Below are 144,179 nucleotides of genomic sequence, written 5' to 3'. Positions count from 1 at the left end.
ACAAAGTAAGAGTTTTCTTCATGGTTGGGTTGTTGAGTACAAGGCACTCTTGCTGAGTGAAGAGGAAACCACCTAGTGTACTTGAACATGGCATATGGAATTGTAAAAACTTACAGTTTAAATATTATTAAATTATCTTTAAAAATTTTTTTTATTCATTTGAGAGAGAGGAAGAGCACAAGCGGGTGAAGGAGAGGGACAAGCAGACACTGTGCTGAGCACGGAACCTGACTTGGGGCTCAATCTCACCCTCCTAAGATCACGACCTGAGCAAAAATGAAATCCAAAGCCTGTCGCTTAACAACTAAGCCACCCAGATGCCCATTTTTAAAAAATTTTTATTTTAAAATCAAATATATATATGTATGTACATACATACACATATATATACATACATATATATACATATACATATATATACACATGCATATATATAAAATATATACATTTCAAAGTAAAATTTTAAAATGTATATATTTAAATATTTAATTATTTAAATTATTTAAGTTATTTAAATTATCATTAAATTGTTAAATTATTATTTAAATTAATTTTAATTAATTTTAGAATGTCTACATATATATGTATCTATATATTTGAAGAAAATAAAGCTGTTCTTAAAAATAAAGCAGTTGCCACAAAAATATGAGACACACATTCATTTGTCTTAAGTCCTTATTTCTCTCTGTTGAGGCAATTACTTTCAACTCTTAATTTTTTCTTGTAGTATTTACCTCCTAAAGTCTTAAAGTGAAAGTATACTTTATAACTATTTCTTAACTTAAATGATTTAGATATTATTTATTTTATTTTTTTATAAATTGAGAATTGATAGTTCATGGTGAAGATTTAATGCCTTTTTTCTCTCTGTGTTCTACATCCACTTCCTCCATCCTCTCAATTGAGATTTTATCTTGACATTTAGTTAAATCAGTAGTTAGATTTTATATTATTATGATTAGGTAAACATGACTGGCCTTTGAACCAAAAGATAAAGATATTTTTTTTTCACTTACTTGATTTTTTATCAATCTATGGCTTTTCCCAAGTACCCAAATGCTGTCAAATGCTCAATTACAAGACTCTGTCAGCTTCATTTTTTCTATAAGATTTCCTTCCTATAGGTCTCATTCTTCACATACATCTTGTCTATTTCTAGGTTTGCAACTAACCTAAAGATTAGTATTTAAAGAGTTAAGAAAAGAGATTGTACCCATGAAATAGGATTTGGATGCTATGGAAAGAAACAATCAGAGAACTAGAAAGAGTTCTATGAAATTAAACATATGATAGCCAAAATGGAATTCTGAATAGAAAGACTTAAAGGTAGGGGCACCTGGGTGGCTCAGTTGGTTAAGCTAAACTGCCTTCATCTCAGGTCATGATCCTGGAGTCCCTGGATTGAGTCCCACATCAGGTTCCCTCCTTGGCAAGGAGTCTGCTTTTCCCTCTGATCTCTCCCCTCATTCTCTCTTTCTCTCTGATAAATAAATAAAAACCTTAAAAAATATATTTAAAAAAAAAAAAGAAGGACTGAAAGATAAAGTCCTCTAGGTTTGGTGCATAGCTATAATCCTGGTTTACCTCTCTCCTGGTTTGGATCCTGTTACCTAGGACTTGATTTGGTTGACATAATTGTTCTGCTCAAGCACTTAGTCCAGTTACTTTTTTTAAAATAAGATATTTATTTATTTATTTGACAGAGATCACAAGTAGGCAGAGAGGCAGGTGGAGAGAGAGGAAGGGAAGCAGGCTCCCCACTGAGCGGAGAGTCTGACGTGGGGCTCGATCCCAGGACCCTGAGATCATGACCTGAGCCGAAGGCAGTGGGTTAACCCATGGAGCCACCCAGGCGCCCCACTTTTTTTTTTTTTTAAAGATTTTATTTATTTATTTGTCAGACAGAGATCACAAGTAGGCAGAGAGGCAGGCAGAGAGGGGGGGGGGGGGGGAAGCAGGCTTCCTGCTCAGCAGAGAGCCCGAGGTGGGGCTTGATCCCAGGGATCATGACCTGAGCAGCCACTTAACTGACTGAGCCACCCAGGCATCCGAGTCCAGTTACTTTTTAAGGAAAGAAATCTTTGGGGCACTTGGGTAGCTCAGTCGATTGGGCCTTCTGCCTCTCTGCTCAGCAGGGAGCCTGTTTCCACCCCCTCTCTCTGCCTGCTTCTCTGCCTACTTGTGATCTCTCTCTGTTGAATAAATAAATAAAATCTTTTAAAAAAGAAAAGAAAAGAAATCTTCAAAGTCCTTGTATGTCTTAAAATGTTCTTTTTCATGGCTGGGGTGTTGAATTATAGTTTGGCTGAGTATGAAATTCTAGGTTTTTCCTCAGAATCATTAATATTTAACTTTAGAATGTCTGTTGTCAGTATTAACTGTGAAGAAATCTGGTATCATTAAGCCTCATATCCCTTTATGGGTTGCTTTTCCTTTCTGAAAGCTTTTTATAATCTTCTCTTTGGTATCCTGAAATTTAATGATTTGGTGACCTTGATGTGATTCTTTTTTCCATTCATTGTGCTCTGTACTTGGTAGGATCCTTTTGTTTTTTGTAGTGTGGTAAAATTTACTTTAATAATTTCTTCCTTTGCATTTATTCTGTTCTCTTTTTTTCTTAGCTGGAATTTTGGACCTCCTGGATTGATCCTTCAATTAACCCATCTTTTTGTTTTGTTTTGTTTTTCATCTCTTTCTCTCTCTCTCTCTCTCTCTCTCTCTCTCTCTTTTTTTTTTACCCCCCAACTTCTCTGGGCAAGTTTTCAACCCTATCTCCTAGCCATTTTACTCAGAATTTCATTTTATTATATTTTCAATTTTATACTGCTCTTTCTTGTTCTTATTGCTTCTTCTTATAGCATTCTACTTTTTATAAACAGTATATTTTCTTATTTTTTAAAAAAGATTTTATTTACTTATTTGACAGAGAGAGAGAGAGCGCACGAGAGAGGGAACACAAGCAGGGGGAGTGGGAGACACAGAGGGAGAAGCAGACTCTCCACTGAGCAGGGAGCCCAATGCAGGGCTTGATCCCAGGACCCTGGGATCATGACCCGAGCTGAAGACAGCCGCTCAATGACTGAGACACCCAGGCACCCTATTTTCTTATTTTTTAAAAAAGATATTCATTGTAGCTTTATTTTGGGACCTCCCTTTGGTTTTTGCATTGTTTCTACCCTTTGCAGTCCTTTTTTTTCTCTCTCTTCATCTTTCAGTTTCTTCAGAAAAAAGCCTCCAGTCCTCTGTGGTGTGGGATATAATCCTGCATGTTGACATTCTGGGAGCAGGGCCAATGAAAGGGACTGTGTCAAGAGTCCCCAGGATCACCTCCAGGTTCAGTGATTCACTAGGAAGATTCACAGGACTCAGCATATGGTCATACTCACAGTTATGATTTATTTTCATGAAAACCTTCAAAGCAAAATCAGCAAAAAAGGAAAGGAACGTGGAGTGAAGTCCAGAGGAAACAAGACAGAAACTTCCCATAATCTTTTTCCAGTGGAGTCACACAGGATGTGCTTAATCCCTTCATTACTGAATTGTGATTACATGTGTGAAGTGTTTTCCAACAGGGGAGCTCATTAGAGACTCCGTACCCAAGATTTTTACCGGGGACTGTTCACATAGCCACTCTCTGCCTACGATGCACCAAAATTCTAGACTCCCAGGGAAAGCAGGTGTTCAGCATGAACTACATTTTTGTGCAAACTATGATTAGGTATATTAAACAGCTCTTATCAGGGAATGGTGGGATCCTTTCTGAAATCAAAGTTCCCACATTCCAGCCAAGAGTAAACTTTGCAGGCAGACCTTTCAAAGGATAGAAATCTCAGGCCTGCTATGAGAATTCTTTACTGCATTAGGGACTAAGTGTCCCAGTTTACTCCAAAGAGTTTCACTTAATCTCCTTATCTTCTGCTTCCTGGCCTGTCCTATCCTTGCCCTTGAAAAATAACCTGGAGGGCAAAACCTCTCACCTTCTTTGCATCCGCCTGTTACAACAGGGTTGAAGAGTGGCCCTAGGGAAGGGGAGTATCTAGACATTTTGTATCAGTAAAGCATTGTTGTTACTTATCCTGTAGCTAGAGGAATGGTTCTCAAAGTGCCTCAGGAAAAGTTCCTGAGACCCTTTCCATAATAATATTGATGTGATATTTGCCTTTTTCTTTTGAGCATACAATGGGGTTTTCCAGAGGCTATATATTATAATAGCCTAAAGGCAGAAATATAAAATGGTGCCACTCTTGTCACCAATTTTTGTTTTGGAAAAGATATTTTCCCATAAAATAATGGGTTTATTATTATTTCTAAATGGACTAATAAATATTTTAAATTTCTGTTTTTCTTAAGATAATGATACTAGTAGATAGAACCCACATAAATAAAAGTTCTTTGGAATCCCAGTGGTTTTTATTTATTTTTTATTAGTTTGTATGTGTTGCAATTTTTTTATTATTGAATTACAATTGACACAATATTATATTAGTTGCAGATGTACAATATATAGATTTGACAATTCTATACTTTACTCCTCACTTACCATGATACGTGCTGTCACCATCTATCATCATATAATGTCATTATGATATTATTGACTATATTCCCTATGATGTATTTTTCATCTCTGTGACTCATTTATGCTATAACTGGAACTTTGTATGTCTTAATCCCCTTTATTTATTTCACCCATCCCTCCTATTGCAGCATTATTTATAATAGCCAAGATATGGAAGCAACCCAAGTGTCCATTGACATATATATACATATATACATGTATATACATAATAATTTTATTATATTGTATTATAATATTTTATTAGATTATAGTATAACATTATTTATTAGGTAATATAATATATATTTATATGTATGAATATATATAAAATATATAATGGAATATTACTCAGTCATAAAAAAGAATAAGATCTTGTCAGTGCTTTTTAAATATGTTGTGCCAAAAAGCTGGAGAAAACTACATCTCCCATTTTTCTGAGTCTAGAAATGTGTCTTTCTACGAGTATCAATACTTGGGTTGTCCAATATGGTAGCCACTAGCCACATGTCTTTAAATATAAGTTAATAAAAATGAGATTAAATTAAAAATTCAGTTCCTCAGTCACACTAATGATGTTTCAAGTGCTCAACAACCACCCATGGGGAGTAGTGACTACGGCATTGTACAGCAAGGATCTAGAAAATTTCCATCATTATAAAACATTCTGTTGGACAGTGCCATTAGGGGGCTTAAAGGCCATTCTTATCTTTTTCCTTTATTCATTTCCACTCCTGTGCTGTTTGCTCAACTTTGACAGTGAAACACATATAGATGTTTTATTGGTTCGTAAAACATCTTATCCATCACCAGGCAAAGGCAAGAGACAAGCTCTCCGCTAGGACACATGTCATGCACACAGATTGCTCTTGCAGAGGAAGAGGCAATGCCACGTGGGCAGTGCAGACCTGTGCAGAGTGCTATGCAGGGAAGCCTTGTTCATAGAAACTGCAGTGTGAGTGGTGTGTTTCTGCAGGTATGAAGTGCAATGTTGCCAAGTGCATCAGAAAGCCAGGATCTGAATCCTGGTTTGTGTAATTCTGGTCTGTGCTTTTTCATTTTGGATAAGATCACCCGACCAATACCTCTTGTCCTATATATATGGGCTGTTGAAGGACAATTTTAAAGACTAGGTAAAAATCATGATTCTCAGACAAATATGAAATTTACATATGTTAAAGATTTTATGTAACCCATTGATTAAATGAGATCATGACCCAAGCCAAAAGCAGATGCTTAACTGACTAAGCCACCCAGGTGCCCCAGTACTTGCCTTTAACACAGTTTCTCAACTTTTTTTTTTTTTAAATCACTGCCATGGGGAGCCTTTCTAGGCTCTACCCCTCCAATTTCCTCCATTAAATTTTAATACCACAGATACATTGTATATCTGTTTATAAATTTTATACAAATATATGGGCTTTACCTACAAAAACACTAACTTTTTTTGCCCATCTACTCCTCAAGAACCAGCTTTTGCCCCCTTGAAGTTAATATTCTTGTTGAGAAAGCATGGTTTGGAAAGATTGGGTTTGCTCTCCCCTCCTTCTCTTTCTTTCTGCATGTGGGCTGGAAGGCAGACTGCTAACTTCAACCAAGCAGGCGAGAATTCGAGCAACAAGATAGAAGGAACCTGGGGGCTTAGGATCACAGAACAAAGCAAAGTCTATGTCTAGACAATTAATTGAGAAAAAAAAATACTCTGATCTTCTTTGAGCCATCTTATTTTGGGGCCATTGTTATACCAACTTAGCCTGTATTCTAACAAATATGCATCTCATTTTTTTCAAAACTGCTTAGACATTTAAAAAATTTCTCTTATTTCCATGTCACTCAGGTGTATTCAGCCATGACTATATGAATGTCATTTACCCTTTGCCATCCGCAAACATCTTATGATTGCCAGTACTACAAATTGTGTAAATATTGAAATTATTTGATCCAAAATTTGGGCACCTCTAGGTGATATCACATTGTCATTGAATGAAAGTGTTACCGTGCTTTATTTCATTGCATATATTGCCAGTTTGTTGTAGTTTGTTTTGTTGGGGTTTTCAACCATTAGTTTTATAGCAATAGAGTGTACTAAGAGAACACACTCCTCTAAATTCAGTTCCCTCATCTGTAAAATTGGTCTAATTGGTACCTACCTCACAGGGTTTGAGAATTAAATGAGATAATGGTGGTAAATTATTGAACATACTGCCTGCTTCGTGCTAAGTGTCGGATGGTAATTACTCTTATTACTATGAACACTAAGGTAGCTTTCAGAAACTTGAAAAGACAGTATTTAAGAGTTCTCAACACTTCAATAAAATGGTAATATGAAAATTATAAAGGCAGAAGAGAATGGAGTAGGAGTCCAAGCAATTTTTTTTAAAGGAGAGAGAGATAGAAAAGAGAGGCAGAGAGAGAATCTTAAGCAGGCTCCACACCCAGCACAGACCCTGACATGAGGCTTGATCTCACAACCCTGAGATCATGAACTGAGCTGAAATCAAGAGTCAGGTGCTTAACCGACTGAGCCACCCAGGTGCCCCAGATACTGATACTTTTTAATAGTCATGTTTTGATTGATCTTTCTCTTTTTATTTTCCACATCTTGGCAATATAATTTTATATTAGCAATGTAATGTATACAATCTTAGCAGTCTGTATATATAGCAAGATATATTACTATTCTTTTCTTCATGCTCACATTGTATCATATTTAGATACACACATGAATTTTTCTCTGATAGTGATTCATCTATTCAAATTTTCTATTACTTCTAATTCTGGAGTCAATTTTTATAATTTGTAATTTATACCTTGCTAAGAAGTCATTCATTTTCTTTGGGTTTTTAAATTTCTTGCCATGGAGTTGCATGTGATATTCTTTTGCAGTTTACTAAAGCTCTTTTATATTTCTTTGCTTATCTGTGATCCTACACATTTAATTCAACCCTCTTCATGCTTCTCCATTCTGCCAAAATTAGTTTTATTTTCTTGTTCTTTCAGAGAACAAGCTTTTGTATTTATATATCCTTGCTATTATTTTTTAAAGTAACTCTTAAGTTTATCTGTATTAATTCCTGCTTCCTACTATTTTTTCATTTTTATTCTTTTCCCTTATTTTGAGTAAATAATTCCTCTACATTAAAAAAAAACCCTATTTAATGAGGAAGTCATTTATAGCTTTAAAATTTCCCCAGAAGACTATTTTAGCTCCTAGAATGGTAGTTCATTGATCTAAGATTTTCTCCTTTTCGTCATCTTTTAAATGGTTTGTAATTTCAGTTCTGATTTCTTTGATACAAAGACTATTTAATATATGTTACTTTCCAAGTATTTATGTTTTTTTAATCTTTTTATTATTTGGAATTTTATTGAATGATTAAAGAATATGACATGTAAAATCTCTACTTCTTTAAAAGTGTTTTTATCCATTCATTTTTTTAAAAGATTTTATTTATTTATTTGACAGAGAGAAAGATTACAAGTAGGCAGAGAGAGGGAAGCAGGCTCCCTGCAGAGCAGAGAGCCCGACAAGGGGCTTGATCCCAGGACCCTGAGGTCATGACCTGAGCTGAAGGCAGAGGCTTTAACCCACTGAGCCACCCAGGTACCCCTACCCATTCACTCTTTATTTTAAGTGACAAAGTTGTAGGATGCCTGGTGGTTAGTTGGTTAAATGTCCAACTCTTGATTCAGTTCAGGTTAGGATCTCACAGTTGTAGGATCGAGCCCCACATGGGGCTCCACACTCAGTGGGGAGTCTGCTTCTCCCTTTCCATCTGCTTGCCATCCCATCTACTTGTGCTCTCTCTTTCTCTGTCAAATAAATAAATCAAATTTTAAAAATGTTTTTAAATAAGAAAATAAAATAATAAATGACATAGTTCCTTCAGCATTTTTGTTCTATAGATTTTTTTCAGTTTTCATGGAGACAGATGGAATGGCTAATTGCTTCTCAGGTAAAGCGATAGAATATGCACCACGTATTTAAGATTGTTGACATGAACAGGCTATGGAAACAACAGAAATTTCTCATCCCAGGAGTTTTCTTGTTTGTTTGCTTGTTTATCTCCATAGGCATAGTTTAGAAGAGCTAAACAGCTGCATTTTGAGCTCAGTTTTCTTAGAACAAGAGCAATTTGGATGACAAAAAGGAGGTAAGGACATTTTAAAAACCAAAAAGAAAAAACTTGGGCTTTTTAGATGCAACTGGGAGTTCTGGGCAGTTAACCAAGGTTTGGTAGAACACTGTGAAGCTCCAGCCAAAGAGGGGAGGCCTTTTTGTGTGAAAAGTTGATTGCTTGCTTTACTAGTTTTACTAAGAATGTAGATTGATGTTGGTAGGACTTAAATCTCATGATGGGTTAGGGGAGGATGGATGGAAGGGAATGTCCCAAATTAATGGGCTGTGGACATTTGTCGGACCCTTACAGTGTTTTATATATTTTTTAAGTAGTTGCCAACACTTTGAAAAAAAGCAGCTTCATGTAAACACACAAATGTGCACAAATCTGCATTTCCAGTGTTGAAAGACTTGGAAGTTCTGAGAACACTGAGATTACTTTAGCACGTGGGTGCGAGAAGCTGGAGTTGGGGAGCACCTGTTCCTTTTAGAGAGACATGTGCTCTCCACTTAGACCATCCCCACCATTCCCTCTTACTCCCAATATCTAGGAGAAGTATCCATAGTCATTTTTTGTTTTTACTTGTGCTGCCGTTTGTCCCCTGTAGCTTTAAGAAGGAAGGACTGTATATTTTAGATCCACTTGTTTTTCAAAAGTGGGGAAAGAAAAAGGCCTTTTTTCTTTGTTTTTGAAGACCTTTTTAAAAATTTATTTGTAAGAGAGACAGAGAGAGAGAGAGAAAGAAAGAGAACACAAGCAGGGGGAGTGGCAGGCGGAAGGAGAAGCAGACTCCCCACTGAGCAGGGATCCCGATGCAGGACTCCATCCCAGAACCCTGGGATCATGACTTGAGCTGAAAGAAGATGCTTAATTGGCTGAGTCAGCCAGGTGTCCCCAAAGGGCCTTTTTATTATTAGAAAAAAAGAAAGAGATTTGTGTGTGTGTGTGTAAGTAAAGAATTTTTCTGTGTTTTAATATATAAACAAAGCGTGTCTGTGTCAAAAGAATGCAAATTAAGATGCCATTTAAAAATTTTTATTTTATTTTATTTTATTTTATTTTATTTTACTTGTGAGAGAGAGCACACATGAGCAGGGAGGAGGAGTAGAAGGAGAAGCAGACTCCCTGCTGAGCAGGCAGCCCAACATGGTGCTCCATCCCATGACCCCAGAATCATGACCTGAGCTGAAGGGAGGCGCTTAACTGACTAAGCCACACAGGTGCCCCTAAGATGTCATTTTAAAACCAACCCATGAGAGAATGTGGACTCTGAGGAGGGTTTTGCAGGGGAGGGGGTTGGGGTGTTTGGTGAGCCTGGTGGTCGGTATTGTGGAGGGCACGTATTGCATGGAGCACTGGGTGTGGTGCATAAACAATGAATTTTGGAACACTGAATAAAAAAATCAAATTAAAAAAAGAACCCAACCCCATACAGTGAGCAACATTACTTGTACTTAGAAAAGATATAACAGGGTTTGTTTTTATGGGAATTAAATTAACATGTTACTATGATATGTATTTATTAATTTTTTTGGTAAAAAAAATTTTAAAATTCCTGGGTATCGATACCTTATATAGATGGTAAGTTTCTAAAGCAATGCCTTTTGAGTAGAGCAGAAATTATGTACCTCCAACAGAAAGAAATGTAAAAAAAAGTCAATATTATTGGAACTCCTATCTCATAGCATCTTGAATACCTGACTGAGAACTTAATGGCAGATTACATTTCAAATTTAAATTATTTATGGCATTTTCAATTTAAGCTCGTGAAAACACATATGTAGATAATATCACTCAGCAGCATTTGTGGTGTCTGAAAATTTTAATGGGTGGAAGAACTTTTGAATTTGTCACCCATGAGAAGGCCAGTATCAATGATTCATTTATGCATGTTAGAAAAGTCTGTCAAAATTTAATGAAAATAGGTTGAAAAGATATTAACTTGATGATAGTGCTCCTGGAATAATAAATAGTTTAGGTTAACGTTGGACGTTTTGGTGATATGGTGAGAGACAAGACATAAATTTAATAATATGTTTATTGCAGGGCACCTGGGGAGATAGATGGTTAAGCGTCTGCCTTCAGCTCAGGTCATGATCTCAGGGTCCTGGGATCCAGTACCGCATCAGGCTCCCTGCTCAGTGGGGGGTCTGCTTCTCTCTCTACCCTTCCCCCTGCTCATGATCTCTGTTTCTCTCTCTCTCTTTCAAATAAATAAATAAATAAAATCTTTAAAAAATTTGTTTATTGCAGATTTCAGTAGGAGTAATTTTAGTCCAAAAGCTTAAAAATGCAATGACTGTAGTAACTGTCACCACAAACTGGCTACTGATTCTCGAACTTTAGGTGTTTCAAGGCTTTGCAGGACTCTGTACAACTCTCATCTCCTAAATGCAGTTTAGGACTGAAAGTGTTTTTTCAGTTGTTAAGAGAAATCAATTTGTACTTGTTGTCCAAGAGAAAATCTTTGCCTCAGTTTACCAGTGAAGAGTGGCTCAAGGATTTGGCTTTTTTGGTTAAATTACAGTTCAAGTAGATACTGCAAATATTTATTTACAGTGGTATTCACAGGGTGTACCACGTTTATATGATTCAGTTCTCCCATTTTAGTAAATGTATGTTTTTTGGCAAACATTTGGTAAGGAATAATCTGGATCATTTTTATATGCTGAAGTTTCCAGCAATGAAAATTATAGTCTTAACTTAATTCCCCAAATTATGGAATTTAAGACCAAATTCTAAGGCAGGCTCTTTGATTTTATACTTTATGAAAATGAGCTAAGATTTCTCAATTAATAGCAATAATGTGAAAGGATAGCTACAAATGAAAGTATAAAAATTAAATATTATAACATTGGAGCAACAGAATTCCATAACTGCCTTTGAATTACCCTAAATTCAAAACTCAATATGCAGGGGGGCCTGGGTGGCTCAGTGGGTTAAAGCCTTTGCCTTCGGCTCAGGTCGTGATCTCAGGGTCCTGGGATCGAGCCCCTCATTGAGTTCCGCATCGGACTCTGCTTGGCGGGGAGCCTGCTTCCTCCTCTCTCTGCCTGCCTTTCTGCCTACTTGTGATCTCCGTCAAATAAATAAATAAAATCTTTAAAAAAAAAAGTTAAAAAAAAACTCACTGTGCAGAGATTTCATTTTTGTTTGAGAGTGCCTGCATTTAAAAGGTGTTGCTTTCTTTTTTTTTTTTTTTTTTTAAGATTTTATTTATTTATTTGACAGACAGAGATCACAAGCAGGCAGAGAGAGAGGAGGAAGCAGGCTTCCTGCTGAGCAGAGAGCCCATTGCGGGGCTCAACCAGGACTCTGGGATCATGACCTGAGCCGAAGACAGAGGCTTTAACCCACTGAGCCACCCAGGTGCCCCTAAAAGGAGTTGTTTTCTCTTATGAAACTCAATTAAAAAAAATACTGCTCTTAGGGTACCTGGGTGGCTCAGTCAGTTAAGCCTCTGCCTTCGGCTCAGGTTGTGATCCAGGGATCCTGAGATTTGCAGGGAGGCTCCTTCTCCCTTTGCCTCTGCCCCCACCCCTGCTTGTGCTCTGTCTCTCAAGTAAATAAATAAAATCTTTAAAAAAATACTGCTCTTACTTCGAGGATTCAGGGATGAATACCATATTACACATTGCATGCAATTCTAACTACATTGACGTCTTGGTACAAGGGAAAGGGTGTCAGATTCGTGGTTCTAGGTCTGAGGTGCTATGAGCTACAAGAAAATCTTAATAAAGTGTTCCTATTTTTTAATTTGTATTTTGTCAGTTTGAAATTGATGATCTCTCCTGTCATAAATGCTTATATTATATTATAGTATAGCCTAAATCATAGTTTGTAAGAAATGTTTGATTCTATAGCTGGTATTTAAATTTTCTTTGATTTTAAGCATTTCAGTTATTTATTATTACTCAATTCAGTTATTTTCAATTCAGTATATTCAATTATCAATACATATTGTCCAATTATTATAAGTTATGGGCTGGTTCCTATAGGTATATGAGTTTGTGACCCTTGCCATCGGTGGAAGGTAAAATCTTAGCTATATTCTTGGGGAAGATGCCTATGAAAATATGGCGATCGCATCATTCTAATTAATTTTACACTGTTACCACTTTTCCTTACCTTAGCCACTAAACATATTTTCATGGTGGTTTGTTTCATGGTGGTAGTTTTAGGGAGTGAACATGAAAAACTCCTGCCTATTTCTTTCAGCATCATAAGTACATACTAGTCAGCCCAGCATCATGGAACAAGACTTTTCCCTTCACCCTACTCTCACCCTTGCAGAATATTCCATGAGAATTCCTTATGAAATCTTCAAGGGAAACCATTAAAAAAATAACACCCATGAAGTTTGATGAGATCAGAAGCTCCAGCCAGACTCAGTTTAGATAAGTAATTGCGTTCAGGTGAGGAATCAGAGGCTGTGCTGTGTTTTGTAGTAACTCCTGAGTTTCTTTGCTGCCTCATTGAAATTCTTTAGTTGGGGATCAGATGACTGCTGCTGCCTGTGAGAAGCTGCCTGGTACTCTCCTCTCCCTGGCAGTGCTACCCTCTCCCTGGCTCGGATGCAGCTATGGCTCTGCCCTCTCAATTGCTTGCTGTTTGTTGCCTTTTCATAGAATTATAGACCTTAAAGACTCTCTAGTAAAGCTTTTGACCACACACACAAATTTTTTTTTTTTTTTTTTGGCTAAAGTTCTCAAACCAGCTCAAGGAAAGCAGAGAAAAAGAGAACAATGGAAATTTTTTAAAAAAAGATTTTATTTATTTATTTGACAGAGGTCACAAGTAGGCAGAGAGGCAGGCAGAGAGAAAGGGGAGGAAGCAGGCTCCCTGCTGAGCAGAAAACCCTATGCGGGGCTAGATTCCAGGACTCTGGGATCAGGACCTGAGCTGAAGGCAGAGGCTTTAACCCACTGAGCCACCCAGGCGTCCCTGGAAAATGTTTTTCTAAATCCTAAATAATTGCTGATACTGAACTGTCACTATGAATATATAATTTTTCATCCAGAAAGTTCAATGTCTAGTTGGGTTGTTCAAATTTTAATTTTGCTGAATGTTTAGGAAAAAACATGTATTTAAGAAATGACAGTATGTTTGGGGAGTGGAGAATGACAACTTACCACCCTTCCCATTTTTCCTCGCTCCCTTTGATCCTTCTTTGGGGTCAGATAAAATTACACTTCAGAATACACTCTTCAGGGTGCCTGAGTGGCTCAGTGGGTTAAGCCTCTGCCTTCAACTCAGGTCATGATCTCAGGATTCTGGGATCGAGTCCCACATCAGGCTCTCTGCTCTCTGCTCGGCAGGGAGCCTGCTTCCTCCTCTCTCTCTCTCTCTGCCTGCTTCTCTGCCTACTTGTGATCTCTCTCTGTCAAATAAATAAATAAATAAATAATCTTTAAAAAAAAAAGAAAAAAGAATACACTCTTCAGTGGTTCTCAAGTGTGGTCCCTGTGCCAGCAGTTCCCAGCATTGCTTGGGAATTTGTTGGAAATGCAAATTTTGGGGCCCCATCCTAGACTTATAGGATGAGAAACTCTTGGGGAGTAGGATGGGCAGCAACCTGTATTTTAAGAGACTTGTCAGATGATTCAGGTATACACTGGCATTTGAGAGCCCCTCTTCATATAACTTGAATTATTCCTGTGTTAGAATTGGATGTGGAAACCGATAAAAGTTTTCAAACTCCTGTAGTGTCTTCCTGCTTTCTTTTCATTGCATTGGGGTGGGAATCTGGATAAAGTATATATTGTGGGGAGCTGCAGACCTTATTCCCAGCTTTGTGGCCTTTTTGGTGCCTACCATCAAGGTAATTGCCTTGAATGACAGCTACTAATTGTAGAGGTCACGAGTGAGATGGATCCTTGTACACTTCCAGAAGAAGTCAGAGTGGGCATCCCAAGAACTGTTGATCAGAGGGAAAGCTAGTTTTGAGACATGGTTACTTAATTATTCTCATCTGGTTACTTAATATAAGTAAACTATTGGAGGGAAAAAAAAAACCATTGAGTATATGACTTTGTATGTAAAACTGTGGTTCGATTTTTTTATTATAGTAGAATGTACGTAACATGAAACTTACCAATTTAACCTTTTTTTTTTTTTAGTATTTTTTATTTATTTGACAGAGAGAAATCACAACTAGGCAGAGAGAGAGGAGGAAGCAGGTTCCCCGCGGAGCAGAGAGCCCGATGCGGGACTTGATCCCAGGACCCTGAGATCATGACCTGAGCCGAAGGCAGAGGCTTTAACCCACTGAGCCACCCAGGCGCCCCCATTTTAGACATTATTAAATGTACATTTCAGTGGCATTAAGCACATTCACCTTATTGAGCAACCATCACCACCATCCATCCCCAGAACTTTTCCATCATCCCAAACCACATTCAGTACCCATTAAGCAATAACTACCCACTCCTCACTCTCCATAGCCCCAGATAACCACTCTTCTGGCTTTCTCTATGAATTGACTATTTTAGGTTCCTCATCATACAATTTCTGTCCTTTTGTGGCTGGCTTATTTCACGCATAATGTCTTAAGATTCATCTATGTTGTAACATGTGTCAGAATGTCATGCTTTTTGAAGGCTGAATGAAGTTCTATTGTATGTATATACCACATGTTGTTTATCCATTTCCCTGACAGTTAATGCTTGGGTTTTTACCTTTTGGCTATTGTGAACAGTGCTGCTGTGAATAGTGATGTACTTTGATGAAGGTCAAGTCTTTTGGGTATGTACCTAGAAGTGGGATTGCTAGATCCTATGGTAATTCTGTTTACTTTCTTGAGAGATTGCCATATTATTTTCCACAGTGACAGCACCATTCCCACCCGCAATGTACAAATGTTCCAATTTTTCCACATCCTCACCAACACTTTTTTATTTTCAAGGTTTTTTTCTTATAATGGCTATCTTAATGCATAAAAATCACATCTTAATTGACTTGTGTTTCCCTAATTTCCTGTGCTTATTGGTTATCTGTATTCTTCTTTGAAGAAATATCTATTTAAATCTTTAGCCCATTGCTTTAATTGGGTGTTTCGTTTTTGAATTGTAGGAACTCTATATGTTCTGGATATTAATACCTTATCAGATACACAATTTGCAAATATTTTCTCCCCTTCTGTGGGTTACCTTTTTATTTTTTTAATACTGTCTTTTGATGCACAAAAGTTTTTCATTTTGATAAAATCCTATCTATATGTTTCTTCTTTTGTTATCTGTGCACTGAATGTGTAGAACACTTGGGGAATTATTGTCATTTTATTTATTTTTGAGAGAGAGAATGGGAAGGGGAGAATTATTGGCATTTTAACAATTTTAACTCTTTCAATCTATTTATTTGTTGAAGTGTTTGTTTGTTTGTTTTTTTTAATCAGGAGAGGATGTTGAATTTTGTCAAGTATTTTTTCTACATCAATTGAGACTACCATGCTTTATTTCCCTTCTAATTCATTTTATGAAGCTAATATTACTCTGATACTGAAACAGGACAAATATAAAAAAAAGTACAGACTGATACCTCTCATAAATATAGATACAAAATCCTTAACAAAATATTAGAAAATAGAATTAAGCAAGATATAAAAAGAATTATATACCATAACCAAGTGGGGTGTTTTCTAGGGATGTAAGGCTGGTTTAGCATCTGAAAATTAGTCATAATAATTCATCATAGTAATAAGGTAGATGAGAAAAACCACATGGTCATATTATTCAATGTAGAAAAAGCATTTGACAAAATTTAACATCCATTCATAATGAAAAACTCTCAAAAAATAAGAAGAGAGGAGAACTTTCTCAGCTTGGTAAAGAGCATCTACAAAACCCTACAGATAAAATCATACTTAATGGCGAAAGACTAAATGCTTTTTCTTTGAAACTGGGAACCGGAACAGTGCTGGAAATTATTGCAGAAAATAAAAGGTATACAGATCAGCAAAGAAGAAATAAAACTGTCCCTGTTTGCATATGACATAATTGTCTTCATAGAAAATCTCAAGGAATCACCAGAAAAACTAGAACTAATACACAAGTTCAGCAAGTTTGCAGTATAAAAGAAAAACATACAAAAATCAGTTGTATTTCTAAATGCTATCAGTGAACACATGGATACTAAAATTTAAAATGCAATACCATTTTTTAAAAAATTTTTTACTTTTTTTTTTTTAATTTGACACGGAGATAATACTGTACAAGTAGGCAGAGCAGCAGGCAGAGGGAGAGGGAGAAGCAGGCTCCCTGCTGAGCGGAGAGCCCGATGCAGGGCTTGATCCCAGGACCCCGAGATCATGACCTGAGCCGAAGGCAGCCGCTTAACCGACTGAGCCACCCAGGCACCGCTAAAAAGCAATACCATTTAAAGTCATTCGAAAAATATGAAATACTTATGTGTACTTCTACCAAAAAAAAGGTACAGGACTTGTATGATGAAAACTATACAACACTGATGAAAGAAGTTAAGATGATCTAAATACTTGTTTGCAGAGAAATACTGTGGATTGGAAGATTCTACATAGGGAACATATTGATTCTCCCCAAATTGAAATATAGGTTTAATGCAATTGCTATAAAAATCTCAGTAATACTTTTTGTAGATATAAACAGCATTATTCTAAAGTTTATATGGAAAAACAAAGTAACTAAAACTAAAAGTAACTAAAAAAAGTAACTACAACAACAAGTACAATTGGGGAAGTCAGGCTATCTAATTTTAGGAGTTACTATATGTAGCCATAGTAATTAAGACTATGGTGTTGGTAGATTGATGGCACAGAATAGAGACCCCACACCCCAAAAAAGAATAGAGAACCCAGATGGATACCTACACAAATATGCCCAACTGATTTCTTACAAAGACGTAAAAGCAATTCAATGGAGGAGAGATAGCTGTTTCAACAAATGGTGCTACAGAAATTGCATACCCACTGGGGAAAATATGAGTTAGACAATAGTTAACAAATGGTTAATAAAGAAAAACCAATTAAATTAGAAAATGGGCAAAAGAGGGATGCAAGGATGACTCAGTTGGTTAAGCGTCTGACTCTTGATTTAGGCTTGGATCATGATCACAGGGTTGTGAAATTGAGTCCCACATCATGGTCCACACTGAGCAGGAAGCCTTCTTAATATTCTCCCTCTCCTTCTACTACTCTCCCCACCCACCAACTTGATCTCTCTCTCAAAAGAAAGAAAGAAGGAAAGAAAGAAGGAAAAAAAGAAAGAAAATGGGCAAAGACACACTGAGTCATTTCAACAAAGAGGATAGTAAAGATAATAAGTAAGCACATGAAATAAATGTTCAGCATCATTGCCACTAAAGAAGTGCAAATTAAAACCACAGTGGGTTGTCACTATACAATCATCAGAATGGTTAAAATTTTTAAAATAGTGAAAACCCCAGATACTAACAAGGATGCTGAGAAGCTGGACCACTCATACTTCGCTGGTAGGAATGTAAAATGGCATAATCCCTATGGAAAACAATTTGGCAGTTTCTTATAAAATTAACCATGCAATAACCATACAACCCCAACAGCACTTGGGCATTTATTCGTCTTAGAGAAATGAAAGCTTTTGTTCACACAAAAACCTATATGCCAATGTTCCAAGGAGGTGTATTTGTAATAACCAAAGACTGGAATCAGCCTACATGTTCTTCAGAGGGTGAATATTTAAACTAAAGTATGTCCAGGGGCACCTAGCTGGCTTAGTTGGTAAAAGATATGACTCTTAATCTCAGGGTTGTGAGTTCAAGTCCCACGATGGATATATAGATTACTTTTTTATTGTGTGTGTGTGTGTGTGTGTGTGTGTGTGTTTTATTTTATGAACATAAAATGAATTATTTGTTTCAGGAGTACAGGTCTGCAATTCATCAGTCTTACACAATTCACAGCACGCACCATAACATATACCCTCGCCAGTGTCCATCACCCACCCACTCCATCCCTCCCACCTCCCTCCACTCCAGAAATCCTTAGTTTGTTTCCTGAGGTTAAGAGTCTCTTATGGTCTCTCTCCCTCTCTGGTTTCATCCGGTTTAATTTTTCCCTCTCTTCCCCCATGATCCTGTGTCTTATTTCTCAAATTCCACATATCAGCGAGATCATATGATAATTGTCTTTCTCTGATTGACTTATTTTGCTTATCATAATACCCTCTAGTTCCTTTCACTTTGTTGCAAATGGCAAGATTTCATTTTTCAATGGCTGCATAGTATTTCGTTGTATATATATGCCACATCTTCTTTTCCATTCATCTGTTGATGGACAGCTAGGCCCTTTCCACAGTTTGGCTATTGTAGGTATTGTTGTTATAAACATTGGGGTGCATGTGCCCCTTCAGATCACTACATTTGTATCTTTGGGGTAAATATCCAGTAGTGCAATTGCTGGGTCATAGGGTAGCCCCATTTTCAACTTTTTGAGGAACCTCCATACTGTTTTCTGGAGTGGCTGCACCAACTTGCATTCCTACCAACTGTGTAAGAGGGTTTTCCTTTTTCCACATCCTCACCAACATCTGTCATTTCCTGATTTGTTAATTTTAGCCATTCTGACTGGTGTGAGGTGGTATCTCATTGTGGTTTTGATTTTTAATTCCCTGATGTCCAGTGATGTTGAGTACTTTTTCATGTATCTGTTGGCCATTTGCATGTCTTCTTTGCAGAAATGTCGAGATTACTTTTTTAAAAATGTTAAATGGTGGTACATCCATACTATGGAATACCACTCAGCAATAAAAAGGACTGAATTATTGGTACATATAACAATCTAGGTGGATCTCCAGATACTTATACTAAATGAAAAAAGCCAATTCCAAAAGAAAACATGCCATCTGATTCCATTTATATAACATTCTTGAACTGACAAAATATAGAAGTGTTGAGCAAATTAGGGTTGCCCCAGGTTATAGAAGGAGATGAGTACAAGACAGAAATGGATGTGGGTATAAAAGTGTAATAGGAGGGATCCTTGTAATGATGGAAATACTCTATGTCTAGATCGTATCAATGTTAATATCCTGGTTGTGAAATTGTACTATAGTTCTACAAGATGTTGCCATTCGGATAAACTGGGTAAGGAACACAGGGGTTCTCTCAGTATTATTTCTTATGACTACCTATGGATCTACAATTATGAAAAGTCTAAGATTTTTTTAGGGGTGCCTAGGTGGTGCAGTTGGTTGGTTGAGTGTCTGACTCTTCATTTCAGTTCAGGTCATGGTCCTGTGGGCCATGCAATCAGGCCCACATGGGGTTTCTGGCTCAATGGAGAGTCTGCTTGAAAGATTCTATCCCTCCACCCCTCCCCTGAGTCATATGTGCACTCTTGCTCTCTCTAAAATAAATAAATAAATCTTTAAAAAAATTTTTCTATAAATGAATTAGCAAAATAGCAGGATACAAAGTCAACACAAAACAACTGCATTTCTATATATAAACAATAAACAATTTGTAAAAGAAATTATAAAAACAGTTCCATTTACAATAGCATCAAAAACAATAAAATACTTAGGAATTCACTTAACCAAGGAGGTGAAAGACTTGTATAATGAAAACTACAAAACATTACTGAAAGAAATTAAAGAAGATTCAAACAAATAAGTATATTTTTCATGTTTATGGATTGGAAGACTTCAAATTGTTAAATGTCATGCTGCCCAAAATGATCCACACATCAATGTAGTCCCTATCAAAATGCCAATGATGTTTTTTGTACAAATAGAAAAACCCATCCTAAAATTCATATGAAATCTCAAGGGATCCCAAGGAGCCAAAATAATCTTAAAAAAGAATAAAAATCTGGAGGATTCACACTTACAGATTTCAAAATTTACTGAAAAGCTACAGGAATCAAAATAGTGTGCATTTGGGGCACCTGGGTGGCTCAGTCAGTTAAGCAACTGTCTTAGGCTCAGGTTGTGATCTCAGGGTCCTGGGATCGAGCCCTGCATCGGCTCCCTGCTCAGTGGAGAGCCTGCTTCTCCCTCTATCTCTGCCTGCTGCTCTGCCTACTTGTGCTCTCTCTCTCTCTATCCCTCTGTCAAATAAATAATAAAAATCTTTAAAAAAAATAATGTGGAGGGGTGCCTGGGTGACTCAGTGCGTTAAGCCGCTGCCTTCAGCTCAGGTCATGATCTCGGGGTCCTGGGATCGAGTCCCGCATCCGACTCTCTGCTCAGCAGGGAGCCTGCTTCCCTCCCTCTCTCTCTCTGCCTGCCTCTCTATCTACTTGTGATCTCTCTCTGTCAAATAAATAAATGAAATCTTTAAAAAAAATAATGTGGATTTGGCATAAACACAAACATATAGACCAATGGAATATAATAGAGAGCCTAGAAATAAACCTTCACATATGTGGTCAAATGATCTTTGACAAGGGTGCCAAGATCATTTAATGGACAGTAAGGACAATATCTTCAACAAACGGTTTTGTGAAAACTGGATATCCACAATGCAAAAGGATGAAGTTGTGCCCTTATGTAATACCATATACAAAAATTAAATCGAAATGGATCAAGGACCTAAATGTAAGACCTAAAGCAAAAAAAACTTAGATGAAAACTTATGACAAAGCTTTAAGACATTGTATTTGGCAAGGATTTCTTGGATATGATGCCAAAAGCACAGGTAACAAGAGAAAAATAGACAAATTGGATTTCATAAAGGTAAAACATTTTGTGCATCCAAAGACACTATCAACACAGTAAAAAGGCAATGTACAGAATGGGAAAAATATATACAAATCAAATGTCTGATAAAGGACTAATACTTAAAATACATGTAAAACTAAAACTCAACAACAAGAAACAAACAATCTGATTCAAAAATGGGCAAAGAACTTAGACATTTTTTTCAAAGAAGTTATGTGAATGACTAATAAGTACATGAAAAGGTATTCGATATCACTAATCATTAGGAAAATATAAGTCAAAATGCATTGAGATTCTACTTCACACCCATTAGGATGATTACAGTAAAAAGAAAAACCAAGAGAAAACAACAAATAGTGACAAGAATGTGGAGAAATTGGAACCCTTGTGCACAGTTGGCGGGAACGTGAACAGGTATGGCTGTTGTGGAAAACAATATTGTCATTTAAAAAAATTTTTAATTATCATACAACTGAGCAATTCTGCTTCTGAGTACATACCCAATTGAATTGAAAGCGAGGTCTAGAAGCGATATTTGTAAACCCACATTCACAGTAGCTAAAACACTTGGGAAGCAACCCAAGCGTCCATCAGCAGATGAAGGGATAAGCAAAATGAGATAGTTCTCAGCCTTAAAAAGGAAAGATTCTGCATATGCCACCACCTGGACAAACCTTAAGGATATTTTGCTAAGTGAAGTAAGCCAATCACAAAATGACAAATACTGTGTGATTCCACTTACACGAGGTACCTAGAGTAGTCAAAATCACAAAGACAGAAAGTATAATGGTGATTGCCAAGGGCTAGGAGGAGAGGAGAAAGGGAATTATTGTTTAATAGGTATAGAGTTTCCATTGTACAGGGTGAAAGAGTTACGGAGATGAATGGTGGCGATGATTGCACACAATGTGAATGCATTTGTACCACTGAACTGTAACCTTAAAAATGGTTAAGACGGGGGACACGTGGGTGGCTCAGTCGCTTAGCTCAACCTAAGCGGCTGCCTTCAGCTCAGGTCATGATCCCAGGATCCTGGATCCAGTCCCACATCCGGCTCGTTGCTCAATGGAGAGCTTGCGTCTCCCTCTACCTGCTGTTCCCCCTGCTTGTGCTCACTCTCTCTCTCTCTCTTTCTGACAAATAAATAAATAAATAAAATCTTTTTTTTAAAAAAATGGTTAAGACGGGAGGCACTGGGGTGGCTCAGTCAGTTAAGCATCTAATTCTTGATCTCAGCTCAGGTGTTGATCTTAGGATTCTGAGTTCAGGCCCTGTGCGGGTCACCATGCTGGGTGTGGAGCCTACTTAAAAAGAAAATGGTTAAGATGGTAAAGTTTATGTTATGTGTATTTTACCACAATAAAAGAAAGAAAAATCCCCTAAAGAAAAAGATGGCTTCACTAAGGAATTCTTCCAAGCATGTAAGGAAAGAATAATACCAATATTTCACAAACCTTCCCCCAAAATAGAAAACAAAACCAGGAATACATCCCAACTAATAGGCCGGCATGAACTTGATACCAAAGCCTATCAATAATATTTTGAGAAGGTTAATTATGTACATGCAAAACAAAGGAACAAGATGGGAACATTGGAACATAGCAGTATAATCTCAAATAAAACATTAGCAAACCAGATCTGGGGATATATAAAATAAATCACAAATCATTATTCCAGTTAACACCAAGGAATGTTAAGTTGATTTAACATTAGTTAGTTACTTAATTATTATTTAACATAAGTTGATTTAACATTAATTAGTGTTACACATGAACAGAGTACAAGAGAAAAATCATATGACCATCTCGATAATCAGAAAATGTATTTTATAACATTGAATATCTGTTGATGAAAAAGTTCTTGATAAATAAGAAATAGAACTTTGCTGATCCAATAAAAGTGATACACAAAACAAACCCATGCAGCAAAACATCATACTTAACAGTGAAAGGTGAAAGATTTCCTTCTGAGATTGGGATTAAAACAATAATGTCCACTACCACCCCTATGTTCAGCATTGTCCTGGTGATCCTAGCTTGCACAGTAAACAAGAAAAAAACAACAACCCTGCTAAACTATTCTTTCTTTTTTTTTTTTTTAAAGATTTTATTTATTTATTTGACAGGCAGAGATCACAGCCAGGCAGAGAGGCAGGCAGAGAGGGAGAGAGGAGGAAGCAGGCCCGCTGCCTAGCAGAGAGCAGAGAGCCGATGAGGGGCTTGATCCCAGGACCCTGAGATCATGACCCAAGCCAAGACAGAGGCTTTAACCCACTGAGCCACCCAGGCGCCCCCTGCTAAACTATTCTAAGGATTGTGAAGGAAGAAATAAACTGCAATTGCCATCTATCAAATGATTGTGTAAATGCGTATATGTGTCAATGTGTAAATGATTGTGTATAGAAAATACTAAAGCAGCTAGGGAGTTACTTAGTAAGTTCAGCAAGATTGCTGGATTAAAAGCCAGTACACAAAAATCAATTGCTTTTATATATTGCAACAACAAACAAATTTTTTTAAAAATACAGTATTTTCTAAAGCATCAGGAATAGCAGACAGCTTCTCCTCTACTGTCCTGCCAGCATCTTCCTTGCGGTCTATTCAATAAACTTCTGTTGCCTTAAAAAAAAAAAGAACCAGAAATATTAAATACATCTAACAAAATGTATATATATTATATGAATGCAAAAAGCCACAAAATATTATTGTGAGAAATTAAAGAACTTCTGGTTAAATGGAAGGCTATACGGTGTTTAAGGATTGGAAGTCTCAGTATTGTAAAGATTTCATTTCTTACCAAACTGATCTATTGAGTCAATGTAATCCCAACCCAAAGTGCAGTAAGTCTTTTTGAGAACTTGACAAGCTGATTCTAAAACGTACATGGAGGAGTGCCTGGATGGCTCAGTACGTTAAGTGGCCAGCTCTTGATTTCTGCTCAGGTCATGATCTTGGGGTCCAGGATTGGGCTCTACAATCAGCAGGGAGTGTGCTTGAGGATTCCCTCTCTCTATATCCCTCTGCACCTCTCCCTGCTCTCTCTCATGTGTGCATGTTCTCTCTCTCTTTCTCTAAAATAAATGAATCAATCTTAAAAAAAACAAACCCAAAAGCAAAACAAAAAATGTACATGGAAATGCAAACGGCCAAAAAGTAGGTCAAACAATCTTCAATAGAGGAAGGACTAGCTCTGTTGGCTGTAAGGACTGATAAAAAGCTGCAGTTATGGGGCACCTGGGTGGCTCAGTCATTAGGCATCTGCCTTGGGTTCAGGTCATGATCCCAGACTCCTGGGAATGAGTCCCACGTTGGGCTCCCTGCTTGGGGTGAGCCTGCTTCTCCCTCTCCCTCTGCCTGCTACTTGCCCTGCTGTGCTCTCTCTCTCTCTCTCTGTCAAGTAAATAAATAAAATCTTAAAATAAATAAATAAAGCTGAAGTTATTATGAAAGTGAAATATTAATGGAAAGAGAAAAATTAATCAATAGAATTGAATAGAGAGCCCAGAAACAGACTCCCATATATCTAGACACTTGATACATGACAAAGTTGATGCTGAAGAGAAGAAAAAGGACTTTTTTAGTAAATAGTGCTGAGACAATCAGATATTATTATTTTTTTAAAAGATTTTTTATTTATATGACAGACAGAGATCACAAGTTGGCAGAGAGGCAGGCAGAGAGAGAGAGAGGAGGAAGCAGGCTCCCCTCTGAGCACAGAGCCCAAAGAGGGACTCGATTCCAGGACCCTGAGATCATGACCTGAGCCAAAGGCAGCAGCTTGACCCACTGAGCCACCCAGGCGCCCCCAGATATTATTTTTTAAAGGAAGAAATAAAGAGGGGCACTAGGTGACTCAGTTGGTTAAGCATCTGCCTTTGGCTCGGGTCATTATCTGTGGTTCATGGATTGAGCCCACATGGGGCTCCCTGCTCAGTGGGGAGCCTGCTTCTTCCTTTGCCTCTGCCTGCCACTACCCCTGCTTGTGCTCCCTCTCACTTTTTCTCTGTCAAATGAATAAATTAAAAAAAAAAAACTTAAAGATACAAAATTAAAAACCAAACCAAAATTTGACCCAAGTTCACACTATTTAAAAAAAAGTCCCATGGGGCGCCTAGGTGGCTCAGTGGGTTAAAGCCTCTGCCTTTGGCTCAGGTCATGATCCCAGGGTGCTGGGATCTGAGCCCCGCATCGGGCTCTCTGCTCGGCGGGAAGCCTGCTTCCTCCTCTCTCTCTGCCTACCTCTCTGCCTACTTGTGATCTCTCTCTGTCAAATTAAAAAAAAAAAAAAGTCCCAGGTGGATGGTAGTTTTTTTTAATTTAATTTTTTAATTTTTAAATAAACATATAATGTATTATTAGCCCCCGGGGTACAGGTCTGTGAATCGCCAGGTTTACACACTTCACAGCACTCACCGTAGCACATACCCTCCCCAATGTCCATAACCCCACCACCCTCTCCCTACCCCCCTCCCTCAGGTCTCCCTCAGTTTGTTTTGTGACATTAAGAGTCTCTTATGGTTTGTCCCCTCCCGAGCCTATCTTGTTTCATTTATTCTTTTCCTACCCCCACACCCCCTCACATTGCATCTCCACTTCCTCATGTCAGGGAGATCATATGATAGTTGTCTTTCTCTGATTGATTTATTTCGCTAAGCATAATACCCACTAGTTCCATCCACATCAACGCATATGGCAAGATTTCATTTCTTTTGATGGCTGCATAGTATTCCATTGTATATATACCACCTCTTCTTTATCCATTCATCTGTTGATGGACATCTAGGTTCTTTCCATAGTTTGGCTATTGTGGAGATTGCTGCTATAAACATTTGGGTGCACGTGCCCCTTCGGATCACTACATTTGTATCTTTAGGGTAAATACCCAGTAGTGCAATTGCTGGGTCATAAGGTAGCTCTATTTTCAACTTTTTTAGGAACCTCCATGCTGTCTTCCAGAGCGGTTGCACGAGCTTGCATTCCCACCAACAGTGTAGGAGGGTTCCCCTTTCTCCACTGGATGGTAGTTTTTAATGTCAACAGCAAAACAATAAAGTTCCTGGATGACAGTACAGGGAAAATCTTCATAACCATTGTACAGTAAAAGACTTTTCCCCCCCAAATATAATGTAAATAACACTAATTGTAAAGAGAAAGATAAATTGGACTACATTAAAATCAAAGTATTCTATTCATCAAAAGGCACCATTAAAGACAGTGTAAAAAGAAAAGTCACAGTGAGAGAGATGTTAGTATTTGGACAACTCTAATGGAGAATACTGAACAATTAATATACAGAAAGAAGGCTTGCAAGTCAGTAAGAAAATGGTAAACAACCCAAAAGAAAAACAGGTAAGAGATTTAAGTAGGACTTCAGAAAAGCAGCTACCCAAATGGCCAGTACATGTATTAAAAAGGTGCTTAGTGTCTTTAGTGAGAAGAGAAATGCAAAATAAACCTACCTTTCCCTCCTTCCTTCCTTCCCCTTTTTTCCCTCCTTCTCCTTCCTTCCTTCCTTCCTTCCTTCCTTCCTTCCTTCCTTCCTTCCTTCCTTCTTCCCTCCTTCCCTCCCTCCCTCCCTTCCTCCCTCCCTTCCCAGATTCAGAGCAACAATAAAAAGACATTACTCCTTACCAGGAGTACTGTGGTAGTGTCCTCTCGCTGGTATCCTCACATCAACTCTTGCAAATCTTCAAGCCCTTCTGCAGAGTGAATGATAGCTGGCAATTCTCAGCCAGAATGACCTTTTCAAAATATACATTTCATTATGGTACTCTTTGGCTTAAATCTTCCCACAAAGACTGGTTAATTAAATTCTAGGTATCTCCAGAAAATGAAGTATTCTGCCATCATTAAAACGAATGAAGTAGAACTCTTTGTACTAATATAAAATAATCTCAAAGAATTATTGTTAAGTCAAAAACAAGGTGCAGAACAGCGTGTTTAAAAATGTTTAATAATGGGTAGAGGAGGGCCCTGGGTAGCTCAGTCAGTTAGTTAAAGTCTAACTCTTGTTGATTTCCACTCAGGTCATGATCTCTTAAGATTAACATTAAGGACGCCTGGGTGGCTCAGTGGGTTAAGCCTCTGCCTTCGGCTCAGGTCATGATCTCAGGGTCCTGGGATCGATCCCTGCATCGGACCCTCTGCTCAGACTGCTTCCCTCTCTCTCTCTCTTCCTGCCTCTCTGCCTACTTGTGATCTCTGTCTGTCAAATAAATAACTAAAATCTTAAAAAAAAAAAGATTAACATTAATTTTCTCTCCCTCTCCCTCTGCCATTCCCCACCCACCTCCCCAGTCGTTTCTAAAAATAAAATAAAATAAAAATGGCAGAGGAATAGATACAGTGGCATGTCATCACATACTCACTTAAGTTATTCAAAATCAACTAAAGCGTATCAGTGAAAAGCAGAGAAATAATATTACTAAATAAGGGCAGGGACTGACCTGACCATTTTCCCCTCATTGTGAGTATATGCTCCATCTTGTACCAGTCTATGGAAATAGCGTCCAAATAATTTCAAGGGTTTTATTGACTATTTATAGAAAAGAATTACACATAATACAGGCCAGCCAAGTGAACAGTAGTGGTTTTCTCAATAATCGCATAGGACTGTTTGTTTTAAGAAGGTGTCACCCACATTGCAGGATTTTTAATGTATTTGGCCCTCAAGCATGAAATGCCAGGAGTTTCTGAGTTATTGGGTCAAACAAAGAACTACCCCTACACATCTTCAAACAGACGTGGTTGGGCAGGGGTTGGCATCATGCTGTCTCAAGTTGGGAAGAGAAGAGAAAAAGAAGAAATATAAGGTCATAAGAAAGCTGAGTGAAGACGTAGAAGTCTTTAGGATTGGTTATACAGAAGTGTGTATGCTGTATTTGATTAAAGAATTTCAGGACTTTTCCAAGATTAGTTTGACGATGAGCAAGGCAGAAAAGCAGGTAGGGTGGGGACCCTCGAGTTTTATCTGCCGTTTAAGTTAGGCTCTCAATTGCCAACACCAAGGAGCTGTCAGGAAATGGCCATGTGCCCAAGGGACTCATCAATCAGTCCCTGGGAGCTTCACTGTGAAGTGTTCCCCTGGCACTTGCCTTATTTCCCCAGTGCCAGCCTGTCCCTCCTCCCTTCCAGCAAAGGGAAAGGGAAATACCCTTGAGGGGGCAGATCAGCCCTGAGGAAGAAAGGGGGTACTGACTAATTAAAGAATTTTGATTTGATGCAGTGTGTTACTGGATTAGACCAAGGAGACCCAGAATGAATTCAGCATAAAGAACTGTCTTGAGGGGCGCCTGGGTGGCTGAGTGGGTTAAGCCTCTGCCTTTGGCTCAGGTCATGATCTCAGGGTCCTGGGATCGAGTCCCACGTCCGGCTCTCTGCTCAGCAGGGAGCCTGCTTCCCCCTCTCTCTGCCTGCCTTTCTGCCTACTTGTGATCTCTCTCTGTCAAATAAATAAATAAAATCCTTAAAAAAAAAAACTGTCTTGCAACTGTTACAACTGTGAAAAGTCACAAAGACACCCCCCCACCACCACCATTCCCCAGCACGGGCTTGCTGGGGCAGCTTTCCTCAAAATGATCAAAAGCAGGCAAACCATCAGCCCTAAGATTGGCGTTGACCTTTTTTTCAGGAGCCGAGCCCAGCCCAGGGACGTTTGAAATTTTCGGTAGCAATATTGCAAAAGACCACAAGATGGCAGAAAAGCTCTAAAATGGCTTTTTTTTTTTTTTTCTTTAAAGGTAGATTTGGGAGAGGCAGTATCAGATCAGATGTTCCCTGATGAAAACAAGGACAAGAAAATTAAACAATGTCTGTATTTCAAAGCTTATATGATCAAAATACTCGCTTTGGCAAGTTTTTGCAACATTTGCTTATAAGATGAATAAGGTCTGAGGATCTAATGTAAAATATGGTGACTATAATTAATAACACCGTATTGTATAATCGAAATTCGCCAGGAGTATAACTTAAATGTTCTCATCAGAAAATAAACATATGTAGGGCACCTCGGTGGCTCAGTCGGGTTAAGCGGCTGCCTTCGGCTCAGGTCATGATCCCAGGGTTCTGGGATTGAGTCCCATGTTGGGCTTCTTGCTCAGCAGGGAATCTGCTTCTCTCTCTCTCTCTCTCTGCCTCTGCCTGCTGCTCTGCCTACTTGTGCTCCCTCTCTCTCTCAAATAAATGAAATCTTTAAAAATATACATATATATGTCAAAAAGTATATATAGGTGTGTATGTATCCTGTGTGTGTATAGTTAATTAACACATCCATCACACTCACACACACATCAACACACACACAAAGCTACTGTCAGTATCACAAGAATATGGACTCAGCCAGGGACACTGTGTAACTACTTGGGACAGAACCCATTTACCAAGCCGCACTGGGTATGCTGCACAGCAAAAAATAAAACTGTTGTGTTAATCTTAAAAAAAAAAAAAATATATATATATATATATAGTGACAGATAACCAGATGGAAGAAATCCTTCCACAATTTATATGTAGATCAAATCATCATGATGTAGAAATATCTTACAATTTTATTTGTAATAAAAATAAAGTTCTGGGGTGCCTGGGTGGCTCAGTGGGTTAAAGCCTCTGCCTTGGGCTCGGGTCATGATCTCAGGGTCCTGGGATCGAGTCCCGCATCGGGCTCTCTGCTTGGCAGGGAGTCTGCTTCCCCCTCTCTCTCTGCCTGCCTCTCTGCCTACTTGTGACTTCTGTCCGTCAAAGAAATAAAAATCTTTAAAAATGATAAATAAAGTTCTAACTAGAATTCAAATAAAAATTTGAAAAGAAAAAAGCAAAAAAATAATAAAGCTGAAAAAAGAGCAATATTGGTAGATGCGTTAAGGATTTCTCAGTCAGATGTATCAGGTACTTAACAGGCAACCAATATTTCCTCCTTAGTTTTCTGTCGTCTTCTTTTTTTCCTTTTTTCTGACCTCTGTCTTCTGTCTCCTTCTGCCAAGACATCTTAAAATGAGGAAAGCAATATAATGTAATTAAGGGTGTGGGTTATCGAGCCCTACTGTCTGAGAACACATAGAGGCCACCAGTTATTAACTATGTGACATTCAGCAAATGATTTAACGCTGGGCCTTGGTTCCTTTTTCCATGGGATGGGGAACGTCATACTGTCCACGTCATCAAATTATTCTCAGGATTAAATAAATTGATGTGTGTAAAAGCTCTCAGAACAATGCCTGGCAGATAAAAAATGTTAAATTTTTATGGAATTAAAGTTTCATTTTTTTTCTATTTACAGAATTACCTTGTTTTCATTTGTTAAGCAGATGAGTGAACTGTTTGAGGATTTTCTCTTGTTAAAAAACAAAAACAAAAACAACAAAACAAAACCCAAAAACATCCAAATCAAATTTAGGTGTTTTTGGTAGAGATGGTATTTCATAAACTTTTTTTCTGTCAGGCATGTTTTCCTATTTCCCACCCTTAGATTAGTCACTGAAAAGAAGATGACAGGGACTGTATTTATTTATACAGTGGATTTTTATTAAAGGATGTAGGGTTGTTATATTCCCAGAAAGTGAAATAAGAAAAACAAAACAAAACAAACAAAAAGCCAGAAATAAGATAAAAAAAAATCAGGACAGATTTTTTTATTTTTTAGATATCTTCTGTCCTAATAGAAAAAAGACCTTTTCAATAATCCAGAAGCTTTTATTTTTTTATTTTTTAAAAAACATTTTATTTATTTGACAGAGAAAGAGTGCGAGAGAGGGAACACAAGCAGGCGGAGTGGGAGAGGGAGAAGCAGGCTTCCTGCTGAGCAGGGAGCCGGATGTGGGACTCAATCCCAAGCCCCTGGGATCATGACCTGAGCGATGGCAGACGCTTAATGACTGAGCCACCCGGGCTCAGGATATTGTGCTTTACTTATTTAACCATTTGAGGATCATATTAAAATTATCTACTGAGGAAATTTGACACTTGTACATTCACTCTTCAGAAAAGAAAACTTCTGGGGCTCCTGGGTGGCTCAGTCAGTTAAGGATCTGCCTTTGGCTCAGGTCATGGGATCAAGCTCGAGGTTGGGCTTTCTGCTGGGTGGGGAGCCTGCTTCTCCCTCTCCCTCTGCTTACTCGTGCAAGTTCTCTCTCTCTGCCTAACAAATAAATAAAATCTTTGGAAAAAAAAACTTTTTAGGTAAAAATACTTAATTAAAGTATCCAAAAGATATTGTATAATTCATATTTTTTAAATATAAAACTTATTTTACTCTACCGTGGGACTTCAACTCACAACCCTGAGATCATGACCTGAGCTGAGATCAAGAGTTGAACACTTAACCGACTAAGTCACCTAGGTGCCCCCCGCCAGTTAATTTCTAGAGTTCAGATCCTCTAGAAAAGTTGAGGAGGAAGATGTCTTTTTCTTAGGCTTCTGCAATGTTACTGTTCCTTGTCCTTTTTTCTTTCCGTGAGTACTACTTAATCGCTTTTATTAGTTTGTCTTTGTCTGCTTTACTCTACAGTGTTGGTGTACATAAAATCCTGTCCTTGGCCCCCTGAGAGCTGCATGGTTGACTCCTTCACCTCCTTCTGAACTCTATTGAATTGTGAGGCCTTCTTAGTCCATTACTTTTGTTGTTTGTTGATTAATTTTTTAAAATATTAAGTAATTTCTACATTCAACGTGGGGTACCAGTTTACAATCCCAAGATCAAAAGTTGCTCTACTGACTAAGCTAGCCAGGAGTCCCCAAGTCCATCCCCTTTAAAATCTGATGGTCCTCTTTCCTACTCCCTATCCCCCCTCACTGCTTCATTTTTCTCCAGAGCCCTTATCAACACTGTCTTTCTCCACCGAAGCTAACTCCACAAGGACAGAGACTTTGTATGTCTTGTTCACTGTTGTATTCCTAGAGCTTAGAGGGTAACTAGTGTGCACTAGACTTTAATAAATATTCATTGACTGGGGCACCTGGGTGGCTCAGTGTGTTAAACCTCTGTCTTCGGCTCAGGTCATGATCTCAGGGTCCTGGGATCGAGCCCCTCATCGGGCTCTCTGCTTAGCGGGGAGTCTGCTTCCCTCTCTCTCTGCCTGCCTCTCTGCCTACTTGTGCTCTCTCTCTGTCAAATAAGTAAAAAATCTTTAAGAAAAAGAAAAAAAATAAATATTCATTGACTGAACAGAATGAATCTCATTGAGGTTTCATTTTCATTATTGTTAGTGAGATTGAACAGGTTTCTGTTGGCTATTTATACTAACCCCATCGGTGAAATGCCTCACCATAACTTTTGCTTATTTTTCTGTTGGGTCATTTAACATTTCTTTGATTTTCATGAGTTCTTTATAAATCCAGATTGTAAGCTTTGTTAATTACTTTGTAAAAGAAATATGCTTACACGTTGTGACTTAATTTCTAACTTTTTAAAAACTATTGATATCTTTTAATAAACAGTTTTCAATCTTAGTGAAGTTCATTAATATTTCCTTTTATGGTTTGTGTTGTTTGACTGTTGTGTAAGGAATTCTTTCCTATCCTGAAGGCAAAGAATCCTTTACCTATGTTTTTCCGTAAAAGTTTTAAGGCTTTGCTTTTTACTTTCAAGTATTTAATGTATCTGAATGGATTTTGGAGCATGTTGGGAGGTGCGAGTCCATTTGTTTTTTCCATTTGGAAAGCCATCCTTTCCCCTGCTGATCTGCATGCCACATCTGTTTTGTATAAATATAAGTATAAATTGATATATAAATCTATATATACTGGGGCGCCTGGGTGGCTCAGTGGTTAAGCCGCTGCCTTCGGCTCGGGTCATGGTCTCAGGGTCCTGGGATCGAGTCCCGCATCGGGCTCTCTGCTCAGCAGGGAGCCTGCTTCCTTCCCCTCTCTCTGCCTGCCTCTGCCTACTTGTGATCTCTCTCTGTCAAATAAATTAAAAAAAAAAAAAATCTTTAAAAAAAAAAATCTATATATACTTTCTGTCTATATTTCTATAGTTTCTATAAATGCTTAGTTCTTTTTCTGAGCTCTCTCTTTTTGTTGTTTATTCCTGGATCATGCTATATATTTTTTTCATATTATTATTTCTTTTAGAATTAAAATTCGTTTTTATTGTTCTGATTCTAAAAATATGTGTTTTTTTTTCTTTCCAAAAATTTATTCTGAAAATGGATCTTTATTTTTTTATATTCCCTTTTTTCCCCATTTTTTTTATTAAAATTTTAATAAACATATAATGTATTTTTATCCCCAGGGGTACAGGTCTATGAATCGCCAGGTTTACACACTTCACGGCACTCACCATAGCACATACCCTCCCCAATGTCCATAACCCCACTCATATTATTAATTTTTAATACCTCTTAATATCTGGTGGGGCAATTCTCCCCTTATTCTTCTTCCTTAGGAGAGTCCTGAGCATGCTTGGCTCCTCATTCTTCCATATAGATTTTAGAATTAGCATATCAGATTGTAAAAAATGTGCAGTTGAGATTTTGGTCGAAATTCAGGTGAATTTATACATGTCTTTAGGGCAAAATTTCTATATATACAGTATTGAATGTTACTATCTATGAACCTAATATATAGCTTACATTTCTTTAATGTTATTTATATCTTTCTTTAGATGTTCTTTAATATCTTTTAGTAAAGTTTTATTATTTTGTCTATCAACTGAGCCAACCAGGCACCCCTGTTAAACTATCTTATTAGTTCTAGTGATTTATCTGCAGATTCCTTGGAGTTCTCTATGTACATAGTCATATCATCTTCAAAGAGTTATAATTCTATTTCTTTTTAATCTTTATACCATTTTTGTTGGTCTTAACTCATTAGCTAGGACTTCCAGTGTAATGCCAAGAAAAAGCAGGAGTAATGGGTATAGTGGGTTGAATAGTGTCCCTCAAAATTCACGACCACTGGTAACTTTAGAATGTGACCTTTTTTGGAAATCGGGTCTTTGCAGCCATAACTAAGGAATGAGATGAGATTGGACTGAATTAGGGTGGATCCTAAATCTAATGATGAAGGCCTTCTGAGAAGAGGCAGAAAAGGACACAGACAGACACCAAGAAAAGGTGATGTGAAGGTAGAGACAAAGATTGTAGTAAAGCATCTACAAACCAAGGAATGCCAAGGATTGCCAGCAACCACCTGGGGGTTGGGAGGACAGACATGTCACTTTCTTCCTCCAAGTTTTCAGAAGGAATCAACCCTGCTAACACCTTGCTTTTGGACCTCTAGCCTCCAGAAATACAAGAATAAATTTCTGTCACTTTAAAGCCACCCAATTTGTGGTTTTTATCCCAGCCTTAGGGAACTAATGCCATGGGCACTTTTCTCTTTTTCCAGACATTACCACCTTATTTACTTATTCGTTTCTCTCTTCCTGTTAGCTTTAGATTTGAGAGAACTTCTTTTTTTGTTACAGTCTTTAAAAAATTCTTTTGAATAGGCAGTGTATTCACATGGTTCAAATTTAAAAGGTAATAAAGGATATGCTCTAGCTACCCACTCTACACAGTGTTTTGCCTCTTACTTTTCAGTAAGTATAGCTCAGTGATCATTCCTGATCATTATACAGATTCCTTGCTCAGTTTTATAACCTGGTAGTATTCTTTTTAAAGATTTTATTTATATATTTGAGAGAGAGAGTACAAACGGGGAGGAGCAGAGGCAGGGGGAGAATCAGACTCCCTGCTGAGCAGGGAATCCAATGTGGGGCTCCATCCCAGGACCCTCGGATCATGACCTGAGCTGAAGGTAGATATTTAATTGACTGAGCCACCAAGGCACCTTTTTTTTTTTTTAAATTTTATTCACTTGATGTTATTTTTAGTGGTTGGATGTACCATTGTTTAACTATTCCTTACTGATGGATATTTAAGATGTTCCAATGTTTTGTAATTACAAATAGTATTCAGTGAATCATCTGGTATGTTTGTATAATTATGAGTACATTTGTAGGATAAAAACTTAGTAGTGGAAAAAAAAAACTTAGTAGTGGTATTGCTGTTTCAAAGAGCATGTGCTTTAAATTTGACTGGATATTTGCCAAATTGCCTTCCATAGAGATCACAACAATTTACATTCTACATAGGAATATGCTGATCACCCACACGCTAACCAACATAGCAATACTTTTTGATCTATGCTAATCTGATGGGAGGAATGTAGTATCCCTATGTAGTTTCAATTTACATTTTTTTTAGTTAAGTTGAATATCATTGCATGTTTAATAGCCCTTTGTACTTCTTCGTTGTCATATCTTTTGTCCATTTTACTACTGAGTTCTTTTTCCTTTTTGATATATAGGTCCTAGATCGGGGAACTAGTCCTTTGTAATGTGAGTTATAAAAATTTTCCTAGCTACATTTACTTTAATAATAAAATATTTTAGAAGTATTTTAAAATTTCTTTAATTATGTTTTTGACACTTACTGATTTTGTGATTGATTAATTTTGTAAATCGTTTCTTTTCTTGGTGCTAGTGTGTATTTGTGATAGGTGCCAAGGGTGCCAGGCCAGAAAAAATACTAATTCGGTACATCCAAGGATTGTATTTTCAAAGAATCCTTAAGTGACTTTGGCAATCTTTAGTCAAAACTTGAGGGCTTGCAATATAATCTTTGTGTAACCCTGAGTTAATAAGAAATACTTTCAACTTTTTTTCTCTAAGAGTTGTCAACATCTTTTTTTTTAAGATTTTATTTATTTATTTGACATATAGAGATCACAAGTAGACAGAGAGGAGGAAGCAGGCTCCCTGCTGAGCAGAGAGCCCGATGCGGGGCTCGATCCCAGGACCCTGGGATCATAACCTGAGCCGAAGGCAAAAGCTTTAATCCACTGAGCCACCCAGGCACCCCAACATCTTTTTTTTAATAATTGTGGAGGGGAGAAAACTACTTCACAGAATGATCTTTTTAAAATGAAGATATGTATAAGCAAAAGAAAAAACATCAATATACATCCTAAGCTTCAGGTAAAGTTTTAAATCTGAGAGCTGTATCTTCATGTGCACATAAATTTTATAAAGTTTGCTTTGGCATAAGGAAAAAACTGTGGTCATTGTAAAAAAAATAAAAGTAGAAATAAAAATGAGCAGGGAAAAAACTCTCCTAGTATTTCCCACTGTTAACATCAGGCTTTTGATGGTATCTACTTTTGGCTATATGACTGCATATATGTATAATTTTCTATTTCAAAGTGGGAACGTATGACAAATATTTTAAACTTTTTCAGTTAATATTACAATCTAAAAAACTAAATTGCTGAGTGGTATTCTATTATGTCAACATAAAGCAATTGTGTAGTTTGCCCGCAGTTATTTCTGCAAGCTCATCCTTTTCTTCATAGTCCTTAAGTATTGCCTATTCTCAACACTTGGCCTTAACCCTCTTCTCATTCAGTATTATCTCCCCAGGTAATCTCATCAATGGCTCACAGCTTCAGTTATTAGATACCTGCTAGGGACTTCTAAATTTACATCTCATAAGCCTCTTTGTCTCATCGTCTATTTAGCATTTCTACTTGGGTCAAAGACACGCCAAAATCTACATATCCAAGCTAGATAGAACTCAGGAGTCCACCTTGTCCCCCTAACCTGGCAGTCTTCCAGTGTCGCCCAGCCAAGTGAATGGCAGGATCATCTGTCCCACCCAATGAGCGATCAACTTAGGAATCACCATTGACACATCTCTCACCTCTCCCACTCATTTACTGTATTACCAAATTATACCAATTTTTCCTCCTAAGTATGTTGTCTTCCCATTTCCTACTATCTCCACTGCCAACATTTTAGTCTATACTATAATTCTTGGCCAAAATAACTGGTTTCCTACACCCAGTCAGACTCCATCTTATAAATTCTCCACACCAGTGCTTCTCAAAGTATCTGTGGTGAAGGACCAATTTTTTTTTTTTTTTAAAGATTTTATTTTATTTATTTGACAGAGAGAGATCACAAGTAGATAGAGAGGCAGGCAGAGAGAGAGAGAGAGAGAGGGAAGCAGGCTCTCTGCTGAGCAGAGAGCCCGATGCGGGACTCGATCCCAGGACCCAGAGATCATGACCTGAGCCGAAGGCAGCAGCTTAACCCACTGAGCCACCCAGGCGCCCCAGGACCAATTTTTTAAAACTTTCAATATCACAGACCAATATTTTTGTGAAATGTAATAAAAATAAGTTATTGGAAAAAAATGAAATTAAGAACCTGATTATATACAAAATATAGCCATGCATTGTTATTAAATTTATGATATAAAACTGCTGCATTAAATTGGTATAAAATTCCTGTGGTGCCTAAATGAGGTATCTTTTGATACAATGGAGGCCCCCAAATGTGGGACAGCAATTGGGTAGAAGCAGTGAAAGAATTTACCTGAGGCAGAACAAAGGAGATAGAAGTTTATTGACTACACCACAAGAGAGCGACAGATGGGACAGGAGAGGAGATGCTGTCTGCCAGGAGGCTATGGGTGGGGCTTGTTTTTAAAGTGGGAAGATGAAGAAGTATGGTGACACACGGAATCTTCTTGGGAGCTGTGCCTGGTTGTAAGGAGCCCATCGGTCAGTCAGGGCCTCGGGATAGTTTGAGGTGGGCACCGGATGGGTCCATCTATACCCAGCCAGTGGGTGGCTGTAGCCCTTTCTGCATTCCATCCCTCTAGCCTGTTTGCCTAAAAGCAGCCTCTGCAGCTTCTGAACACTCTCCATTTTTGCCCTTAATGTGATGTATCCTGTTGTATCTTTAGTGCTTAACAGAATGGCTGGCATACAGACACTTAATAAATATTTGTAAAATGAAAAATATAACTTTGGCAATTTGAGGACATTTAAGTTGCTTTCAGTGGTGGCCATTTTAAGGATTTTTATTATTTATTTATTTATGAGAGAGAAGAGAGAGAGAGCATAGAGGGAGAGAGAGAAGCGGACTCCCCACTGAGCAGAGAGCCTGATGTTGGAGCACAATCCTGAGGCTTAATCCCAGGATCCTGAGATCATGACCTGAGCCACTCAGGGACCCCCAGTGGTGGCCATTTTAATACCACATGACTGTATCTGTAGTTAAGACTTTATTTCTTTAGGGTCTCCTGGGTGGCTCAGTTGGTTAAGCATCTGCCTTTGGCTTGGGTCATGATCTGGGAGTCCTGGGATCAAGCCCCGCATTGGGCTCCCCCGACTCAGCAGGGGTTCTGCTTCTCCCTCTCCCTCTCCATCTGCCTCTTCCCGTGCTCATGTGCTCGCTCTCTCTCTCAAATAAATAAATAAAAATCTTAGAAATAAAAGATTTTATTTCTCTAGGATTGATTCCTAGATATAGAATTGCCATATTCAGAGTAGAGACATTTTTTAAAAATATTTCTGTTAAGCCAGATCAACTTCCAGAAAGACTGTTCCCATCAACATTGAATGTGAATACTCATTTCTGTTCTTTCAGAATAGGCCTCTTTGTTAAGCTCCTTCACTCAATTTAACTGTTTTAGTCTTCGCCTCTGTCTTGGGGCATTTCTGAGGTGGGGAGGCACTGCTTATCTTCCCCTTGTCCCCAGTGTGCATTTCGGCCTGCTCATTTATGATGTGATATTCACCTCTGTCTAACCTAGAATTGGTTTGGGTGAGGCAGGAGGAGGTAAGAGGGACTTGGCCCTTCAGGCTTTCCCAGTTCTTTGGGTCTTCCTGGACCCTGATCAGATCTCCCATTGTGTCTCCTTTGCATTAGCTTGAAGCAGATTATTGGCTTTTATAACCTACTAAGATTAATAATTATATGACCCATACCCATTTTGAGATCACTGTCTCTGGGCAATAACGAGATTTCTTTGCAAGGCTCTAGGGTTGTTTTTTTTTTTTTTTTAATTTGTTTTCAGATGGACCATTTTGACTGAAACTTATTCTTTCTTTCTTTCTTTCTTTTGCTGTATGGTTCTTTGTATTTTTTTTTTTTTTTAGATTTTTAAAAATTTTATTTGATAGAGAGCAAGAATGAGAGAGTGAGCACAAGTAAATAGAGTGGCGGGCAAAGGGAAAGGAGAAGCAGGCTCCCTGATGAGCAGAGAGCCCAATGCAGGTCTTGATCTCAGGATCCTGGGATCAGGACCCAAGCCAAAAGCAGGCACCTAACCAACTGAGCCACCCTGGTGCCCTGGTTCTTTGTATTTTAACTCAAGTATAGATTTGTATAACCATTGCCATAATCAGAACAAAGAATAGTTTTATCATTCCAAAACACCCTTTTTAGTCACACTGTCCCTTCAACTATAACTCCTGACAACTACTAATCTATTCTCCATTGCTACAGTTTTGTGGTTCTGATAATGTTATATAAATGGAATCACATAGCATGTAACCTTTGAGACCAGATTCTTTCACCCAGCATGTTTTGAGATTTATCCAATCAGTAGCATGTATTGCTAATGTGTTCCTTTTTCAAAAATGTGTTTCTTTTTACTACTGACTAAGGTTCATTGTATGGATATATCCAAATTTGTTTATTCGTTTACCCTTCAAGGATGTTTAGTTGTGTCCAGTTTGGGGCTATTACAAATAAACCCACTATTAACATCTGTGTATAGGTTTTTTGTGTCAGTGTAAGTTTTTATTACTCTAGGTTAGATTCTCAGAAGTGGGATTGTAGGGCTATATAGAAAATGCTCGTTTAACTTTAAAAGAAAGTGCCAAACCATTTTCTAGAATGGCTGTACCATTCATTTTAGATTTGTACTATGATACATAGCACTGTATCATATTACCTTACTGCCTTTGCCACAGCTAATTAAATTAGGGATAAGTGCCTTAGCTAAAAGAGACATTATATTAGCCAGACCAGTGATTTATGAATGAACTAGTATGAAAGCTCTGCCAAAAAGGGGACTAGGGGACTCAAACAAATCTGAATTGAAAACTCTCAGGAAAAAAAGAGAAGCAGAGGCCAAGATTAGAGGAGAAGCAGAAACCTAGAAATACACAGTCATCTGCATGGTCGAACTTATTTAAGTAGGGTACAACACTTGCCTATTTCAGAGGGAATGAGAGATGACAAAGTCTGCAGTGCTGCTGTTGGGTCACGAGTGATGAAAAGTTCATATTCTTTTTTTTTTAAATTTTTTTAAAAATTTATTTGACAGAGAGAGAGATCACAAGTAGGCAGAGAAACAGGCAGAGATAGAGGGGGAAGCAGGCTCCCTGCCAAGCAGAGAGCCCAATGCGGGGCTTGATCCCAGGACCTTGGGACCATTGACCTGAGCCGAAGGCAGAGGCTCAACCCACTGAGCCACCCAGGCGCCCCGAAAAGTTATGTATTGCTCTTTGAGACCTGGCTTTTGAGAGGCTGAACTGGAGACTACTTTTTTTTTTTTTCCTGTGGAGCTTTAAAATAAAGTCTCATCAATTATAGACAGAACCTTTAATATAAAAGCTTTATTGGGATATAATTCACGTACCATACAGCTCACCCATTGAAAGCATACCATTCGGTGGTTTATAGCATATTCACAGAGTTCTACACTGCCCTCACTGGAATAAATATTAGAAACATTTTCATCACTTTAAGAAGAAAATCCATACCCCTAGCCAAACAAATTTTCTTATCATGGGGACCAGCTGCAGTTTCTGACTATTCCTGAGTAACAGGTTTCCAGTCCCTGCAAGTCCAGGAAAGTGTTCAAACAAAATCACAGCTTACTGCAGGAGCCAGGTATCAAACCCACCGTACTGAAAGTAGGGTGAAAGTACTGAAAGCCTATTTCCCATATGTGGTTGTGCACTTTGTTTCTGAGTATGACTCTCACAGGGCCCTATGTGATGTCCTTCTCCCCCAGGTTGTAAGTGTATGTGACAATAAACTGCTAACAATCTCATATTTTCAGCATTGGGTGTTGTGTGTTCACCCATGCCAGTAATCCTAGAGTGGGACTCGTGCTCTCACTAATGGGGTGATTGGTAAGAAACTAAAACAAGGTGTTTAATAGCAGATTTGAGCAGGCAGAAGAAAGAAACCAACACACTTGAAAATAGTTAATTGAGGGGCACCTGGGTGGCTCAGTGCATTAAGTGTCTACCTTTGGCTCAGGTCATGATCCTGGGGTCCTGGGATTGAACCCCATATTGGGCTCCCAGCTCAGCAGGGAGTCTGCGTCTCCCTCTCCCTCTGCCTCTCCCTCTCCTTGTGTTCTCTCCCTCTCTCTCAAATGAATAAATAAAATCTTGGGGGAAAAAAGCCCAAAGAGATCCACATGAGACATAATATAGTCAAATTGTTAGAAGACCAAGAATCTTGACGGTAGCAAAAGAGAAGGGACTTATCTTGCACAAGAGAGCCCCAGTAACAGTGACAACTGATTTCTCTCCAGAAGTCATGTTGGCCAGAAGATAATGGAATGACATATTTAAAATGGTAAAAGAAAAAAAAAAGTGTCAACCAAAAATTTTATATCTGATCTAACTGTCCTTCAAAAATGAAAAAGAACCCTACTCCATTGACTTCTGTTGCAGCCATGCCACCACCTTCCTGGAAGAGAGGAAGTGGGAGAGGAACTTACATTGCCTGCCACCCACATCATCTCTCTCTGCTGCCCCAAAAGAGTATAAGATGTTTATCTGTGCCAAGCTTGCCTGCACCCCTGCTCTGATCCAAGCTGGATCCAGAATTGCATCCAGACCTGTTGCCGCATCAGTGCTCTCTTAATAGAAGAGGGCTCTACGGTATTCGATGGGGCCTAGCATGGTGTGATTTAGCTAATGTCCATGTGGTTCTTTAAAAAATTATTCCTCTATCTTTATTGACATTCTCTATTTGTTGCAACATGTCATACATTTACTTACTTCTTTGGGCATGGTTCCTTTTATTTAGTTCTTCCAACATATTTCTAATAATTATTATGAAATCTTTTTATGTTAAATCCAATATCTGGGCCTTCTTACAGGCTGTTGTTGTTGTCTTTTTCTCTTGTGTATGAGTCACACCTTCTTGTTTCTATGTGTGTCTTGCAATTTTTTTGTTGCTGAAAACTAGACATTTTAGGTACCACATGGTAGCAAATCTAGAACCCGATCATCCTTTTCCCCTGGGACTTGTTTTTGTTGTTGTTTGTTTATTTGTTTAATAACTTAAAAAATATTTATTTATTTGACAGAGAGAGACACAGCAAGAGAGGGAACACAGCAGATGGAGTGGGAGAGGGAAAAGTGCAAAGAGCCTGATGCAGGGCTCGATCCTAGGATCCTGGGATCATGACCCGAGCTGAAGATGCTTAACGACTGAGCCACCCAGGTTCCCCTATTTGTTTAGTAACTTAACTGAACTGTTTTAGTGAAGTCTATTGACCCTTCAATGTGTAGGGTTCTTGCTCCTTAGAGAGTGAGCCTTGGATGCACACAGGTAACTTTTGGATGACAATGTTTTAGCAGGACTCTCTTTGACAGTCTCTTTTCCTGATCCATCTGTTCTGCTGTCTGCTTCTGTTAGTATTTCTAATTCCTTCCCTTTTGGGCTTCTCAATAGGCTGTTTGAATGTTCTCATGAACCTGACTTTACCTACTATAAGCAATACAAAAAAAAGAAGGGAAAGTCAGGTGGAAGCTATCTTTGTTATGACTTAGCCTGAGAGGTCACATAGCATCCTTTCCACCATGTTCTGTTCATTAGAAACAATAGGCTAAGTCCCATCTGCATTCAGTGAGTGTGGAATTAGGCTTTACCTTGTGACGTGAATCCTATCAAAGACTCTGTGGTCGTATTTAGAAACCACCTTAACAAGAAGAGACAATCTGATTTCTAGTTACCATTGCATGAGCTTTGATAAAAACTCAGAAAAATAATTGCTTGCTCTTCTGAGTTTGTTTCTGAACTCCTCTCGAAATGCTACATGGGTACACCTTGTAGTCTGTCACCAATGAGGCAAAATTCAAGGATTGGTAAGAGCGAAGTTTTGTTGATGAAATTAGCAGGCATGGTATGGTTTTCATCAGGTCAGGGCATGATATGGTTTTCATCATGGCCCTGTGTCTATTCCAATCATTAGATTTGGATTCTAAAGACGTACGGAGGGCAATTACTGCCCCCAAATCCTATTTTTTACTAACCTTGTACTTGAGATGAAATGATGATGAGATCCTTTGTGTCATTGAGACAAAGCCCCGTGTATGTTAACAAATCCCAGGGAAAGGTTTGTGATGACTCTTTTTTTCTCTAAGCCTTTCAAGCACTGAGCAGGCAGGAGCTGAGCAGTGGACAGAGCTGTTCAGTACTTGTCTGACCAATCAGAAAACAGAGTGGATTAAAAAAGGGGGAGGAGGATTGTGGACAAAAGTCATGGTCAGAAGAGTGGGTGGAGTAAGATGACTTTTTTTGTGTGTTAATAATTTTGACATTTTTAGGTGGGAATGAGAATTTCTGCAAGTGGTCCAAGGTGGCGAGAAGATATAAAAATGTGGAGAGGTGTGGATATGGTAGATTCTAAAATTAAAAAAAAAAAATTCTTAGGCATACCGTAAATATTCATGAGCATCTTTCAGTTTATAGATAGACTCACATCTGATCGGCTGGATAATCTAGTCTCTTCCCTTCCCCCTTTTCCCCATATGAAAACTGAAATCCAGTGAGGTTAGTATCAGAGCAGGAGCTAGAAGGGAAACTCTTGTGATTCCTGTTCCACTATGTATTCAATGTTCTGTACAGCCATAAGAAGCTTATAAAGACTTGCATGATCTGATTCCTTGTACTTCTCCATCCTTATCTTGTCCTTCCTCTACGTTATCCCACCTCAACTGTGCTGGCCTTCTAGTTATTCCTTAAACAAACCCAAAGTGCTCCGAGCCCAGGGCCTTTGTACTTACTATGTCCTCTGTTGGAAATCTCTTTTTCCAGATATCTGCAAGACTCCCCTCTCTCTTCCTTTATATTACTGTTTCACTGTCACCTTACCACGGAGGACTTCCCTGATTATCCTATCTAAGGCATTACCTAGCCCCTGCTTCATCATTTTTTCCCCTTACTTGCTTTATTTCTCTTATTTTACTTTACCACATTATATATTCCTTTGTTTATGATTTCTTTCCACAAAAATGGAAATTCCGCGAAAGGAGATTCTCAGTTTTTGTTGACTACTGTGTCCTCTAGTATTTAGAATAGTGACACAGAGTAGGTAATCAATTTAAGTCGATTTATGTTGCTCCTTTGTTCAACACCTTCCCATCTCATTCACAGGGAAAATCAAAGGCCTCAACATGGCCTTTGTTATGAACCGAATCGCTCCTCCCAAGTTCATATGTTTAAGTCTTCACAGCCAGGATTCCTCAGAATAGGACTGTATTTGGAGGTAGGGCCTTCAAGGGTGATTACAGTTAGGTGGAGTCAGGTGAGTGGGCCTAATCCAGTATGACTGGTGTCCTTTTAAGAAGGGGTTAGAGACAACAGGGATGTGTGTGCATAGAGAAAATCCTGTGTGAGGACACAGAAGGAAGGTGGTCAACTGCTAAACCAAGGAGAGAAGCCTGAGGAGAAACCAACTGTGACTATACCCTGATCTAGACTTCTAGACTTCAAAACTGTGAGAAAAATAAATCCCTGTGGTTAAGCCACCACCCAGCCAGTGATATTTTGCTAATGGCAACCACAGCGGACTAATATAGCCTCTGCTTCTCCTCCACCTCATCTGCTGTGTCCCCTCTTACTCACGCTGTTGCAGCTTCTTTGGCCTTCTTGCTGTTTCTCTAGAATGACAAGCCGGCTTTTGCCTCAGAGTTTTTGTGTTTTATGTTCACTCCTCCTGGAATACTCTTCCTTCCAGATTTCTCTACTGCTTATTCATACACTTCAGTCAGCTTTCTGCTCACATGCTGCTTTCTTAGTCATCTCTCTCTCTCTCTCTTTTTTTTTTTAAAGAAGTTTATCTATTTATTTTTAAAGTAATCTCTGCACCCAACATGGGGCTAGGACTCATGACCCTAAGATCAAGAGTTGGATCATCTATTGACTGAGCCAGAGATCTCTAAGTTATGCCTTTCTTGACCACCATCCTGTTTAAATTGCAACCTCTGTCACTTCCTTATTCCCTATGTCCTGATCTTGGTTGGTTGTTTTCCATAACACTTACCATCTGACACACTCTATATTGCCTTGTTTATTGTCTGTCTCCCCCATCAAGGCTGTATGTGCCATGAGGGCACGAGTCAGTGTTCCTTCTAGTTTTCCACTGACTCTGGAGTTCCTGGAGTTCCTGGAACAAAGTAGGCCCTCAGATAATATTTAGTGGGTCAGTTAATGAGTGAACAAATGGTACCGGCTCATAGATAGACAAATAGATAAGGAGGACAGGCTAGAAGTTCCATAAATCCATTTTATGTATGGGAACTTATTTCTTCGTTGTTTGTTTTTTAAAGAGAAGGGCCACTTCAATGAAGGGGGAGAAAGCATGGTTTTTTAGTACATGGAAACTTCATGATTGATTTAATATATTTGAAAGAAAACAAAGTTAGATCTTTACCTCATATCACAAAGAGAATAAATTTTATTTTATTTAAATTTATTTACTTCTTTATTCATGTAAGTAATCTCTATATCCAGTGCAGGTCTTGGACTCATGACCTCGAGATCAAGAGTCCCACACTCTTCCAACTGAGCCAGCCAGGCCCCCAAGAATAAATTTTAGATTTAGTATGTCTAACTGTAAAAAATAAAATTATGAAATTGTAGACAAATTTTAGCAAGTTTAGGAGATTTTTATATAATTCCCAGGGGTGTACGCTTCTTGGGGGGTGGTGTGAGACTTCTTAGACAAAAAGAACACTCAGAAATCATAAAGGGAAAGACTGACAAATTTGATTACATTTAAAGTTTATAATGGCAAAAGACACCCAGAAAATATGAGTGGGGAGAAACCAATGGTGACATATTTGACAAGGATTAATATTCCTTATGTACTAAGAATTATCTTCTAATAAGAAAAAGACAATCTGCTTATAAGAAATATAAGCAAAAAATATTAAAAAGATTTTTTCACAGAGGAAATGTACATAGCCAGTAGATATGAAAGGAAACTCAACAATTTCATACACACATGCACACACACACATTTTTTTACCCATCAGGGTCGTTCATTTTTTTTTTAAATAAAATATACACTGATTTTCCTACTGTGTACCAAGTATTATTCTAGGTATTGGAGATAAAGCAGTGAAGAGAAGAGGCAAAATCCCTAACATCATGGAGCTTATGTTCTAGTGGAGAGAGACAGATAACAAACAATAAGAAATAAATTATATGGTATGTTAGAAGGTGATAAGTGCTGTAGAAATAAATAAAACTATTTGAGGGGACAACATTTTAAAAAAAAAGGAATTTATGAAGTTAGTTTGCCCAACTCTAGAAAAATGAATTTGAAAACCCAGATGAGTGATGTCTGGGTGCCACGGTCAGTTGAGCATCCAACTCTTGGTTTCAACTCTTGTGATTGTGATCTTGGGGTCATGATCTCAGGGTCATGGACTGGGCTCCGTGCTCTGTGTGGAGTCTATTTGGGACTCTCTCTCTCTCTCTCTCCCTCTCCTGCTGCTCCTTCTCCCCATGTGTGTGCTCTCTCTCTCTCTCTCTCTCTCAAATAAATAAAACCAGATGAAATAGATGTTTTTTGAGGAGAATTAAATTACAAAAGTGATTGCAGGGAAGAGAGAGAAATTCTAATAAAATTATATATATCATAAAACCATCTGGAGAAAGTTGTTCAAGAGCCACCCCATGAAAAAGCACCAGGTGAGATATTTCAAAGGTTAATTATACCAAACTAAATTTTAATTTTTTATTTTATTTTTTTAAATTTTAAAAAAGATTTTATGTATTTTTTTTTCAGAGAAAGAGAGATACTGAGAGAAAGAGAGAGAACACAAGGAGGGGGGTAGGGGTAGAGGGAGAAGCAGACTCCCAAAGAGCAGGGAGCCCAATGTGGGACTCAATCCAGGACCCTGGGATCATGATCTGAGCTAAAAGTAGACATTTAACTGACTGAGCCTCCCAGGCACGCAGTCTTTCTTTTCTTTTCTTTCTTTCATTCATTAAGTAAACTCTGCCTCTAATGTGGGGCTCAAACTCAAGACCTTGATCAAGAGTCACATGCTCTACTGACCGAGCCAGCCAGGTGTCCCTAATTATACCAAATTTTATTTTTTTAATTTTTTAAAAGATTTTATTTATTTATTTGATGGAGAGAGATCACAAGTAGGCAGAGAGGCAAGCAGAGAGAGAGAGAGAGAGGAGGAAGCAGGCTTCCTGCCGAGCAGAGAGCCTGATGTGGTACTCGACCCCAGGACCCTGAGATCATGACCTGAGCTGAAGACAGAGGCTTAACCCACTGAACCACCCAGGCGCCCCTATACCAAATTTTAAAGAACAGACATGTCCCATGATACTTAAGTCATTTCAGAGTTTAGAGAAAGAAGTGAGGTTGTGGAGAAATGATCATTTTCCTAAGCATCTGGTGGAAGTGGGACTTTGGATAAACTTTTCGAAAAGGATTCTGACAATATCTAGTAGAATTAAATCTAACTATACATATATACTACATATATATATCTTTAATGTAGAAGTCTAACTCTTGGGATTCTAGCCTTTAGAAATAAAAATATCAATTGGTAAGACTGTTTCTGTATCACCAATGTTTAGAGTGTCAGAAAGACTGAAAACAACTTCAGTGTCAACAAGTTGAATAATTGATGATGGAGCCATGCTATGAATATTGCACAACTATTTAAGAAAGGGGATCTACTTGGAGAAGTGTTAGTAATCAGAAAAGGAACTAGCAGGCTACTGTCAAGTTTTTGGCAAAAAAGAAAAAGCACATTTCCCATTGTATGCAAATAACACATTTGTGTATATTAGTATGAATATATAGAAATGTATGGAAGAAAACACTTAAAGCTTTAACATTGGTTATGTGGAGTTGGCTTGTTGGCTTTCTCTTTGTTGTTTTTGGTTTGTTGCCTCTGCAGTATTTTTAGTTTGAAATGAAAATCTGGTAAGATATATTTTATATATTTTCTTTTATATATATACTATTCTATATGTTCTACCTATATATTCTATCTATATTCTATATTATTCTGTATATATTCTATATTATATTCTACATAGATATCTGTATCTATACATTAGACATATATTCTATGTATTTTCTTTTTCTATGTATTTTAACGTGAATAAAAGAAATACATCTCCGTGAAAAAGAAAGAAAAGAAGAAAGAATAGAGAGAAAGAAAAGAGAAGAAAGGAGAAAAGAAAAGAAAGTGGGGGTGCCTGGGTGGCTCAGAGGGTTAAGCCTCTGCTGTCAGTTCAGGTCATGGTCTCAGGGTCCTGGGATCCAGCCCCGCTGGATCTGCTGAGCAGAGAGCCGACTCCCCCCCCAACCCTTCTCTCTCTGTCTACCTCTCTGCCTACTTGTGATCTCTCTCTCTCTCTGTCAAATAAATAAAATAGTTGAAGGAAAGAAAGAATAATATACATCTGCTTGGTAACTGATGCATGAGACTTAGGTGGTGTGATTTGTGTGGTATCCATAGGCGAGACTTGTGAATTTTACCAGATTTTGCCCAATGATTGAGTCTTTATGTTGGTGTAGTAGAGTAACCTTAAGTTATTCAAGTTCTCTCAATCCAAATTTTTTCATCAGTAAAATGAAGGTTATGAATATCTACCACAAAGGGAGGTATTTTGATTGTGAAATGACACATGGAAAGATTTTTAGAGTGTTAAGCTTTTAGGTTAATAAGCTTCAACAGCCTTCTAATTTTATGACATTTTCAGTGGCCGTGATATACATCACATCACCGCTATAGGGATGCAAAAATAGATATAAGGCGAGAGCTTAAAGGCAGGCAAACTCCTAACCACAGTATTATGACATCAAGTGCAACATATTACTGAAGGCAAAAATGGTCAGGGAAGACTTCGCGGAGGCGAGAAAACACGGGTCTTAAAGTTTGCGCATGATGTGGATAGGACAGGTAGAGAGCAAGCAGAGGCATTGACACGGGTGCCTAAGGACACCCTGGGCTCCGGGAACGCTACGCCCAAGAGCGCCCCCTTTCGGAAACAAGCTCCTCTGCTCCGTTCTCGTGCCTCCTGGCGAGCGCCGTGCCAGCGGTACGCAGGCGCCAGGAGCAGATGAGGGCTCGCAAAGGCTCGATAGGCGCGCATGCGTGCAGTTCTCTGGAGGCGGTAGCTTCTTCGGCGTCGAGACTGGAGGCAGAGTGCTAAACTGTGTGGGGCGCAAATGGGATCCGGCTGTTAGTCGGGTAGGCATAGGTAGGACCGCTGCCTTGTGGGGAGAAGGGGGCTGAAAGGCGGGATCCCATAGCATGGGGTCCTGAGCCTTTCCTGTGCGGTCCGGGCCGACTATTGTATCTGTGTCGCAGCGGCTGCGCACAAAATGGCGGCGGGCAGGCGGCGGGGGCGGGAGGAGGTTGGGGGACCCCCGGGATGGGAAGGGAAGGGAAGCGTGGCTGCTCCGCTACCGCGTCGGTTCACTTCACTGCCCTGGAGGACCGGGTCGGGTAACCGCGCTGGGACCTTGCTTCAGGAAGAGCTACCCGACGCCGTTGCATTGGGCGGAGGAATGAGGACAGCCCTTTGGCAACGCCGTGGCGGCCCCTTCCCCATCGGCGCAGGGCCTGCCGAGGCCGCGCCAGGCCTGACAGCCAGAGGAAGCGGTGGTGCGGGAGCACGGAGGAGGGAGTAACCATTCCCATCGGGCCTTGAAGCGAGGCGGCGGAGCTTGAGCTAAGCCCTCTGGCGAGCGGCGTTGTGCAAGAAGCGTGCAGAGAAGAGCATGTTTGTGTTTGGGGCTGGGGAAGAAGGAGTTGGGGTGAAGGGGAGAATATTAGATCCAGCGGCTTTTGCTGTCGCTATCTCCTGTGCCTGCCTTTTGCAGCCTTGAAAGCAAAGAAAATGTCACCTCTGTGCAGGATACGGAGGGCTTACAAACGGTTCTGATACTTACTTACAAATTTCTCCCAGGAATCGCGAATACCGATCGTTAGTGGTTTGTGTGTGATTCCTAGGCTGAGCCCCGTTCTGTTAAAGCTGGGGGGGGGGGGGGGAGAATGTATACCGCACAGTTCAGTCCTTGAGGACGTTTGAAACAGATATTTTGTTGTTTGAGATAATTGCGAATGAGGGAGACTTAACGTTAGTACAAAATCTTTAATTGAACTAGACAATGACGGCTGCCTCTAGCTTATTTTTCTTAAGATTTACTCTAAGGAGAAATTTTGGGGGGGTGGAACCCTATTTTAATCTGATGGCTTTTTGAAGAAAAACTTGTTAGCAGGATCCGGCAACTGAAGTTGATTCAAATTCTTTTTCTAACCGGCTTTGGAATTGTGCACAAAAAAATTTCTTCGTCTTTTCCCGCCCCCCCCCCCCCCCATTTGTTGTAAAGGGTTGACTTATTTATTGGGGATATTTGCTGATTCAGATTTGCAAATAGTATTGCTAAATCAGAAAGATTAATGAGTTTCTATGGAAAAATAAGTGCATAATTTACATTATTTCAACGTAGGTTTAATTTTATTAGGTATTCTAGACTTAGCTTATGTTGCATTCTTTTTTTTTTTTTAATTTGACAATGTTTCATATACGGCTTTTCTGCATACTCTTGTAATACGCACTTTTAAGAAAAAATTGTGTGGAATTCATCCTCTTAATACAGTAAAATATGCTGGGCCATTCCCTGCTTCATTGTTGCTATCTGCTAAGTGGAAAGATAAAACAGTTGAAAGAAGTCACGAAATCTCATTAGTTTCTATTAAATAGTTTTCAGAATGTATTTATTCATGTCACATATTTTTTACCCTGAGTATTGGTTATATTTTAGTACTATAATTTTTTTTTTTTTTTTTTGTCTTGGAGAGTGTATATAGCAGATACTCTTGTTTAAAAAAATGCTTATTAAAAATCTGAGATCACTTTGTACTTCATGGTTGTCATAAAGATTTTCTCTTGGGTGCTCTTAAGGTGATCTCTGGAAATTTTTATGTAGTGAAAGAAAATGCGAGACAAATAGTTTAGTGAAACGAGAATAGGCTTCAGAATCAGGAGATCTGGATTCAAATGTCTGTTGTTTTCCCTTACTGAATGTCTAAGGTTTTGGGTTAGTTACTTTAGTCCTTCTGAACTTTTGTTTCCTTACCTGTAAATTGGTGATAATACTACTTCCTGCTTGGGATTGTTGTGAGAATTGAAAGAGACAATGAATAGAAAGCCCCTATACTTTGGCATATACTAGGTGCTTAATAAATATTTGCTGATACTTTTATTACAAATGTTTAAGCTTCAGGCAGCATCTTTTGATAAAAGATTGTTTCTTGTGGATATTTCCTTTTAGTTAAAAAGAGGCTTAAAGGAATTCAGATGAAATTGATAGAATTTTGGGGTTGAAAAATCATCTAATACTTCATTAAAATTTTGGCCTATCTGTACATTTTGTATGTACCTCTCCTGTAGCACTTACCAAAATATATTGTAACCATTTATTTCTATGATACGTTCATCTTTGTATCTGTCCCATGCTCCATGCTCCTGTGTTGAGTGGATGAACTCAGCTAGTAGTTACCAGAGCCTGGGTAAGAACCTAGCTAGCCCTTGAGTCCAAATTGTGCTCTTTCTAGCATGATTTAATGTGTACTGGTCATAAAGTTTGAATAAACCTGTCCAGATTCCTCATAAAATGCTTTGTATACTAAGAATCAGTGCTTCCAGTATGGGTACCCAGTAACATTGGGCTGTTCTGCAAGGAAAGAGGAGCTACTGAATGTTGGTATGTGGTGGTTTAGATCTAGAGATTTTGAAAGTAATTTTATTTGTGGCTAAAGCCAATAAGCCCCTGTTTGTTTTCAACATCACTTGCTCTTTAATTACTTCAACTTTATGTAGTTATAATAGTCTGAAATTTGTGGCTGAGAATGAAAATGAAAACAGCTATTTGGAAGATAAAAGAACAATGGAAAGGAAGAAGATGAGGTGTAGAAATAAAACATAGCTATAATAATGGTCAGTGAGGGTCAAAAGCAAGGGTTTGTTTGTTTTTTTTTTAAAGATTTTATTTATTTATTTGACAGATCACAAGTAGGCAGAGAGGCAGGCAGAGAGAGAGAGAGAGAGAAGCAGGGTCCCCGCTGAGCAGAGGGCCTGATGCGGGGCTTGATCCCAAGACCCTGAGATCATTACCCAGGGGGAAGGCAGAAGCTTAACCCACTGAGCCACCCAGGGGCCCCAAGAGCAAGGGTTTTGTCCTGAGAAGAGTTCAGGGAGGACAGGAAGGTTTTAAGGTACAGATATTTTGGTATTTTCTTTGTGGTTACCTTGGGCATTTATATATTTTGGGTTTATTTTCAACTCTTGAATCCCTTGAATACCAAAATAATTCTTGTTCCAGTCTTACTTTCTTTTGAATGTCTTCATTTCTTTAGAAAACTTTTTATTACGGAAAATTGTAAACATATGTAAAAGCAGAGAGTATTTGTAATTATTCACCCATGTACCTATCGCCCAGCTTCAGTAATTGCAAGCTAATGGTCATGTCTACCTTCCACCCTATTATTTTTAATCAAATCCTATATCATTCAATTTATAGTTCAGAATTTTTCTCTACAATATTTAGAGAAAAACATGCCTATCACTGCTAAAATGATAATTCCATAATGCCGGTATTCAAATTTCACCAGTTACATCTCATACACCACACTCACAGTGTGTATATACATGTGTTAATTTAATTTCTATCTCAGCTATATTGAAATTTTCAGAAATAACCCAAGTCTTTTTTTTTTTTTTAAGATTTTATTTCTTTATTTGTCAGAGAGAGAGGGAGAGAAAGCGGGTGAGCACAGGCAGACAGAGTGGCAGGCAGAGGCAGAGGGAGAAGCAGGCTCCCTGCCAAGCAAGGAGCCCAATGTGGGACTCGATCCCAGGACACTGGGATCATGACCTGAGCCGAGGGCAGCTGCTTAACCAACTGAGCCACCCAGGCATCCCTAACCCAAGTCTTACTACCTACTTCTTAAGTAAAGCATTTTGTTTACTATCTTAACAGTTTCTGAGCAGCACCTGCTGTGAGTCAGGAAGTATAATTTTTAAAAAAAATTTATTAATTTATTTGGGGGGCAGACTCTGCTGAGTGCAGAGCCTGAGGCAGGGCTCTAACTCAGGACACTAAGATTATGACCTGAGGCGAAATCAAGAGGCAGCCTAGAACTGAGCCACCCAGGCCCCCAAAGGTATAATCACCATTCTGAAGTGGGTGTTGTTTTTATTCCCATTTTTCACATGATGAAACTGAGGCTTGGGTTAACCAGCTTGCCGAAGGTCACTTTTTTAGCACTCAGCAGGACCAGAATTAATACGATGAATCTAAGGTCTAAGTTGTTAAAAAACACTATGCTACATTAGTGTTAAATTTTACTTACGGGAGTTAACCAATTTTGCATGAAGTAATTCACTGGCACCCCTCCTAGCAGGGTGGGTATCATCAGATTAGTTGAAATATCCCCAAAATGAGATTATTTTGAATTGCATAATGGGCTGACTAATAGTCAATAGGGAGTGAGCAGGATGTAGAAAAAGAAAAACAAAGATGTGTTTAGGGCTGATGGTCTTTTATTGTGTTGCATGTTTTCTGCCTGTTGCCATACTTGGAGTCTTTTTTTTTTTTTTTTTTTTTTTTTGATTTAGTATATAAATAAGGGGTTAGTCTGGTGTTGGACTGAAGAGGTTGGGTCATGAACTTTTGAATTAATTCAGTCTCTGGTAGGAATACCCTGTCTCTCCCTGAGTCCCCTCTTCCATTCTTACATGCATAGACCCATGTGATTTTTTTTCTTCTGAACTGATTGAGAGTAATTGCATATTATTGTACTCCTTAACTTTAGTTTATTTCCTAAGGACAGAGTATTTTCCTTTGTTGTCATAGTATAGTTAGCAACCTCAATAAATTTAACATTGATAAAATTCTTTACCATTTTCTGATTTTGTCAGTTGACTCGGTAGTGTTCTTTATAGCACTTTATGGTTTTTTTGTTTTGTTTTGTTTTTCCAGTACAGGATCAGTCTAGGGTCAGATAATTGTATTTTTAATTGTTACATCCATTAGTCTTTTTTACTTTGGAAAATTTCCTATAGCCTTTCTTTGTCTTTCATGAAGTTGACATTTTTGAAAAGTACAGCCTGCTTTCTTTTTACTTTCTTTCCTTTTTTTTTTTTTTTTTTGTAATAGAACATTTCTCATTTTGGATTTATCTAATGTTTCCTCTTGATTGGATTCAGATTATGTGTCCCTGGCCAGAAAAATCACGTAAGTGGTGCTGGGTCCCCATGGTATCAAATCTGGAGGTGCATGATGTCCATCTGTCTGCTATGAATGATAATATGTTTGATAACATATTTGGTCAAAATATTTTATTTCTTCCCTATCCCCCCAGAACTTATTGATTGGTGGAGAGACTTTTTTTTTTTTTTTTTAAGATTTTTATTTATTTGACAGACAGAGATCACAAGTAGGCAGAGAGGCCGGCAGAGAGAGAGAGGAAGGGAAGCAGGCTCTCCGCTGAGCAGAGAGGCCGATGTGGGGCTCGATCCCAGGACCCTGAGATCATGACCCGAGCCGAAGGCAGAGGCCTAAGCCACTGAGCCACCCAGGCACCCCAGTGGAGAGACATTTTAAGACTATGCAGATGTCCTACTTATTAAAATTTCCCTCTAGATTTAACATGCACAGATATTTTTTTTAACATGCACAGATGTTAACATGATATATAACATGCACAGATATAAACCAATCTTTACTATTATGGTTACAAAATGATGATTTTTCAAGTCAGTACTCCACATTTGCAGTGGTTGATTGCTATGGAGTTACAGACTCTTGTTTTTTTCAGTGGTTTGTAATTTATTGTCCAGTTTTTCTTTTTCTCATTTCATATTTATATATCTTGTCTTGCACAGTGAAAGCCCTGGCTCCCAAGACTATCAAATATTTACTTATTTGCTTAATCCTATAACATATCTAAAGTAATTTAAGAATTGCTTCAGCTGTATCATTACCAAAAAATCTCCCCAAAACAAACTACTAAAAAGAGTAAGAATTTATTGTAGTTCTCCCCTTTTTCCTAACTCCTCTAAAAGAGAGGATATGTAAAGCAAATAGGGGGTTCATAAGTTATTTGCATCAGTTTTTTAAGTGGATTATAGTATGCATTTGAAAAATGATTGAATTAGTTTGCTTTCAGTTTTAGATTTTTTACCTTCTTCCATCCTTGTTTTAATTTAAATGAGTGTTGGTTGTTAACATGCTTCTAAAAGCCAAAGCTGTATAATAAGGTTTATTCCATGAAATATTCCCATTTTCTTTAAGTCCTTTCTGTCCAGTATCCCATATAGGTAATCATCTTGTTTCTGTTATCCTACCTGTGTTTCTTTTTGTGACTGCAAGCAAATATATGTGTTTACTTATTTTCATTTTTTTATACAAAATGTAACATGTTAGGGGTGCCTGGGTGGCTCAGTCCATTAAGTGTCTGTCTTCAGCTCAGGTCATAATCCCTGGCTCAGTGGAGAGCCTGCTTTTCCCTCTGCCTCTTCTGTTCCCCCTGCTTGTGCATGCGAGCTCTCTCTCTCTGTGTCAAATAAATAAAAGCTTCAAAAAAAAAAAAAAAGGGTAACATGCTATATATGTTTTTTTACGCCTTGTGAATACTTCAAGGAATTTAGCATTTTAAGGCATTTGACCAGATAGTTTAGGTATGCTTAATCAAAGATTTTAGAAACTCATTTTAGCAGAGACAGACATATTTTGGCCTGTACGCTTTGTGAAAGTGAACAGCCTAATTGCAGGGAAGGCAGGAATACAGTTATGCCTCAGAACAGTTGCATCTGGGTAGTGAATGTCTTCCATACTGTATTTACTTCTTGGGCCTGCTGACCTCTGTTATGTTGGCTTTATTTTGTTTCCATGGTTGTGTTTTCTCACTGAGGCAGTAAAAATGCTATCGGTAGCATACCAGTTTTATCAGCATCCACCACTTTTCTCATTTCTAGTTTTAAAGACAGTCCCAGGAAAGATTTCTTTATTCCATCTTGGATTAGGCAGTTTCTCTTTGATTAACGCGTTACATTTCTTGAGGGTAGCAAGGTAACCAGGCCCACCAAAGCACTTCTCAGCGAGGCATCATTTACTATGAATACAGTGTGGTCTCTCAAGATCCATTTATGTATGCACTGCTTTTTTAAAAAGTACATATAATTATATTCATCCCGTTTATCAAAAAGTTGTTTTCCTGGGGCACCTGGGTGGCTCAGTCGTTAAGCATCTGCCTTCCGCTCAGGTCATGATCCCAGGGTCCTGGGATGGAGCCCCGCCATCTTCCTCCTTGCCCAGCAGGAAGCCTACTTTTCCCTCTCCCACTCTGCCTGCTTGTGTTCCCTCTCTTGCTGTGTCTCTCTCTGTCAAATAAATAAAATCTAAAAAAAAAAAAAAAATTGTTTTCCTGGAAATAGTAACTATTAAATCATTGCTGTATGGGATGGTTAATGCATGGTTCTCTTGGTGATCTGTTCTTGGCATTGTGAGTAAGCAAATTGAACTTCCTTTTTTTAAAAATATATGGAATCATGATGTTTATCAGTCTGCTCACGTGACAGTGAAGTTTGTGGTGCCCTCCATGATACCAAATGATGTTTCTAATCGTCTGCTTAATTTTTCTTTCTGTTTCTTTTTTGACAGTTTCTTTGAGGTGTACCACATTTTGGCATTTTAAGTTCTAGTGATACTGTCCAGCCAAACTTGTGGTACCTTCAGAGTTATGACTTACCTTCTGTGAGACATGAAGGGACACAACTTATGGAAGAAAACAGTTGGCTAATGGATCCATCTGTATACTAGAAGAGATTAGCAGATCGAATGACATTTAAACTGAGGAAAGCATAGAAAGATATGTACTCTCTTTTATATTAACTGGCCAGTGTAATACCTGTATTCTTAGGTACGAAAGTGGATTTATATGTTGTCAGTCACTCCAACAAGATGTATATATCTAGAAAAGTCAGTGGTTGTTTTCCTTTATGTTAAGATTATAGAAAAAACGCTTCTGCGTGTCATGAGGGTAATTTTTCTTTATTTGGGGGGGTGATATGAACATTTATTACTTTTTTTTACAATGAGAAAAAGCAAAGCTATAAAATTTACATTTTATGTTTCTAGAATATTGCATGGAAAAATACAGAGAGGAAGTATAGATTCTAGTTAATGATCTTGCAACTTAGTCCTGAGGCTTCAGTTAATCTGTAAAAACTGGGATTCCCTTGCTCACTGCGTGGTTGTGAGGTTCCAGGTAGATAATGAATATTAAAGTGCTTTGTAAAGTTCACCTTTGGGGTTTGATATAAATTTTTCATTATGGCTAATGGAGCCATTATGATCAGGCTGACTAATTTTTTATGATACTCATAGATTTTTAGATTTCCGATTTCTTTAACAGTATCTATAAAAGAAAATAAAGGACTATCTTTCTTCCAAAGGATTGTTAGAATAACGGGCAGTTTTTGATATTCCATGGTAGTGAACATCTCAGAAAGACTTTATGGGATCTAGTGTCAATATCTTTTAATCCATCAAGCCATTTCTGCATGCCTGCCTCAGAGGTCAGTTTCTATTAAGTGTTTCTAAAAGAATTTTTATGTTTGACATTTTATTGAATATTTGTTGTTTCAGAGTGGCATGTTTCGGTTCTTAAAGGGGCATAGAAAAGATTTAACTGCTACTTGTCACAATAATAGAATTTTTTCAGGAGTTCATAATGTTTCATGAATAGTAAATATCCTGGTTTTTAAAAAATATTTAATATAGGAAAATAAAATGTTAACTGAAAACAGTGTATTTCTAATTTCATACAGTAAAGTTTGGTGTATTTTCCTGCCCTTCTCATCCATGTGTGTATTCACATAAACAAACCTGATAGAAATTAAATCAAAATACTAGTTCATTCTAGGATAATAGTTTTAATGGTAAGGATTTAATTTACTACTTTTTATTTTCTATGAAAAGTATATGTTACTTATATGATAGGAATAAAATTTTTTTTTGTTTGTTTTGGCTATTATAAAAGTTCATTTAACAAAAAAGCTCAATATGAAAATGCACACAATCTGATTTTTATATTGTAGTAAAACAGGTACTATGGAGAGGGGACATGTGGAAGCAGTTGATTCTTCTGATGAACACATCCATTGTTTATACTTTTTCTAAGGCTTCTAACATGATGATGCTATTTCCTCGTATTACCACCATTCCAATATTGTTCTGTTGCCCACTAGTTGCCATCTCCACACATTCATCTATCACAAGATTCATAAATGGATCGAAACCCCACAATATTCCTTGAACATGTCTGCCACCATTTAATTTCAATGATAATTTCTTGTCCATAAATTTTTTCAACTCGGGAGGGTGAGCTTTGCTCATGGTGTCTACTCCGCGAGCTCAAAGATGCCTCCGAACAGAATTCGTGGCGTTCCTCGCGCTCCCGCGGTCATAAAATTTGTTTTGAAGAATTAATATTTAGTCATAGTTGTTTTCAAAGCAGTGTTAATAATGAAAAACTCAGATTTTAACTCCGGTTTTTCAGAGTTAGTTTAGTGATTTCATAAATTACTGTAGGTGAACCATCCTCTTTATGGCTAAAGCTCAGTTATCCAGAAAATGGCATATTCCCTAATAGTTATGGTTAATAAAGATTTTATTTACTGTGTCAGGCATTTGTTCAGAGTTTTGGCTGTCACTTGTTACTTTGTAAAAATTCTGTGATATTACCAGAATTTACAAATAACTAACTGAATGCCACTGTTGGTGAAACCCTTTGGGTTTCTTGTAGTAGCAGATTTGGAGAACAAGGATTCTCTTATATTTGCTATTTTTGGTTTAGAAACCAGCTTGACTTTAGACATATGTGATGGTAGTACTATGTGTCTATATAAGTAATACTATTATGTGGATATTTTATCTTTAATCAGCATTTTATGTTTTGTCCATATGTCAGTTAAAAAAGAGGAAAACAATTTGGAGGGTTTTATGTACTAGTTATTATCCTTAGGGTATATCCCACCAAGGTTATTTAATACTCCTTTTTACAGGTGCAAAATATGGTGTAACATAGTTTATTTGACCAGTCTCCAGTCTTCGCAAACCCTCTTAATTGGAGAGATGTGAAAAGGGAAATATCCAAATTTTTAACTGTATTTTATCATTTTGGTTTCTCTGGTTCTTAGGAGGCACTAACTCCATCTTAAAAACTGGAGCGTTAGCTTTATAAAGGAAGGGTTCTGTTCTGGCTTAATAGCCTTGCTACTTCCCCATGTAGATCAGCACTGTTAAAGTATTTGTTTAGTGGGTGAATAGGGGTTGGGTTTGAAGTTACTGTGACATATTTATGTTAAGAAGACAGTTTCTCGGGGCGCCTGGGTGGCTCAGTGGGTTAAGCCTCTGCCTTCGGCTCAGGTCATGATCTCAGGGTCCTGGGATCCAGCCCGGCATTGGGCTTTCTGCTCAGCAGATCCTGCTTCCTCCTGTCTCTCTGCCTGCCTCTCTGCCTACTTGTGACCTCTGTCTGTCAAATAAATAAATAAAATCCTTAAAAAAAAAAAGAAGACAGTTTCTCTAAGTTTTTAGGAGTACCTAGAATTTTTTTTAGGTATCTTGAAAGATCCGATAGTTGATTTTGAATTTTATTCTTCTGAATCTGTTGAGAAGGTGATAAATTCCTGTGCCTCATTTAGTGACTAGCATTTGCGTTGAGTAGTTGTACCCAGAGGCATTATTGGTAGGGCTGAAGTTTAAACAAAGGGGAGACAAGTTAAGCAACAAAGAAAAGGATGCTGATCCGATGGGGCTTGCCTGTCTTTACATTAGAGTTGAAGAAATGAAGCTTGAAAATTATATAACTGCAAAAGGAAAGTTTGTAATACTTTATAAATAGAACGCTTGAACTACAGATACCAGTTTCTTTTTAGTCAAAACGTTTTGTTTGCAGTTAATGTGAATGATAGTTTTAAGAGAGATTAAACCATAACTTTCCTAAATGATTTTTTAATCATTTAGGAAATATGCTTACACTTACAAAATAAAAAGACAATTATGCAAATGAATATGGGTGTACTCCTTAAATTTCATTTACAGAAAACTCACAAAGTTACTTAACGTTTTTTTAGCCATGGAAGATCTGTTACTTGGCATATGCATTGTAGGCATACTTTTTCGTATATTTTAAAAATAGTCTCTCTCAGTTCTTACCAGTGTTGAGCATTGTGATTCATCCTTCACACTTAATATTCATGTCATTGTAGTGGGAATAGAACTAGAGACAGCTGAGCATATGTATAGTAAAGTAATTTATCATAATTCCTCTTTAGTGATGTTTGATGAACTACTCTGTCAGAAACTTTTCTACCAGGATTAAAAGTGATAGTGGTAGCATAAGAATGTGTTTGATGATTTTACATTAGTTGATCAATGTCTGAAAATATTAACTAAATGCAATCTAAAATGAAAATAAACTATACTTAGAATAGGTCTTAAATCCAGAAGGAGTCTTGGGATAAAAGTTAGAAGTGTTGGCTTAAAGTTCAGAGGGATTAAACTTGTTTTTAGAAGGGAGGTTAGTTAAAGAGAGGAGAGGAACTTTCTTACCTCTAGCCAGCAACAGGTCCTGGAATCAGAATGCTTCATATATAACTATGACTAAATAAGCCCCTACCTTGTCTTACCAAGAGAGAAGGGAAGACAGCCTCTTAGGGAGAGACAGGACTGCTCTTAACTTACTACTGTGTCCTCATTAGATTTCACATTGGGACTCACCACATAAGTCACTCACTACATGTCAAACAAGGTAGGACATCTAGTGTATGTGCGCACGTATGTGTTTTAAGGCTAAAAATGGAAACAAGCCAAGTCTCTGCTTACTGAGAGTTGAAATTTAAATTAGGGAAAGGCCTTTTAATTCTCTTCATTTATATTCCAAACTGTTCTATGAATCTTGAATCTTTCAGAACTGGTATTCATGACTACCAACACTGATACAGATAATGGCAGTTGTTGAAACATGGAAATAATTCTGCCCTTATTAGTAGCTTTCTCCCCAAGGACCGACCTCCACTTCCCCCACTCTTTTAGTCTCTTCCCGAGGACTGTCCCCCTCTCCCCAACCCCCCACCTCATGCTATAGCAACTAAAAGCTTAAGGGGGGTAGAGAAAGGAGGGGCTCAGGACCCTGGTTGCACACTGTGTCACAAGTTACTGTTATAATTCTTCCTTGCTGTGCTTTACCAGTTACTAAATAATTTGAAATATCACCTCTGAGTATAAGCATGAAGAAGACTCAAGTTTAGGAAGCACAAAATAAGTTTTTAAATAAACAACGGCATCATACAACCTTTAATGTACAATAAGCATCATGTCTCTCTAGGAAGGGTAGCTAGTGCATGCATTTCAGACTTTCTTGACCAGGGGATTTGTTTGTGGAAGACCTACAGTCTTAGAGGATATTTCTGCAGAATACAGTTTGTGAAGGGCCGCTCTTTTACAGTCTATAAACATATATCATAGACCCATTAGGAAATATGTAGGTAAGTTTTTTCCTTTAAAGAACTTAGGACTTACATACTTCTAAATGATAACTTGTTCACAATTCTATGTGGTAGTTAGATGACTGATTGAAATCTGTTCTTTTTGATTTCCTTATGGGGGAGAAACAGTATTTGGGAGAGTTTGTGTTCCTGATGTGGGAAGAGTCCTCACCAGTTAAGGAAAAACGGTGCTGAAACAGTTTGAGTAACTAGATGACAAACTGCTTATGTAAGACAAAGTTTTCTTGGAAATAATTCTATTTTATGGAAAACAGGCACAGTTTCATATGGCTGTTGTCTAAAAAGACCTGGAGTTTGTTATAAATGAACATTATTGACAGAGAATTCGGATATCATCTCATTGTTTACTAAACTTGTGTCTGCTGCTTGTATCTGTTGAATTAGAAACTTGTGTAATTTTTGTTGTTGTGTTTCATTCCGATTTGAAAATTAATTATGCATGTTAATGACTGGATGTGATCAAATAGGTTAACAAATATTTGAGGGTATTTTAAGTAGGAGTAGAGTTTATGCTTGGAAGATAAGACAGCAGTAAACACATGCTTTTAATTGACAGTGGATAGTTTAAAAAGACCACACATATGAACACAAAATGTATGAATCCCAAATAGTACAAGCAGCAAATAAGAAAGTTTGGGCCTTCGTGGTCAGAAAGGTTTAATGGGGACTGACCATTGAGTAAAATCAAGTAAGTCATGACAGTCCAGGGCAAAGTTATTTTGTTTGTTTTGATTGGAACAGATGGTTAGAAGGGAGTGTGTTAACCAGATAAAGCCCATTTCTCAGCCAAATTAACATTTCACTACCATTATAAATTGAAAAAGGATGTAGTGGAGTTACAGGTGAAGTTGTAGCTTGAACCAGAAAGTGATGATCATCAAATATGATCTGTAGTGCAGATTTTCATAGTAAGTGTAGATGTCTCAAGACCTTGTGTTTCCCACCTTGCATTTCTATCAGGTATAAAAGTAGGTAAACAGGCATAGTCTGGTTTTCTTTTCTTCTCTTCCTTTTTTTTTTTCCCCCCTTAAACTGGGCCAGGAAGTCAAGTTCGGTGGTCGCTGACCTTGGTCCTGAATGATAGCTAAACTACTATTTTTCTGAGACTCAACTTAGAATGAGTTGTGTTGTGCTCTCATGGCTGGACAGCAGCCAATTTAATACAGTGTCTGGAACTGCAAAATATTCTTGCTCACATCTATTAGTGGTTAAGAGCATGCATTATGGGATTTAATTACCTTGAGTGCAAATCTTGGCCCAGTCATTTATTATCTGTGCAAGTTACTTAATTTCTGTGCCTTAGTGTCCCTGTCTGTACAACTTAATATTTGAAGGGGTTGTTGTGAGAATTAAATTAATCAGTCCATGTAAAGTGCTTAGAACAGTCACTGGCACATGAATAGTATAAACTCAGTCTTTGTTATTATCGATACATATTTGCCTATACACGGGAGGGAATCCAAAAGAAAGGTAACTGGTGGTTGTGCTGCATATTATGTTGTCTGTTACAATCAATCCATGCTTCTGCGCACTCTTTTGTCAGACTCTAGTCAAGTTATTGATGATAAGTTTTCTTCTTAAAAGAAACATTTGTTTAACAACGGAAACTTAAGCATAGTCTAATTACTATATGGAATTTGTGAGATGTGATTTCAAGGAAGACTGTCTTGGAGAAATGGGTCTTGTAAAATTTTGGGCTTACAGTTTCTGTTTTAATGGTTCGTACCTAACGTACATATTAAGTATATGTGTATTTCTAAGTATTTTAATGACATCCTCTTTTTTTCCAGTAACAAAGCGTGAAATAAATCCCCAGTGTTTTTCAAGATTATGTAAAAGGATTTGTAATTACCGCTCAGCACCTAGGACAGCACCCAGTGCAACACTTTGTACATGAACTCTGGCTTGAGGTTTGGGGTGTGTGTTCTGGATTCGGGAAAGAAAAGAAGAGAACACTTTGGGAAAGTTAACAGTTCTCGTAAACACCCTTAAAGTATATGAAATGGAGGATGGTTTCATGGCTTTATTTCAAAATGTTTTACACTGGCTGTAGAACCCACTTCATGACGTAGTTTGAGTTAAAATGATCTAATATTTGTGTTTTAACTTTCAGCTTTGTGTTATTCTTGGAAAATTTCGCACCACTTGTGAATTCCTTGAACCTGGGCATTGCAAACCCACTTCTGTTGGGCCCATCTCCTTTGCACTTTGCTCAGATTAAGACTCAGTTGGCGCTTCAGCAGCTGAATGCCGTTGCCTCACATAGTTCAACACCACCTTATACTTTATTAAATCAGGCTTTCTTGAAAATAGCCATGTCGAGACCCAGGTTTAATCCTCGAGGAAACTTTCCACTTCAGAGGCCACGAGCACCTAACCCTTCTGGGATGAGGCCTCCAGGACCATTTATGAGGCCTGGATCCATGGGTCTTCCAAGATTTTACCCAGCAGGGAGAGCCCGTGGAATTCCACACAGATTTGCTGGCCATGAATCTTATCAGACCATGGGACCACAGAGAATGAATGTTCAGGTAACTCAACACCGAACTGATCCAAGATTGACCAAAGAAAAATTGGATTTTCATGAAGTACAACAAAAGAAGGGGAAGCCTCATGGTAGCCGGTGGGATGATGAGCCTCATATATCTGCACCAGTGGGAGTGAAACAGAGTCTAACACAGGTTACAGAGCAGAGTCCTCAAGTGCAGAGCCGCTATACAAAAGAGAGTGCCTCAAGTATCTTAGCAAGTTTTGGATTATCTAATGAAGATTTAGAAGAGCTCAGTCGCTATCCTGATGAACAGCTAACCCCTGAAAATATGCCATTAATTTTGAGGGATATAAGAATGCGAAAGATGGGGCGTCGATTACCCAATTTGCCTTCTCAGAGCAGAAATAAAGAAACGCTTGGTAATGAGGCAGTTTCAAGTAATGTGATTGATTATGGGCATGCAAGCAAATATGGCTACACAGAAGATCCACTTGAAGTACGTATTTATGATCCTGAAATTCCAACAGATGAGGTCAAGAATGAATTTCGGTCACAGCAGAGCATTTCTGCATCTGTTCCCACTCCAAATGTGATATGTAATTCTATGTTTCCTGTTGAAGATGTGTTTCGACAGATGGACTTCCCCGGTGAGTCCTCTAATAATCAGTCCTTTTTCCCAGTTGAGAGTGGAACTAAGATGTCAGGCTTACACATTTCAGGAGGACAGTCAGTCCTTGAACCAGTAAAATCCGTCAGTCAATCCATTAGCCAAACAGTTAACCAGACAATGAATCAGTCTCTTATTCCTCCACCTATGAACCAGCAACATTTTTCATCAGAATTAATTTCAGCTGTAAGCCAGCAAGAGCGGATCCCACATGAACCTGTGATTAATTCATCTAGTGTACATGGATCAGGAGGAAGTAAAAAGAATTACCAGTCAGAGGCTGACATTCCCATTCAGTCGCCCTTTGGGATTGTGAAAGCATCATGGTTACCAAAGTTTTCACATGCTGATGCCCAGAAGATGAAGAGACTTCCAACTCCCTCTATGATGAATGATTATTATGCAGCGTCTCCAAGAATATTTCCACATTTGTGTTCTCTGTGTAACGTAGAATGTAGTCATTTGAAGGTGAGTGTTTTTAAAGATCACTGTATAATGATACTCAGCGCCCAAATTTCCTCTAAATTTTTATATTGTGCTGGTATTAACGAGGCGTTGAGGAAATGGCAGAAATTATTTGTGATTGCAACTTCCCTGCTTAGTTGTAATCTAAGTAGTCCTGGCCTAAATACTGAATTGAGTGTTAGGCTTTCTGTATTCCTGTGACTGGGCACATGACATAGTTTGTCCATGTACTTTGAACTTTTGGATTAGTTCTCAGAAAATTAATGCAACATAAAATTTATATAACATAAACCATGGACTTATAAAAAACATCACATGAGTCAACTTTAAATAGAATCTGCTACTATAAAAATATAAAAAGTTGGAATAAATATTTGTACTGCACACTTTTAAGAGACAGTATATTGCAGCCTTGCATGTATCTACCTGTCTTGGACTAAAAGACAGTTAATGTTGATTTTAATATTTTCTGACCCTAGCTAGACTAGGATTTTTAGTGTTTCATGAGAAGGAGCTTCCTAAACTTAATCCATAGCAAAATTGAGTAAAGAATAATTATTTTGGGGTTAGCTGTCAACTCAGAATAGTGTAAAATGATAAACTTTATAGAGAAAAATCTTAAAAAAATACAAAAGGCCGTAGGTACCTCTGTGGTCAGTATAATTAGAAGAAAATATTTTATAGAAGTGCTGAAGAGTAATGTAGAATATACTTTTTTGATAGTACAGTTGATTCTTGAACAGCTTGGGGCTTGGGGGTGCCAACTCCTGCTGAAAGTCCAAGTTGACTCCTTAAAAACTACAAATAGCCTGTTTACTGGAAGCCTTACTGACAGCATAGACAGTTGGTTAATAGTTTTGTATGTTAATAGTATTGTATACTGTATTCTTGTGATAAAAGTAAGCTAGAGAAAAGAAAATAGTAAGAAGATCATGAGAAAATACATTTATGTATACTGTAAAAATCTGTGTGTAAGTGGACCCGTGCACTTCAAACCGGTGTTCAAGGGTCAGCTGTAATCGTTGGCAGATTTGTGGAGGAATTCTCCAGTATGATTTACTTACTTGCATGTATTTGGAAACCACTGTTTCTTCTGTTCATTAATGGGATTTGCAGATTTATATTTTAAATGGTCAGGAAGGAATGTACTTCCCATGGAATAAGCTTCGATTCAAGGCCATATCATTGGCTGTATACTTTGTATAGGCTCAGAAACCTATAGGTGTTTAATTCTCTCTTTTTTTTCTACTTCCAGTGCTGCCCTTTTTTATTGTCTTTGTATTACCCACTCACAGATTTCAGCTGATGCTTTTGTTAACTCTAGCAAAAGAAAGTGGCATTCTTCCTCATTTTAGCCAAATTTGTGGAGTTCTAGTAAAATAATAGTTGCTGTTCCTATCAAGGGAGATGGCCAAGTCTCGAGAAATCTCAGAATAATTCATAGCACTTAGCCTTTAAGTAGTGCTGGTCTAAGTTCCTAATTGAGTAATAGGCTGTCTGTGTTCCATTTGAACTTTTAACTAGTCATGGTGAATCCAAGAAAGGTATATTAAAATAAAGAACTTAAAAGTCTTTATTTTGTCTAATGGAAAAGGTATATGTTTATTCAGTAGATATTTACTGATTACCAGTTTCATACATGGCTATATTAAATGCTGGGCAGAAATGAGAGCTATATAAAATGAAGATGTTGGTCTTAAGCAGTTTAAACAGTCTCATTGAAGAGAAAAATTACACATCTAAGGAATTTAAAAAATTAGAGGGCATCAAATGGTTCAATGATTGCATTTAACTTGTTTGAATGTGCTATAGGGGAGAGAGATTTAATATTTCTATCTTGACTTTAGGCTTATATCCATTCAGTCCAGCTTTATTAATTTATCAACACCTATTGTGTTTTTAGCAGCATATAATCAAAAAGAAGTATAAATAATGCTCGCTTTGGCAGCACTTAGCTAAAATTGAATCAATAGAGAGAAGATTAGCATGCCCCATGTACAAGGATGACATGTGAACTAGTTATATGTTCCATGTTTTTTGTAGTAAGTGTAGTTATCATCATCATCTCATACAGATAAAAAGAAAGCCAGAAAAAAAAAGTATAAATGTACTTTCTGACATCAAAAGACTAGTTGGGTAAGATTTAGTGACAGTGACTAACTGTGTTGAATCTGGCCTGGAAGGATTTGGGAGGGAAGACTTCATGGAGTTGGTAAAATATACGTCTTGAATAGTGAGTAGGCTTCAGGTATACCTAGGGGAGGAGGGATGACATTTTAGATGGCAGCAGTAACAGTAGGTACCAAAGGCCTTCAAAAGCTTAGCTTAAGGAGTTTAGACTTGAGGTGAGAGGCATTAGGAAGCTAATTAAGGTTTTTGATACATGAAGTGACATGTCCAAAGTATATTTTAGGAGGATGAATCTGGCAAATGTATGCAGGGTGAATAAGAACGAGAAGAGATAACGGCAGGGCACCAAATATGAGGCTTCCCTAGTTCCTTCAAGTTTAAGTTGGTGAAAGTCTGGGTTAGTATGATAAAACTTTGAAATAAAACTTGGAAACTTCAAAAAAATAAAACTTCTAAAAATAAATCATTAATAATTCATTAGAATTCACAGAGATTGCCATTTAAAACACCTTTTTTTTTTAACAATAGCATGATGGATCTAACTAATGAATTCTTCACTACTAGATGACCACATGATAGGGATTTGTGAACATGGACATAGATGGTACAAACAACTTCTTTTGTTTCTGTGTGATATATCTTGCTGCCTTGTAAACATGCATTTATATGACCTTGTAAATAATGTAGCCAATTAATGTAAATTATCAACTGCATTTTTTTTTTTTGGCTAATTGTCATTTGACAGTTCCCCACCGCTGAATCTTTAAAACTATAGCCTGAAAAGGGCAACAGTAGATTGTAAAATGTATTTCTTTTCTAAATTGGGGTTCAGATGACAGAAAAAGAGCTGTGCTTAGTTCAGATGTTACATCTTTTTGGCTGTCCTCAGTTTAGAAGCTGTCTTTCTGACTTAAATAATTCAGTTTGAGAAAATATTAATTGACATAAAAGATATTTTGAGATAGTTGGAGGATAGAGTAAACTCTTATGTGGGTAGGTATTTTCACAATTTGATTCTGTGCCTACTCAAGTCTGCAGTCTTCAGCATTTCCTGCTTAGTAGGTAATTATCATTTTTTCCCTAGAGAGGCAGTACTGCTTTTGGATCCTTTTTATCTAATCTGGATACTGTAGACAGTCTAGAAATTGGGGTGACATAGGTATTTTTATTGAGCTTAAAGCAAGTGTTAAATAGTACTCTGTGTGTGTGTGTGTGTGTGTGTGTACATAAACATATGAATGTTTGTATAGAACTGGAGAGTATGCCTTAAATAGGGCAGCTATCAGCATCCGCTGATACTTGATATACAGAATACATGTCCAGTATTGTTTTTTCAAGAAAATCTGAAAGTTTGGATTTGGGGGTAGAAATCACTGGATTTTTAAATGATGGCAACTTATTCAAATAAAATGCTTTATGGTGTAAATAAATTATGCCCAACCACTATTTGCCAGTGTGTCTGTTTGATGTAAACAATGTCCAGTTAATGTCAAAGACATGGGTTCAGCAGTACTAGAGATTCTTCACTGCCGATCTCTTCTAGCTTTCTATTTGTATCATTGAGCGGGATATGCAAACATTTCTTTTTTGCAATCCACATTCAGTTTCATGGCTTAATGAAGTAGTTTAGGGTTTTTCCTAACCTGTTGCTGAGCATTATAAATAGCACGCACTTGTCTTCAGATAGTTCTTGATAAGACAGCTTCCAAAATTAGTGTCAACTGTGGTTTTAACTGTGGAAACTTCTAGTTTGTAGCAGTGACATACTAAAATGTTTTTGAAATGGATATGAATAACATTTTCCTCAAGGAACATTTTAAAATGCAGAACTGTTGAATAAGTTTTTTTTACCTACCCAAATGCTGGAAAAACAATAAAACATTGAGTAATAATATACATTGCTTTTAACTGTTTCACTTGGGGGACTGTATCTTTGAAAGCTGTACATTGTCTTTTCTAAAAATTTTAATCAGATGTATCTTCAGGAGCTGTTTGTGGGTACACAATGTAATTTTAGGGCAGATTTGTAAATGAAGTAATGTATTAAAGAAGCATTTTGTTCTTTGTAAAGCTCTATGTAAGGGATATTGTGTCTTTGAAATGGTGTTACTTTCCCTTAAATCCTGAAAATAAATTAGATTTAATCAGCAGTTTTTCATATTTTTACTAATCTTATCCTTTGTCAATATAGTGGGTACCTTGTTTGGAATGGTACTGGCCTAAGAGGTAGGATTTTTTGTTGTTGATGTTGTTAGCTTGAATTTAGAGATACAAGTTACTGATACTATATTTTTGAGATGCCATTTCAGATACTATTTTATTTATGGAGTTTTTGGTGTTTTCTGGAGTATTTTTGTATGTAAGATGAATTATTTCTGAAAAATGCTTTTAGTCTAAGGTTAAATATATATTTGATTTCAAAATGAGTATCCATGGGTATGAATTTTAAATGTTTTCTATACTAAAATGTTTCAGAATGGCATCAATAAGTTCTGGTATTAAGTACCTTTGGAGGTACTTTATTTTTGTGAAATATTATTGAGTAGTCAAATGTTATTTATAACTACATTTGTTAATTTTTGAAAAAAGAATCCTGTGTTATTTTTAAAAAGCCTAATTTCGTAGTCAGTGTGAGGAATATTCTAATTTCAGCACTTTTCTCCTTTCACAATAGGATTGGATTCAGCATCAAAATACATCTACTCATATTGAGAGTTGCCGCCAGTTACGTCAACAGTAAGAACAAATTTTTCTTTTTTATAGGTAGCAAATTTATGAAATAATAATATTCAGGTATGACTGTTTAATACCTTTAGTGTGGTACTTTAGAGAAAAATATTCTTAGAAAGCTATTGAGTATTTGAAATATTTTGTGAAGCATGTTTAATCTTTTTCCAAAAGGAGAGAATTAAATATGATGTTTTCTTCTCTCTCCTAATTATTCTCAGTAGGTAGACTTAATATCATGGGTTCATTCCTTGCTGGCTTGCCTGTTTGCAATGATTTATCTATTTTAGAGTAGATAGCGTTCCCTTTTCCTATCTGCTCCACTTTGCCAAAGGATAAAAAACTAAAAACCACCCCAAACCAAACACCAGTATTTAATTTCATGTGTAACGCTCTCCTCTGGTTTAGAACCTATTTTAAGAATAAACCTTAAAAAAAAAAAAAAAAAAGAATAAACCTTAGTGGCACCTGGGTGGTTCAGTCAGTTAAGGCCTCTTGGTTTTGGCTCAGGTCATGAGACTGAGCCCCATGCCCTGCTCAGTGTGGAGTCTGCTTGGGATTCTTTCCCTCTCCCTTTCCGTCCACCTCTGCTCCTTCCCCTGCTTGCTTGCTCATGTGTATGTGCTCTCTCTCTCAAAATAGATAAATCTTAGGAAAAAAAAAAAGAATAAACCTTAAGTGGGAGGTAAACAAGCGAGATGTGTTGGTTCCTCAGTATTGTTTCTTCAGTTCTTCAACCTTTTGCCTTTTTTTTTTCTTTAAAGATTTTATTTATTTATTTGACAGAGATCACAAGTAGGCAGAGAGGCAGGCGGGGGGGTGGGGGGGGGGGAACAGGCTCCCGGCTGAGCAGAGAGCCGTTGCAGGACTCCATCCCAGGACCCTGGGATCACAACCCGAGCCGAAGGCAGAGGCTCAACCCACTGAGCCACCCAGGCGCCCCAACCGTTTGCTTTTCTAAGACAGACACCTGTGAAGATGAAAGTGTGACTGAAGTGTGACTTCACCAGGAATCTCTTATATATCTCTTGGAGTAACAAAATTCAGTTGTATTCCCTGTACTCATTAAACACGATAATACAGTTGTGTGAAGTTACTGGTCCCTAAACTGATGATAGGAACATGTTTTGGGGCAAATGATTTTTGTCACAGGTGTTTTGGGTTTTGGTTTTGTTCTTTATGAAAACATTACCAAAATATTTTGAGATTGTTCAGGACTCTTCCAGTCATAAGTGATAAACTTAAAGTAGTTTTTATTTTATTTTTTATTTTTATTATTTTTTTTAAAGATTTTATTTATTTGACAGAGATCATAAGTAGGCAGAGGGGCAGGCATGGGGGGGAAGCAGGCTCCCCACTGAGCAGGGAGCCTGATGTGGGGCTTGATTCCGGGACCCTGAGATCACTACCTGAGCCGAAGGCAGAGGCTTTAACCCCCAGAGCCACCCAGGCACCCCTTTTATTTATTTATTAATTATTATTATTAAGATTTTATTTATTTATTTATCTGACAGAGAGAGACCACAAGTAGACAGAGGCAGGCAGAGAGAGAGAGAGGGAAGCAGGCTCGCCGCCAAGCAGAGAGCCCGATGCGGGACTCGATCCCAGGACCCTGAGATCACAACCCGAGCCGAAGGCAGTGGCTTAACCCACTGAGCCACCCAGGCGCCCCTCTTATATTTATTTTTAAAGATTTAACTAATTTATTTTTTTTTTAGAGAGAGCCAGGAAGGGCGGCAGGACCTTGAGTAGGGGGAGGAGCATAGAGGGAGGGAGAAGGAAGGGAAAGAATCTTGACCAGCCTTTGCACTGAGCATGGAGCTCGATGCAGGACTCTGTCTCATAACCCTGAGATCATGACCTGAGCCGAAACCAAGAGTCTGACTGCAGGCTTAAATGACTACATCACCCAGGGACTCCAAAGTCATTTTTAAAGTAAGGGAATTTATGATTCTAGTTTCAGAAACAGCTGAATTGGATTTTGAAACAAAAATCAGAGTGGTCAGAAATTGTTTCTTGGCTGTTCTGTTCTTTTCTGCTTTGACTTCGTGAGATCCCAGGTACACTTCCTCCACAAAGCAAAATGACCCCCATAATTCTGGACTTAAGTGAACTGTGTAGTTAGTAATTCTAGGAGTTCGAAACAGACAACAAAAATACCCTCAAAAAACCCTCTTTCCTCAAAGCTCCTATGTAAGTCCAAGGTTTGACTTTTGACTTTCTTGGTCCACTTTGACTTAGTTGTCCATCTCGAAATGAGTTATAGTAGTTGGGAGAATTGGTTACTCAACTTGTGTTGGGGTCATGTACCTGCTCCTGCTGTTGTGTGATAAGCCCAACCTGAATCATGTAGACTATGAATAGAGATGGTTTCTTCCCTATGTAGATGCTGTGCAGACAAACACAGGTTATTATATGGAGGTAATTTATCATCTGAATTAGATAGGCCTAGCTGCCACTGTAAATAGAAAAGCTTTTCTAAGTCACAAATTTTCTCACAGATACCCAGTAGGATGTCTAATGTTTACGAAGGTGAGGGATTTAAGTGGTAGTGAGTCATTTGCTGTAGGTTGGCATTAATGTTAATAAGATTCTAGCTACATACACTGCCATTAATTTACTAGAGCAAATGGCACATATGCCTATTAAAGCCTTCTGTGTAGATAGCCTTTTTTTTTTTTTTTTTTTAACGCACTTAGGCCCTGATTTTGAAGTGCTTTCTGTGCCTGTCACTTTTATTACTCTAGCCCACATATTTACCTTTCTCAGGCTGTGTGCTCTTGAATGATTCCTTCTTGGCTTTCTCTACACTGCAAAAAATAATGACCAAAAAAAAAAAAAAGATTTGATTAGGTGCTTGGGATCATTCCATGGCAAAACATACGCTATTCCATTGTTTGTTTTTTTTAAGCTACATTTTGTTCCTTTTGTTTCTATACCTTAATGTATTTAGTTATTCACCTGCTGATGTATATTTAGGTTCTTACTCCTTTTCTTGAGGCTGATTATCTTTTCCCTCTCTTTGTCTTTGTTGGATCATTCTGGATTATGATACAGGAGTAGTTGGTTAACCTAAGAAAAGATACAGTGCATCCGAATTTTAGTATTAAAAATAAATAATAGCCATATTCTTTTTTTTTAAGATTTTGTTTATTTATTTGACAGAGAGAGAGAGAGCGCGCGCGCACAAGTAGGCAGAGCAGCAGGCAGAGGGAGGTGGAGAATTAGGCTCTCCCGCCGAGAGCCCAATGCAAGGGTTGATCCCAGAATGCCGAGATCATGACCTGAGCTGAAGGCAGATGCTCAACCAACTGAGCCACCCAGGCCCCTCAGTAATAGCTATATTCTTCTTGTATGCTGGGCATAATTCTAAGCCCTTTACATAATTTAAGTTTCAAAACAACCTTGTGAGATGTATGTATAATGATTATTTGTGATTTTACCAGTGAGGAAACTGAGGCATAGAGAGTCAACTTCCATGCTGTCCCACAGCAAATAGTTGGTATAGCTAGTCTGTCTAGCCCATGGATCTTTACTCCTTTTCCCCTTTTTCTATTCAGCAGATTATTCTGGAAAGTTTCTAAGCTGCAGATGTTGAAGAGATAGTAAACATTCATATATTCATCTTTATTCACCAATTATTATCATTTGCCACATCTGTTTTATGTTTCTGTTCAGCTTTTTTGAAGCTTTATTTGAAAATAAATTGCAAACATGGTAACTTCACTCCTCAATTCAACATCTCTCTCCTAAGAATAAGGAAAATTGTCTATAGTAGTTATCTGTTACAACCACACTGAATCCCTGCCTACCCCCTAACCACACTCCCAAACCACGAGGCAATCAAGATTCATGTACTGCAGTCTCTTAAGCTAGAATAGCCCACTCTGCTTGTTTCTTCTTTCTTACCTTACCTTCCTTTACCTTTCGTTCGTTCCTTCATTCATTGATCTGAGAAGTATGCTTTCACAATGTTAACTTCTTTTGAAATGTCCAGGAAAGGAGAGTTGTCTTGTAGAATGTCCCAAAGTACATTTTGTATTTTTCTGTTTGTTTCCTTATCATTAAATACATATTGAACATTTTTGTCACAGAAACTATAGGTGCAATTTATACTTAACCGCATTGGGACACAGATACTGTCACTTTGTTCTTGTCCATTGTTCTTGCCATTGTGCTGTACTGCCTGTGTAAGGGTTATCATGCTTCTGAAGCACATTTTAAACTTGTTATGCAATGTACAGGCAGTCCAACCTCAACCCACAGAATAGTACACATGCTTTATCTTTCTGCCCTAGGCACCAGAGACAAAAACACTTATTCTAACAGTCAAACTGTGAGGATCCAGAACATTATTACGAACTCTTGAATAATAGTCCTCAAGCTCTTTTGAATCCATTAAACTGGAGATTGCCAGAAACTTAGTAACATCTGTGTGTTGACAGCCAGCATATTTCTAGCATTGTACATTTAAGAAAGCTAAGGCTTACTCACATTAAGTAACTGGCTTTTAGATACATGGCCATAAAATGTCAGCACGTACACTCAGAACTAGCATAGCTTGATTCCAGAGGTCTTGCTTTTAAACACCATACCATAAGAATAGAAATTTAACTTTTTAGATGGTAACAGATTGAGGAAAGTTTTTAAAAGCCTAAGTGTAAATGAAACAGAATTATCCATGTTTTGACAATTATTGATGCTGGGTGATAGATACACTGGATTAAAGTTGACTTTTTTTGTTCTTCATAGTTTGTCACCTTATAGTTAACAATAAATGCTTCAGGCATCATGGCTGCTATCAAAAGAAGGACAGAGGGGCAAGAGGCAGGAAGAATTTTGCCAGTGGTTTTGCATCTGTCTCACTCTTTTGAACCTATCACTGGCTATACATTCCAAGGAGGTTAGGAAAGCAAATATTAGCTTTTTTAGCCTTTGTAGTAGAGGCAGAAGAGGGAAAAGGTTGTGTTAACCTGCTATAACAGTGTCTTAGACAAATAGCAACAAATTAAAAACCACTTGACCTTTATTGTGGTTTTGACCTGACTTCTTGCTCAAAGAGTTGGCTGCTTCCATTTCCTTACTTGGCTCTCCTCTTGGTTATTAAGCTTGTTTTTATTTATTTCTTTGTTTGTTTGTTTTAAAGATTTTATTTATTTATTTGACAGATGGAGATCACAGAGAAGCAGGCAGAGAGAGAGGAGGAAGCAGGCTCCCTGCTGAGCAGAGAGCCCGATGCGGGTCTTGATCCTAGGACCCTGGGATCATGACCTGAGCCGAAGGCAGAGGCTTTAACCCATTGAGCTACCCAGGCACCCCTGTTAAGCTTGTTTTTGAATATTAGTTGACTTAATGATTTAATTTCCAATTTAAAAATGTTTTTTAAATTTCCAGTTAACTAACATATATACATACATACATTCATTTATCTATTTATTTATTTTAGAGGGTGTGTGAGAGCCAGGGTTGGGGGTAGGGCAGAGGAAGAGGGAGAATCACCACAGGGCTTGATCTTCATCATGACCTGAGCTGAAGTCAAGAGTTGGACACTTAACTAAGTTACCCAGGTGCTCCCAAATTAACCTTTAGAGTTCAGATTCTCTAAAAAAGATGAGGAAGAAAATGTCTTCTTCTTAGGCTTCTGTGGTGTTACTGTTCCTTGTACTTTTTCTTTCTGTGATTACTACTTATTCTCTTATTGGTTTGTCTTTGTCTGCTTTACTCTTTAGTGTTGGTGTGCATAAAATTCTGTCCTCAGCCCTTTTTATTCCTACAAACTATGTTCTGTGTTAGTCTAACACAACCCTTATACTGTATAGGCTTCTTCATGCCTAATTTTCAAATATCTCAGTCCTAATCTTTCCCCATAATTCCAGATATTTATTTCCAATTGACCTGAAAATATTCTGTGTTCTCTTCACTTCAGAAATGCTTATTGGTTCTGTGTTACCTTTTACTTATGTGCAATCTCCTTACCTGATTTCAAGGACCTTCACAGTTCCTAATTCTGAACTGCCTTTCCAGGTTCCCCCACCCCCTGCCCATAATTCCTTTTTATCATTTCCATGCTGCAACCAGACCAGTTCATGGAATAGAACACTTGTTTTGCCTCTCAATTCTTTTATGTATGGCCACTGCATCAAACCTAGCTTGAACCATGCCTATTGGTAGACTTAAGGGCTACCTGAAAAGTAGCCTTTTCTGCAGATTTTCCCCTAATTCTTCCACCAGATGTATCTCTTCGAGGACTGCCTGGTACAGTGTAAAGAGCACCATACATGTTGTTTTGTATAGAATGGGGTCCCCTGGAGTTGTGCAAAGTGCATGAACTGTCTTTGTCTTTTAACCCCTACCTAAACTTGTGTCATGTACCTCTTCTATACATTTAACACTTGTATGTCTGTTGCCTGTTTTACTTTAAGAAACTTTGAAATCTTTGATGTATTGGAAACGTGTTTCTTTTCCCTGAATTGCCTGCTAGAATAATGCTTTGATTATTTATTGAATTAGACACTCAAAATATCATATTTCAAGAAAATTTTCATACTTTAATATACTAATAAATTACTATGTAAACTTAGGTTTTGAACAGTCCTCCTGATGATACATTGCAGGAAAGGATTGAGACATACAGTCTCATTTTAACTGTTCATTAATACTGTTTATTCTTAAAATAGGTATCCTGATTGGAATCCTGAGATCCTCCCATCAAGAAGGTAATTCTTTTTAGTAGTGATACTGTTGAGACTTCATTTTCTTTTAAAAGTAAATAGGTAGGGGTGCCAGGGTGGCTCAGTGGGTTAAGCCTCTGCCTTCGGCTCAGGTCATGATCTCAGAGTCCTGGGATTGAGCCCCGCATCAGGCTCTGTGCTCTGCAGGGAGTCTGCTTCCCCCTCTCTCTCTGCCTGCCTCTCTGCCTACCTGTGATCTCTATCAAATAAATAAATAAATAAAATTTCAAAAAAAAAAGAAGGTTTAAAAAAAAGTAAACAGGTACTTCTTTTAAAAGGTCTTATTTTGATCATTTTTACTTTTATTTTAAAATATTTTTACTTTTAAACAGCAGACAAATGCAATAACCTCTATGAACCTTTCTTTAATTATCCTAGCTTAAATGTGATAGCTTGCCTCTCTGAAATTCCATTTTCTTTCTTTTTTTTTTAGTCTTTCTGAAAATACTTCCTGCTTTTGTTATTGTTTTGTTTGTGGGGTCTTATGTTACAAATGTCTTGAAGGCTAGGAGTGGTTTTATTAAGTTTTGTATTCCCTAGGAAGTCTTATGTTTAAATGTTTGCATATAAACATTTTTATATACATGCAAAATGTATATAAACTTTTTTTTTAAAGATCCTATTTATTTATTTGACAGAGAACACAATTAGGCAGAGAGGAGATCACAGTTAGGCAGAGAGGCAGGCAGAGGGAGAGGAGGAAGTAGGTTCCCTGCTGACCAGAGAGCCAGATGCAGGGCTCTATTTCAGGACCCTGGGACCATGACCTGAGCCGAAGGCAGAGGCTCTAACCCACTGAGCCACCCAGGTGCCCCTGTATATAAACATTTTTGTACATTTTTTGTATATTTGTATATAAACATTTTTTAGATATACACAAAATGTTTGTATATAAATAAGTTTTAAACTTGTATTTAATGTTTGTATATAAAGTAACAGCAGTCAAAGAAATATTTGTAGATGTCAATCTCTCGGGGGAGAATGTTGAAAACATTTGTTTATGTAAATCATTTCTTAAATCCTTTATATAACTTAATACTTTCACTATATAGTTGACTATAAAATGATATAGGGAAGGACCAAGAAATTGATAGAGGGTCCTCTTCTGTATATTAGCAAAACAGGGATCCAGGCAATTTGAAGGCTGAGCATCTTTTCTGATTATTCTTTATTTATCTATGAGGGTGAATTGTGTCATAACAAATGGGTTTTTGTTTTAAATAAATATATGCTATCAGAGTTTGGTATTGTTTATAGTCTGTTGTTAAGAAGGAGCCTCTGTCATATAACTTAAATTTACATTAAATTGCTGAATCTTGTGATTCCCCCCCATACTTTATAGAAATGAAGGCAATAGAAAAGAAAATGAAACTCCAAGAAGACGTTCTCATTCCCCCAGTCCTAGACATTCTAGAAGATCAAGCTCAAGTCACAGATTCCGTCGATCTCGAAGCCCTATACGCTATATATACAGACCAAGAAGTCGAAGTCCAAAAATCTGCCATCGGTTCATTTCCAGATACAGATCCAGATCCCGTTCACCATATCGAATGAAAAATCCATTTAGAAGTAGTCCAAAATTCTATCGATCAGTTAGCCCTGAAAGGACATCACGGAGATCAGTGAAATCATCAGGTACACTTATGGTTATGAATAATAATATGTACTATAGTATATAACATAATAAATTTACTTATTTTGACTAAATTTTTTAGGGTTTTTTGGTGTGTTTGAATTTTTTAAATTCTGTATTTTTAGTAAGTTTGAAAATATGACATATCTGCTACTGTCAAGATGTAACAAAACTTGGGGTGCCTGGGTGACTTAGTCGTTAAGGATCTGCCTTTGGTTTAGGTCGTGATCCCAGGGTCCTGGGATGGAGCCCCGCATTGGGCTCCCTGCCCTGCCAGAAGTCTGCTTTTCCCTCTCCCACTTCCCCTGCTTGTGTTCCTCCTCTTGCTGTCTCTCTCTCTCAGATAAATAAATAAAATCTCCTAAAAAAGAAAAGATTTAACAAAAGCTGACATTTTGAGCTGTTTTTCTTAGTTCTTTTAATAAGTTAGAAATGGAATTTCTATTTTTTTATATTTTAGAATTTTATGTGAAATTGGCCTACATCCCAACCTGGTCCATTCTTCTTGCTTTTGTTAACTATCAGAAGAAGTGTGGAAGAGTGTATGTATCTACCCAGAATCAAATTTAAAAACCACTGATATGCCAACATCTTAGTTTGCCCATGAATTAATCTAAGAGTTTTTTGGAAATTTCTCATATTTTCAACCTGTGTCTTAATAATGGTTTAGTGACATTTCTAGAAATAGCTCATATATGTGTTCTCTGAGATCTTTTTAGAAAGGTCTACAAGACCAGGGTGTCTTCCAACTATGTGAACCTGGGTTTCCTTTATACGTTTCAACCAAAGCAACGTATCCATCAGATTGAAGTGGAAGCAGATGTGAGAATTCAGGTTTTTGGGTTTTTTTTTTAAAGATTTTATTTTATTTATTTGAGAGAGAGCAAGCACGAACAGGGGGAAGGGGCAGAGGGAATGGGAGAAGCTCCCTACTCAGTAGGGAGCCTGATGTGGGGCTTAATCCCAGGACACTTAGATTGTGACCTGAGGCAAAGGGAGATGCTTAACTGACTAAGCCACCCAGATGCCCCAAGAATTTAGGTTTTAAGCCCAACATGAAAGTGTATGGGGGAAATACACAGTGGTGCTACTCATCTGATTTTTTGTTTGTTTTGGGAATTAAAGTTGTTTTTCATAAAAATGTTATTTATGCTAACACAGGAGCTTATTAAATGAATTAGTAAATATTTTAAAAATTCAATTTTAGTTTCTTATAGTAAATATTGATAAGTCTAACAAAATCTCTTTGGAGTCTTCAGTTTTTATTTTTATTTATTTATTTATTTATTAAGATTATATTTATTTGACCGAGATCACAAGTAGGCAGAGAGGGGCGGGGGGGGGGAAGCAGGCTCCCCACTGAGCAGAGAGCCTGATGTGGGGCTCTATTCCAGGACCCCAGGATCATGACCTGAGCTGAAGGCAAAAGCTTTAACCCACTGAGCCACCCAGGCACCCCTGGAGTCTTCAGTTTTTAAAAGTGAAAATGGATACTGAAGTCAAAAGTTTGAGGACCATTGGTATATGATAAGATCATGAGTGACGAATTAAAGACTGAGAATTGTTTTGTGTATATTTGATTCCTGTCTGGCTTGACAGTGGCTCTGTGTGATAAATATTTGGGCAGTTAAGGAGTTATTTTTTTTAATAATGTGATTTTATGTTATAAAATAATGTGGTTTTCATCTTAAGTTCTTTTCAGTTGAAGTTGCATTTATGTCCTTTTTACTAGATAGAAAAAAAGCACTAGAAGATGTAGTACAACGATCTGGGCATGGGCCAGAATTCAGTAAACAGAAACATCTTGAAATAGTTGATAAAGGACCTTTACCAGCCCCAAAGCCTAAAATGGGCAGTGGATCAAAGGCATCAGTTAAATCTACAAACCTTGCAAAGAGTGATGCAAATTTAGGAGGACATTCTATTCGTTACAAAGTCAAGAATATTGAAGATGACACCTTATCAGAGTGTAAACCAGTGTCTGAAAAACCTGTTTCTCTCCAGCGTAAGGTCAGTAGTTTGTTAATGTAAATGTGTATATACATGTGTCATTATGATACAAAAAAGTTTGAATTTTTTATTTTCATATTTTAAAAGTTTGAAATTGTAACTTGTTGAATTATGTTGATTTGGAATATTTTATTGATTGTGCTTATGAATTTAGAAAAAGTCCATTAATTCAGAATCTTGTAGCTTACAAATCCTAGCAGTTTGGCATTCGATGTATCAAAAGTGAGAACATTCTGATGGTTTGTTTTTGGTTAACCGCACAGGCAGGTTGTTGTGATGAGTTTGCTATCTGGTGGGGGATGTGACTGTAATCACACCAGCAACATTAATGATTTTTTTGTAATCTTTGTCAGTAAGCTGTAAAAGTGAGTCTCCACTGAGAATTGATCATTTTTAATCTGCTTTTTACTTTTTTGCAGTATAGTTCATAAGTAAAACACTCTCTTGTCCGACTTAGAATAGCCTGTTTTCTAGTACTGATTTATTAATATATTTTGATAGTTAAAATACTGCTAGTTAAAATATTGAGGTATTGTTCTACGTAAAGCATCCTGAGAACATTAGAACAGTTGCCAATGTTTGGGCAGATTATCAGATGTTTAATGTAATATTAACAAGTCTTCAGGTATTTAGGTATACATTACTCTTAACATTGTCTAAATATTTTCAACAGCTTTAACTCCTTGCTTTTAAAGAGCTTATTTTCAGACGGATACACTTAAAATAATCAACGTGTAATTACGCAATTTTGAAGAGTGTTAGGAAGAGATTTTAGTACAGAGAAGATTTTGAAGAGGCTAAATTAATCTATACTATTCATTTAGTTTCAAAATTCTGTGGTGGCAGTGGAACTTTTTTTTAAAGTCAGTTTTTAATACAGTTGATAAATTTGGTATTACAGGGAATTCAGATTTTATCCATGCTATATATAAGTTTTAAAAATGGTATACCTCTATCTAGATATCATTGCAGCTATTAAAACACAAAAGTGCACAAAGCTATATAGTTTTATCTTTCTTAGTGATGGGCCATGCAGATTCATGTAGAAAAATATTCTTCAGTAGTTTTGGACCATTCCATAGGTCTTGTTTGTTACAGAATGCTTCTAAACAGAAAAGAGCATCTATGATTGTGTTACCAATAAGCTCTGATCACTGTTAGGGTTGAATGGTAAAATATAAAACATATCTTCTCCTATTTAGCATTTAAAATTTTTTTAATTGTGCTAAAATATTTAGAGAAGCCTGTTTAAAGGACTTACGTTAATGGCAGAAATTATATTGGGAATTATTATTTTTGTACTTCATGGCTTCATTGGTTTATTTTTAATTTCCTTTCATTCAAAAATAGCTTCGGAAGGACCAGTCTTCACATTATGGTTCAGTTCTTCTTATATCTGAATTACCAGAGGATGGGTGCACTGAAGAAGATATTAGAAAAATATTTCAACCATTTGGAAAAGTTAATGATGTCCTCGTTGTTCCTTATAGGAAAGAAGTGAGTCAATCACTCTGTTCTAAAAATATATACAAAGTTACTACATTATAAAGTCTGGTTATTACTTTTTGAAGATCTTTTAGCACTTTTTACTACCTGTGTTATTGTTAATTGAGAGTTAATGCAAATGCTTGGATTCCAGTGAGCAAGGTCCCCAAATACCATTTTATATCTTTTAGAACAGGAATTGGCATACTTTTTCTGTAAAGGACCAGATAGTAAATACTTTAGGCTTTGTATGCCATAGGATTGCAGCTATTCAATTCTGCCATTGTAGTACAAAGGCAGCCAGAAATGTACTAATGAATGAGTATGGCCGTGTTCAAAAAAACCATTTGCAAAAACAGGTGGCAGGTTATAGTTTGCTTTCCAATTCTTTAGCATACTGGTTAAGATGATGCTAAAAAATGATTTTGTTGTACAGTATTTTTTACATGTGGGTTATATATAGTCCTGTAACTCGCATGGTAAAGTTCATCAGAATTATGAACAACTCCATACTAAGAAGAACATAAAATTGTGAGACGAAACAGGGGAACATAGTTGGTAGTGTTCTTTATTTCAGTAAGCCTTAAAAATGTCAGGCTTACACAACTAAGGCCAGATCCGGTCTTTTCTCCATTTATTCCATGAGCCCTGCCTTCCTATTCCATGAGCCTGCCATGAACCCTTGTTTCCCCTCTTCTTATCTTGGTAATGGTACAGAAATTCTATAAGGTTAAATGTCCATTTCATGTATGAAAACACCCTAGAGATCAAGTGACAACGTAGCAAAACAAAAAGAGGTAAAAGCAACCAGGACTTGAGGTAATTTCATAGTTTTATGTTCCACAAAAAGTACTAAGGCATGAAGAGAGTTTTGAGTTAGGTTTTTGACTAAAAATGTAATACATTTTATTTAGGCTTACTTGGAAATGGAATTTAGAGAGGCAGTTGCTGCAGTCATGAAGTACATTGAAACAACACCTCTTCTGATAAAAGGGAAAAATGTGAAAATATGTGTTCCAGGAAAGAAAAAACAGGTAAACTGGATTTAGATCAAACATGTCTCATTATTGTTAATTAAGTTTGACTTTTTATAAAGTATGGTACGTATAGAAAAATGCATAGAACATCAATGTTCACTCAGTAGATTGTGTGCGTATGGATTGAAATACATTGAAATTAACAACTTTATATCTGCATAAATAGCACTACAAACAATGTTAAGTGGCAAACAGGAGACTAGGAGAAAATGCTTAATAAAATTAGCAAACATCTCTGAAACCAACCTAAGTTACAAAAAAACATTGAGAACATCCTGGAAGCCCCTTGCATACTTCTTCTGAATCCTTATACCCTCCATTCTGCCCAAAAGTAACCCCTAACTTGATTTCTAATATCATAGTTGAGTTGTACCTGTTTGGAACTTTAAATAAACAGAATTATAGTGTATATATTCTTTTGGGCCTTTTGCTTCCTTAGAAATATTACTGTTTATGAATTTAGTCTTTGTAGAGGATTTTTTATGGTTTGGTTTATATATTTATTGATAATGTCTATAGAAGTACTTAAATATCAGTAAGTTTTACTTTGTATATGAGTGTTCTTTTCATGTAGTTATTGTATTTGCTGAAGAATGTCTACTTTAAAGGGGCTTTGTAGTACACTTTTTTTTTTTTTGACAGACAGAGATCTCAAGTAGGCAGAGAGGCAGGCAGAGAGAGAGAGAGAGGAGGAAGCAGGCTCCCTGCTGAGCAGAGAGCCCAATGCAGAACTCAGTCCCAAGACCCTGGGATCATGACCTGAGCCGAAGGCAGAGGCTTTAACCCACTGAGCCACCCAGGTGCCCCTGTAGTACACCCTAGTGTACACATTTTTCAGTCAGCAGTTTGATTTGGAGATCTAACCATGTTTGTACATACAGATTTTCCTCCTCCTTCCTAACTCCTGTGTGGTATCACTTTGTATGAATATACCACAGTTATTTTACCAGTTCCGTATGGATGTGATATTTAGGTTATTTCTAATTTTTCACTACTATGTTAATTTCCTTGTATATGGCTTTTACAGGCTTTATGCATTTATGGTACTATTTTTAAAGTGATGTCTGTCGTGAAATTGCTGGGTTGCAGAACATGCAATAATACCAGATCTGTTAAATAGCTATAAGAATGTAGCCTGATAATAATGAGAGGACTAGTGTTTCTGTGTTACCCACAGTATCTAAGTATTTGCAGTTTAAAAATCCAGTATGTAAAATATGTTACCGAGCTTTAATTTGCATTTTCCTGATTAATAAACTTCAGTATCTTAATATAATAGCTATTACTGTATTAATGAGTTGTATAAAGCTTTTCCCATCTTTCTATTGGGTTATTTGCCTTTTTAAAAAAGCTTAATTTGAAGGTGTTCATGATTTTGGATACCGATTTTATATTACTTATGAGAAATATTTTCTTCCAGTATGTTGTTTGTATGTATATCCATATATAAAGTCTTTAATTTCAATGTACTCAAGTTGTTTTTTTCCTCTCTTAATGGCTTCTGCTGTTTTTTCTTTTGTCTTTAGAAGACCTTCTCTGTACTAGTGCCAAAAAGATATAATTCCATTATTATTTTAATTTATAAGTTGTGGTTAATGTGTTATTGGGATCAATACTATTTTTAAAATGGATAACTAACTAGTGCAACACCATTTATACCTAATTGGTTCTTCCCCATTGATTTCAAAAGCTATCTTTATGTGTATAAATTACCCTATACACATAGATCTCTATCAGACTATTGTTAGATCAATCCGTTTATTTCTTTTATAATACTATGTAATTTCAGTTCTTATAAGTTATTATAATTTTACATAATTGCCTATCTTTCCAGTAGAATTCTTTTTCTTTGTTCTTTATTTAAAATTTATTTTGAAAAAATAAAATTTATTTGGGGCATCTGGGTGTCAGTTGGTTAAGCATCCAACTCTCGGTTTTAGCTCAGGTTCTGATCTCAGGGTCCTGAGATCGAGCCCCATGTTGGGCTCCATGCTCAGTGTGAAGTCTGCTTGGAGTTCTTTCCTCTCCCCACCCCATGCTCCTCTTCTGCTCATGCTCTTGTGTACACACACATGCATTCTCTCTCTCTCTATAAGTTTATCTATAAGTAGATAAAATCTTTAAAAAAAATTTATTTTGGTTAATCTTGAACATTTACTCCTGCTATTGGTTTTAGAGTCTGTTTAAGTTCTCTGAAAAATCTTTTTTTTTTTTTAAAGCTTTTATTTATTTATCTGACAGAGCTCACAAGTAGACAGAGGCAAGCAGAGAGAGCGAGGAGGGAAGCCGGCTCCCTGCTGAACAGAGAGCTGGATGTGGGGCTCGATCCCAGGACCCTGGGATCATGACCTGAGCCGAAAGCAGAGGCTTTAACCCACTGAGCAACCTAGGCGCCCCTCTCTGAAAAATCTTATTGGGGGTTTAATATTGTATTGAATTTGTGTTTATGATTTATAATACTCTTTCTGTTCAGAAGCAGGGATTGTCTCCATTTATTTAGATTTCATTTAGTGTCTTTTCATAATGTTCTTTTGTAATGTTTCCATAGTGTACTTTTTGGAGGAGATGTTAAGTTTACTTCTTACTGATATATTTATTTGTGTATATCATAATTACTACTTAAATCGCTATTCCATAAAGGATCTGTATTTTTTTATTTCATTTATGTTCTTTGGTTATAGTTACTACTAGAGTAACCCATGATCCTAGGTTACATGCCATTTATTTGCATTGTCCTGATTTGAATAGAGTTTTTTTTTTTTTTAAGATTTCATTTATTTTATTTAACAGACAGAGACCACAAGTAGGCAGAGAGACAGGCAGAGAGAGAGAGAGGAGGAAGCAGGCTCCCCGCTGAGCAGAGAGCCCCATGTGGGGCTCGATCCCAGGACCCTGGGATCATGACCTGAGCCGAAGGCAGAGGCTTTAACCCACTGAGCCACCCAGGCACCCTGAATAATGAGTTTTATGGTAACCCTAGTTATTAACAATTTTATCACTTAGGATTTCTTATCTTTTCAACTAACAGAAACTTCACCAGTAGTTTATGAAAGGAATAAGAGGTTTATTTATATCATAATAGAAAATCTATAGGTAGGTGGCCCATGGCTGCTGAAGCAGCTCCATAATATCATCAGGAACCCAGGCTTTTTGTTTTTTTGATTCACCACCTTTATGTACTTTTCACCCTCAGTTATAAGATGGTTGCTATACCTTCTGGCATCATTTTTATATTCCTAGCAGAAGGAAAGGAATAAAGGAAATAAAAGCAAAAGGGATTTTGATTTTTTTTTAAAAGGTTTTTAATTTATTTTTTTTGTGGAAGAATGAGTTCCTCAGCAACTTTTACCTACATTTGATTTACCAGAACAGTGACATATAACCTTCTCTAGTTGTAGAGGAGGTTAGGGAGAAGCAAGAATTTGAATGTATAATTTAAGAATGTAAGCTTTATCCTGTAGACAGTTAAATTTTATTCAAGGTTTTGAACAGAGCTATGATGCAAAATGGATAGATTAAATAGATTCATTTGGGAGTGAGCTGCAGAATGAATTACGCAAATGACTGAAGAAGGCAAAGAAAGCAAGCTTAGCAGAGTGATTAAAGGGGAGAAGAGAAAAAAAAAAGACCAACGAAGTCCGTTTAGAAGACTCATCTAGCCAGCCAGCTTATTGTAATGATAGTAACAGTTTCAGGTAGGTTAGTATACTTGAGATAGGAAGGAGAAGTAATAGCTTAAACCAGATACTTTCAATTAAAAAAAAAGATTTTTTTTTTTTTTTAATTTGACAGAGAGAGAGGGATCACAAGTAGGCAGAGGGGCAGACAGAGAGAGGGGAAAGCAGGCTTCCCGCTGAGCAGAGAGCCCGATGTGGGGCTCGATCCCAGGACCCTGAGATCTTGACCTGAGCCGAAGGCAGAGGCTTAACCCACTGAGCCACCCAGGCACCCCACCAGTTACTTTCAAGCAAGACCTGGCTGATAGTTAAATTTTGGAACAGGGGAGAAAGTCATTCTTCTTTTTCTTCTTCCCTTTTTTTTTTTTTTTATAGATTTTATTTATTTATTTGACAGAGATCACAAGTAGGCAGAGAGGCAGGCAGAGAGAGAGGAGGAAGCAGGCTTCCCGCTGAGCAGAGAGCCCTATGTGGGGCTCGATCCCAGGACCCTGGGATCATGACTTGAGCCAAAGGCAGAGGCTTTAACCCATTGAGCCACCCAGGTGCCCCGAAAGTCATTCTTCTTTAATACTGAAAAGTTTAATCTGGGAAAATGGATGAATAAGAGTACGTCTAGGTTATTAGAATATTTCGGTCAGATTCAAATAATTCTCTTTGATAACGTTTTGGTAAGGTAGCAACAGAAGTCCAGAAAGAGCCCAGCCATATTTACTATTCTGATTTTCATAGTAATGAACAGGGGAAGCTGTCAGCCCTATAAACTAGAAAACATGCCATCTATGTCAAAAATTTGATATTCAACTAAATATAATTTGGATGGGGATAACTCATGACTCCTTTGTTGTAATCAAGTAGCCTTCCTAGGGACTGATTGGAGAAGAACCCATAGAGAACTCCAGCCATAGCTATTTAAGATTGGAAGCATACAGATAACCTTAGGCTCTTACTACAGGGGAGGACATCAGATTTCCTTTCCAGAGCAAGCCAAAAATAGGCTGGGAACCCAGACTAGGAACAAGGGCAGTGCTGTAGCCTTCTTGGCCCAGATCTTAATTTTGGCACAAATAGTCAAACTAAGACAAAAGGTTTCTACCCACATTTGATACTTCATGTTAGGACTGTCTTTGACTCTGGCTTTGATTCAAAGAATAGTCTCTCCATTTGGCTGTTTCTTCAAATCAATAAAGAAATGTTACAGAAAAGGTAAAAATTGCCCACATCCCTGTATTTAAACCTGAAGGATTAAAATATGAATCTGCACAACTCTAACAAACTGAATTACCTTTTCTTTATTATAAGCCAGTATAGACCTCAATTCTTAATACTGATTTTTAGCTATTTTTGAACTACCTTCACTACCACCACTACCAGGAATCTGATGAAAGCAAGCATTTTTTTCCCCCATAGAAATGGACAGTAGTCCATACTCCCAAAATTTTCTTTAATGGAGCAGGACACTTGATCTACAAAAGAGTATCAGATTTCCTGTTGAAACTGTGAAATAGTGCTGCAGCTCAGCTCTACAAAAACAAAATGAAAACAACACTTTTAAAATTTTAATTTGGTATTTTCAGCAAGATTCATGGCAACATTATATCTAAAAGCCAGAGTAGACAGCTAAGATCCAAGAAGATTGCATGGAAATGAAAACAGTGCTGGGAAACAGTTATCAGTGGTTTGAACATTATAGAAAAATCTAATGAGTAACAAGGAAATAAAACCAAAGAATTCATTGGATGAGAGTTTAATTGCATTTTATTTTTTTTTTTTTTAAAGATTTTATTTATTTATTTGACAGAGAGAGAGAGATCACAAGTAGGCACAGAGAGAGGAAGGGAAGCAGGCTCCCCGCCCAGCAGAGAGCCCGATGTGGGGCTAGATCCCCGGACCCTGGGATCATGACCTGAGCTGAAGGCAGAGGCTTTAACCCACTGAGCCACCCAGGCGCCCCTAATTTCATTTTAACTGAAAATCTTCCTTAAAAATCTGTTATATATGTCAGGCATTGTGGTATCTGCAGAAGATAGAGTGATGATCAGGACGGATGTGCTCTCATTCTTGGAGCTAATGGTCTATTAGTGATAAAGAGGAAAGACATGGTGGATATATTTGGAGACTCCATTTGCATATAACTGAAATTCCAGAAAGAGGACACCACTTTAATACTGATGAAGATTTTTAATTTTATAGTTATGCAGGGGCAGCCTGTAGTGACTCAGGCAGAAAGAGTTTAAGTATGAAAAGGAATAGTCTAGTCTTAGCAGAGGAACACATTCTCAAGGTTATATGGAAGAAAGATCAGTTCTTTGTAATTCATGAATCCCATCTTTTACTATTGATATACATTTTCTTATCACTGTCTTAAAAAAATATTTCAAATAACCATGACATTTCAGGATCTAATTGCTATTACCCTGGCCCAGTCTGTCACCATTTTTTCTTTGTTTCTACAGTAGCATCATGACAATATTGTCCTTCTCTCCTTGCCTTTTCACTCACCTTGACTGTATTTCAAAATAGAACCAGATTGATCTTGTCATACCTAGACTCAGAACCTTTCATTATACTCAGAGGAAAAGCCAGTACTCAAAATGGCTTATGAGTTTACACCACCATTCCACCCACACTCTACCCCGCAACCACCACATATCTATTTCTCTCCTCTATTTCCTACCCCAAGCATCCTTTGTACTTCTTCTTTTTTTCTTAAAGATTTTATTTATTTGACGGAGAGGGAGAGAGAGATCAAAAGTAGGCAGAGAAGCAGGCAGAGAGCCCTGAGATCATGACCTGAGCCGAGGGACTAAGCCACCCAGGTGCCCTGCATCCTATGTACTTCCTAAACAAGCTAATAGGCATGGATCTCATTAAGTCTTATGTAATTGCTATTCCTTCTGTCTGGAATGCTCTCAGCACAGGGAATGGTTTGGTTTGCTCTCTTACCTCTTTTAGGTGTTTGCTCATATATCACCATTTCAGTGAGACTTGTATAACAGACTTATTGATAGTTGCTCCTCATTCCCCAACAAGAGCACTTCTGTTTCCTTTCTCTTTTAGTTTTTTCCATAGTACTTGTTGCTAACAGACATAGTATGTATGTATTTTTAAATTTCCTTTAGGTCTTTTTTTTTTTTTTAATTTTTTATTTTCCTTGAAGTCTTTCTTTCCTTACCCCTTAAAATTAAACTTGTTTGAGAATAGGGATTTTATTTATTTACTGCTCCTCTCCAGTGCCTAAAATTGTGCTTGACAATTGGTGAGTAGTCAGTAAATATATGTCAGATTGTTCTGAATCTCATAATAATGTTTTTTATTGTATTTCTTTATGCTTGTGTTTTCAAAAGTGTCCTTTATAATTGGGGAAGAAACTAAGATTTTCTTTTTCAAAATCTTTTTCTTTCATAGAACAAAGAGTTGAAGAAAAAGACCTCAGATTCAAAGAAAGCATCTGCAGCTTCTTTAAAGTAAGTAATTCCATGATTTCATATGCAGAAATGAATGTGCATATGAATTAAAATGCAGAATTTTTATAAAAGTGCATTTTTAATATATTTTATTATCCTGACTCCAGTTTAAATAGACTCCAGCTTTAATTCAATTGTTCAAATTGAATTACATTAAACTTTATTCTTTAAAATTTTAATTTAAGTAAGCTCTGCGCCCAACATGAGGCTTGAACTCATTACCCTGAGATGAGGAGTTTCATGCCCTACATACTGAGCCGGGCAGGCATCTCTAAACTTTTTTAGCCTTGAGCTTTTGCATCTTTAGAAGTTTTAGAACTTAGAATTTCAATCTCTGCCTAATTTTTTCTTCTTTCAAATAGAAAAGATATAGATGCTTCCAAAGCTGTTGAAACTGTGACTTCAGCTTCTGCCAGTAAGTTGTTACTTTTAATACTCCTCCAAATAAGTATATTTTGTCATTTTACTAGAAATTTCTTGCAAGATGATGCTGGGAAACCATTATTGTGCTTTAGTAGAAGGGAACAATACTGGCCCCCATATTAAACTAGAGGTTAATTGTTAATACATGAAGACTTAGTGAGATAGTATATGTAAAATACCTATCATAGTTCCATAGGTAACCGCTGTTAAGGTTAATTTTGTCATACTTCCATCCCCTACCAGTAAGACAAAACATACCAAAAAAAAAACCTGTTAAGGCTGCTTGTTTAGTCTCCTTTTATTTTGAAAGTTTGCTGAGAGCCAAAAGGTAAACAAAGAAGACCAAACAGAAATCAGTTGTTACACTCATGTGTTAAAGTTGTTTCTTTATACTCAGGAAAACATTGCAGGTCTTTATTATGACTCTAGCTAAGTGAATTTCTAATACAGTTTTAATAAACTGAATTTTCTCTTTCCATTTAGGGTTGGAAAGAAGTTACTGCAAAACAAACACTCTTAAGTTTAAGAAGAGATAGCTTGATAGTGAAGGATGAGACAGAAAAGCTAAAATAAAGTAGATATAAACTATATTTAGAAAGTTAAATTGTTTTATATGTTCTCTTTTGGAAAGACAGGTGTATAGTGAGTTCTGGATTTCTATTCAGCAATCCGTGTGTGTGTGTGTGTGTGTGTGTGTGTGTGTGTGTGTGTGGAAGGAGGGATAGAGAGAAGTTAGGGAGATGAAACAACAAAGGTAACAGAATTGGGGAATCACTTCATAGAAGTTTTTGAAGTGTGCTGGGAAGTTTTTGAATTTGACTTCATTAATAGCATTTCTCAAAATACGTGTGTGAGAGACTAATTCCTGAAAGATGATCAGATTTGTATTATAGCTTCTTTTTCTTTTTTTTCCTTAAAAAAAAAAAAAAAAAAAAATCCCCAGAACACATTTCCATTATGAAGTCCTGAAGGAAAGAAACCTATTTAGCTTTATGTAACTCATTATTCATGAAGCTTGGCTTAAGCTTGCTGTTTTTCCTTTGTAAGACCTAGTGATAGTACAGACTCTGGGAAATTACCATGGGGAATAAAGAACCACTAATTGTTTAGGATTCTTATGTAGATGGGACAAAGGGAGAGTGAAAAATCCTGTTGAAGCAGGTCTTTCTGCCCATGGGTCCTGACCCCAATGCTTGAATAAAACCACCTGTATGCACCAAAAAAAAAAAGAAAAGAAAAGAAAAATTTTATTGAGAAAACACAGTTGAGGTTCACTTTAAGGTAATAGGGACTGGATATAAAAATGTTAATTAAAATGGTGTGAGAAGGTAAAATCTGAATGTTTATTCTATAGAATTTTCTAGTGGATAAAATATAAAATTAAAAACGATTTAAAATTTTCAACGTTTCAGGCCAGGTAGTTTTTACTAGAAGAGTGTGATGATATTGATTATATATATGTAACAGGAAAACTTAGATGCAGTGATTTCTTTGAGAAAAACCATGAACTCAGATTTCAACATTGATGAATTTCAGATCTCAAAGACTTACCTAGTGGAGATATCCTTAGGTCAGCCAGTCAATGAATTTGAAAGTGGGATACTTCAGAAATTGTTAAGTTTAAGGTCTAGATTTTGGAAGTGGGCCTAACATAATAAAAGCAGTGAGTAGGGGAGAAGCACTTCAAGGCAAATATGCCCTCTCTTCTAATAGAAGTGTAGAAAGACAGGAGAGGCTGGTGAATAGGGTGGAGAAAGTGTCAGGTGAGAAAGGAAAGTGTGCATGGTTTCTTTTTTGAGATCAGCAATGTGAGATTGAATAGTGACAAGTCAGTTAGGGTAGTTTTAATTTATTTTTTAGAGAGAGGGAGAGTGCACACGCATGGGTGCCCATGACTTAGCAAGAACAAGGAGGGGTAGAAGGGAAGGGAGGCTGAAGCGGACTCCACACTGAGAGAGTGGAGCCCAGCATGGGGCTTGATCTCGGGACTCTGAGATCACACCATGAGAGGAAATCGAGAGTCAGACACTCAACTGACTGAGACACTTAGGTTCCCCTAATTAGGTAGTTTTAAAGACTTTAGTTATATGCATAGATAAGCAAGGATGAAGAGAAGTACAGGAAGGAGGCAAAAGTATAATTTGATCAGAAAGAGAAACTTTAGGACCATTATCTATCACTAGTTAAAAAGAAAGAATACTGAGCATCTACTATGTCCTCATAATTGGATGTACTTTTTAAAGTGTTAGGATACATCAGTAAACCAGTAGGCAAGATACCTATATCCAAGTAGCTTACATACTAATTTGAGGTGACATGATATATAGTAAATAACGTGTTTTATAAAGTGAAAAGTGTTGTAACAGGAGAAAGGAGATCCAGGGTTAGTTTGGAGTTTGAATTTACTATTCAGAATAAAATAATGATTTGTTAAAAAGAAGAGTCTACTAGGGGGCCTAATCTATGCCAGATGACAGAAAACAAGGGGAAGAAACTTGCCATTGGTTACACTAATACTAGGCAATTTACATTATCTTTCTTAATCTTTCAAATTACCTCATTTTGTAGATGAGAAAACAGATTCAGAGATTAATAACATACTCAAGGTTAAATGACTTCCTTGGAGTAAGAATTCAGATCTAAAACTATGGTTTCAAAGCTTTTCACCTATCTTAAACGATCTCTCTGAGAATGAAAACTTGTTCTTAATCTCCTTTGATTGCTCTTTTATCTTCCTTTAATGGTTTCCCTAAATGTCTGTTCCTCTTATTTCATACTTGTCTTCCTGATTTTTATCTTCGTACATTAGGGACCAGTGACATCTTACATACATATACAGACCTCTACTCCCTCAAGTTTTCTTCTTATTTTCTTATGTTACCTAACAGTCAGTCAGTCACCAGTCATCATCCAGTGTAGAAATTGTAAGTAATCCTTTCCCTGGCTTTTCTCTTCTGTCTTATCCAGTTCATACTTAAATAATATCCTTCCTCTTTTCATCCATTCAGTGGCTGATTCATATAGTTCTCTCTCAGATCTACTTCAGACTATGTCTTTTTTGCCTTTCCTTCATCACACCATTAATTGTTTTAATTGATTTACGTTTGAATTTTGAAAATAGCCTCCTGATTGGTATTTTTACCAGCTTCATTATTCACACTGATCTCTTTAAGACAGATCTGATCATTCTGCTCTTAGTGACCCATAGGAGAAAGTCCAAATTCTTTAACATTGAATTAATGACTCTTTACCCTTTGTCCCAGATTCCTTTTTAATGTTTTGTCACCTTTATGCCGTCCATTTGTTTGGAATTCTCTGAATTTCAGTTTACTTCAGTAAGCTTTTACTATGTACCTACTTGGTAGGTGCCAGGCCTTGTGCAAGGCGCTGAAGATAGAATGTCATATAAGACTCCTTTTTTGGAGTGGAGTTGGAGCAAATTCTAATTTATGTTTTAAGGCCCATCTCAGATATAATTTCTTTGTGATATCTTCCCTGGCTCACCTAGGCAATTAGAAACTCTCAGTTCCCTTCTAGTGATACTGAATACATTGAGTCATTTGGTATAAGTAGTTGGCTTAGAAGTCTTTCTCTTTCACTTGAGTGGGTAAGGGAATATTTTATTTTTCTATCCCTTAAATGTAGTGTAAGGGTTAGTAAATATTTGTAGGAGGAAGAATACAGGGGGCACTCAAACTAAGTTTGTATTGTTATAACTGAACCCATGGGTAAACATAGCCCAAATTTTCTGATTTGTCATCCTTGATTTAATTATTTTTCTTTCTATAAGATTTCATTGGTTTCTTTCTTTCTCTCTCTTTTTTAAAATAAATGTATCTTATTCTTTATATTTTCCAATTCCCGGATGAAAATAACTTTCTTTTAGGGAACAAAGCAGATGAACAAATGGAAAAAAAGAGACAGACAAACCAAAAAACAGACTCTTGACTATAGAGAACAAACAGATGGTTACCAGAGGGGAGGTGTGTGAGGGGTTAGTTGGGTGAAATAGTGAAGAGGATTAAGAGTACACTTAATCTTGGTGAGCGCTGAGTAATACATGGAACTTCTGTATTATACACCTGGAACTAATATGACACTGTATGTTAACTACACTGGAATTAAACGTTTTTTTAAAAGTGACTTTAAGTCCTTTATTTCTCCATTTAGAGCATTCTGCCCAAATAGTTTCCACGTATGAGTTCCACCAAACCTTTAAGGAATTAATAAATCTAGTTCTATTTCAGCTATTCCATGACATTTAGAGGAAAGGAGTATTTTCTTTAAAAAAGGAGGTGGAAAGAAGGAAACAGGAAAAAGCAGGTTAATAGGGACATCAAATGCTGAGAGAGACACTGTATGCCTCTCAGAAAGGATAAACTAAGAAAATAGTGGCACCAAATGTTATTGAAGATGTAGAGAAACTTGTACATTGATGTTGGGAATTTAAAATGGTACAGAGAAGAATATTGCAGGTGTTTTGTTTTTTTTTTCCTTAAGTTTATTTATTTAAGTAATCTCTGCCTTCAGTGTGAGGCTCAAACTCATAACCCCAGGATCAAAAGCTGCATGTTTTATCGACTGAGCCAGCCAGGCACCTGAGTATGGCAATTTTTTGTTTTTTGTTTTTTGTTTTTTAAACAAAACTAAGTGTGTTCTTACCATAGGGCCCAGCAATTATGCTCTTTGGGCATTTATCCTAGATGAATGAATTACATTTACACAAAACCTGTTCATGCAAAAACCTCTGTATGCATGTTTTCATCTTTATTTGTAGTAGTCAGAAACTGAGAACAAGGCAGATGTGCTTCAGTGGGTGAATGGTTAAACTGTGATGTATCTGTAGCATGGAATATTACTAGGCAATAAAAAGGCCCAAATTATTGATAGAAGGAACACGTGGATGGATTGCAGAGGAATTATACTGAATGAAAAAAATACCAAAAAATACAAGCTTTTTTTAATACAGCATTGTTGAAATGATAAAGCTATAGAGGTAGAGAATAGACAAGTGGTTGTTGGGGTGAAGAGGAGAGAGACAAGTGGCTGTTGCTGTAAGTGGGTAGTAGGAAGGATCCTTAATGATGGAGCTATTCTGTATCATGAACAGTGGTCACTGCAGTCTACACATCTATGATAAAATTGCATAGCACTAACTGTACATTAATGAGTATGTAAAACTGGAAATGTTGGTAGATTGTATTAGTTTTCTGTTTGTAACATAGTATGTAGTTATGCTAAATATTACCATTAGGGGAAACAGGGTGAAGTGTATGGAATTTTTTCCCAATTACTTCTTACAACTCCTTGTGAATTTATAGTAATCTCAAAAACAAGTTAAATGTTTTGAAATGCTGATAAAGTGGTTATAATAAATTAAAGTTACAGAACAATTTTACTTGTGAACACTGATGTAAAACATTTTTTGGTGTAATACTTTTAAGTAAAATTGTAGCATGTAGAGGCGGGGAGCACATTAAGTGGATGGTAATGGTGTGCCCAAGAGGAGATCACATCAGAAATATAAAAGTGTTTCAAAATTAGAAAATCTTTTAAATTCAGTTCACCATATTAAGTAGAGAAAAGGTAAATGCTGAGGATATTAGGTAAAATTCAACATCCATTCCTAGCATCAAAAAAAAAATTCTTAAAGTGGGTAACTACCTTAATATGCTAGTGTGCTTTATATTTATACACACACACACACACACACACACACACGTTTGCTTATATACATATGAACATATACATATATCAAGTCAAAAGCCAGCATAGGCTTAATAGTGAGAGTAGTAGAAGTGTTCTCATTAAGGTTAAGGACAAAATAAGGGATACTCATCATTTCTGTGAAGTAACTTAAATACTGTTCTAAAACTAACAACCACTTGCCAGTGCAAGTCACGAGGCATAAAAATTGGAAAGTATGATTCAATATTATTATTTGCAAATGTGTATGTATGATAATAAATGTAAGAGAGTCTACTGAAATGCCTTAAAATCTAATTAGCCACCTTAATTTTCATAATTAATTTAGAGTTTCAGTTGCTTTATTGTGTAGAAAGAATAGCCACTTACATGTAATCTAATAAAATATTCTGTTTAAAATAATAAAAAGGGTAAAAACTATGAAAATTTTAAGCTACTACTATAAGGCATAAAGAAATGCTATGTGGAAAACAGCTCATTGCTTGATAGAAAGCTTCTCAATTAGAAAGCTTCTCACCATTGTAATGTGCCTTTTTTTCTTATATTAAGATAATGTTAGGAACCCAATAAAAAAGATTCTTTTTTAATTTGAGTATAGTTGATACAAACAATAAGATTTTTAAACTGTATAAGTTGATTATAAAGTTTATAAATAAAGAATTAACAGAATAGACAGAAAAATTCTGCAGAGGAAGTGTAATTAGGACAGATGAGCACCAACAGATATTAAAATAAATAACAGAGGTAAAGACTCAAAATAGTTTCATGTAGTTGTACAAATAGACAAAAGATCAGTAGGACAGAGAGATTCCAGAGGTAGTTCCTAGAACATATGGAACATCAGTAAATAATTGTGGTAATGTGTTAAATTATCAAGGAAAAGATCAATTACTCATTAAATTGCCTTGTCACTTTGTAAAAGTAAAGCATGTTAATAAAATAAATCACAGCTGGATTGTAATTCACAAGGTGGTAATTAAAAGTACTGGAAGAAAATATGGAGAGTTATTTTGTTTGGTTTTAATTGCAGAGCGAGGGCATCCTTCCCTTTCAGGAAAATACTTGATTATGCAAAAAGTATTTTTACATAAGTATTTTGCATAACTTTTTAAAAAATTGTTACTTCTGTGATATAGATGAATTTTCTTAATATGTAAAGCCCTCTTAATAAATAAGAAAACCTCAACAACCCAAAAGATAAATTGGCAAATATTAAGAATAGCAGATCACAGAGAAAGATTTAGTGTTGAATTAAACATATGAAAGTCAATATAACTTTATTCCTGATTAAAGAAATAAAAATTAATTGGTATCAGTGTCCATCTCAGATTGGAGTGATTAATAATTTCTCTTATGTACTGTGTGTGGAGATTGGAAGCCCCATTCTTGTGTACTGTTGATGGGGAATATCAGTTGGTACAGTCTTCATGTAGAACAATTTAATATTGTTAAATTTAAATCTTTTCCTTTCATCTCAGCAATTATATGTCTCAGAATTTACCTATATAGTTCCACAAGCATACAAAGATGAGTGTAAGGATGTTTTTTTACAGTGTTTCTTCAGTCATTGCCAGATTAGCTCTTTTCTAAGTCTAAATGATAATATTCGTAATGTATTGTTGATAATGTTTTTCTTATTAGCCAAAACTGGACAAGCCAAGACATCTGGAGCCAAAGTCAGTAAGTCTTCAGGTATGTTTTTTTACTAGAATTCTAGACATACTAACTTTAAATTACTTAAGTATATAACAGTTGTCTTGAATTTCATGTGACAAAGTATGTGGTGGGTATATACTAATTTTTTAAATTTTTAGCCATCTAGAAATTCTGAGGAAGGAGACTTAGTAGGTAATGCCCCTTCTTTGTAGGAATTATCAAAATAAGATAATTTCCCTCTTTCTCTTTTATTGAGGTCTATCTGTAAAGTTTCTTTTATAAAATAGCTCAGATAACAAACAGCAAAATTATATTTTATTTCAGTTGTTATGGATTTTAGTGGGTTTTTTGTTGTTGTTGTTTGACTCACCACCCTGAGAACAAGACCTGAGTTGAGATCAGGAGTTGGACGCTTAACTGACTGAGCCACCCAGATGCCCCTTACGGGTTTTAAAGTAATTATTTTTTCTCCTTCCTCTTGCATTATCCTTCCTACTTTTCATTTCTGCTAAATGCTTGTTAGTTTAGGGTAATCTTTTTAAGTGGATAGAAATCAATGTATTAAATTATCTTCTCTGTAATAGTAGAAAGGAAGCAGCTTTGCATTGGTAAATACCATTGTTAGTGGCAGATCCAGAATTTTCATAAAGGAGTTTCTTTGAAGCAGTAATCTGAAGGGGTCAGGGGAAGCTAGATTTCTTGTTTTGAGGATGCATTTATTTAGTAAACAGTTTGATATTACTTTGATGGTAAGTTTATGGGAATTCTGATAGAGATTTAGGGGGAAATGGGTGTTAAAGCTGCTTAGCCACCCCTTAACTGTGCTGGGAAATTAATTCTCCATATTTTTTCCTTAAGTTCTGGTGCCCAGCTAGAAGTATTAAAGTGAATTGATGTATAATATAGGGATAGTGAAAGAAATACTGAAAGGCCCTTTGGGCTCAGCTCGTGTGACACAGCAGTGTCTCCAAACTTGGGGTTGACTAAGAAATGACTGGTTAGGTGATACTCTATAAAAGATTGGTATTAATCTTTTTTGGGCAAAGGTTAGGGTCTATCTTTGATATAAAGGGTGAATTTGTAAACAGTTCAGTTGATTTTTACATGTCAGTAGTTTTATTTGTATTATAATTTTTTAAAAGCATAACCATGTTCTTAAAAGGATCCTCAGGTAATTACAGCAGTCACCACCCTTGTTTACAAATGGGCAAATATACATAGAAATTGGTTCATTCTCCAAGACTTGACAATTTAATTTGGAATTCAGCTTGGATCTACTGGTAATTTGATTCTGAGCTTTTTTCCTCATAGTGCAGCCTTGCTAGTTGTTAATGAGTCCTAAATTCAGAGCTAAACCTCTGTTGCTCTCTGAATAGAAAGGGATTTTGCTCTCTGGTGATCTTTTCAATGACACTTTGATGATCACAGTCTTTATACATTATCTTTGAAAATAAGCAAGAGTAACAGATGTATATGTACAAAGAAGGGTCAGAACAATTTAAATAGTCCTGTTCACATAGAGCCCAGTAGGAATGAGTCAAAGTAGGCTTAATGTGGCTTAACCATGATGAAGGTGTTCTTGAATGCTTTTCTGTCAGCTGGGAGACCCTAATTATAACTATTTATTAAACCATTAAAAGTATTATGGGACTGTTTTATATCCTTGCAGTTAGTAATTTTGCTTCTTAGTTGGTCCACACATTAAAAGATTTATTTAACTTGCCTGAATGTTCTTTTTAAGTACCTCTCTGGGGAGGTGAATTCTTACTTTAGTGATACTTTTTTCTGAAGACGTTGTTATTGCTTGATTTAGAAAGTGACCTGTGCCCCAAAGATAACATTTTATGTTTTGGATAAAATATGGTTTGTCACTCATATTCTTTATGAGGTTATTTGGGGATTGTTGATACTAGTTAAATAAACCAATTTGACTACAACTTTTGTGATTTAGGGAAATCAGCGGGTTCTGTAAAGTCTGTGGTAACAGTAGCTGCTAAAGGTAAAGCTTCAATCAAAACAGGTAAGACTTTTGGGAAGAAGAGGATTAAGTTTGTTCTTACTCCTCCCTTGAAGAATATAATAAAGATACTATCAAAAGCAAGTTTGAAATTCATAAGATTTATAGTATTTAATAACATCTTGAAAGGTTTAGAAGATACTTCTTTGAAATTTAAAACCTGACACGTAATGGGACTACTATTTTTTGGTATATTGGTCTTTGACAGTGTGCCACTGCAGATTTTTGCAGAGGAAACATTTTTGACAGCTGTATAATTATAAACTGTTCTGCTACTTCCCCCTATAAATCTTTATTTTCCTCATTTTTTAGAGCTGTCACTTCATATTACCTTCCCCAGCTTGTAAATTTTTCAGTTTGTTACTCCAAAAAATGTTCTTCTTTCCCTGTTAAAAGAATGTATTTCCTCCATAAAGGAAGAAATGTGACATGTTGAAACTAACATGATCTGTTCATTAATATATAAGCTAATTTTGAAGAGCCTTTGTAGAAATTATTAAAAAAAATTCTGTGGTTATGACATGCTTCTGCCACATGGAAGATAAGCCTGTGGCCCATTAGTGGCCATCAACAAGATTGTATCATTTTAAATTTGTTTTTTTAAAAAATTTATTTATTTGAGACAGAATGCACGAGCAGGAGGCAGAGGGAGAGGCTTGTTAGCGGGGATCCCTGTTCGGGGCTCAGTCCCAGAGTCCTGGGATCATGATCTGAGCCAAAGCAGATACTTAACCAACTCAGCCACCCAGGCACCCCTTTAAATATGCTTTTAATCTTATTGGTAAACAGATATAAGTGGAAATAATAAATATGTGGAAAAGAAACTGCCTTTATAATGAAGTTGGACCACATTTCTTATATATATGAGTATGAAACATGCTAAATGATTGAACAGATCCTAGAATAACTGTTCACTTCTACTTTTAAAAGCAAAATCTGGTGGAAAGAAGTCTTTGGAGGTCAAAAAAGCTGGCATTGTCAAAAACAAAGATGCCAATAAACCTGTGATTGTACCAGGTAAGCTCTAAATCCTTTCATTCATTTAAGTGCTTTCTTTAGATCTTCTTGGTGTACATTTGAGGTATATTTTGAAATTTTTGCTTTAAAGTCTTCAAAGGGATTGTTGTATTGATTTTCAGAGAAAAGCCTGTTAGCTTTGACTTAGGTCAGTCTAAGGATACTTAGTGACAAAATAAGCTAATTTAAGTTCCTGTTTAGATTCATTAGTTTAATTATATTAGCGTGTTTTTCTAGACTATTAAAGCAGACTATTTCATGCAGAAAACTCTGAAATAAAGACCAGTATGGAAGTCAAAGCCACTGAAAATAGTGCTAAGGAAACTATTTCAGGTAGGTCAAAGGTTTTATTTTGTTCTCTTATGTTTAAAGATGGAAAATCAAATTTTAAGGAAATAAGATTTTTGATTTTGTGTCATATATATATGTATATTTTTTTAAACTATCAGGCTCATACTAGTGAAACTTAAAATATTATGATTCAGGTCACCACCCTCTTGATTTTTCTGAAATTTTGCTCTTACAAGAAATAAAATGAAATGTTATTTCTGTAGCTATTTCCTTCTTACATTTTGTAGTATTTTGTTAGTTGTGTACATTTTCATGCAGCTACTGTTTAATCCATTGTGGGAAAAGAGGGATCTTGGTAAATAAAATATATCTGCATGAATTCTTACCTTATTTTGTATCTTCAGAAGCTGCTGTGGAGTCCACAGAAAAAGAATCAGTTAACAAGGTCAGTTTTTATATTTTACTTACTATTTAAAAGCGTAGGAAACTTTGACACAATATATTTTTCTGACTGTAAACCCACTAAAAAATGTACAGGATTTGGCATGGTGAAAAACCTGTCATTTGTGACTTTTTTTTTTTTTTTGAGGTTTATTGCTTCACCTTAAGTTTTTGTTTTTAAATAGAGAGATGGGGGAGGGGCAGAGGGAGAGGGAGAAAGAATCTTAAGCTGGCTCCAGGGTGGATCTCAGGACCCTAAGATCATGGCCTGAGCCTAAGTCCAGGATTGGATTCTTAACCAATTGAGCCACCCAGACACCCCTGTCATTTGTGACTTTTTAGATAGGGCTTGAGTCGCAGAGTAAGTTATAAAAATTTAAAGTGCAGATTATCAATAAATGTACATGTTTTTGAGGTTTACCTTTTACCAGGAAAAAAGTTTAGGCCAAAATGGGTTTTTGAGTAGAAAAGCAGATTGTCAAATTAAAACCAGTAGAATTTTGTGAAATCTGTTTTCTTTTTTCTTAGAGGCAAGTGGGGGATAAGTTAATATTTAGAATACCAGTTCTCTGTGTTTTTAGAATAGTGAGTAGGATTTGAAGTTTCATTTGAAGGGCAGAAAGTTCACATTACTGTTTTGTTGTGTGGTTCATCTTGTGATTTTGACTGTATTAATATCTTGTTAATTTATATTTTGCTGGTTAAGATCTTGAGATCATTAAAGTGCTAAACAGTAAGTTTATTTTTGACTGGTAGATGCATTCTTCAAGTAGTAACTAAGTAGTATGTCTTAACTATTTTGTTTCAGGAAGAATATTTTAAAGCACAAATAGACTGACTTAAAGCACTTACAAAGGAACCATTTATGAACACAGTTGACATGGTAGTTGAAAATCATTCTCAGCTGATTTATGAAAATTATGATTATGAAAATTTATGAAAATTATAATTTCTGGTTTTCCCCGTCCTTACCCCCCACTTTTTTTTTTTTCCTAAAAGAAAAGTCACTGTACTTTACTTATTACACTGTACTGTAATACACCTTTGGGGATTTTTCTCAAAATTCACTAAAAGGAAAAACTGGTATTGATGAGAGTCCTCTTGAAGAATAGATTGTAAGAAAATAAGGCAGAAGTGAAAGTATTTACTTTGTAGTGGGAATTGCGTTATAGGGAAAGCTTTCTAAGCCACCAGGGAAACTTCTTAATTTTACTACCTAAAAGATTATTTTATTCAGCAAGGTGAAAAGCTATGTTCTGTTTTGGAGCTTGGGGATGTTAGCGTTGCATAGCACAGGAATGGCAGCCGTGCATGAAGGAGTTGTGGTCAGAGAAAAAACTGGTGTTTTTAAACTTGCACTTTAAAAATAAATAAACTTCCATTTTTATTTTTATTATTTTATTTTTACCTTTTTTAAAGATTTTATTTTTGTAAATCTCCTTACCTAGTTGTGGGGCTTGAACTCATATCAAGATTAAGAGTCGCATGCATCCCTGATTGAGCCAGCCAGCTGCCGCCTTAAACTTGTGTTTTTAAGCAGTGGTTGAAAAAGAGAACAAAACGCCTTCATATGACTGAAATTATGCTGTGTACTTGAAGAGAGGAAATTTGCATTTTCTTTTGTTTTGAGGTTCAGACCGGCCTTCTTAATTGATAAGGTTTAGTATTAAATGCAGTTTAAATACTAACATACCATGATCTGCCACATAAACTTAAGTAAATATAAAAGCAGTTAAAGAAGTTTGAATGTCAACTCTTAAATTTGTTTTGAAGGAAACAGAGGAAATGTGTGTGGTACTTATTTCTAATTTGCCTAATAAAGGATATTCTATAGAAGAAGTTTACAACCTAGTAAAACCATTTGGTGGTTTAAAGGATATTTTGATTTTATCATCTCATAAAAAGGTAAGCGTTGATAATAGCTGTTCATATTGTCTGAAGCACATTTTGAAAAACATTAAGTTTAAAAAACTAAAAAGTAGAAAGGTTTTTTAAAAGGAGCACCTCAAAATAATTAAGCCACTCAAGCTAAGGGATTTTTAAAATATAAAACATCCCGTATTTTAGTGTTATTCTGATCTGACCTAGTTTTAACGATGGGGAGGATGGCTTACTAAATGTGTCAAAATTTTGCTCAGAATTTTAGTCTAAAGAAATGTCTTATATCTTCAATATGTTAATACAGAGTTTTATAACAACTTACAAGCTTTGTAGCACTTTTTTATTAGTATTCCTTCTGTTTTACCAATTGCACTCAAATGGGAAGTAACCATTCTCAGAGATGTCATCAGTACTTAGAATAACCTAGGTTATCTGTGTTCTATGTTTTCAGTAATAAGTACATACTGCTTTTGTAATTTAAAAAAAAAACACTATATTAATACAAACAACTTGTGGAAGGTATCTTATAGAGAGTGAGATTTCAGGAGAGTTTAAATAATGGAGCCACCATTCCAGTGGCCGATAGTAGTGTTCTTATATTAGAAAGGAATTGGGGATCACTAGAGAGCATTGAGTAGGATAGATGTTTGCTGGTAGCCAGAGCCAGTGTGCTTCAGAAAATAGAGTAGAAGAGAGTGAATATGAGTGATTAAATGCAGTTTCACGTAATGTTAAAAGTAGATTATTTGAACGGTTGCATGACTTCATAAATTACTAAAAAAACAATGAATTTTACACCTATACTGGTGAACTTTATGATATGTAAATTATGTTTCATTAAAACTGTTTTTATTTAGAGATGAGCATAAAAATAAGTTTTTTAATAAAATAATTTTTTTATGTGACAGTACATTGAAATAGGGGGAAATTGTGGAAATTTGGAAGTGAATAATTCAGATTCATACTTTATATCATATGCCAAAGAATAAGTAGATACATTAAATAAGAAATCCAGATACAGAAAATGTAGATTATTATCTGTTCAATTTTGATTAGAGTTGAGTAGAATTACTATTTAGAGATTTAATACTTTACTAGTTATTATGTGGAAAAATACGAGATTCAATCATATAAGCAAAAATTAACATAAAGCAAGATGCAAATTAAAAGTTAAAAATATTTGTGTAAAAGGGAAACAAAGATTCATACCCTGATTACACTATAAAATGTTAAAAGTTCAATAAATAAATTGGCAGATTACACAAATACATAATTCCTTGAAAAAAATTACAACTGATCAAATATATGGAAGATTTCTGCCTCACTATCAACACAGAGAAGAATGTTCAACTATTCGTTTACGCAGGGATGAAAATTAAAACCAAAATGTATGGAACTATAATTTTATAATTAGGAAAACAAAATTTAAAATAACTTGGTAATCATTACACATTTCTTTGGTTCTTTCAATTCTCATATTTCTCATATTTTATCAGTCATTAAATTTATTTATTTAAATATTTATTAAAACCTGCTATATGCTAGATACTGCTGTAGGTACTAAGACTACAATGATGAATGAGATAAATAAGATTTTCCTTAATGTCATTTACTAGAACGTCCTCTCTTATTTCTCTTTAGTATTGCCTTGTGAGTTCGTTCATTCATTATTGCTTCCTTACGGTTGTAATACCCTGAGTCTGTTGGCCTCACTTTCCGAAGATGCATTATCTTAATGTTTACTAAGTTATTTGACTCTTAGTATTAAATCTTTTCAAGAAAAAGTAACTTCAAGACATGTATTTTTTTGTTCTTGTACTTTTTATTTTAAAAGATATTTATGGAAATAAATAGAAAATCTGCAGAATCTATGATAAAATTTTATACCTGCTTCCCAATATCAATGGATGGAAATCAACTCTCAATAAGTATGGTTCCTGAAAACATGAATATTAAAGACGAGGTAAATAACAGACTTAGCATGATTTTTACTAGAATATTATAAGTTTTTAGATCGGGTTTATTGTAGTTGGTTATATGCTCTAGCTTGTGTCTTCAGGTTACATGTTTTCTCTGAGTCATTAAGAAAAAGCTGCTTCCTGTCTCTTCACAGTCTCCTATCCCAGTGATTGAGAATTACTTCCATATTGAGGGAATCTAATCCCTCCTGTATGTCAGAGTGGAAAAAAAGTTGAAAACTACTATCTGTAAACAACTGTGTATTCTTATTTTACTGCTGTTATCTGTCCTCCAAACTGGGATGTCATCCATCACTAGGTCTTATATAATTTAAATCATAAACATTTCTGTAGTTTGTTCCCCCTTTATCCCATCCATTATTGCTTCGTTTCTTGAAAACTCCAGCTAAATAGTTCTTTATGTCTCCTACCTTTAGTTTTGTCTCCCTTAAAATCTTTCTCCATGAAGTAATGAGACTAACATAGAATATAAATCTGTTCAAAGTCAACTGATTCAGAAACCCTTCACTGTTTCTTTGTGGCACACAAACATTTATTATCAACTATTTATTATCAACTAAGAGGCATGAAGCAGTTTTTAGAATCTCTAGAGGAAGGTGGAAATGTGTGTTATTTGAGAAAGTCTTCCATTGCGAATCACTCTGATGTAATGGTAGAATTGTTTTATATGTGTCAGTATAGTTGAAAAGAAAAAAAAGTTTAAGAACCAGAATCTTGTAAGATAAAGTTCCTTTCCTATACAGGTAAGCCATCCGTTAGCTAGCCCTTCCTTTGCCAGCTCTGACATTTTTGTCTCAGGCTACTCTTAGCCTTTTTCGTAGTCAACAGTACTAAATAACTGTACATTTAATACTCTACATTGTTGTGTGGATTTTTTTTTTTTTTTTTTTTGCTAACCTACATTTCTGTTCTTCCTTATCCCCTACTTTGCTTAGTTAACTTTTTGTTTTATAATTTGAATTCTCTAATTGTCTGCTAAAGTAAATCTCTTATTCCTTATATATGAATTTGAATGTCCTCCCCTGACACCACCACATTAATCTTTAATGTACTTAGGGCAATGGGAAGAATTGAAGTGTATTAAGGTGGGACTTGAATAATTTGTTCAGGAAGAAGGAAAGATTTTTAGAAGGAACAAAACTTCTGCTGACTTCTCATTTTATGAAACAGTGCTTAATGCTTATTCATATAGGTTAGGTTGTTACAAACCCTGAATAAATAAATATATGTATGGGGAAGACTTACATCTTCCACTTTTCCTCTGTTTTGCCTTTCTAGGAAGCTATATTTACAACCTTAATTAAAGAAAATGATCCAGAGGTAAGTTTTGCATTTAAATGCTTTTGTACACTTGTTTAATTGATGGAAACATTGGTTATTCACCTGTTACAAATAAAAGAAAACCTTACTGCTCATTTTAAAACATTGAGGTGATGGTGAGGGTATGTGATATAATGAGCACTGGGTGTTAAATGTAACTGATGAATCACTGAACTCTTCCTCTGAAACTAATAATACATTATATGTTAATTAATTGAATTTAAATTGAAAAAATAAAATATTGGGGTGATGAAAGTGTCAGATGGATCTTCTCTTGGTAAAATAAGAAGTAAAGGGTCATGGTAATTCCTAAAGTGAAATATTTTCTAGATACTGGGGCTATATTAAGTGGATTAGTTATAAAGTGTTTTAGGTAAATACTGTGTTGATAGAAGAAGGATTATACTTCTTGTTTGAGTATATTGTTTCATTGATCACTCAAATCTAAAACTAAGATCTCACTGTCTTCACTCACATAGTCATTTTCTTACTCTTGGGAGAGGGTATCATCTGACCTCTGAAAAATTAAATTACTGTTAATCTGTGTTTATAGTTTGATACTTGAGCTGTGTTTCTCTTTTTCTGTGCTGTCTCTTAAAAAAAATTACAGGCAAATACAGATAAAATTTACGATCGATTTGTACATCTTGATAACTTGCCAGAAGATGGGCTTCAGTGTGTGCTCTGTGTTGGACTTCAGTTTGGAAAAGTGGCTCACCACGTATTCATGAGTAATAAAAACAAGGTAACAAGGTCCCTCCTGGTTTAGCTATATGTTCGGTAGAGAATGTATGACTGAACCCTGTACTCTTCAGGTTTGTGACTTTTAATCTGTCTTCTGAGCTGAAGCACCTATAAACATCATTTCTTAGCAGAACTATGATAGATCAGCATATTTTCTCTTGGGCTATAATAAAAAGAAAGAGATGATGACTTTCTCCTCAGAACTCTTAGTGTGTTTTTGTTTTGTTTTGCTTTTTAAGATTTATTTATTTATTTATTTTGAGAGAGAGCGAGTGAGCACAGAGGGAGAATCTCAAGCAGACTCCCCACTGAGTGGGAAGCCTGGCATAAGGCTTAATACCACAACCCTGAGATCATGACGTGAGCCGAAATCAAGAGACACTTAACCAGCTACTCAGGTGCCCCAGAACTCCTAGTTTCAATGGAAAATAAAACTTGCACAAGGGAGAAGCGTAGTATGTGCAAAGAGCATTATCTTACGGGAAAGTTTAGACTTGAGTTCATCTAGCCTTTACTACCTTTGTGACCTTGGCTGAGTTGATTTACACTTTTAGTTCTTACTTGTAAAATGAAAAAAGGTGTTTACCAGATACTTTCTAGCCATAAAGCACATAGAGAGTTAGCTCTTTTTGTTTCATTATATGGAAAGAAGTACAAAGTGATCATCCCTTAGGGGTTTTGTTCTTCCTTAAAAGAAATTGTTAATCTGTTTATATTTGCTATGCCCTCTCTGTTTAATATTTAATTTAGATACTTGTCTAGTAAAATTAGATTTTGAGCAACTATACATTACCTAGAAAGGTAGGATTTTATATCAAAGTTGACAGTGTTTGCTTCAGAACTGATTCACCAAAGGTAGATACTAGTTTCTTTGACATGCTTCTAACTGCTACATAGAGTGTGTTTGATACTCTAGAAATAGTGTGACACAGGAGGGAAGGGAGAAGACAGGTGGTCTAAGTCATTTTGACTTTTACTTTACATATGTTTAATCCTCTGGTAGTTATTTTTTTAATTTCTTAAAAATACCTATCATAACCTGAGGGTTTTGAAGGGTCAGGGGTGGGAGGTTGGGGCAACCTGAGGGTTTTGAAGTGTCAAGGGTGGGAGGTTGGGGGAACAGGTGGTGGGTAATGGGGAGGGCACGTTTTGCATGGAGCACTGGGTGTTGTGCAAAAAGAATGAATACTGTTACGCTGAAAAAATAAATAAAATGGAAAAAAAAAAGCGAAAAAAAAAATACCTATCATACTCTTCTGTTTTGCCTGGACTTTGGAACATTTTAAGGATTGTTTTTTCTTGTTTCCTTTGAAATGAAGATTACCTTTGTAATCACATTTGAAGTCTGGAAGAAAAATTGATCTATTCTTCAGAAAAATTAAAGAATGTTTTTATTGTGCTTAAATATATATAATTAAATTTACTGTTTTAACCATGTTAAATGTCCATTTATTGGCATTAAGTATATTTATGTTGTTATACAACCGTCACTAGTCCATCTCCAGAACTTTTATCTTTTCAAACTGAAACTCCCTGTCCATGAAACACCACTTCTTCCGTACCTCTCTTCCTAGCCCCTGACAACTAACTTTCTACCACTCTACTTCCGTCTCTATTAATTTGACTACTCTAGCTGTTTCTTATAAATGGAATCATACAATATTTGATCTTTTTTGATTGGCTTATTGTCCTTAATTTAATATCTTCCAGCATATATTGTAACATATGTCAGAATTACATTCCTTTTTAGAGCTGAATAATAATCCATTGTTTGCATATACCACATTTTGTTTATCTGCTCATCCGTTGATAGATATTCTGTCTGCTCTACCTTTTGACTGTTGTAAATAGCACTGGTATGAGCATGGGTGTACAAATGTCTGATTTCCTGCTTACAGTTCTTTGGGGTATTACCACAGAGTGGACTTTCTGGATCATATGGTAATTCTACTTCAGTTTTTTGAGGAACTATTTAATATATATATTTTTTAATCTTCTCCAAAGGCAATTCTACAGTTAGATAGCCCTGAATCTGCTCAGTCAATGTATAGCTTTCTGAAACAAAATCCACAGAACATAGGTGACCATGTATTGACCTGCACATTATCTCCAAAAATGGACTCATCAGAGGTAAGATGAATTTCTGTCAACTTTTGTGCTTTTAGAAAATGAAGAAAGTATAAAGGTCACTCTTCCAAAGCTAGAACATGTACTCTGAAGGAAATTTCAAGAATTAGAGAGTAGCCAAACTGGTATTGAGTTTAGATATTCTTTCTTTTAGAAATTTGTATTGCAGTCACTACTACAATTTTCATGATTTATGGAACAGTGTAAATTTGTCTAAATTACAATAAATTGAATAATTTTGAAAAAGGTAGCATATTCATTCTGAAACCTGTTATGAACATATGTGTAGAATGATTCCATATATGTAACATGATAATGATTCTCTCCAGAGTGCAGAATCTACTTTGAGTCCATTTTGGCTGCCTCCTGATAGAAAGAAGTTTACTTCTTCTTTTTTTTTTTTTTTTAAAGATTTTATTTATTTATTTGACAGAGAGAGAGAGAGAGAGAGTTCACAAGTAAGCAGAGAGGCAGGCAGAGAGAGAGGGAAGCAGGCCCCCTACTGAGCAGAGAGCCTGATGCGGGGCTTGATCCCAGGACTCTGGGATCATGACCTGAGCCGAAGGCAGAGGCTTCAACCCACTGAGCCACCCAGGTGCCCCGATTCTTTTCTTTATTATAAACTCTTATATAAGACATAAGAGTCAAGTATGAAAACTGTAAGTAATCCACTTTTGAAAGAGTTAAATTCAGACTCAGTTGTTTTCTCTTTCTAATAGTTTCATTGTATCTCCATTACAGGAGGTAAATAATGGAGCCTATATTTGGTATCTGCATGTTTTTTGTTTATTAATATGCTAAAAATCTTGTGCTAGCTCAAGATAAAGAAAATTCCACTGTCTAAAATCAAATTAGAGTATCTATAAGTAAATGCATCATGGTAGGTACTGATTTTTTTTTTTTTTTAAGATTTGTTTATTTAGAGAAAGGGAATGAAGGGGTTGAGGGTGGGTAAGAGAAAATCCTCGGGGCTCCATTTCATGGCCCTGAGATTATGACCTGAGCAGAAAACTAGAGTCAGACCCTTAACTGACTGAACCACCCAGCACCCCATGATAGATACTGATTTCAGCACAAATTTGAGTAGCTTGTTTAACCTGATAATTTCAGGAAAAATTTGTAAGTTCTTAGGGTTTTTTTTCCCTCAGCAATACATGGTATTTTAAGAAAATTTGTGTTTTGATATTTTGAAGTTATTACTTTATTCAGAATTATGGTGAGCACTGATGATACAGAAATTTTTCTTCTAAAAATACAGTCCCAAATTTTTAGACTTAAAATGAAACAAATGATTATAGAAAACATCTGCCTGAATGATACTTACTTGCCAAGCTTTTACTCGGAACCTTATTTTTACAGCTTATTAAATTGAAAAACACATTGTTTTACTGTAGACTTAGACCCACACCTGATAAGGTAGCCTCATAATCTTGAACATGTCGTGTAGTGTCCATTATATTAATTTAACAAATGATAAATTGATGGCTGTGGCAGGTAGACTGATTTCAAGGTATTATAATGGTCTTTATGAGAAGTAGTTAATGCCTAAACTAGACTAGGAAATGGAAATTAATTCTATCCCCCAATTTTTTAAATAATGGTTTTTAATTGACCATGTTTATAATGAGCTAATTAATTACCATCCTTGTATTATTCTTTGACACCCCCCATTCATTTTTTTAACTGTAATGTTACTCAGGTATACATTGCAACATTTAGTTGTATAACTATAGTTACTCTGTTTAAGAAGCATGAAAGCTTAAATCTAAGTACTGAAAGATAATATCTGTATTTTTTGTATCTTGATTAAGAAGATACTACAGAATTCAGTAGTATGAGAGCAGCTCTATAAAGAAGGAAATAGCGTATCTATAACTTGTAGACTTGGAAGTCACTTTCTTATATTTCCATTCATTTTTCAAAATGATGCTGTTTTTGTTTTCTTCAGTTTTTGGATTATGGCTTTCCTGTACAATTGTGGTAGGGCAGTTATTGTTGAGAGGAAAAGGGAAGACTGTCTTCATATTACTCAAGCCATTAATTACTATTTGTTGAATAGAGTCTACTCTCTTGTTAAAGCTCCCTGTTCTAAATTTATGGCCATTTGTTTTGTAAAGCAACTATACACCTTTATTTTCTTTTTGTTGCTCTTTTAGGTTAATTTCTGTTATTTCTTGGATTCTGTATCTCCTCCTCTCTTGTTTGGCTTTTCTGTTTGTTAGATCACAAATTATTGGATGCAATAATTTTCCCTCAGAAAGTAGGTGTGAACAGTGAACTTTCTCTTTTTTTTTTTTTTTTTAAAGATTTTATTTATTTATTTGACAGAGATCACAAGTAGGCAGAGAATCAGGCAGAGAGAGAGGAGGAAGCAGGCTCCCTGCCGAGCAGAGCGCTCAATGTGGGGCTCGATCCCAGGACCTTGGGATCACGACCTGAGCCGAAGGCAGAGGCTTTAACCCACTGAGCCACCCAGGCGCCCCTGTGAACCGTGAACTTTTTGAATCCCTGTGTATTTGAAATTGACTTTATTTTGTTTTTACATATTTCATTCATAGTTTGTCTGGATGGAGAATTCTCTGCCCAGATTGTTTTTCCTTTCATTGTTTTTCTTAACCTGTATTGGGTTTTTTGTTTGTTTTGTTTTAAGATTTTATTTTTAATAAATCTCTACACCCAGTATGGGGCTCGAACTCACAAACCTGAGATGAAGAGTTGCATGCTCTACCTACTGAGCCAGTCAAGTGCCCCTTAAACTTTATTGTTAAGGAGAAGGCTGATTCTTTTTTTTTTTCTTTTTTTTAAGATTTTATTTATTTGAGAGAGAGAGAGAACACAGGCAGGGGTAGGGGTAGTGGCAGAGGCAGAGGGATAAGCAGACTCCCCATTGAGCAGGGAGCCTGATACGGGGCTTGATCCCAGGACCCTGGCCTCCTGACATGAGGTCAAGGCAGATGCTTAACCGACTGAGCCACCCAGGCACCCCGAGAAGGCTGAGTCTAATCATACCGTTATGTTTTTTTTTTTTTCTTTTGAAAACTTTTAGCATTTATTGATTGGTTCAATCAATACCCATCTAATTCCTTTTCTATGGTAGCTCTGTTTTAGACATTGGACTACATTGATAAACAGGAGTTGATATCCTAGTCCTAAAGGAGCTTATACTTCGAGTGGAGAAGATAGTCTATAAAAAGATTATACATGTACACACACTCAGTGTCAGGTGGTTAAGAAATGCTATGAAGTGTTATGGAGACCAGTCAAGATAAAAGGGTAGCCAGTAATGGATTGGGGGGAATGTTTATTTTACAGTGGCAGGGATAGTCCCTCTGAGGAATAGTTATTTGAGACCTAAACAAAGTAAGAGAGGAGGTTTTTAAATTGAAGGGCAATAAAACACATTATTCAATAAAAAGGAGCGGAGGTTTTTGTTTGTTTGTTTGTTTTTTAAAGATTTTATTTATTTGACAGAGATCACAAGTAGGCAGAGAGGCAGGCAGAGAGAGAGAGGAAGAGAAGCAGGCCTCCTGCTGAGCAGAGAGCCCGATGCGGGGTTCGATCCCAGGACCCTGGGATCATGACCTCAGCCGAAAGCAGAGGCTTTAACCCACTGAGCCACCCAGGCATCCTGGAGAGGAGGTTTTTAAACTGTAGGGCAAGTGTTAAGTCCTTAAGGACAAATTGGATGATTCAGAAACTCCAGGGAGGATCAGTATGGCTAGCCCAGTGAGCAAGGTTTTATCTTGGTTTGGGACTTATTCATATATCCTGCTTTAGAGCACTCAGTGAATTTATAAAGTTTAGTGTGTTCCTTTACCTGAAAAAGGTCTTTCTCTTACTATTTCTTTGATTATTTCTTTTTAAATTTTAATGTTCTTTCTGGAAGTAGCACCTATACTGATTTTGTGGAGCATTTCATTGTCTGAAATATCTTTAGTTCATTTTGTATCCTTATCTTACTCTCTGTTGTGCATTTGTTTTTCTCTTTATGAATAAAGAAGCAAGTTAGCTAATACAGGTATCTGATACAGATTTCCTCTGCTGTCATGCAGGCTGCTCTCCTCCCCTTATAAGCTTTTCCCATGAATGGGAAGACTGCTTATAAATAATATGGATGGGGTTTATCAACTGTCTTCTTTAATTTTGGTTATTTGTCATTGAGAGTGTAGACTGAATACCCAAGAAAATGCCCCAATAAAGAAGGCCTTTACTCTGGGACTCCCATCACCTACACCAGAAATCCTTTCTAAGCACATTATTCAACTTTCTTTAAAGTATAATTTTCAGTTTTTAATATATCTAAAGAAAGGTAATTCTAACTCAGAGCACTTGATTCCCAGAGAGGCAGCCTACAGCTGGTATATGTAAGCTCTAAGGAACAGATAGTTTTTGCTGTTTTGTTTACTGATATGTCCAGGGTCTGGACCTATGCTTGGTGCGTAGGCATTGAATTTTAATTCTGCTTCTGTTTCAGGCCCTAGGACATTGATTTTCTTTGTGGTTCAGAAGTATGTTTAAAAGGATTATTGTTAGGGGCGCCTGGGTGGCTCAGTTGGTTAAGCGACTGCCTTTGACTCAGGTCATGATCCCAGAGTCCTGGGATCGAGTCCCACATCGGGCTCCCTGCTCCTTGAGAGTCTGCTTCTCCCTCTGACTTTCTCCCCTCTCATGCTCTCTCTTACTGTCTCTCTCTCAAATAAATAAAATCTTAAAAAAAAAAAAAAGGATTATTGTTAGGGGTGACTGGGTGGCTTGGTTGGTTAAGCATCCGACTTGTGATTTCAGCTCAGGTCTTGATCTCAGGGTCATGAGGTCAAGCTCCACATTGGGCTCAAAAAAGAAAAAGGATTGTTAAATTTTGTTCAGCACTTCTAGGTATTTGTGGTTGTTTTTTTTTTATTTTTAAGATTTTATTTATTTATTTATTTATTTGGCAGAGACAGCAAGCGAGGTAATATAAGCAGAGGAGTGGGAGAGGGAGAAGCAGGCTTCCTGATGAGCAGGGAGCCCAGTGAGGGGCCTCATCCCAGGACCTTGGGATCATGACCTGAGCTGACGACAGACGCTTAACGACTGAGTCACCCAGGTGCCACCAGGTGTTAGAGTAGAAAGCTTTATAAGTCACCTCATCTCCCTTATTGATAGAAGTCTTTTTAAATAATAATTGGACAATGAAGGTGTTGATATTTCAGGTTTTTATTCTTGAAAAATAAAAGCAGATTTCCAAGCCTTTAAAGATAAAAAATTTTCTTTCTTTTTTTTTTTTTTTTGTAAGATTGTATTTATTTGAGAGAGAGAAAATGAGAGCGTGCACATGTGCATGCACACACATGGGAGGAGGGCCAGAGGTGAGGGGCTGAGAGAATCTCATGCAGACTACCAGCTGAGCACAGAACCTGATGCAGGGCTTGATCTCAGGACTCTGAGATCATGACCTGAGCCAAAACCAAGTCTGATGCTCAGCCAGCTGTGCTACCCAGGCATCCAAAAGAGTTTCTTATTTTATATCAACATTAAGGAGACTTTTTTTCTCATTAATTGTCCACTAATTGTCCATTATTCTCTATCACCTAACTTAGGGCTCTTTATCTAATTAGAAAATAATTCTAGGGGCACCTGGGTAGCTCAGTGGTTAAGCCTCTGCCTTTAGCTCAGGTCATGATCTCAGGGTCCTGGAATCAAGCGCCATATCCGGCTCTCTGCTCAGCAGGGAGCCTGCTTCCCCCTCTACATGCCTTTCTGCCTACTTGTGATGTCTCTCTGTCTCTGTCAAATAAGTAAATAAAATCTTTAAAAAAAAAAAAGAAAGAAAGAAAATAATTCTAGAACCTGATAGTTAAGTGGACACCAGAAACTGTTTTGATATATTTTTAAGATGTGGTCTTGTTTTTTTTAGCTTAGATTTTAAGAACAGAAAACATAGCATTGATGGGTTAAATATTTAAAATCCCTTAGAATAGCTTCTAATGAAATGTGGAATTGTGTTACAGACTCAAGCTGACAAAGACCCAGAACTAGGAAAAGAAAGGTATGTTGCTTTACACTTACTAACATTTTTGCAAGTATTTAATTACTGAATTTTGTTTCTGTATTTTATGATAATTGTTCACTTGTAGCAAAATGTTTGTAGCTCTCATGTTTGTTTTGTATATATATATGAATGTTACGGTGTATGTATGTGGTTTTTTGGTGGTTTTTTTTGTTTTTTTGTTTTTTTGTTTTTGACTGTTTGACCAGGCATTGTTTTGTTTTTTAGTCTCTTTCAGGTATTTATTGATTTTTTTTTTTTTAGAAAAACGAAATTTGTAAACACAATTTGAATTAAATACATAAATAAGACTTCTTTATGAAATGTTTTGCTAAACTCTTGAACAGCTCAACTCCGTTATCAGCATTACATTCTTGTAGATTTTTCTATTCCAAAATTGTTAAACACAGTAATAAAATTTTAATCATTTTGTACGTTCTTTCAAAAAGAAGGTGTTCAGTATATATTTTGATACTTTTTGAAGACAACTGGAGTGGGGCAAAAGATATTTATAAAACAAAATAATGTATGAAAGCTTGGATGAAAGGTGAAAACTTGTTCTTCAGTGTATACATGGGCTAGTGACTCACAGTCTTGGTCTGACCACATATAGTACACCCTCTTCTCAGTGACTTTTTCATCCTGATGAATACCGCCTTTATCACCACCTTTGCCCCACCAACTAATAACCTTCTTTTTACTGCTCTTCATTGGAAATCGCTGATTTAGAATTCTTTCCCCTCTTTAATACTAAGTGATTTGTTCTTATTTGTTAGAGGTCAATGTGGTAAGAGCTTACCAGTTTGAAAGAGCATTTCGAAAAGTGTTTAAATATGGAAAGTTTGTTTAATTTGATGTGCTAATTTTAAGATGCCTGAAAAGCAGGGTGTTTTATGGATTTTTCTTAGTAATTTTTACATGAGGCTTTTAAATGATAAAGATGATTAAGAGTGCTTTGAAATATAGTGGTAACTTTAAGCAATTAGGTTTGCTATACGTATATTGTCAGCACAGACCTTTTTTTAAGTTGTACACCTTCATACCAATTACGTTCACATGTCTAAGAAGTAATACCAACAGCACTGTTGGTTCTAAAAGCCCACAAAGGGCAATAAATAGGTAATGCTACATATAATATAGATGGACCTACAGTTGGCCACAGTAACTGGCTAAGTGAATAGGCTTTTCCGAAAATTCATTTTATGGATTAATCTCATTTTATAAATTTCATTTGACATAGTTTTAGGTCTGCAAGAACAGCTATTGTCTGTGTTCTGGTCATTTTTTCCTCTCGTTATCTTGACTTCCCCATCAGAGATTCTTCTTAAGGAGTTTACAGATAGTTACCTATTATGGTAATCTTAAAAAGTTAATTTTAAAAATTCTAGTACTAATAATTTCCATTTTACAGTCAGTTTTTTTCTGACTTACATGACATTAGAAAAAAAGATGTGGGATGGGGCCTGAATACTTCACATTTCTTTATTGGAGTAAACTGATCCTGGGGAAATACTGGTGCTTGTTGTGTTGTTTTTGTTTTTGAAGGACTTGCAGGTACTGGTTCGTCATGAATGTGATCCTTTTGTTTATAATTAGTGTAAAGTCTTAAAATATATTTCCTATTTAAGGGAAATCTCTTATGGATATATTAGTAATATTCTACATTTTGCCTTTTCTCATCCCCTCCCATGTAAACCATATTTACCTTTCATGTGATTAAGGCTCCAAATAAGGATGCAAGGTACAGTTTTCACCAACCCATTAACAATGTTGGAAAGTACTCAGTGGTTCTCTTAAATAAATACTAATCTCCAGTATTAAGTTGCAGTCTAAAGTTTCTTGAAAGGTATAGCATATGGTTGTTAACCTTTGTTCTCACACCCAGCTTTTTTTGTTTTGAAACTGTGGTATTATGGGGGAATGGAAGTGGGTCAGAGGTAGAAATTAGATACCTATATCCTGAATTCCTTTCCTATTTCTTTTTGTGCATTTCCCAAAATAAGACGTAGTTTTCCTTTGATCTCTAAAAGACTGGAAGTTTTTTTTGACTCTGGTATTAATAATTTCATTTATTTGACATCTCAAATGGACTTTTCAGGCTAACCTCATGAACATGGAGACTTTTTCCCATATTAGCCAAAGAACTAGACATAATTTTGGTAAATGAATTCTGTGAAAAAGCACTGTAATTTTATTTTATTTATTTTTAAGATTTTATTTATTTATTTAAGATAGAACACAAGCATGGTGAAGGACAGAGGGAGAAGCAGACTCCCCACCAAGTGGGGAGCATGATGCAGTGCTCGATCCTGGGATCCGGGATCATGACCCAAGCTGAAAAGGCACTCAACTGTCTGAGCCACCCAGGTGCCCCAACACTGTAATTTTAAAAGACAAACACAAACAAACAGCATATTAAGTCATTTTTTCAAGTAGGTCCATACTCTATGTTTGAAGTATTGAAACTGCATAGTGATCCATTTTGTATAAAAGATAATAGCTTCTTCTATTGACAAACTTTAAGTATGGTAAAGGGGAAGGACTTGGTATATCCTAGAGCCTGGAATCAAAATCTCCAGTTACCCTTCTAGCTGAGTAGATTGCTGTTTTTGTATAGCCCTAATTTGTAAAGCCTTTAGGGTTAACGGTGCAGTTCTGTAATGAGGCAGGAATTTGAATTTAATCTTCCTTATTAGATAATAAGTCTTAGCAATTTAAAAATGAAAGCTCACATTTGAGAGCTATTATTTACATAACTGCTGTAACTGAATGTCAGAACTTCTTACCTTTGTCGTATTTGTGCTGGGCCACAAGTTTTATTCTAACTAGATCTAAGAATTTGGAACACTTAAAATCAGCCATTGGTATTTTTGAATTTAAGCGATGTGAATAATTTCAAAAAAGAAGTTTTAAACACTTTCAGCATACAGAGGAAGCTTATACAAATGAGTAGAATACATACTAATTAAGGTGTGTGGTTACAGACTGTTGAACTTAAATTCCTCAGACTCTCTGCTTCTATAACTTCATCAGGAGGTGTCTCTTTGATCTCTTAGATCTCCTTTGGAAGTTTAAACTTAACCATCTTAGGTGGGGAAGACCAGTTTATTGGTTCAAATGATTGGACCCTGATATGGTAGCACTTATTTTTTCCAAAGTTTTGAAATATTAACATCTTGGGACACAGAACACATCACCTTGCATTGACTAAAGGGTATTATGGCCACTTTTTGGGAAGCATATCAAGGGGATGTCTCATCCCCTCCTTCCTTGAAAAGTAGGAGGAAAAAAAAACCAATATTCTTTACTATGAGGTGTTGATACGACATCACTTTCTGGTGTCTTCCTCTAACCAGTTGCTTCTAATGTAATAAGCAAATGTATTTGTTAAATTTGATTTGTGTTGACTGCATGCTGGACATTGTTTTGGAAGCTAAGATTTTTCTTGTCACTCTTCAAGATAACCTCTGACCTATGGAACATTAATATAAAAATAGTTTATTCTGTCTCTGTCTCCGTGAAATAAGTTGAATTGCAGAATCCCACACATTTTGTTTACCTTGGATTTGGGAAGACTACAGTGAAATAAGATCAATTGCTTGTACTTGGCATGTATTTTCTTCATTTCTTCTGAATAATTTTACTTAAAATTTTAAATTATGTATTAGAATTCTAAGTTATTCTCTGTAACTGGGAAGATTTTTTTAAATATATACTTTCTCAAGTAGCCAAAGGCACCTACTTTATGTTAAGATGATTCTCTCTGTTTTGCCTCTAACTTTAAATCCAGTAGAGTATTTAAAAGATACTTCCAAAGGAAGTTTTCTTTTAGGTATTGTTATTAATAAATACAGTTCTTGGGAAAAACAAATCTGTCTTACATCTTTAAAAAAAAAAAAAAAAAGTTGACATTGTTAGGAGTATAGCCTTTTCTCCCTACCAGTTTCTGTTCCTTTTAGATAAGATTCACTGAAAATTTTAAATTTCAGTGCATGGACTGTTAGTTTCATTGTAAAACTATACAAACATTTTATTATTTCAGTAACCATCGTTGGGAAGATCTTAATAATTTGAGATGTCTTAGATTCATGTTCAGCCTCATGTCTAGTGCAAATGTGACACAGAAGGAAAAAATTGGTTGTAAGGATTGTATCAGTGGTCATAATTTTGCCATTATTTCCTTTGAACTAAAAAGAAATCTTCAGGGCAGTGTGGAGGATCTCTTAAAATTTTATATTGCTTACATATTTATGTCAAAACATCCTAACCATTTTAATTCTGATTGGCTGGATTTCCCAGTGCTTATTACTAATGCATCAGGAAGTCTTAACAATTGGCATCAACAGGATTATTTATAATGGTTGAATTCTCATCATAGTTTGATTTTTGTTTGTGTTTTGTTTGTGTTCTTTTTTTTGTTTGTTTTTAAATACTTTTAGCCCTGACTTGAAAAACAGTCCAATTGATGAAAGTGAGGTCCAAACAGCAGCTGATAGTCTCTCTGTTAAACCTAGTGAGGTTGAAGAAGAAACTGTTCCCAACGTTGAAACAGAAACATCTGTACAGCAGGAAGAAACTTGTGAGGAAGAACCTGAAAAGGCACTGTGTGACTCTGACTTTGCTATTGAAACGTTGGAAATTGAAACTCAAGAAGAAGAGGTCAAAGTGGAAATTCCTCTTGTAGCATCCACTCCAATAAGTATTGAATTATTCACTGAAAATGTAGAGGAGTGTATTTTAAATCAGCAGGTGTATACCAGTGACTTTGAGAAGGAAGAGGCGGAAATTATTAATCCTACAACAGAATTATCAACATCTGACACTGCATTTATAGAAGAAAGGAACATCAAAGGAATTCTAGAAGAATCTCCATCTGAAGCAGAAGATTTCTTTTCTGGGATTACACAGTCTATGATAGAGGCTGTAGCTGAAGTGGACAAACATGAAACTGTTTCAGAAATCGTACCATCTACTTGTGTTGTGGCCTTGGTACCAGGAATTTCCACTGGGGATGAGAAGGCAGTGAGCACAAAGGGAATTTCTGAGAAAAGTAACATGGATGAAAAGGAGGAAAATGAATTTAATAGTAAAGAAACCAGAATGGATCTGCAAATAGGAACAGAGAAGGCTGAAAAGAATGATGCTAGGATGGTTACAGAGAAGTTGGAAAAGATCGTGGCAGCAGTGAAAGAAAAGCCTGCAGAAAATGCTGTGACCAAGGGATACCCGAATAAAGGAATGGGTCAGGCTAATAAGCCTGATGAAACTAGTAAAACTAGTATGTTGGCTGTATCAAATACATCTAGCACTAAATCAAGCATCAAAGCCGGTATGGTCTCTTCTCTAAAGGCAAAAGCTACTTCAAAATCCGAGAACCAGAAAAGTTTTCTGAAATCTGTACTCAGAGATCAAATTAATGCTGAAAAGAAGCTTTCAGCCAAGGAGTTGGGTCTCCTTAAACCTACAAGCGCCAGGTCAGGCTTGGCTGAAAGCAGCAATAAATTCAAACCCAGTCAGAGCGGTGTTACCAGAGGAGGCAGTGGAAGGATCTCAGCCCTGCAAGGCAAGGATTCTGAACTGGATTACAGGGATATTACAAAACAATCTCAGGAAACAGAGGCTAGACCCTCCGTCATGAAACGGCATGACAGCAACAATAAGGTGAGGAGGGTAGGAAGAATGGCTCAATGTATCTTTGAAATGAGTAACTCTGCTGTTGTAGCTTTGGAGTAGGAGATGTAATTTGTTTTGTACTTTCATCTCCTCACTCCACTCCCAAGTTCCCATTTCTCTTAATGATTCCACTGATGGAAGCCAGTAGACATTTAGAATAGTAAGCTCAAGTTTGTAATTTATTAACAGGTTTGAAAAGCATTGTTTGGATAAAATGTGGTCAGAAATACAGGTGTGCTTTAAAAAAAATGACTCTCCTGAGGTGATTTACTACTCTGCTTCTGAGTGGGAAACCGTTTTCTCTTTTAATTGAAACTTCCTTTGTCGGCTTACTGATTGCCTAACTTAGACATTGTGGGTATTGGGAAGAAGATCAGTGAAACTGAGTTTACCTACAACTTACACAGATGATGCCTATGTTGTTAAAATGATTGTTGACTTAGTGTGGTATACCTGTTAACTATTTGCATAATTGAATATGTTTGGATATTTTTTGGTGTTTGGTTTCTTTTTCTAAAAAAAGAACATTAATAACATAACCATGTAAATTCTATTTTTCTGTATTTTTTACTTAATATTTCAGACCTTGGCTGGGCAAAACACTAAGAATCCTAAAAGCACCACTGGTAGAAGTTCCAAATCTAAGGAGGTGAGAAACAGTTCACTAACACTAATAAGCCTTTGATTCTATCCTTCCACAGAAGAGTTCATCTATCTTACCACTAGTTTCTCTCCTATAATAATCAATTTGATAACAGAGCAAGAGACAGGAATGAGGTATTTTATTTTTGACCCTACCACCAGTTTGTTTTTTGACCTTGAGCTAGGCTAAGTTGTTGGTGTTCATGGTGAAGGGGAAAAAGTTATGCAGGGATGGGAAAGGAATTAGAGTAGAAAAATCCCTCCAATCTCTTATTGACAGCAGTAGGTTATAAACACAATAGAATCATGTGTGTTAAAGAAGGCTGGTGTTTGACTAGAATCCTTGCCATTTTGTGGAACTTCCGAACAGGTGGTCCTTTTGAAATGGCTCCGTTTAACCTAACTGGATAGGATCTAAGATTTGCTTTCCTGGTACTAAACTCTCCTGCCAAATAAATGTGTTATTTTTGTTGTTGTTTGATATTTTAGGTTTTTCCATTCATAGAATATTTTTTCAGTCATTTTATCAGGGCACAGAGGAGAAATGTTAGTAATTTAAGAAGCATAATAAGGATAAAAAAAAAGAAGCATAATAAGTATGATGTTTCTGTTGGCTTATTGATGCATTTATACTATCAATTTATTAATTGATTGTAAATATATTGTATAAATTGATAGTATAAATGCTTAAATGTTTCTTTCCCCCAAAATTACTGGGTATATGTTCTACACTTGATCTTAGCCAAAAGGCCAAGAAGCGATGGGTATATGTTCTTATGTCATTATATATGCTAGTAATCAGTCATTGATAGCATACTAAATTTGTAGGAAGCCTGCTGGGAATTTATTTTCTTTAGTAGTGTCACCATTTTTCAAATTAGAGATACTGTATTTTTTTTCAAGTGCATTTGGCATTAAGTCTTATTTAGTAATATTGGCAATATTTGGCGTTAAGTCTTAGTAAGAATTTTTTCATATAACCTCTAAATGTGAACTTTATATTAATGTATATTTATATTGTTGTTTAACATTAACATATTAATATATTACATTAATGTTGTATAATGTTTTATATTAATGTTGTGGTAGCTAATTAGATTACATCTAGTTAGCTGTTTACTTTCTAGCTACATTCAAGGTGCTTCTAATAGCTGGGTAAGTCTCCTAGAACACTTGTTAGATATCATTTAATAGGGAATAATGAATTTTTCACATTGTGCTTTGATAAATGCTCTACATTGTTTGATAAATACTTCAAATGTAGTATTTTTTGTGTGTTTCATATTTCAAAAACCTGGACATCATTTAGGAAATGCAGTCTTAACTGAATCTAAGTATAGGTAGAATTAGCGATATTATTAGGATTTTACCTTTGGTATTGTTTGCTTTGTGAATTAGAGCTAATTCATTGTGTGGCCTTAAAAAATAGTTTATTCCAGCCTATAGGAAACTTCTTTGCACTGAAATTCTCACAGATGATATTTCATGCACATTTGCTGGGACTATTTGGAACCTAACCAGTTATCAGTAATTGGTTCTATTCACGGGTCTGTGTTTTTGTTTTTTTCTTTTTAGTCTCTTCAACAGGAACCATTATTTCCATTTAATTTGGATGAATTTGTCACTGTGGATGAGGTTATAGAAGAAGTAAATACTTTCCAAGCCAAGCAGAACCCACTAAAGGGAAAAAGAAAAGACACTCTCAAAAATACCCCTTCCTCTGAACTTAACTTAAAGAAGAAGAAAGGGAAAACTCCTGCCCCTCGTGTTGTTGAGGGAGAATTATCTTTTGTAACATTGGATGAGATTGGGGAAGAGGAGGATGGAGCTGCACACCTAGCACAAGCTCTAGTCACTGTGGATGAAGTAATTGATGAAGAAGAAATAAATATGGAAGAAATGGTAAAAAATTCAAATTCACTCCTTACATTAGATGAGTTAATTGATCAAGATGATTGCATTTCCCACAGTGAACCTAAAGATGTTACTGTACTATCAGTGGCTGAAGAGCAAGATCTCAAACAGGAACGTTTGGTAACTGTGGATGAAATTGGAGAAGTTGAAGAGCTACCTTTAAATGAGTCAGCCGACTTAACTTTTGCCACTTTAAATGCTAAAGGAGATGAGGGAAGTACTGGAAGGGATCCCATTGAGTTCATTTCTTCCCAGATGCCTGAAGACCCTTCTACTTTAGTTACTGTAGATGAAATACAGGATGACAGCGGTGATCTGCATTTAGTCACTTTGGATGAAGTAACTGAAGAGGACGAAGACTCTCTGGCAGATTTTAACAACCTTAAAGAAGAGCTTAATTTTGTTACTGTTGATGAAGTTGGAGAAGAGGAAGATGGAGACAATGATTTAAAAGCAGAGTTAGTACAAAGCAGAAATGACCATCCCACAGATAAAAGAGGGGATAGGAAAAAGAGAGCTATGGACTCAAGGAAGATGAAACTTGAAGCCTTTTCCCAAGCTGGTTCAATAAGTGAGAATGTTATGGAAGAGGATCTGAAAACCGTGATTCAAAGACACTTAGCAGGTAGATACTTAGAAGTAGTAATTTTTCTGCTTTATGAAGGGATTACATTAAAAATTTTAAAACTTGATGTTGTAGCATTACTCATAATTGTCCCTATATTGATATAAGAAGTTAATGAAGAGTGATGGCCTGTGATATTTTCCAAAGGAATGTATACAAACAAGTTTACAGATTGCTTTTAGTTACAGAGCAGACTTTGTCCTCAGTTATCATATTTCCAAAAAAAGATGACAAAGCTGAAAAGTAAACTACAGTGCCCAAGTTAGAATGGAAATGGTATATTTGTGTTACTGGAAAAGACAGCTTTTCATTAGTAGAAGAATATTATACCAGGTTGCCTCCCAGTTTTTCTCCGATTTAGGATTTAGAAAAAATTGTAAAGGTGTCATTTCACTTTTAAGTAATATTTTGATGGTATAGAGTAATAGGTTCAGCTCACTTTAAGGAGATCGAAATAACTTCTGAACTAAGAATGGCATGCTATTACTATAGCAATAAATCAGACTTTCTCTTTAAAGCTAAAACACCAACCAAGAGAGTTAGAATTGGGAAAACACCAGCATCGGGAAAAGCTGTTGCAACAGACCCAAGGAAAGGTGAAGAGGCCTTCCAAATTTGTGAAGGTAAAGCAGGATTGATGGAAATGGGGAGCAGAGTAGAGAGTAACCCAACACAAGGTAGTGGCTGAAGTTCTTAAAGGTCTACCATCTAAGAAGTAGAAAAACAGTGAAATAGAGTGGGGGTGGGGGTGGGGAAAGCAGCCTTATCTGGATAAAGATTTTGGTCTTTGTAATTTAGAGATAATGGAACTTAATGGAATGGATAACAGAATAATAGACAATCCCTTTTGTGATAGAATGTGACAGTAGAATATGACAAATTGGAGATGATACAGGTGAAAGATTATTGTGACCATGTTGCAGCATCAAGTAGAAATCACTGCTTATCCAGCTCTTATTTGTGGACCCAGATCCCTTGCTTTGTGGAGGCTGCCGTGCAGACAGCCAAAGATGTCTTAACATTGAGAAAGTTTATGTTGAAACAAATATGGACTGGTGTCTAGTAAGGGAGGTACTCTAGTCCCTCAGATATTTGTCATTGTGTCCATTATATTCATAGCAAAAATAATAGAAGGATAGGAAAAGAAGCACACAGTTCCAGATCTCAAGTTAACAGGTTCAGAGTTAGAGCGAAAAATGAGTTATTAGGGTGACTCAGACAGCACTACAGGGGATCCTTCATACGTTCTCTTTGATGCACCCTCCTTTCCTTTTGCTTTTCTGTTCTGTCTTCTCTAAGGAAAAACTGCCAACTTCATTGAGTCCAAGTTCATTGAACCTGATCTCAGCTGGGCTGTCAGTGGTGCTCCACAATCTGTTACAGGCCTCCTTTCTTCCCCATTTCCTGACCGGGTGTAATATAAGTCTTTTCCCGCTCTGCATCACGTACTGCTTTAACCAGCTCATTCCTCCCTGGATACCCTTGCTTCCACTCTCTGCCAGCTTCTGTTTTATCTTCCTTGACAAGTCACCTACAAAATACAGTCAAGTCTTTCCCATTTAAAAAACCATGCCCTTAACCTTTGACTCCTCTGGCTCCCACCTTGTCTCTTTTTCCTTTCAGAGGAAAGTATCTGGAAGGAATCGCCTGTTTTTACTTCTTCCTCCCAATGAACTGAATGTATTTTGGCTTCTTTGTAAACTACTGTTCTGAAGTTTATATTGATAAACCCCTATTGGATTGTTGTCCAACTTGATTTATTAAGTTTTTTTTCCTTATTTAGTCTTACTTGACTTCTCTGCATTATGCATTACTTGATCATGTGTTCTTTCTTGAAGCTGTCTCCCATGGCCAAGTGGGTACACTCCTTTGTTCTTCTCCATAACCTCTCCTTGATACCAAGCCATAGGTAGTGGTTTAGTAATCTGACAAATAGCTCCTAGCATGATTTCATGAGGGTGTTTTCGCCCCAGCATTTCTGTTTGCAGCTACCAGCTTTCTTAGAACTGCCTTGTCTCAACTGAAGAATAGAGAAAAGTGACTTATTTACTGCTTATATACCTGTTTATTTCTGTTAATGGACAATATGTTTGATAGAAGAACCTAGCTGAAGAAAAAGTAATTTTCTAAACAGTTTTAAACCTGAAGTATTTGTCCCAATCTATTTAATTATTTATATGATTAAATATAACATATATTTATTATTACAACATACAGGAGCAAATATGTTTGAGAATTCTGATGAGGGAATAAACTGTTGTAGGAAGAGACTAGAGGCTATTTTAATTAAGTCAAGAAAAGGGAGATGACCTTTTTTTTAAGTCAGCTCTTTAAGACTTGATTACCAGTAAAAAACCAAAACACAAGGAATAAGAGAGGAGTAAATAATGATTTCATGGGGTGACCTGGGTGGCGCAGTCGTTAAGCGTCTGCCTTCAGCTCAGGTCATAATCCTAGGGTCCTGGGATTGAGTCCTGCATTGGACTGCTCTATGGGAAGCCTGCTTCTCCCTCTCCTACTTGCCCTGCTTGTGTTCCCTCTCTCGCTGTGTCTTTCTCTGTCAGATAAATAAAGTCTTTAAAAAAAAAAAACGATTTTATGGTTCCTGTCCATCCCCTAAGATTTGTTCAAGAGTAGCCCAGGTGCATGAAGAGAACACTGAACTTGAAGTCACAAACTTTGCTCCTAACCTCTGTCACTTAAAAACCTTGTAGCCTTGGCCATACCAGTTTCTTATGTCTTGGTTTTGAGTTCTCCATCTATGACGAAATAAGGATAGGGGCACCTGGGTGGCCCAGTGGGTTAAGCCTCTGCCTTGGCTCAGGTCATGATCTCAGGATCCTGGGATGGAGCCCTGCATCCTGCTCAGCAGGGCTCTCTGCTCAGCAGGGCCGCCCCCCCCCCCCCCCGCCACCTGCCTCTGCCTACTTGTGCTCTCTCTCTGTCAAATACATAAATAAATAAATCTTTAAAAAAAAAAAAGAAAAAGAAATAAGGATAATGGTGATTTAACCTGCCTATCTCACAGGAGATAAAAGCTAAACGAAGGGTATATATGTGAAAGGGACTTGGTAGCTACCATGTAACAAAAAGATATTAATAGCTACTGAGGGTGACCAGGATTGCTTGGAACCAGTTTCCTTTCTTGTCTTTCCCACGATCATATTATGCAGAGTCTGCCAAAACTGCATGTTTCTTACATGTTATTTACTTTGGTGGACTTGAACATTTGTGACATCACTTGTGATCCTGTTGGACAGGGGTCTTTATCAGTGTAGGCTCAGTATTTTTTGATTGGGAGGGCCTCAGTACAGTGCATGAGAATATTTTCTACCCATGTGCTTTCCTCCTCCAATCCACACTCTTTTCCTACCCCAGCCCTTTCCATACACTAGTTAACTCTTGACAGTAATTACAGAGCTTGAACTTCTTCCATTACCCTTTAAGTTCTTTTGAGAACAATATATAAATAAAATATGCTATTAGCTTTAGTCTGTTTTTTTCCCTAACATCGAAGAATCTTGGAAGAGTGGTCCAATGGGATCAGCCAAGGAAGGTTTACTTAGAGAGAAGAGCCATAAATTAACTTTGAAGCAGGGATGATCTGGTGTTAGCTTTACATACTGTACATGTATTTTGAATGACTTCTTTTCCTTGAAAAATTTTAATGATTTTAGTTGATGAATCTGGATTAAAGGATTCAGAACCAGAACGAAAACGTAAGAAGATTGAGGACTCTTCTTTAGGGAAATCAGTGGTACCGGATGTCCCTGAAGGTAAAGTAAACATGACATTTTTCCTTATCCATATGAAATAAAAATTCAGTACCATAGTAAGTGTTCTGTTGTTTAGATGACTATTGGCATTTCTGAAAACAGAAATGGGTTTTTTTACCTAGCAAGGATTTTTTTTTTTTCCCCATTCTTAAAAGTCTGGGATAAGTCTTTTTTTTTTTTTTTTTTTTTTTTTATTCCTGGTACTTTCTTTGTTGCTGTGGTAAGAGCTAAGTTATACTTGCCCAGGCAGAAATTTTAGTAAAGTAAACATGATGAAAAGCTAGCAGACTGTGGCCAGCTAAAACGGGCTAAAGGAGCACCATATTCATTTACTCAGCATATTCCTCAGGCAAATAGTTGCCCATCGTTCTGCCTTTTTTCTGCTTTTATTATAATGGGATTCCAAAGATGTTCATTTCAAAAACACCATTAGATTCTTTTTCAACGAATTGCTATTCTGAAGAAATTTCACGATATCCTGGTGGCTCTAGAGTATTACAGAATATGTTCAAAAAATAAAGCTCTCGGGGTGCCTGGGTGGCTCAGTCATTAAGCATCTGCCTTCGGCTCAAGTCATGGTCCGGAGCCATACATCAGGCTCCCTGCTCAGCCTGCTTCTCCCTCTCCCTTTGCTTGTGTTCACACTCTTTCTGTCTCCCTCTCTGTCAAATATATAAATAAAATCTTTAAAATAAATAAGTGAAGCCCTTGGTTTTGTGATTAAAGGCTTAATTGCTCTTGATCCCTAGATACTTAGCCATATATATTATGTTTATAAAAGTATATACTATGATTAGCATGTTTGTCATGTTTAGAGAACTTGATTAACACAGCCGTAGATATTAATTTCCCTCCATTCTCTTTCCCCCCTTTCTTCTGTCCTCTAGATTTAGACTTCCTTGTACCGAAGGCTGGATTCTTCTGCCCAATTTGTTCCCTCTTCTACTCAGGTGAAAAAGCAATGACAAATCACTGCAAGAGTACACGTCATAAGCAAAATACAGAGGTAAATTTTTTTCTTAACACCTCATAAAATACTCCAGGTGGTATTATAATCAGACTACTTAAGTGTTCACCCAGAACGTATATTCTTTTCCTTCGGGAGAACTTTTGAAGATTTGTGCCAGTTTATTCCTCTGTAGTTCAAAAGTTCAGTCTTCACTGTATAGTGCAAGGAATGTCTAGTCTTTATTCCTTTTCCTCTGACAGCATTCCCCAGGGTAGATTCTGCAGATCACTAGTCCTGAGTAACTCTCCATTAAAGTGTGGGAAACCATGTATTCTGATGGCCCCTTGCAGAGTCAACAGACGAATAACATACTAAAATTTGTGAATTGTCTAGTCAGAATCTGTTTAACTTTATTTAACCCATTTCCTAAACTGATTTAATGACACCCCTAACCCCCCTTTTAAGTTGTACTAATCTTTAGGAAGTGCTCCTTTAGAGAATCATCATTAGCCATAGTTGAAGCAGTGGTTCTGATTCCTCCTGAATGTTTGATTGAATTTGTGGTACCGACATTCAGCTAACATTGAGTTGTTATTTGCTGGAAGCTTATTTAATACCCTCCCCATCAGCATTATGAGGTAGATGCTATCATTCCAGACTTTTTTATTACTTTTTTTTTTAATCATTCCAATTTTAAAGGTAGGAAAAAAGGCTTAAAGAGTATCTAATCCCAAGATCACATAGCAGGTTAATGGCAGACTTAGGATTTTAACCTAGCTCTGTTCTATTCTAGCTTCAAACCCTTAACCATTATGCTATACTGTCTATGCTCTTTGTTGTGTCATTTTTCCATTTAAAATTTCCACTGGCTTTGTAGGAATAATACACAGAATTCCTTCTTGTAGGTCTGTAAAGCCCTACGTGATCTGATTCCTTTCTGTTTCTCTGGCCTCACTCTCTGTTATTACTCACTATGTTGCAGTTTTTCTGGTGCTCTCATTTTTTTGTTTCATTCATATAAAAGGCCCCTTTGTTACTTTTGCACCTTTATATCCCTGTTCCTTTTGCCCTCTCCCAGTCCCACTTCTTTTCCTTGAAAAATTTAATGATAGCTGCCTCTTCCCCACTTTTAGCTAAGTCTAGACTCAAATGTCATCTTCCCAGAAGGACTTTTGCCTAAGACAGACCTAGCTAGAAGTACAAAACTCCCTCCTACTGCCAAGAAGGGTTTACCTCAGTCACTTCCCTTATTGTATTTCTTTCCTTTATAGTGCTTACCAGCACGAAAATTTGTCTTATTTATTTATTCTTTTATTGTTTCTCTTCCCCCACTAGAATGTAAGCTCCATGAGGTAAAGGGCCTTACCTATCTTGTTGACCACTGAATCCCCAAGCACCAGCGTAATGCCTGGTATGTCATAAGTATCAGATGACTGGTGAATGGAAGGAAAGAATGTTAATGTAAGGCACTGTGTTTCTAATCTCTGTTTTGTAGGATCAGGCTCTTATAAATTATAAATTCAGTGAAATATATTAGATATATTTTCACACACAGCAGAGCAATACCTAATAGATATTTTATATTGCAAATTTTTTTTAACAGAAGTTCATGGCCAAGCAAAGAAAGGAAAAGGAGCAGAATGAGGCTGAAGAAAGAAGTTCTAGGTGATTGGGGGAAAGGGGAAAGACGTCATTAGAAATTTGTTTAGGGTCCAGTTGATTTGTGTATTTTTGTTATCACTTAATTTGTAATTTTTGTTTCAGAAGCAAATATTCATGTTGTACAAATTTCTGATTGCCCTTGATGTGGAAAGACTGATGGGGAAAGTATGATGTGTTTGATTTTTATATCAAATCATCAGGCATGGAGAAGTATCTTTTAGAAGTGTTAAAATAAATGTTCCTACTGTATATTTAAAATACCGTCTTGCGTTTGTGACTGATTTATTAAAGACTTGTGTGCCTCTGATTTCAGACAAGAGACCCTTGTGACTTGTTTAGGGATTCTTCATATATTACTGGAAGTCTTGGCAGAGCAGAGTTGCACTTTGTTTCAACCATTCATGTATAGGTCAAAGATTTCTTAAAATTCCTAACTTTTCTGGATGAAATTAGATTACATATAATTGACCCCAGATAGGTTTGAGTAAAACTGCTTGTTGTTTTCAGTGTGTTAGGAATATCTTTTTTTCTGTTTGTGGTAACATCTAGTTTCTGCCAGGACCCATTTGAGTTAGCTTCTAGCAAGTCATTTAGTATTAACTTGAAAAACTACAAAGACAGAGCAGCCTTTACTTCCTGTGAGCCGCTGCAGTTGCTTTTAAACTGTTTAAATTATTATTTAATATGTTTGTTAAAAGTTGTAAAGGTGCAAAAAAATAATTCAGTGCTTGTTGGGTGCAGGACACAGCCCTGTGCTGTGAATTTTTAGATTAGGCGTGCTTCAGACATAGGCCTGCTGACTTTGAATTGCTTTAATATCAGATTTCTCAGCTTTTCCAAGATTAGAGTATACCAGTTAATAATAGAGAATGGAAGGAAATGAAAAATTACTACTTTTTTAGATCTCTTAGTCCTGTCACATGTAGCAGATTACCTCACAATGAGCAGAGTGGAGTGAAGAACAAAAAGCAGCAACTTCTTGTTGTTGCCCACCAAACTCATTCATTGCACACTAGGTTCAGTCTTAGCTACAGCCTGAGCAAAACAACGGACTGTGACATGCCATAGACTAAGGATTGAGGGGGTGGGGAGGGCGTGGCTTATGAATGCCAGGAGTCTGCTATAATTAAACCCTTGTAGGTGAGGGGCACCTTGGTGGCACAGCTGGTTATGCATCCGACTCTTGGTTTTGGCTCAGGTCGCACCCTTAAGACTCCCTCTCTCTCTGCCCCCCACCCCCCTCCACCCCCGCTCTCTTTGTGCGTGCTCTCTCAAATATATAAATCTTTAAAAAAAAAAAAAAAAAATCCCTGATAGGTGAGTCAAGTAGTAAGAGAGAGAAGAGCTTTTAAATTTTGGAGAATAAGGGGCCCCTGGGTGGCTCAGTGGTTTAAGCCTCGGCCTTCGGCTCAGGTCAAGATCTCCAAGATCTCAAGCCCCACACTGGGCTCTGCTCAGCAGGGAGCCTGCTTCCCCTTCTCTCTCTGCCTGCCTCTCTGCCTACTTCTAATCTCTCTCTCTGTCAAATAAATAAATAGAATTTTTAAAAAAAAAGTTTGGAGAGTAAGTTGCTGGAAGCAAGCTAAAGCAGCATGGTCAGATTAAGTAAGAATCTTACATTTTGGAATCTTTTCCTTAGGGGAAAGCTTTTAAAAATCAGATACCATATGAGCTTTAATCTTGTCTGGACCAACCTCGGAATTTAATTTTAAAAAATTAAGTGTGAGGGGTAGCTGGGTGGCTCAGTTGGTTAATAAGCATCTACCTTCGGCTCAGGTCATGATCTCGGGGCTGGGGATTGAGCCCTGCATGGGCTCCCTACTCAGTGGGGAGTCTGCTTCTCTCTCCCTCTTAGGCCCTCCCCCCAGCTCATGCTCTCGTAAAAAATCTTTAAAAAAATGTGTGAAACTCTTTATTTCTTTCAAATTAGTTATGTGGAAATTGGGATTCTGTATTGGAATAAAAGGATTTGCTAAAGCATAAAAGTGGTAGGGGTGATTTTTGTTTTAGTGACATGTTGATGGTTAGCTATACGTAGTAAATAAATAATGTTCCTGTATGGAGGAGTGGGAATTTTTATCCTAGGTCTTCAAATACATGAGTTTTGCTAAAAATAAACACAGACTCTTCACATACAATTTTAGAATTGTTCTGCACTCTTTCCAGGAAACCTTGAAATACCTCCCTCCCTTATTCACACTACACATACATAATATCATATACATAGCAGTTTGCTTACTGGTTGGTTAAGGGTGTAATAGCTTCTAAAGTTTCTATCATTTCATCATCTAGACACCAAAGCAATAAAAGATTGCATTCAGCACCACCTCTAATAAAAGTTTTTAGTTTTACCGTTTCTGGCACAGAATGCTATGAGAATTGGCTGCCTCTCCAAAACTCTTGTGAATTCTTTAAAAAAAGAAAGCCAGATTTTAAAAACTTTAAATTTTATTTTAATATTCGGATGTGAAAAAAGCGTATTGAAGAGAATAGTATAATCTACCCATATATACTAATTACGTAGTTTCAGCAGTTATCAACTCAAAACCAAATACATATATGTCCACTCTTACTTCTCTTATATTTTAAAGGAAATCTCAGCATGTCATTTTACCCATACACATTTCATTATGTTTCTAAAAGATAAGGATTCTTTTTAAGTAATAACATCATTAAAAATACTCCGTATTTAAATCCAGTTCAAATTTTCTAATGTTTCATAAGTGATTTTTTTGTTTTACTGAAGAGATCTGAACAAAGTCATACACTGTGACTAGCTGGATAGGTCTTTTTAATTATTTTTAACGTAAGGATGTTCTCAGGGTGCCTGGGTAGCTCAGTTAAGTGTCTGCCTTCAGCTCCCTGCATCAGGCTCCCTGCTCAGTGGGGATTCTGCTGCTCACTCTCCCTCTGCCCTGCTCGCTCTCTCTCTCAAATAAACAAAATCTTTAAAAAAAAAACAAAAAACAGTTTGAAAGGATGTTCTTCTCTTCTTGGAATTAAGATAAATGAGATACTTGGTTCTATAAATCTGTTCTGCTCAAAATGTAGTCTTGGAATCTGATACTGGTCCACGAAGTATGCGACTTCGAGTTGACTTACAGAAATTGAGTGTCTAGAAACCTTGTTGCAGTTTGATGGTGACTTTATATCTATTTGTTGGATATGCTAATTTAAATATGGGGTTTTAGGCTTCTGTACTTATTTGTATTTTACAAATGATCTCTGATGGATTGGAAATAGGGGGAAAAAAGGAAAGGAAATATAAGCTGATTGATCACATAGTTTGAGAAACACTGCTGAAAGCGTTCCTCACAGTTTGGATTTTGCTGATTGCAACCCATAGTATAGTTTTAGTATATTCCTCTGTTGTCTGATATCTTTCGAATTTGTAGTTGAATATGGAAATGTGTTTGGAATTTGGTTTTTCTTTTTGTCAAGACTGCTTCTGACAGTGATGTGGTCTTCCTGATCAGCAGGCACAAAGTATCTGATTGTTTTCTTTGGGATTTTCATAGAAGTTGATGCTTAAAGCCTAGATGTATATTTATTCACTGGGGATTGCAAAATGGTGATATTTTAATTTGTATATTTCTCCTTGTGTAAGCTAGAATACTCCCTGAAAAGAGAAACTTCTCTCAACTGCTCTTTGGTTACTCAGTGGTATCCTTTAAGAACGGCTAAAGTAGGGGCGCCTGAGTGGTTCAGTGGGATAAGCCTCTGCCTTCCGCTCAGGTCATGATCTCAGGGTCCTGAGATCAAGCCCCACATCGGGCTCTCTGCTTGGCAGGGAGCCTGCTTCCCCCTCTCTCTCTGCCTGCTGCTCTGCAGACTTGTGATCTCTGTCAAATGAATAAATAAAAATCTTTAAAAAAAAAAAGAACGGCTTAAGTATTTGATGCTTTTCCTTTACTTAACATTTTCTCAAAATGAGTTGTTTTGTTGGCACCCACCGAATATGGTAAACTCTTTTTATGTAGGTATTAACTTGAACTCATGAATTTTAATATTGAATGTTGCAAACCTTTACAGCAGTAGCCTTATTGATGCTCAAATTGACATATTTTGGGCCTTTTTCCTATGACTCCTCATTCTTTCTGACATGACATGACTAACTTTTCCTGGGTTCCTTGCTCTCCATATATAGAGGTTTTGCACACTTTCTGCTGTAGAAGAAAGTGTGATGGCTGAAGTCAGCCATCTCTTTCAGGAAAAGTGGCTCCTTAGGATGGTCATTGCTTCTGTTTTGGTTGTTGCCTTTCAGTGGACAGAACTTGGAAATGTACGTTTTGTTTTTATGATGAAGTGCATCATTGTCATACTGACACTTCTGGTTCAAATTTGGGACTTTCAGGCTTTTATCTCTTCTTTCTTAAATCTGGATTTTATTTGTCTTACATCATGTATTATAATTCTCAAGGACATCAGATTGATGGGATTTTTAAGTCACTTGAAATAGTCCTTTAGTAGTTACGCTACCTTGTAGATTACCTTTGAGGTTCATTTGTTTAATTTTATCTTGATTTTTGGGGCTACATTTTAAAATTTATGTTACAAAAGGCTTTTCACATGGTTCTAAAGTCACACTAGTAAAAACATGGTATATTCAAAGAAGTATAGCTCCTTTCTTACTCCATCCTATCACTTCCCTCCCTAATGTAAGTAACTGTTCCTTGTTAGTTTTGTAATACATTTTTTATATATATAAGCGGATTCATATCTGGAATAATCAGTTTTTAATACCTATGTCTTTATAATGATTGTTAATCTATAAGGAGAACCACTGACAATATGCTTTATTCTACTTTGACATCTATAAACCTTCATCAGCAAAACATTACAGGCTTATGAGGTAGGTGCTGAACTTAAAGTGTGTATGAATGTGTATATATGTATATAAACCATGTTCCTGTCCTCTCCAAGGGCTTACATGAGAACATGAGCATAAAAAGTTACTTGACAATTTTGCCTATGCTAAGTGCTTACTGAATGATACAGGTATCAAGAGTTAACATATGAGAAGTAAAATGACAAAGGAGGGGGATTAAAGACCAAAATGGGATTACACTGTTGTAAGTTTTTACATTATTTCTAAAGTGGTGTGATACTGACTCAAGATAGACTGTAATTAGTAAGGATCTCTACCACTTGAAAAATGCAAATGGATTACTAAGAATTAGTCTAACCCAAAAAAAGACAGGAAAAGGAGAATAAAGGATTGAAGAGACATAGAAAACTTAAAGATGGTAGACTTGTGCCCAACCGTATCAGTAATTTTGTTAAATGTCAATAGACTATACATTCTAATTAAATTTTAATGTTGGATACTTTTTAAATTTTATTTTTGTAGTGTTACAAATTTCACTGTTTATGCACCACACCCAGTGTTCCATGCAGTCCGTGCCCTCAGTACCCACCACCAGGCTCACCCATTCCCCCAACCCCCTCCCCTCTAAAACCCTCAGTTTGTTTCTCAGAGTCCATAGTCTTTCATGGTTTGTCTCCCCCTCCAATTTACTCCAGTTCACTTTTCCTTTCCTTCTCCTAATGTCCTCCATTTTATTCCTTATGCTGCACAAGTAAGTGAAAGTGACTTTCTCTGCTTGACTTGTTCACTCAGCATAATCTCCTCCAGTCCCGTCCATGTTGATACAAAAGTTAGGTATTCATCCTCTCTGATGGCTGCGTAATATTCCATTGTGTATATGGACCACATCTTCTTTATCCATTCGTCTGTTGAAGGACATCTTGACTCTTTCCACGGTTTGGCGACTGTGGCCATTGCTGCTATGAACATTGGGGTACAGATGAGCCAAAGGCAGATGCTTAACTGATTGAGCCACCTAGGCGCCCTACCTCAGTGTTTTTAAGTCAGTTTCACCAGGGTTTTTCTTAAACTCATACAGCTCTGGATGTTGACCCAGGGAATTTGAACTTTATTCCATTGTCAGAAAATTTGCAAAAGTTTTTGAGATGAAATCCCCTGTTTAGTAAAGTCACTGTTCCAGATGTTGCCATCCACTTCAGTGCTGATGGAATAGAACAGTTTAATTTACAGTTTTTGTATAATGCAGTAACTGCTGCTTTTCTTACTCATTTGTGACCAATGTCCAGTAGTCTGCCCTTGCTAATCTTCCCAGCCATGCTCCAAACATTGTCACAGAGAATGCCTCTGTTGTGCCCCGGGACAGCACTGATCTGCTTCCTCTGCACTCCCATCTAATTCCTCAGGACCTCCACGCTGACTAGGGTTTCCACATTTGTAGTCTATTGTGTTGCAGCTTTCTCAGCAGTAGAACCTTGGTGCTGGGGGGAACTTCAGAGGTTACCAAGGCCAGTCCTTAAATGCTTGAAGATTCACCAGGACTTCCCACCACTGGCTGTCCGCTGAAGGAGTATAGTTCCAGGTCTTGGGGGTTTCTTCTGTGGCCAGTTCCATTTTTAGGTAATTTTAGTTACAGTTCTATCCCTAAAATTCAGGTCTTAAAAACTTAGAGGTAATCCAAGAGAAAAGTTAGCAGCTCAGGGTCCTTCTGGTGAGAAACTGTCAGATATTTTGTTTGCCTCACCAGATTCACTCTCCACCCTTTGCCATCCTGCTCTTTGCCCCAGGAGGCTAACCCATGTGGACCCCATCCTCCTCACTTCTCACTGGATTTGAACAAATGAGCCAGAGCAGGAGATGGAACAGAGGAAGTGAGGTCAAGGTGTTTCTCCTTGGTTCCCTGCAGAATCGCCCTCATTCTGGCTTTGATCCTCAACCAAAGATCAGTGTTTCTGTCAAGGTTGCATTCTTCTTCTTTTTTTTTTTTTAAGATTTTATTTATTTATTTGACAGAGAGAGAGATCACAAGTAGACAGAGAGGCAGGCAGAGAGAGAGAGGAGGAAGCAGGCTCCCCGCTTGAGCAGAGAGCCCGACGCGGGGCTCGATCCCAGGACCCTGAGACCGTGACCTGCGCCGAAGGCAGAGGCTTTAACCCACTGAGCCACCCAGGCGCCCCTCAAGGTTGCATTCTTTAGAGGACTCTCCTTCTGGCTTCCAGTAACTAATAAATACTGCTTCTTGTCCTTGTGTGCTGAAACTGCTGGTTGTGGTTCTCCTATAGCCTGCCCACACCTTTATAAATAGTCCCCCTCCTTTTTTTTTCCTTTTTAAATAGTCCCTTTATTAAAATAAAGTGTTCCTCAATTTACCTATCAGAGTGCCATCTATTTCTTATTGGGGCTCAGACTGTTAAAATAATTGGTACTGTGAGTGTCTTTAGGAAATTGACCTTTGAAACTGGGCTAACACTGATTACAAAAAAAGGGAGGGGCTGACTATATTAATATCCGATAAATTAGACTTCAAAGCAAAGTGTATTACTAGAGACAGTAAGGGACAATACGTGATGATAAAACGGTCAGTCCACCAAGAAGATAAAGCAATCTTAAAGGTGTATGGATCAAACCACAAAGATTCAAAATACATGAAGTAAAAACTGATAGAGCTAAAAGGAGAAATAGACAAATCCAGTTATAGTTGGGGACTTCAACTCCCCACCCTCACCAACTGATCGATAGAGCTGCTAGAGAAAATCAGCAAGGATACAGAAGAACTGAACAACATGATGAAATCTAGGATCAGACTGATATTTATAGAACATCAAACAATAGAATATACATTCTTTTCAAGTACACATGGAACATACATGAATATAGACCATAATCTGGGCTATAAAACGAATATTGACACATTTAAAAGAATTGCAGTCATACATGGGGTGCCTGGGTGGCTCAGTGGGTTAAGCCTTTGCCTTCAGCTCAGGTCATGATCTCACAGTCCTGGGATCAAGCCCCACATCGGGCTCTCTGCTTGGTGGGGCGCCTGCTTCCCCCTCTCTCTCTGCCTACTTGTGACCTCTGACTGTCAGATAAATAAATACATCTTAAAAAAAAAATTGCAGTCATACAGAACATATTTTCTGACCATAATGAAATCAAACTGGAAATCAACACAATGACAATAGGAAAATCACCAAACATTTGGAAAATAAACAGCACACGTACAAATAATCCATGAGTAAAAGAAGTCTCAAAATATATATAGAAATGAATGAAGATGGAAACATTAAAATCTTTGAGATACAGCTAATAAAGTACTGAGGAAAATTTATAGCACTGGGTACTTACATTATAAAGAAATATCGAAATAAGTACATAGCTCAAGAAACGCAGAACAAAATAAGCCCAAAGCAATCAGAAGGAAATGTTAGCAGAAATCAATGAAATTGAAAAGAGGAAAAAGGGGGAAATTACACATAATGAGTCCCTCAAAAACAAAACATTGATAAACCTCTAGCAAGATTAACAAAGAGAATGATCCCAGAGCCCTGGGATTGAGCTCCACATCGGGCTCTGCTCAGCCGGGAGCCTGCTTCCCCCTCTCTCTCTGCCTGCCTCTCTGCCTACTTGTGATCTCTCTCTCTGTCAAACCAATAAAATAAAAATCTTTTTTTTTTTTTTTAAGATTTTATTTATTTATTTGACAGACAGAGATCACAGGTAGGCAGAGAGGCAGCCAGAGAGAGGAGGGGAAGCAGGCTCCCTGCTGAGCAGAGAGCCTGATGCGGGGCTCGATCCCAGGACCCTGGGACCATGACCTGGGCCGAAGGCAGAGGCTTTAACCCACTGAGCCACCCAGGTGCCCCTAAAATAAAAATCTTTAAATTAAAAAAAAATATTAACAAAAAGACACAAATTACTAATATCAGGAATGAAACAATACCACCAGAGATCCTGCTGCTATCAAAAGAATATTAAAAGAATACCATGAAAAACTATAGTCAAATTTGACAACTTAGAAAAATGGGCAAATTTCTTGAAAATCACAAACCATTAAAATTAAGCCAAGAAAGGGGCGCCTGGGTGGCTCAGTGGTTTAAGTCTCTGCCTTCGGCTCAGGTCATGATCTCAGGGTCCTGGGATCGAGCCCCGCATTGGGCTCTCTGCTCAGTGGGGAGCCTGTTTCTCCTTCTTTCTCTGCCTGCCTCTCTGCCTACTTGTGACCTCTCTCTCTGTCAAATCAATAAATAAAATATTTTTAAAAAATTACGCCAAGATGAAGTAAAGAACCTGAATAATCCTAAAATGGAATTTGTAACAAAACACAGTCTCTTCCAGAAAATAAAAGAATACTTCCCATCATTTTATGAATGATTTATTCCAGATATTCAAGGCTGATTCAATACTGGAAATTTAATCAGTGTAATCCAGCATATCATCAGGCTAAGGAAGGAAAAAAATGATAAATCAATTGATTGAACACCTAATGATAAAAACTTTCAGTACACTAAAAATAGAAGGGAACTTCATCAATCTCATAAAGAGGACTTATCAAAACAAACAAAATCTATAACTAGCATCATACTTAATGTTGAAAGACCAAATGCTTTCCCTCTGAGACTGGGAACAATGCAAGAATGTTCATTCTCACTGCTTCTGTTCAGCATAGTACTTACTACATGTTCAAACATCCAAGAGGAAAAGAAGCATACAGGTTGGAAAATAGAAATAAAACTTGGAGATGATATGATTGTCTACGTAGAAAACTCCAAGGAATCTATAACAAACTTCTAGAACTAACGAGTCCAGTAAGATACAAGAGCAACATAGAAATTCCTTGTTCTTTCTATATACTGAAAACAAGCAAAACCCCAAAGTTTTAAAAATGCAGTACCATTTACATTTGCTCCAAAGAATTATCAGGTATAAATGTACCATGTATCCAATACATGGATAGATTTAGGTAATGAAGATTATAAAATATTAATGAAAGAAATTAAGGGAGACCTAAATAAGTGGAGAGATGTATTACATTCAATCGATTGAAAAATTCAACATTGTAAAGATGTTAATTCTCCACTAAATTGTTCTATAGGTTTTATGCAATCCTATCAAAATTTCAGCAGTATTTTTGTAGACATAAACTTATTCTAAAGTTTATGTGGGAAAAGAAAAGCCCTAAAATAGCCAAGACAACCTTGAAAAAGAAGAATAAAGTTAGAAGAGTCAGTTTCCAATGTTAGGGCTTCCTATATAGGTATAGTAATCAAGAAAATGAGATATTAGCAGGAGGAAAAGCACATAGATGAATGGAACAAATCTGGAAATAGATCGACACAAATATACACAATTAGGGGTGCCTGGGCGGCTCAGTTCTTGGGCATCTGCCTTCGGCTCGGGTCATGATCCCGGGGTCCTGGGATCAAGCCCTGCGTAGGGCTCCTTGCTCGGCGGGAAGCCTGCTTCTCCCTCTCTCACTCCCCCTGCTTGTGTTCCCTCTCACTGTGTCTCCCTGACAAATAAAATCTTAAATATATATATAAATATTAATATATTACATATAAATATACATAAATGTATATATGTGTGTACACATATATGTACATATATATGTACATATTCCCAATTATTTACAAAGAAGCAAAGGCAATTCAATAGAAGAGGAGTAACCTTTTCAGTAAATGGTGCTGGAGAGTACCCTCAGCAGAACATTCATCAGAAAAAATGAACCTCAAGCTAAACTGCACACATATTAAAAACTCAAAAGGGATCATGGATTTAAATGTAAAACTTAACCTAAAACATAAAATTATAAAACTTTTAGAAAAGAGCATAAAGAAAAATCTTAAAAATCTAGCACTTGGCAAAGGTTCTTGGACTTGATACCCAAAGCACAATCCATAAGAGGAAAAAAAAATGGGTAAATTGCATTTCATCAAAGTGAAAACTTGTTCTGCAAAAGACCTAGTTAAAAGGATGGAAGGACATATTATAGACTAGCAGAAAATATTTACAAATCACCTACCCAACAAGGACTTTATCCCTAGAATGTATAAAGAAGTCTCAGGAACTTTTTTAAAAATCCAGTTAGAACGTCAGCAGAAGACATAAGACATTTCCCCCAAGAGAATATAGAGATCACAAACACGTGAAAAGATGTTTAACATCATTAGCTGTTGGAGAAATGCAAATTAAAGTCACAATGAGGTATCATTATACAAGTATCCAAATGGCTAAAATGAAAAATAGGGATAATAGCGAATGCTGGAAAGTGTTCAGAGAAACTGAGTTACTCATATTTGCTGATGGGACTGTAACAAAAATGGATTTACCATATGACCCGACACTTGCACTCAGGCATTTATGCCAGAGAAATGAAGACTGACTTTTACACAAGAATTGTACATGAATATTCATAGCAGCTTTGTTTATAATAGTCCCAAACTAGAAACTACCCAAATATCCTTCAATGGGTGAATGATTAAACAAACAGCGGTACATACATACTACGACATACTATTCAGCAATAAGAAACCAAATACTAATACACTTATACACTAATAACTTAGATGAACCTTGAAGAAATTATGCTAAGTTAAAAACGCCTATCAAGATATGCATGCCACACGATTCCATTTGTGTAACATTCATGAAATAACAATCAGGGAGGACAGATTAGTTATTGACAGGGATTGAGGATGGGTGTAGGTATAAAGAGGTTAACAGGAAGGAGTCTTTTTTTCTTTTTAAAGATTTTATTTATTTGATGGAGAGAGAGAGAGACCACAAGTAGGCAGAGAGGCAGGCACAGAGAGAGGGGGAAGCAGGCTCCCCACTGAGAAGAGAGCCTGATGTAGGGCTCGATCCCAGGACCCTGAGATCATGACCTGAGCCGAAGGCAGAGGCTTAACCCACTGAGCAACCCGGGTTCTCCAACAGGAAGGAGTCTTGTGGTAGCATGGTTGAGTAGCCTGATCATTGTGGTAGTTGTGCCAGGCTACACGACAAGATGGCATAGTGTGCATACATACATAAATGAAGGCACATGTAACTGGTGAAACTTTAAAAGCTTTATGGGCTGTACCAATGCCATTTGTTGATCTGAGTGTAATTCTATAGTTATTTAAAATGATAACGGAATTAAGGGAAGGATGCACAGGACTTTCTAGTACATTTCTTTGCAAATTCCAGTGGACCTAGCACTATTTCAAAAACAATATTAAAAATTAGACTCCGGGAAAGGGGAACCCTCCTACACTGTTGGTGGGAATGCAAGCTGGTGCATTCCACTCTGGAAAACAGCATGAAGTTTCCTCAAAAAGTTGAAAATAGAACTACCCTATGACCCAGCAATTGCACTACTGGGTATTTACCCTAAAGATACAAACGTAGTGATCCGAAGGGGCACGTGCACCCGAATGTTTATAGCAGCAATGTCCACAATAGCCAAACTATGGAAAGAACCTAGATGTCCATGAACAGATGAATGGATAAAGAAGATGTGGTGTATATATATACACAATGGAATACTATGCAGCCATCAAAAGAAATGAAATCTTGCCATTTGCGACGACGTGGATGGAACTAGAGGGTATCATGCTTAGCGAAATAAGTCAATCGGAGAAAGACAACTATCATATGATCTCCCTGATATGAGGACTTGGAGATGCAATGTGGGGGGTTTGGGGGGTAGGAAAAGAATAAATGAAACAAGACGGGATCGGGAGGGAGACAAACCATAAGTGACTCTTAATCTCACAAAACAAACTGGGGGTTGCTGGGGGGAGGTGGGGTTGGGAGAGGGGGAGGGGGTTATGGACATTGGGGAGGGTATGTGCTATGGTGAGTGCTGTGAAGTGTGTAAACCTGGCCATTCACAGACCTGTACCCCTGGGGCTAATAATAAATTATATGTTTATTAAAAAATTATTAAAAAAAATTAGACTCTGGGGTTGCATTGATCATATAT

General features: G+C 36.9%; 2 protein-coding genes and 1 non-coding gene across 8 annotated transcripts; 2 read left to right on the top strand and 1 right to left on the bottom strand.

Annotated features, from left to right (window-relative positions):
* Positions 1-49,517: 49,517 nt before the first annotated feature.
* Positions 49,518-131,706, top strand: ZNF638 (zinc finger protein 638). 6 transcript variants are annotated; one of them, XM_045979228.1, is made up of 28 exons: positions 49,518-49,600; positions 64,108-65,620; positions 70,422-70,483; positions 77,152-77,190; positions 78,548-78,840; positions 80,571-80,848; positions 82,199-82,345; positions 83,248-83,367; positions 90,456-90,514; positions 90,877-90,929; positions 98,285-98,335; positions 100,251-100,319; positions 101,247-101,333; positions 101,598-101,666; positions 102,029-102,069; positions 103,839-103,970; positions 105,781-105,909; positions 107,204-107,245; positions 107,856-107,990; positions 109,994-110,119; positions 116,107-116,144; positions 120,584-121,805; positions 122,401-122,466; positions 124,035-124,998; positions 125,502-125,621; positions 128,676-128,774; positions 129,662-129,780; positions 131,327-131,706. In XM_045979228.1, the coding sequence occupies exons 2-28, from the start codon at positions 64,310-64,312 to the stop codon at positions 131,390-131,392; spliced, it is 5,937 nt and encodes a 1,978-aa protein (XP_045835184.1). In that variant the 5' UTR covers positions 49,518-49,600; positions 64,108-64,309; the 3' UTR covers positions 131,393-131,706. The 6 variants fall into 6 exon arrangements, with proteins under 6 accessions (XP_045835184.1, XP_045835183.1, XP_045835185.1 ...); XM_045979227.1 differs by having other exon boundaries at positions 49,524-49,610; XM_045979229.1 differs by having other exon boundaries at positions 49,524-49,610; positions 125,517-125,621; positions 131,327-131,704.
* LOC123925762 (small nuclear ribonucleoprotein G-like) lies at positions 58,450-58,901 on the bottom strand. Its single transcript, XM_045979253.1, has one exon. It carries the CDS (start codon positions 58,816-58,818, stop codon positions 58,588-58,590), a length of 231 nt encoding a protein of 76 aa, XP_045835209.1. The 5' UTR covers positions 58,819-58,901; the 3' UTR covers positions 58,450-58,587.
* LOC123926251 lies at positions 67,551-67,655 on the top strand. The gene has a single exon (XR_006815185.1). It is a non-coding gene; the product is annotated as a U6 spliceosomal RNA (small nuclear RNA).
* Positions 131,707-144,179: the final 12,473 nt, after the last annotated feature.

This window comes from Meles meles, chromosome 15, assembly GCF_922984935.1.
Source record: "Meles meles chromosome 15, mMelMel3.1 paternal haplotype, whole genome shotgun sequence".
Taxonomy (NCBI): Eukaryota; Metazoa; Chordata; class Mammalia; order Carnivora; family Mustelidae; genus Meles; species Meles meles.
Note: the sequence above shows the minus strand (reverse complement) of the source record. Positions and strands in the feature narration are given on the sequence as shown.

Coding starts and splice junctions, on each gene's coding strand:
- LOC123925762 (XM_045979253.1), bottom strand. CDS start 58,818: ATGAGCAAAGCTCACCCTCCCGAGTTGAAAAAATTTATGGACAAGAAA.
- ZNF638 (XM_045979228.1), top strand. CDS start 64,310: ATGTCGAGACCCAGGTTTAATCCTCGAGGAAACTTTCCACTTCAGAGG. Junction 90,930..98,284: donor TGTGACTTCAGCTTCTGCCA/GTAAGTTGTTAC, acceptor TTTTCTTATTAG/CCAAAACTGGACAAGCCAAG. Junction 102,070..103,838: donor AAAAAGAATCAGTTAACAAG/GTCAGTTTTTAT, acceptor TTTGTTTTGAAG/GAAACAGAGGAAATGTGTGT.